Here is a 144179-nt window from a genome sequence, read left to right as displayed (position 1 = left end):
AGTGTGATGAGATACCACTGCACATTCACTTATAATTAATGAGGTAGGCAACAAAGAGATCAAAGGCAAATTAGAAGGAAGAACTGAACTTCAGCTTGAAGAAGGAAACCAGGGTGAGACAAAGTGGTAATTAATAAGAAGTATTGATTAATGACAAAGGATTACACTGTAAATATCTCCTTAAATGAGAGGGTTCAACAAGTGTTATACATAGCCAGTCAAACATATTGCACTTTTGTCAGAAGGATAAATGCAAATTATTTTATTCTGATTTATTCTTAAATCAAAGTATAAAATTTGCAGTTTATAAAGTGTATCAACCAGTGAAGATTGGTGAATGCCTGTCTGTATTGAGCTTATAAAGATAAACACTTAAGCTAATTATATAAATGCTACTGATCTGTTTATTAGACACTTAAATTATGACTTTTTAATGGGATGAAAAGCAGATTGTACAAAATATAAAATATACTAGGCCTGTTCTGTCCCATGCTGAGTTATGGAAATCAGAGGATAATTGGCAAAAATATTCGATTAGACTTTATTTATGCTCCTCTGGGAAAGGGTTTTCCTTTCTTAATTCAAGTAGCACATTTGATGCCCTGCTTCTTGGGGTCAGTTTAAGAAAGTCTTGGCTGAGCCTTGGTCCCTCTCCAACAAGGCAGGATGTGTTAACTTCAAACACATATGTGCCCTGTCTTCTTAGTTTCTTTATTGATTGTCCAGAAGTGAGTTTAATGAAGATAGAATGTCTCCTGTAAACAGATCATTATCCCTGATCAAGGAAGTATAAACAGACCCTGGTCTGGAAAATAGGCTCTTTGTCTCTCCCTACCACAGACATGTGAAATGCTGGGCTCTGGGGATTTGCTGCAGGATGGAGTCAACAACAAACTTCCTGGAGCACCAGGGGAAGAGCCGAGCACCAGAGACCCAAGCTTCAATGGTTCCTCAGCGTCAGATCTTACTCTAAAAATGGGAAAGACGGAAATAGATCAGGAAGATGTAAGCCATGTTACTTAAAAGTTCAGAAGCTTATGTTAATTTTATCCTAACAGCAATTGATGCAACAATATTTTAAATCACAGGACCTACTGAGAACAGAGTAGGATTCAATTCAGTTGCCACACACACAAAAATTTTTCTTTGCCCTGTGACAAATCATTAGAACCTCTTGATTTATCACTTACAAAACATTCTCTATCTAGTTTATAAGATTTGTTTAACTCCTCTTTTATTTTGATGAAGATAAGACTGCTTAGAAGATTATGAAGTGTTAGGTAAATTATCCATTATCTAGCACATAGTGGGTAGCCAAGAGGTGTCTATTCTTGTGACTATTATACTGGTCACAATTGTCCTTGGTATCACCATTTAATGACCTCTGAATAAAATTAAGAGTTTAAGTATGTTCTGTTAGTAATACAATGGTAGGCACTTCTTATTAAGTGTAAGCTCTGTGCCAAGCCGCATGCTAGATCCTTCATGTACCATGGTAAAGAACATGATGACCCTGATTTTACTGGGGCTCGGAGATTGTCTTCTCGAGAAGTCTTGGTCAACACCAAGTCTGTGCTCCCCACACCCTGCTCTTTCTACTATCCAGGCTGTCTGCTCTGGAGAGATTATCAACATATTTTAGAATTGTTTCAGGTTATTTCCCTGCCCTGTCAAATGTATTGCATTCCCAGGCAAGGGTCAAACCACTGGGAATACAAATGAACCTTTTCGCTGAAAGACACTGTAGGTCAAGAGAAGACCACAGTATGTCCTTCCCTGTTTCACCCCTTGTTGTCCAGATCGTTGTCATTCTCACGTACGCTGATTCCAGCCACATGTCCTAACATCGGTGGTCCCTGTGCCGGCTACTTCTGAGCTAATTCTCTTCTTGGAAATTCATGTTACCCAAAGAATCCAAAAGAGTGGGGGAAATGTTGTATTTTTAGATATCAAAACTGCATTGGTGCCTATGTCTTACATATTAATGAATATATGCATAATTAAGAATTTTAGTTGCCTGAACTATCACTCAGCAACATGCGGAGAACCCTAAAAGGAGACTTTCTAGAATAGAACCTCCTCACCTTCACCCCCTGCTAACGTGCCTTGGATCAACAAAATGAGAAACTCTGGGGAAAAACATGGTATCAGTATTTTTCAAGTCACTCAGGTGATTTCCACGCACAGCCAAGGACCTGTTGTTCTAGAGGACTTTCATAGACATCACGATGCCTTATTAAAACATGTCTAACTCGTATTCTCCAGAAAGGGCGGCAGGAGGAAGAATACACTAGCTACTCTCGGTACGGTCCTTGGGACTGGGAGTGACCAGCACTGCCACTCTTGTGGTCAAGGGGCTCAGCTCTGGGACCTTCCCATGTCACCACACGCACGCCTCTCCCAAGTTCCTCATCAGCCCCTCATAGAGAGGAGTCTGTCATTCTGCCGGAAGGCCCATGTAATGTGGAATAGAGGCGGCTCAGTGTGACACACAGACTGGGTCTCTAACTGGCCACACGATTCTGCAGATGTCACTTGCAAACTCTGGACCTGCCTTTCTTTTGCAAGATGAAGAGACTAACTCCGGCTCCAGTAGGGTGCTGCGAGGTGTGAAGCCAGAGTGTGGATAGATAGAGCCACTCTGTGCTCTGTACAGAATAAACTGCCCAGGCCCAGCGGAGCTCAGCTGGAGGAGGAAGGATGCTTCACCTCGCTGCAGTGCAGGAAGCTGAGAGGACTGCCCTGAGGAGCCCGGATGTGCAGAGCGAGCCCAGGGGCTGCTGAGGAGACTAACTCCATAGTCCTCCCCTACCTCTGAGGACCTGGAGCCTGCTCAGATCCTCTCCGAGGTGCTTGACCTAATCAGAGCCTCCTTCTGGAAGTTTCTGTCCCAATTAGCCCAGCCTTCTGTGTCCCTTGCTGTTGCCTGTATGCTTTACAGATATTGGACTCTGTCTTAAATCACATTCATGGGATCAAAATTCCTACTTTTACCCTCTCTGGATAATTCTTCTGCACACATTGAGAGGAAAAAAAAAAAAAAAAAAACCCAAAAATGAATTTGACAAGCTCTTTTAAAAAACTTTCTTCCACATACAGCTTTTTGTTCACACCATCACTAGGGCATATTCATAATTTTTATTCAGCTACCCTCCAAGTTACAGGGGAAGGCCAAAGTGAGATATCTGGGAGCATGTCTCTGAGCACCAGCACCTCGATCCATCCAGAACTGGTGCCTCTTTTTGTTTACTTCCTTGTTCATTCACTGAGAATAAAAACGTTGCTGCCCTACTGCGTGGTTTCAGTAAGGCAGCCACACTCACAGATGGACATTTGTCTAGAGTCAGAGGATTGGAAAGTGGAGGTGAAGCACACCTAGAATCCAGCCATTTCTCACCACTTCCACCAAAACCACCTGAGCCGGGTCAACAGCATCTCTTACCTGGTTGAATGCAGTTGCTATTATTTGACTATCGTTTGTCTCCACAAATTCACACAGGAGTTTAATTCCTAAAGTCTGATGTTAATAGTATCAAAAGGGTAGAAATTCAATCTAGCTATGGTATTTAGAGGTGGGGTCATAGGGTGGGGCCCCCATGATTGAATCCCGGTGGCTTTATAAGAAGAGGAAGGGAAAGTGCAGAAACAGAGATAGACACTAGCTACCTTGTGATATGACACCAGAGAGTGCACGCTGCTGTTTGAACTTGCAGCCTCCAAAAAGCTTAAAGAGAGAGAGAGAGAGAGAGAGAGAGAGAGAGAGAGAGAGAGAAATACAACACTTTAAAAAAATAAAATAGCCTGCCACAGGTATTTCATCACAGTAATGAAAATCTAACCAACACAGTGATAGCCTCCTAAATGTTCTTTCCATTCCCTCTCTTTCCCATGTCCCACTTCACAGGTTAGTTCAATGATGTCAGAGTCTTCTTTTGAAAATATAATTTATACCAAGGCATTTCTCAGTTCCAAACTCTACAGTGATTCACCATTTCACTCCAAGTGAAAGCCCCAGTCTTTACCATTATCAATAAAACAGCATGGGTTCTGACCCTGGACTGGACCCCTCATGGCTGCAGCTCCCTGTGCTCACAGTCACCAGCCCCAGGGCTCCTTGCTCTACTTCCACGCCACAGGCATCCTGCTCACCAGGGGTTTGGGGATGCTGCCTCTCTCACCTCTCCCAACTCCAACCCAGGGCTCTCTGCATCGCGCAGTCCATTGAGGAATGCTGAGTTAGCTGCATCTCTGTGTGGCAAAACAGGGCTGTCTAGACGTTAGACATGTTAAGAAACACTCGTCTGGTCATTAAGGGTTTCCTGGTCTGCTTCTACCTGAAGCCAAACATCTGGATGAAATATGCGAAAGCCAGACCACGTATCTGGGTGTTCCTCACGTGCCAGTGTTTCCAGTCCCACGCAGACCATCTGCCGACTGTTGCCGTTTCACTTTCTCTGCTTGGGTTCAGGTTCAGTGACGCTACATTCCACAAATGTTTGTTTACAGCCACATTGTGCTGGACCCTGTGCGGGTGGTTGGGGATGGAGAGTTTAAGGATCCCACGTCGGAGGAACTCACGACTGGAGGAGTGGGTGGCAAGGTCACAGGTCAGGCTTCCCAAGCCAGAAAATGATTCGAAAGCTCTAGAACAGGTCTAGAGTGATTTGACCACCTAGGCAATGAGCCGTCTAAACCCCCATTGCCTGATCTCTAGAATGGGAGGGAGGGTTCTTGGCTTGCTCATGCTGGAACCGCAGTGAGGTAGAGTGTAAGGTCCTTGGAGGTGGCAGTCCATTCTTGCCAGCTCAGCTCCCCAGCTCTCCCAGAGGGGTCTTCTCTGACCATGGGCACCTGAACCACTTTTCCCTCTCCTGGCTTCTCCCGCCAGCCCACGCTCTGCCATAGTGGCATCCCCTGCCCTGTCTCTGGGCCCCTGAGCTCTCTGTCCCACGCTCCAACATGGAGCCTTCTCTAGACACTCTGTAGGGACAAAGTTCTGAAGGGACAGCTAGGGAATGGACATGAAGACTCTGGATGTCTGGGGAGAGGAGGGGAATTGCCTGGGGGAAATAGGACCAAAACCTTTGGCCCTCATTTAACAAGGGGTCCTGGCAGACAGAGAGGGACATTCTGACATGCATCATTGGAAGCATTCATCGATGTCATGAAGCTGGATTTGGGCACTCAGAAGAGCTCTCTCTTGTGGCTCTTCTTCTGTCAACTGCATTGCTTTCTGTTTTTCTTTCCTCTTGCCTCCCTTTTGTTTACCAGTTACTTTTACCTGCTTCTTCCTTTCTCTTCCTTTCTACCTACCCTTTTTGGTTCCTCTATTTTCAGTAGGTTCTAGACTCCAACAGGGACTATGGAGAAAGAGGGGAGCAGCCCCCTTAAGCTCACTGAGTCTTAGCATGCTGCGAGTGCTTTCCACTGGTTGTCTGATCTAATGATCCCCACCACTCTGACGGACAGATTTTCTGGATCCCACTTTGCAGATGAAAAATATGGGACCAGAGAGATCAAAGGATGTTTCCAAAACCATGCACCTAGTGCAGGTCAGGAATGCCACACTGAAGGGTCCCGTGCGGGCCTTGGGGTAAGATGATGACCACAACCTTGGGATGGGGATATAGCTCAGTTGGCAGAGTGCTTGCCTTGCAATCACAAGGCTGTGAGTTCAATCCCCAGCACCACAAAAAAAAAAAAAAAAAAAAAAAAAAAAAGAATCATGACCACGACCTTTGCCATCTGTTTCCTAACCCAGCATCAGATTTCCCTGTGACTCTGCTGAGAGTCCCCTGTGCTACCTGGCACATCCAGATCACAACTCAGGGAGAAATGTGTCAAGTTTCAGTGTGTAGGGAATTTCAGAGGAAATAATCATTAGAAATACCCTAAACTTCAACACTGAATGATAGGTAGTTGGGTGCTCACTGATTCTTTCTTTACTTAGATCCCTTCCCAGACACTAAGATACCCAGAACCCAGACAGCCATGTCCCTATGAACCCTCTTTCTACTATGTGATCTGCATAGGTTTCTAGGATGAACATGACCCTGAAGAAAGGAGGAGATCACGTTATTAGTGATACGTATCCCATCTGCTTGAGGAGAGACAGGAGAGACACATGAAACACGAGGTCTGTCCAAATGGGACATTTTGAGGCACATGGTCTGTTTCTCTAGCTTTCTGTGTTATAGGCACTTTCATGGTGATTACTTTAGAAGACACTAGAAAAAATTAGGATAATCCCCAACACATGGGCACTATGGGAAACTATCCCCCCTGCTATTGGAGACTGCATTTCTGAAAAGGTAATCGAATGATCAATTTCCTACAATGTTTTGCACAGGAAGAGAGCTTGATGGAAAACTAAAACAGATGATTCTACCTCCCATCTGCTTTGAGCTTCCCTTCCTGGGCCTTTGAAATCGTTGGCCCTGACGGCCGGTTGGTAGTGCGGGTCTATCACCACACTGAGAGACAGCCAAAAGCAAGAGGCGGATCTTCTCCCACCCAAAGGCCATTGTGCGATGGTCTCAGGAAGCTGTCCCCCAGCTCAGCCTTGAAGGGAAATGTGGTGCCAGGAACTCACTGGCTGGTGCTTCTGCTGCCCACATGATCTGGAGGCTGCGCTTGGCCAGACCCAGCTCTCGGGGTGGGTCGATTCTGTCATTCCACAGGGAACGCAAGATTGTGCCCAGTCTACCAGCTCAGTGCTTTTCCACGGGGCTCGTGCCAGGAGCCCAGGGAAACAGGGCATGTTGGTGTGTCCGTGTGGAAACCGGGATGAAGGAAATTGTGTAATTCCAGCTGAGCACGTTCAAAAGTTAGACTCACTTGTGCTGCACACCAACACTATTTCCAGGAGTGCACCCCACTCCTGCAAGAGACCCAAATGCATCTGGGATGGCTTCCCACTGTCTCTCTCACATGCACCCATCTCTCCATCCTCCAGATCCTCTGCCCACTGTGGGAGCTCAGCCCTTCTGGCCCTCGCCGTCTTCTAACCTTCCCTGGGTTTCCCACACCATCTCTTCTCCACTCTGAGGCCACATGATCGCTCACGGTGTTTCTTGTACCAAACTTGCCAATGACCCTCCTTGTCCCTTTAGTCCAGGACTGTCAGTCACCTGAAAGTCAGGTCTCTCCAGGGTCCCATCCCACTGCCCATAACTCCCTCTGCGACTCCAACCAGGTTCTTCATCCAGCGTTCGTATGCCCGACGCTGCCCCTTTCTTTCTGACTTTATTCTCCGAAATGTGTCTTCCTTCATCTGTATGCATTCTGTACTGTACACAAAGCTCAAAGGCTACCTCCTCCTTGAAGCCTCCCTGGATCTACCGGTCTGGAAGTGTCTTCCCCTTCTTTAAATCACTTTAAGACTCCTGCTTGCAGAGACTTATAGCTGGAGGGGAAGCTTTATGTAAAACAGACTGGGGCTTGAAATTTGATTAAACTACTCAATAACCATGTGCTCCTAAGAGGTTAATATTCTCAGCCTCAGTATTTTTATCTGTGAAATGGAGAATGATCCGACTCTTACAGTTATTGTGAAGATCAAAAAAAATATAGACGGAGCACTTCATCACAATACACACAGTAGGTGCTTGGCAGAGAGCAGGGTGGTTGTTATTATTCAGGCTGGCCATTATGTCCTATCTTGGAGTTATTAGATGTCAGCGAGTCACACAGCAGCTGCCACAGGAACTACCCCTGGGGTGATGGGTGACAGCTAAATTTCCTGCACCCCGTGGTAGAGGTCTTTCCTCAGACCGCTGAGGGCACAGAATGGTCACAGAGAACAGCAAACCCAGGATCAGCATCATCAAAGGGCTGAGGCCCCATAAGGACCAGCCTGGTTTTGTTAAAACAAAGGGAAAGGTTTCCTTGAAAATCCTCCTCTTTCCTCCCTCAGATTTCCCTCTCGGCTGCTTCTGTGGCCACACATGTTTCCGATGAATCCACATTCAAATGAATTTCTGCCGACAAATAACTTGATACAGCTCTTTGGTGGGAGAGAATTCCATCAGAATGAGGTCATGGTTTGGCTACAGTAAAATTAAAAATAACCCAGAACCCCCCGCCGCCCAGCTTGGCATCTACCCAGTGAGATACATTTGGGAACCATTATCGGGTTTATCGGGGTAACGTATCGCAGAAAACCTGCTTCTGTTTATAGACCATTTTATTATTCCGTTTTGACATTTCCCTTTTTTCTTCAACCTTCTTCCCCCTTAAGCAAATATCTATTAGACTGAGTTGAAATGTGATCCAACCAAATACACTCTTTTTCAACTCCAGGCTAAAGCAGTCTGACGAGCAACAGAAATGCTTAAGTGAAAAGTTATGATTTACTTTCCTTCTAAAGGGAAACAGTGTCAGGAGGAGAATTTTATGTGACAAGAGCGGTTGCGGCGCAGAGCAGGGCTGGCAGCTTACACAGATCTTTCCTGGGAAGGTGCTGGTTCTTTCAAGGCTGAGCCTGGATCCTGAGCAATCGAAAGCTGGGAAATGCCCCGGTGGGAGCAGATTGCAAAGCGGAGACATCCAGACAGTTGGATCAGGAAGAGGCCTGGGCGTGGAGTCCACCCTCGGCCCCCACTACCTCACTGTGGGTAAAGTGAGGCCCACAGGCTGCAGTGACCTACCCTGAGTGACTGCAGGGGCGTGGCATGAGGGGTGGGGCCTCAGAGAGCATGAGACGCAAATGTGAGGACCAGCTCCGCCACATGAGCTTAAGCCAGAGAATTGAGCTTATGGTGCCTCCACCGTACTGTCTATAAAATGGGATAATAAACTCTGTCCTTCACAAGCATGCGGTTACAGAAGGGTCCAACAAGGAAGCAGCTGGCAGAATGGACTTACTGGCCTTCTGTGTGCTAGCTACTCACCCTCCTTCCTCCTGCCTCTCTCTCTCTCTCTCTCTCTCTCTCTGTGTGTGTGTGTGTGTGTGTGTGTGTGTGTGTGTGTGTGTTGGAAATGAGACTCAGGATCTCATGCCTGCCAGGCAAATGCTCTACCATTGCCTTACACCCCCAACTCATTTTATCTTTTATTTTGAGACAGGCTCTCTCTAAACTGCACAGGCTGACCTCAAACTTTCCATCCTCCTGCCCCAGCCTCTGGAGTCACCGGGACTCCAGGTGTGCACCTCTACACCTGGCTTATGCTACCTCCCATTCCTAGCTTCACATGACTCACCTGGCACGCACAGCAATCCTGCCAGTGACCTACAATAATGACCCCTTTTTGAAGACGAGAGGGCTGAACAAAGCGCAACGAAGTTAAGTAACAAGAAGGAAGCTATACAGTTGGAAGATAATGGAGACTTGACGGGAACCTGGAGTGTCTGACACCGGGGTCCAGTAATTAGCCGTGAAGTTATCCGGTCTCTGTGAAATTAAATCAGAACCCAGATGCAAAGGTGAAAGGTGAGAGGTGGGACTGAGCCAGAACAGAGACCCAGGCCTCCTGGGACCCCGGCTGCTGCTTCAGGTAGTCTTCTAGGACCACGGACGGCAGGCTCTGTGGGAAGAAGCCATCAGGCTGCTTTGCTGCCCTTTCTGTCAGCCCGGGGCCATAGATTAAATTGTGACATGGAAAGATGGTTTGAATTCTCTTTGAGTGCATCAAAGTACAGACCTAAAAGGAGTGTGTGCTGGCGAGGCTGGGGAGCAAGAGGCAGCCGCGCCTGCAGGTGGACACGCATAACAGCATTTCACGGGCCTGGCGGGGGTGGCGAGGCCCATGTGCCCCCTCCCCTTTTCCTTCCCCTTCAACTTGGATTGTTCCCAGGCATGGCTGCCCCCAGGCTGGCCTCTTCACGAGACCCTGGATGGGGGGGCACCTTCCTCTTCAGCTCCTGTCTTGGCTCCAGTGTCGTGTGTGCTGCTGTTGCTGGGTGCTTGGCCTCCTCCTGGAATGCACACAGCTCTGCCTGGGGACATTCCATCCTCCCCTCAGCCCAGCCGACAGCTCAGCCTTCAGCCCAGCCCACAGCTCAGCCTCCTCTGGTGGCCTCCCTGACTCTCAGGCTCAGTCTCTCCCCTGCCACTTGGTTTGTGCCCTTTGTGTACTTGGCCTTCACACATGTATGATTTTTTTATCTATCTCTTTATCTAGACCAGAGCACAACAATTTACTATCGCAATAAACTTTACTATGGCCCACATCCCCCGAGAGTTAAGAGTGGCTTTTACATTTTAAATCTTCACATTTCAGATGGCTACGAAAGCACCTATACTATCCTCAATTTTGTTTCTTGGCCCTGAAAAATATTAAAATTAAAATGTTACTATTTTTCTTTTAAGTTTGCTGAGCCTGCTCTAGACTGTAACTCTGTGAGAGCGTTGGCCTGGTTTCTTCTATTTGCTCTTCTATTTAGCCATCTAGTTGGTTGTCCAGGGCTGCAGCTTCATGTCCATCAAATCAACTAACCACAGATTGAAAATACTTGAAAAAATTGTATCTATACTGAACACATACAGGTTTCTTTTTCATATCATTGTTCCCTAAGCATGTATTATAATAACCATTCACATGACTTTCATTTTTTTTATATGATACTGAAGATTGAAACTGGGACACTCTATCACCAAGCTACATCCCCAACCCTTCTTTGTTTTGAGACAGGGTCTCACTATGTTGCCCAGGCTGGCCTCGAACTTATGATCCTCCTTCCTCAGACCCCAAGTCTCTGGGAATATAGGCATATGCCAACACTATGCCTGGTCATTTAATTTTTATTAGTTTAAGTAGGAATCTAGAGATGATTTAAAATTCGGTGGCTACCTGTAGGTTATATGGAAATACTAGGCCATTTTATACAAAGGATTTGGGTATCTGTGGAATTTTGTTATCTTCAGGAATTCTGAAGTCAATCTCCTGATTATACCAAAAAAATCCAAAAAACTACCTGATCAAGAGGTGAATTTGCTGAAATAATCAATAAATTCCTATTTCTTCTAGTTCTCCTAAGAAAGGGCAATAATTTCAGTAGGGAGAATTCATGTTGCAGTTAAGACTCTCATCTGAACTCCTACTCCTTTAGTAGCTATGGGACTCAGAATAAGTCAGTTTTTTTGAATCTGCATATCTTCATCTTATAAATGAAATTAATAACTACAGGATGAAATACCATAATGAATATGCTGGTGACTTGACAAAGTCAAGACCACATGGTGATTATTACTATAATAATTAATATTGTTGTGCCAAACATCAGTGTGTTGCCCCCCTAACTCTAAATCTGTCTTTCATACTTGCTCTGTGGCAATGAAGCCCCACCTTGTAAAAGTATCCCTTTGGGCAGCTGGTGCAATGTGCAGGCTCTCTCAGTAGAGGGCGCTGAAGGAACATGTCGGGAGGAAGTGCTCCTCTTGATTCTGGTGTTTTGCTTCTTGCTCCTGCTGCGCAGCAGCCAATGGCACATCTTGGACACCCATGGGTACTTACCTCCATAAGGTTTTGGTGGCCCTGTGTGGACAATTTGCTATTGATTTTCAGTGGTAACCCTGTGGTAGATTCACAGTGGGTCTCACAGTCACTCCAGCGGCCACTTTCCAGACCTGTCATAGTGGGTTTCCAGCTTGCCAGTCATGGCGGTGGTTCTCAGCCTACATGCTTTGTCCACAAGCACAGCAGAGCATTTGCTGCCTGCAGGTTCTGGTTCTGGGGCCTGCCTAATTGTCTCCTGGACCTGGAGAGCTATTTCCTTTTTGGCACTTTCAACCACAGTTCCTGCCCACCAGCCTGTGGGCTGTCTGTGGAGCAACTCTGGCCTGGGGAAACCCAGGTAACTCCTCTGACATCCAGCGGAGTGTAAAGCACAACTTCTCCAATGAGGTCAACCTATCCGCGGAGAGGACGGATAGGTTGGCCTCTGAGTCTGACTTTACTTTAGATGCTCTCCATTAACTTTAGGGATTAGAGTATTCTTTACTCCTTTATGGATGAATAATAACTTTTGCAATAGCAAAAAATTCCTTATATTTTCTCTGTTCAAATAATTGTATGGTTTCTGTCTCTTGATTGGACCTTGACTGAGACAGAATGTTAATGAGAGTGGTCTCCGGAGATAGAGACACAAAGAAATTTAGGGTGTGTTTGGTTGCTTTTGACCTTGAGTGTAGTGCTCTGTCATTGTTGCTGTTTGCCAATAGAAAGTAAGATGCTAATACCCTGTGGCATGCAGAGCTATCGTGATTAATAGAGCTCTCACCTGTGGTTGAAATGTGATGACGTGCCACCTGGAGATGTGCCTTGGGACCTCAGGCAGTCACTGCACTTGACCGCTATGGCAGTAAGATGACTGTAGGGACTGTGGTGTAGGACGAATCTGTCTGAGTTCATTTGAGCAATTACAGAAAGAAAATGACAAGTTCTGGTCCTTTAGGTATAGGGTTAAGCCACAGATTACAGATCAGAGAGCTTCCAAGATGACTCTGAAATATGTTCTTACTTCTTATAGCCTTAGAACTAATATTGTTAAAACTCAAAGCAAAATTTATTGTGTGAGTTGCTGAATGACAATGATAATTGGGTTTAGAGTCTTTGTAAGTCTTTCATGTGAAAGTTGGGACATTTAATGGGGAAAGATTCGGCTACCATAACTTGGAATAAGAACATAGGGTTGGTCCCTGATTCAACTGACAATCTTGAACTTCCACATTATTATGAGTTTCTCTTGCCACTGAAATTGGTTTATCAATTCAATCCAAATTGGTAATGGATTATCACTCTCTTCAAAACTACCTAAGTCATCCCCTGCTGCCACTAGACCCGGGTAATTGTCATTAATCTATATGCTCCATATATACACACACTAAGTCCCAGACAGAAACAGCTTAAACCAAAACGAATTGAAGCTGTGCTAATATAGGCAGAAACTTGGAGAACATAAGCGATGGTGGATTTCATGGGTGTTGGATCAACAAGGGTAGAATATAACAACACCCTGTGACAGATTCATTGATGTTACTACTAGACATGTCAGATAATGTGTTGGCCCACACATGTTAATGTGTTAGTATCTACAAGTGGCTCTAATTGATTACTTGTTTGGTTGGTTGGAACTGCATTTCCATAGTGGTCTATATTAGAGGTTTCTAAACTTCAGTTTGTGGGACAACTTCCTGCTCCAGTGAGAGAAAAGTTTGATTGGAACAGAGCAATCCTTCATCACTTAAGCATGGTCTATGGAAGATTTCATGTTATAAGAGCAGTTGTGACAGAGCCCAAATAGTCTGCGAGTCCAAAACCATTACTATGTGACCCTTATGCAAAAGCTTGCTAACCCCAGGGCTGCATTTAAAGAGAACGAGATTCCACAGTTTCCCTGTATGCTTAGGGAGATAAAACTTTGGCCTGAATTTTTTATGCATCATCTGCATACCCATCCCCAACTGCATTTTTGATGAGGTCCAGAATATAATTCCTCTGCTAAGAGACCTAAAAGCCATAGTAAAAGGAGCACTTCCACCCTTGAAAACTTGTTGTTCCTGTCATTTGTAGACCAGTTACGAATGGAGTAAATGTGAACACTGGATGGCTCCCTGAGTTGAATGTGGATAGAGGATTCTTAAGGGAATGGAACCAAAGGGTCACACCTAAGTGTCAGGGGCAGTAGAGAAGTATCAGTGATCAGGATACTTTGGCCTAAAGACATCTGGGTGGAGGCAAAGACCTAGTGAGATCAAGTGTTGTTTGATGTATAAAACAGGAAAGACTCTATAATGCCTGAGAGCCAAAAAAAAAAAAAAAAAAAAAAAAAATCAAAACAAAATCCCTTAAATTTCATTGCCACAGTGAGAAGTCATAGATTCTCCTCAAGTTTCCAGACTTGTCAATTCACAGACCCACTGATTGGAAAGAGACCACATCTCCTTGAGAAGAACCCTGAGCCATCGTGTCAAATACATATCATACATTCTCCAAGCATTTCCAAAAGGAACTGTAGTCTTTCACGAGAGTGATTGTGCATTAGGATACACAGACATTGTGAAAGTTATTAAACACTGATTTTCAATGGATGCTAAATCCTGGTGACACCAATATTCACTGTTTCCTATCAGTTAAAAGGGTGGACAGGTAACAGATGAAGTCTTCGGTCTAATTTTCATGGGGGCTCAACTGGTTCATGATCTGCACTCTGGTTATTCTTCCTTTCTTAAATTTAAAGTTGGATTAAACATACTGGGAAACTGACAGAATCTCCCTCCACCTCATGTGCTCTCTATCCCAAAGAGGGAAGGCAATATGGTAAGAGAAGCTAAATGGGTATCCCTGGAACTTTCTCCATCAGGATAGTACTTGACAAGCAATACTGTATAACTGTGGAGATTAATGATACCATGAAGATTTGAAAGAAGCAGAAGAGATGTCACCTACCGTATAGCCACTTAACCCCGCCAAACTATTAGCATCCAAAATATTAGCTAACACATATCAATTTAACCCAGCAATTTGTCCTCTGAAGAAATCAGGGGATCTTAGAGAATAACTGGATTATGTAAATTTAATCAAATGTTAACTGCAATTTCAGCTGATGTCCCACACGTGACACTGTTATTGCAGCAAATTAACACAGCTCCTAACACTTGACATAAAGCTTTTAACACAGATAATTCCTTTATCTCCATATCAATTTGCAAGCACTACTACAACCATTGATTTTTATTTAGCATGACCAAGAATATGCCGTCCCAGGCTTGCATCTGTCCTCTAGTTCACAGAGTTAATTGACATTTCACAAAACACACAGGTCTACTTATATTGATGACCTTGCATGGATTAGATCTTATGAGAAGAAAGTAGCAAGTATTTCAGATGCCTTAGGAAACATGCATAAACTAGTGGATGGGGGTAAACTCCATAAAAATTCATGGGCCCATCACATTAGACTCAACACAGTTTTAAAAGTATTACAGATCATGCAAATATATCCCTTCGATATGAGAAGTTGATGGGTTTCATACTACCTATGATTTTTAAAAAAGGTGCAAAATTTGGTGTTCCACTCTGGATTTTGGATGCAGTCTATGGCACAGTTGAGTGCTTTATTGACCTATCCTCTGAGTCACCTGTGAAGCAATCACATTCGAGGGTAAAAAAGTGCATTAGAAGACTCATCAGCAAGGTCAGGTTGTAGTAGAAGTGGCTTTACTACTGGTTCCTTCTGACACAACAGATCCAAGAATATTTGAAATTCCCCATGAAAAAATAGGGGAGCTAGTAGGAGCCTCTAGAAAGCACCCCAGAAGAGTCACCACTCAGACTTCTAGAATTTGGGAGCAAATCTTTGCACCATTTTGGATGTAATTATTGTCTTTTTGAAAATATCTTCCAGCTTGCCACTGGAGTTTGAATATTCCCAGCCATGAGGTACGAGAAAAGCATGGCACCTAAGTTTGCCGTCACTAACTGAGCCTTGTCTGATGTCTCCAGCTATAAGGTTGGTCATTCCATAGCAGAAACTTAACAAATGGACCTTGCATATAGCAGAAAAAGCTTCCACAGGTCCAGAAGGTATGCCAGTCGCATGACCAAGTAGATCAGACTCTTTGAAGACTGACTCCTGTTGCCTTGTCTTCTCTTCCTCAGTCCATGGCTGGTGCTTCCTGGGGTGTTTCTTTAATTGTTAACTAAGGGAAAAAAAATTCATGATAGGTTCACAGACATGTCTGTGTGTTAGAGTGGAACCACTCAAAAATGGACAGCTGAGGCATGACAGGCTCACTCAGGGGTGACCCTGATGAACACAGTGGGCAGAACGGGAGCGGTCTGTTTGTCCACTACACTGGAAGTAAGAACAGTGCCGGTTCGTGAACAGCTGCTAATGATTTGCAAGAACCAGAGCTGAAAGATCAGTGAGAATACAGCAAGAAGAAGTGGGCTGTGGAAGGCTCCGAACCCACAGGGCCTGTGACGGGGTCCACTTCCCATGCGAATACCCAGGAGGAGCCTCCGCCGCAGAGGAGGTTCTTAACTGGGTGAAGGCGGGCACTATCCCGCAGGAAAAGCAATGTGGTTTCCAGGTTTTGAAGAGCTGCCTGCCCACCCAAGAAAGTCAGGAGCACCGTGGGGGGCCTGGGGAGGGGCACCACTGTCAGTCATTTTGTCAATTTTTCACACATATGGAAGCAAAAGCTCAGGTTTAACGCTCTGGTCCTTGCATCTGCATTGTTAAGCTCCTAACATATAGAGGGTCTCAGCCTGGGAGCTGTGGGCAGGAGGAGGCAGGGTTGTACCTGGAGGAGACACTGAGAATTCCAGGCCTCATCTCCCCTCCCTCTGCCACAGAGGACTATCATTCTGCCGGGAAGAAAGTCACATAGATGTATGTGAAAATCGAATTCAAAAACAATTCCTTAGGAAGCTGCCTTGTAATAGTAGGAACAGTGGCATCCACAGTCGGCTCTATGGTGCTCAGGGGAAAGAAAATCTCCTGAGTTAAAGCAGTGAGAAAAGGCTCTTGGGTGGGAAGGCATGGCTTTGGTCAGACCTGGAGAGCGGCCTAGGTTAGAGAAGGCGGAGACAATGGTGCTGAGTTAGTGATGAGGAGAAGCAGCCTGTCTCTCTCCCTCCCTCCCCTCCCTCCCCTCCCTCCCTCTCCCTCCCTCTCTCTCTCTCTCTCTCTCTCTCTCTCTCTCTCTTTCTTCCTTTCTTCTTTCTCTTTTTTTCTTTCTGATGTACGTTAAGGAAGAGATGGGTCTTTCCTAACCTACACTCCTCCTGACCCGTCAGGAAGGGGTGCTGAGCATCCACCCTGCACTTTGTTCCCAGGAGCCTGCACATCTAGACATTAACTGTCTACACTCCAGTCCTTTTATTTTAAGACAGAGACTTGCTAAACTACCCAGGCTGGCCTCAAATTTGCGATCTTCCTGCCGTAGCCTCCTGAGTAGCTGGGATTATAGACATGTGCCACCATGCCTGGCTGAGAGCCAGCGTTTGGTCCAGGATGAAAGCAAGGCCAGGAGCTGGGGATCATGAGTCCATGTAGCTTGACACATGCCCCCCAGAGACCCAGGGCAGTTCCAGGGCCTGACAGGACCCTGGCGCCCAATGTGCAAGTGTGGCCTTGTCATCTCAGGACCAGGCTGTCTCCCGATGGGTCAGGAGCCGTCTGAAGCATCCATCGCACTTTGCTCTCAGGAGTCCCCACTTCTGGACATGAACTTACATCAGTGTTTAGATTCATAAAAATGAAGCTTCAGAAGATGAGGAGTTACCACCAAGATAAGCTCCTCCTACTCCACCCTAGTATCTTAGTGAGGAGCGGACTTCTTGTCTGAGGTGACTGAATGGATATCTGCCCACACATGGGGTGGGGCCAACACACACAGCAATGGCTGAGATTCACTGAGGAAGTCTTTTGACAAGGTACAATTGACCAGGGATTCCCGTCAACATGGCTTGACCTTGGCAATAAATTCCCCATGGGGACGTTGCCTTCCTGCCCTCAGGATGAGGGACTTACCCTTGTAGCTCTGACAGTTTAGGATTCTAGTTCCCATACAAATACCCACTTGAAGTGTTTGGGAAACTGTGGGCTCAGGACAGGTCTGCCAAGCTCTCTCAGAAGAGGTGACCCGTGTGCAAATCAGGGGCTCTACTCATCCTTCATTTGCACTCTGGCATTGGTAACATGCACTCACTTTAGGTTTCTGAGCATTTGTAGCAGCAACTTAGTAAAATATTCTACCAATAGCCTGACATGGTGGTGCACACCTGTAATCTCAACAACATGGGAGGCTAAGGAAGGAGGATCACAAGTTTGAGGTCAGCCTCAGCAACTTAGGGAGGCCCTAAGGAACTTAATGAGATTTTTTGTCAAAATGAAAGATTAAAAGGGCTGGGATGTGCCTCAGTGGCAAAGCATTCCTGGGTTCAATCCCAAATACAAAAAAAAAAGGAACATGAGTAGAACTGCAGCCCTCCCAGGGGCAACGTGCTTGGGTGGAAGAGGACGTGCATTGTCTGTGTCTGGACGGGGGGTTTGAACACTGGGTGCAGTCTGGCTCCAGGTTCGTCTGTGGAAACCAAGCTGCTCTCCAGCAGAACTTGTCACAGGAGCTCTAACGGAGAGTAGCTCAGCGGGATAGATGGGGGCTGAAGAGGCCAGCGGACCTTCCCCGCAGGAGACCCTCCTTTCATTCTTGCCTTGAAGGGTCTGGTTTATATTTTTAGTAATAAAGAAGTCCCTTGATGAGTAATGTCATTGTGCAGACACAGGACCTGGCCTTCTGCAGGTAGGTCTCCGTCTCACACTGAAGCGGGAAGTCCAGGGTGTGATCGAGCTGGACCACATGCCACGTGAGGGAGAGCTGGAGACACAAAGGGAAGAAAAGAAACATGGGAAGGTCTTAGTCTCTGCTCTCAGATCCCTGGGAACAGGGGATAATCTTGCTTTGTTTGCCTGGGATGTTAACAGAGAGTAAATGAAGGTTTACTTGGATAAACGAATGACTGAGTGGCATCCAAATGGCAGATCTAGAATCAAATGAATGTAAAGCAAAAACAAGATATATATCTGGCTGAATACAAACTTATCAAAAATAAGTATCAGTTAATTAGCTAGTATCTCTTTAGAGAAATAGACTCCCCACTTCTAGGATGAGCAGATATTAGCAGAATGTTCTTCTGCTAAGAATGTCATCAAAGTACCATCACTTCCGGGCTTGGAACACATGGCAAACTGTCACTATCTGGATTTAGGCTGTGATATGTATAGGTGGTGGTCATTTGGGATAGTCACCCCAAATATCAAGGCAAAGAAAGAAGTACTTTCTTTTATTGACCTACCTCTGAATTTCATAGCTATTACAACTCTGTTTTATCAGAATCTCAAGTTTTTTCTTAAGTATAGATAGTTGCAAAGAAATAAGAGAAGACACAGAAAGCCTGGGTAACTGCCTCCAGGCTAAATTGGATATGTCACCGAAGATAAAATAAAAGATGAAATATTCCTTACTATTTGCAAGTTTTCTAAATCTATTAGAAATATTTAATTATAGCTATAAAAATTGTCATCAAAATGGTCTACCCTAATATGAACATAAAAAGATGAAGACCCATGAAGTTTTCATTAGTTAATTAAAATTTCTTAATTTAATGAAGTGTCATTCTGATAGATTAAGTAAATATGGTATGCCCTGTGGTTTATAAATGAACCATCCCAAATAAAAATGATTTAAAAGAATGACTCTCTTTCTTTCTTTCATTCATTTATTCATTCATTCAGGGCCATTACTATAGTTTAATGTAACACACACGCTACCAAACGTCAGAGCCAGAGGGATCCAGGACAGGAGATGGACCTCAGTGAACAACACCACGTGTGTTGATGATCACCTACCTCAGTGCCCAACCACAGCACACCCAGAGGAAGAATCACTCTGTGCCAAAGCACCTGCATTTCACTAAGGATAAAAGACGTCATCTACAAAGACATTGCTATAGTGGGCATTACAGATCTCATTTGCATGTCTGGATGAGTTGGTCCCTCAGATTAAGCTAACAGTGACTCTGTTCGAATGAACCTAAGGCGTAAGGATTTTGATTCTTGGGGTCTGTCTACCCCACTCTTGAGTGGTAATCATTTCTCAGAGATTGCAAAGAAAGTTTAGAAATACTGCTTCATTGACTGATAAAATTCCAGCCCAGGGTTTGCTGCAAGTGAATACAATAGCATTGGCTCTTGTAGGGACATAGGTCAACCTCATGAACCCAGTAAGGGGTACCATTGTGACCATGCGTAGTGAGCCATGCTAACCGGGCAGTATGTCCAGATGCACCTGGCGAAGGCTTCTCTTTTCTCCTCCGTAGTATCAAAGCTGCACAGTCATTAACTGTATGACAATGTTCAATCATGGACTGCACATACGATGGCGAGCCACAGAACCTAGGTGTGTAGAGACAATGCCACCTGAGTGGACGTGAGTACATTCTGTGATGTTTCCACGGTAACCGAATCGCGTAATGGTGCATTTCTTAGACTTTACTCCTGTCGTTGAGTCATGCCTGACTGACTGCTTTGACTGAAGTGATAGTCGTATATACCACCTGAGCTGAAATTGCTCCTAGATCCAGTTTTCTAAAGCTGGAGATTGACTGAAGTCACCCTTTCCCGACCCTCCATTCATGTCTCCTCACCGCCCGTTTCCCTTTACTCTGATTTGTCAGACCCCAGGTGCAAGTCTGAGGATACTTGGGACCATAACAGCTGCCACAGATAACTTGTTCAGAAGAAGACCAGGAGATGTGTGAGAGGAACCACGTACAACTGGAGGCCTAGCAGGGAGAGCGTGACTTCATCCCTCACTTGTCAGTCCCAGGGTCATTGTCACTGGGTCTGGAGTACTGAAGGACACGAAAACATTTAAGCTTTTGTACATATTAGCTGCTCAGACCCCTCTGTGAAAGTATGACACGTTTCCAGGCCTATCTGTGGATCCTGGGCTTTCAGAAAATGGCTTTGACAATTCCGACTGCACATTACCAGTCCTCATGTTCTCTGAGGGAGTTAAGACCTCATATTGGCCATGAAGCTCCCATCAGTGGTGGCCCAGTAGCTTTCACACTGTGACGTCCACTACCTTTGCTCTTCAGTGTTCTGTGGAGATGAGGTGGCTCGTCAGGCTTTTGGGCCTACCATTCCACCGCTTCGACCAGCTCCACTTTCCTTCCTCACATCTGTTGTGATTCTGGGGGGTTTAGAGCAGACAGTTGAACAACAAAAGCCCAAAGCAGAATTTTGAAAATAATAATAATAATAATAATAAGGATGAATATTCTTTGGTTTCCTGCAAAGAAATTCTGATCTGTAAACCTAAAAATAGAACCCAGAAACCTGCTCTGTAGAAAGCCATTCATGGACCATAACAAAGAATTTTATGACCTGGGGGCATGCATGCCTCTATAATACAACTTTCTTCTGTGGTGGAAATGCTGTCTGCATTGGCCACTGGGCAGCCATTCCATGCAAGTACTGGGTGCTTGAAATGTGGCTGTCATGACTAACATTTTGAATTAAAAACTTCACTTGATTTTACCTAACATAAATTTAAGTAGCCACAGTACTTAGTGGCTGCCATCTTGGATGGTGCAGACCAGCATTTTCTCTGAAAGTTTGGCTAGCAGCACCCTCAATATGTAGACACACTTCCTCTTCTTGTTCTAGTACCTCTCTGTGCTGGACCATTCTTGAGTTTAGGGGCATTGGTTAATATGCTTGTTATATATTTATTACATACCTGGGAATATACAGATCAAGAATTCATTGTCCCTTTCCTCATAAAGCTTAAAATCTAGTGAGGAAGATCCTTCTGAAGAAGATTCTGTCCCATCAGAGACAGAAAAGAGATTCTGATCATAGCAGACTTATTTTCATTCATTCTGGATCCTTCTGGATCCTTCTATCCATGATAGATCTTTGTCAGGGAAGTTTCTGCTTCAGTATTTGGGACCAATGTGAAGGTACATTAGTGGCTTCCTGATGCTGTAGGTATGACAGAATGACCCAAAGCATGAGCTCTGGAATGGGGGATAGGGGTCCAAATCCTTCTTCTGGCCTTTATTAGACACACACCTTTGGGAAGTATGTTCAATCTCTTTGTGCTTCAGTTTCCTCTCTGTAAAATGGGTATAACACTATTACTTACTGCTGGCCATCATTGTGAAGAGTAATTGGAAAACATGCTGCATGCGTAACAGTGTTTACACACAGCAACTGCCTGTGTCAGTTCAAATGATTGAAAGTAAAAGCTCTGGAGTTTTAAAATCTCAGAATTGCCACCTACAGCTCTGAGAACTTGGAGGATTTGCTTAATATCTCTGTGCAGTTAATGAAAATTTAAACTCAGTGATGCTTGTTAAAGATGGTAAGCGGACTTCATCAACGGAGATGGTATTATTGCAGGAGGTAGAGGGACCACTCAATGGGACTTTGCAATAGGGGAGTGAGATGGGGCAGATGGAAATTTATAGTCAAGGAGTAGGATGGGGGTTGATAGATGGCAAATGACTAAGAATAAACACAGAAGTCAAATTCTGGCTCAACTGACCTAACTGGACACCAAAGGCAGACCAGGGTAATCATACATTACCTGCGTATTGGGGGCAGGCCAGGAGCCCAATCAGAAGTACACCATGATCAGACATTGATGGTGGGGGTCCTGGTTAGAGAGATGTTGCAGGATTCTCATTAAACTTGGACAACGTACAGACAAACGCAGTCTCCTCAAATCGGGATTAGCTGCACTGAGAACTCAGGAGACTAAGTGGAGTTTGATCAAAGAGGGAATCTGTCGGTTCCTCAGTTTTCTCCTCTGTAAAAATGGAATTTGTTAGATAGCAGGGATCACATAGAGAGGTGTGGACCTGGGCCTAACTCCTGGTAAGTGCTTCCTAAGCATGACCTATTCTTTTATTACCAATTGATAGATTTCTCTTTCAATGAATGTTTCCAATCATCCACTAAACTCAGAGCCAGATAATCATGGAAGGCATAAGTTGAATTATGTCCCCTTTTGGTTTAAAATCTTTCTGTATCCTATCACCCTCATATCCTTTTTTTTTTTTTTTTTGTAATACTTTTTTAAAAATTCTTTTTAGTCATAACACCAGGATACACCCTGACATAGTCACTAAAGTGTGGAACACCACCCACTTCAAACCACTTCCTCCCCTCTGTCCTCCCCCTCTGCTCTACTGATCCTGCTTCAATCCAGTTACAGTTTACTTGTTTTTGTTTCTGTTCTTTAATTAGTGTCCTGTGATACACTGGATGCCAGGAAACACCCTCCACATCCCTGCATCCACACACAGAAGTTTGGTCAGATTCATTTCACTGTGCCTTACTTCTCACTGGGTCCTCATCAATTATCCTCTGCCATGTCCCTGAACATGTAACAGAACTGTGAGTTCCAGTCATAAAAAGGCCTTGCAGGGTCATGCCCTCATGTGCAGGGTCTTTGCGTATGCTTCTGTCACTATCTGGGACAATGAGTGCTCATCCTCTACACTTTAATCCCCCCACCCCAGACTTCAAAGATTAGCTCAGCTAGTATAAACAGAGCAAATTCCTTCATTTTCCCTTAACCAGTCCCAGTTGAGTTAGGTTTCACATTCTTCTTAGAACATGACTTCATATTTATCTCTATCACAATAATTATCAAAGTGAATCAAATTGTATGCTCTCCCTACCCCATGTGGATTCTCCTTCATAACCATATTCTTTGCAATTAGCATATGGCCTCACGCAGAAGAGAAGTAACTCAGTAAATGCACAATCAATGTGTAAGTGACAGTTTGTAAGTCTTCACTTTCAACCACAGGAATTCAGAGATGCTCATGTGACCACCCTTGTGGGGAGGTGCACAGAAAACTACTATCCCACAGGTAGAGTCCCACTAACCTGAGCTGTGGGATGGGTTCCTAATAGGTAGTTAAGTCAGCAGGTCACGCAAGGCTACTACTCAAACCCTCTGTCTGAGGCTAGAATGGGACATTTATTAAAAACACTGGCAAAGTCTGTCAAAGTGAGACCTTTCATATCCATAATTCCTACCATCTGTAACATCTTATGTAACATAAGATCCCCAATTACCAGTAGCAGTGTTAATCCATCATCTGTCTTAAATATTTTTAGATGTTCTTTATATACTCTACTTAGTTCCCCTTTCTGCTTTTGTAAGTCTATGTTCTCTACTTGCCACAATTAATTTTCTTCTGGCTTTATCATATTACGGGACTATCCAAAATCTGTTGGGAATGGTTTTCAGAAGTATAATGGTATGTAATAATTTATATTGAAACCACAAAAAATTACAAGTCTGTTAATTAAGGAGAGACAATCAAATTTTCATCTCTCAATATGTTACAAATATAATTCTTTCCACCAGAATAAGAAGTTGCTCTATTAGATCAGTTTTATTATTGATAATAATAGGAAAGAAGACAATAAATTTTCAGGAAATTACTAATGCTCATGATTTCAGAGTGCATCTATTCTATCTATTCTTAATTAATTTTTAATTATCTTGTTTTAATACTAAGGAGTCATTTACTCTTCGAGTTCTGGTTTACACAAAGAAACTCTTAGATCAATAAATATGAACAATTATTTACCATTCATTAAATAAAAAGAAGGTATAGAATTATATTTTTATTTATAATGAAATGGTAATACTATTATTTTTGGCCTAAACAGAATTTTGTACCTTGTGACTTACAGAGCTGCCCCTCAGTACAAGATTAGAAGCAAAGTCTAGATAGAAATCAAGCCCCAAAGACCTTTAAAAATAAAACACACTTGGAGCTGGAGGTGATTTTACATATAACATAGAGTACAGATTCCCTCTTCTTTTGGGCTATTGATGGTGTCAGCTGTAGTTGTGGTGGACAGTTCTCATATGCATGGCCAGTGGCCTCCTGCTGCAGAATGAATGTCCCCTCAAAATCCACAGGTTGAATTCCTAACCCCAGAGGGGAACTTGCTCTCAGAATGGAAATAGTGCCCTTATAAAAGAGACAAGCCAGAAAGTGGGCCCCCTCTTTACCCTACTACCTTGATATTGGACTTCTTAGTCTCTAGAACTGTGAGAAATAAAATTCTATTGTTTGCACACCACCTAGATTGTGGCATTATGTTATAGCAGCCTACATGGACCAAGATACCTACCCACGTGCTCATTCTATTTTTCTGATTCCCAGCTTTCTCTGAAATCAGGGAAGCCTGCTCTGCCCACACACAGGTGTCACTCAGGAGGACTGGGTGGGTATGCACACCAGGAACAAAGACTGGAGCCAGTGGTAAATGCCTACCCTACAGCCTTTCAAAGAGACAACACTAAGGAGCTCTCTGCAAGGTTCCTCGAGGGTTTGGAGAAGCCTGAGCTCCAAGTGCCTACAAAGGTAGTCTGCTCCATGGCACAGTTGATGTCAAGAGTTCCTCCTTGCCTGTCTTCCTCTCTCTCCTCCTGCCTCTGCTTCCTGGGTTCACCACTGAAGTTCGGATACTAGGTTCTGCTTTGGGGGGAATTTGAACTAAGATATTAGGCTGCAAAGAAAAATGTGTTGAATTCCAAAATAGTAACAATACTGGGAGACATTCATCCTGAGCATGATATCATAACACTGACATTAATGACAAAAATCAGAATGCAAAACTCAAAAACACTTAATATTTAAAATCAGTCTTAAATAATGCTCAAAGGGATGGAACATTATGAACAACCTAGTAAAATGAAAAGAACCTAGTAAAAATGGTAATGACATTTAACACAGAAAAATGCATGTCTGGAAGAGATTTTCTATGAACAGAGAAAAAATACTCAACAGTTCACTTAAGAAAGTATAAAAACTAAGAAATAGGAATGTTAATAAAGAGAAATTTTAAGAAGGTAGGAAATAATAAAGATAAGAATTACTTCAGTAGACACTAATTATAACTAACAAGTATTGATTGGTTACTAGATGATTAAATTGAGGTGCAAATAAAATTTCTCAAGGTAACACATGTAATAAATTATGACACCTGGATGAAATTCCAGGGTGTCTGGATCTAGAAGCCCCCCCACAAAGTCATTTGTTGCTATTCAGTAGTTATTTCTTACAACACACACACGCACACACACACACACACACACACACACAGAGGCATGCACAAATATATAAATCCTGTGTTTGTTAAATCAAGGTAAAAGTGGAATATACACAGATTCAAAAAATTAGTTTCAAGGAAGTGGATATATAACCACAGATTAAATATTTTGCAAAAGTATTCCTAAATATTTTCAATGAGGACAAAATGTATAATTTTTGTATAAAAATACAAACCGCTAAAAGTCAAAAGAAATGTGTAAACTACATGAACAAGGCTCAAAAATATGAGAACAATTGAGAATACTAACTGAGAATACCTCAGTTTATAAAAGGGTTGAAACGGATTCTTGTTTCAGATCTTCAAACAGCATAGATTCTGTTTAAAAAGAGTTTTGTATTTAAGAAAAGAAAAAAAAAACCCTCTGTTTCTTTCAAACAGTGATCATAAACTATGTCAGAGCTAAAAACCTGCATACATGCACACATAAGCACACAAGAGATTAATATCACTGTTAATTTTGATAAAAATTCTAGAGAAGCCAGCAGTATTCACTATCACTCTGTAAAAGTTTATACAGAATGGCTATGTAAAATTCATCTTGGGACATATAAATAGTACGATATTCAGGAATTTGTCCAATATTTATTGATAACATTTTATCTTGCAGAAAAAAAATATAATCTCATTAGATACTTAAAAGGGATTTGGGTAAATAAACCATTAATCTAACAAAGAAATATTCCAGGCCTACCATGGGCCAGGTTTATTAGCAATGGTGAGGGAGTAGTGAGCAAAACAGAGAAGGACTCTGACTTTATGAAGTTTATAGTCTGGCACAGAAAACTAATAACTACAACAAAGCAATTATAAATGTGTGCTAATGATTGGATGATATAGTGGGTTATTACAACATGTACTTGGAAAGAAGTAAAAATGTAAGGATTAGAGGTGAGGCTTCCCAGGAAAATGATATTTAATTTGACACAAGAAGATTGAGAAAGCATTAAATAGGTCAGTGAGTTTGATGGAAGGTGAATTCTACTCAAAATCTTCCAGAAAATAGAAGAGGTGGGAAACTTCCTAACTCAATCTGTGGGGCCAGTATTTCTCTGATATCAAAATCAGAGAAAGTCAGTATAAGAAAGCAACTGCAGACCAATGTATCTCATAAACAGATATAAAAGTTATTGACATATTTCTAGAAAATCAAGTATAAAAATGTATGAGGGTAATAAATCATAACTAAGTGGAGTTTACCTTTGTAATGAAAGGTTGAACATTAAAAATCAATTAATGCAATCCATTATACTAACAAACCAAGAAAGAAAAATATAAACATTTGAATGGATTAATAAAAAGCATTTGACAAAACCCAACATGAATTCCTGATAAAAAAAAAAAATTCAGCCAAATAAAAAAGAGATTTCTCAACCTGCCAGATGGCATCTGTATTAGTCAGCTTTTAGTCTCTGTGACCAAAATACCCAAGAAGAAAACTTGGAGGACAAAAAGTTTATTTTGTATCATGGTTTCAGAGGTTTAGTCAATGGTAGGTTGACTCCATTGCTCTGGGAAGAACATGATGGCAGAAGGTCATGTTGGAGGAAGCTGCTCTGCTTATTATGCCTATAAAACAGGGGAGAATGGTGAGTACAGGGAAGATGTACCCTTCCAGGGCACACCCCCAGTGACCCTCCTCCAGTCACATCCACCTGCCTGCAGTTACCACCCAGTTGATCCATTTAAACTAAGATGGACTGACCAGGTTACATCTCTCACTATCCAATCATTTCACCTCCAAACATTCCTACATTAATGCAGGAGCTTTTGGGAGATAACTCACATCCAAACCATAATAGCATCTCTACAAAACCTACAACTAACATCATTCTTACTGAAAAAAGACTGAAGGCTTCCCCTTAAGATCAGGGACTAGATAGGAATGTGTGTTCTCACCACTTCTTCTCAACATCACACTCGAAGTGTTTAGTTAGTCCTGCAGGTCAAGAAAGACAAAAAGGGACTTGGATTGAAAACACATGCCATGATTCACAGATTATGTACAACATCATATAAAGTTAAAGAAGATCTAAACAAATGGAGAGGTTTACTACATTCATGAATCAAAAAACTCAATATTGCAAACATGTTGATTCTCTCTAAATTTACAAATTTAAGAAACCTCAATAAAAATCTTGATAAGACTTCATTTTTGGTAGAAATTGAAGTTGACTAGATGATTCTAAGATTCTTATGGGAATGGGAAATCTAAAACATCCAAAACTAATATGAGAAAAAACAAACCTGGAGACTTAATATTATCTGAGTTCAAGATTTATTATGAAGCTACATCAATCAAGACTGTGCAGTATTAATGGTAAGTTAGACAAATAAGCCAATGGCCTTGGATAGAATCTAGAATTATGTGCTCATATATGTGGTCAATTTACATTTGACAGAAGCACAAAGGCACTTCAGGAGAGACAGGATGGTCTTTTGAACTATTACACAGGAAATATTGGGATACATATAAAAATACAGAAGTTCAAACTATACTAACACCATATACAAACAGTGTTTTGAACCAAATATAAATCTAAATGTAAAACCTAAAGTCTTCTAAAATGTTAAAATTTTTAGAAGAAAACCTCAGAGGATATTTGTGAATTTGGATTAGACAATATTTCTTTCTCACAACATGAGAAGTACAATCTATAGCAGAAAAAGAATTGATAAATTGGACTTCATCAAAATCAAGTTATGCTTTTCTAATGCTACTGTAAGGAGAAAGGAATGACAACCATACGCTTGTAGAAAATATTTGAAAACTGTATAACTGATGAGTACTCATATCCATAACACATAAATCACTCTCAGAACTCAGTAATAGGAAACTAATCGAGACAATAAGAAAGAATACTATATGAAATCACATTTAACCAAACAAGACATACGGATGGAAACTAAAACACAGGAAAATATTCTTTCTGTCATTAGTCTTCAGGGAAATGCAAAATAAGACCACAGTCAGCTATTACTCCAATTTATTAGAATGCCTAAATTTTAAAAGGCTTCTTGTACCATTTGTTGGCAAGGATTTGCAGGCATCCGAAACATCCTACATTGCTGGTGCAAATTTAAGAAGGTACAATAAACTTAGAAAACAATTTGAGAGCTTCTTAGAAAGTTAAAATACATAATCCAGACATTCTTCTTGTAGGTAAATGAAGCATAGCTTCATAAAAATGCTTGTGAATTGATGCTTTATTTGTGATAGCCCAGAAAATAAGATGTTTTTAAAATGTAGTAACAAACTGCATTCAATGTATATGGTAGAAATCTATTCAATAATAAGAAGGAACAGCCTATTGAGCAAACAGATGAATTTCAAGGTATTTATGATGAGTGAACAAAGTCAGGAAGAAACAAATGCATACTGTCTGATTCTATTTATAAAGGTCCGGTCAATAGAGATGGCTCTATAGTAACAGCAGACCAGTGGTTGTTGGAGAATGGCAGGGGTGGTGTTGGGGAAGGGCCATGAAGGGGCATGAGGAGTCTTAGGAGCACTGACTGTGTCTATTATATTGATCATGGTGATGGTTTTTATGGGATGTGTACACATATATGTACATACACATATATGTATATGCATGTGTACTAACAAATATGTAGTTTAAATAAGTCTACTATATATCAACAAACCTGAATAAAGTTATTTAAGAAGCAAACTAAGTCTCTAAGTTAGATTCATAATTTGGAAAAAAATTTTTATGTATTTGTATATGCGTACACACTCACTTCCATTCCCCCTACGTTCATATATATACACATATTGGCCTGGAATGGTGGTCATTATATATTTTAAATGGAAAATCAGTTATTATTAAATATCTATTATTTATAGTATGATCTTATTTTCCTAAACATAAAATCCTTCCTATTCTATGTAAATAACAAAATAATGAATATCAAGTTGCCAAAATATCAAAAGTAGGTTTTTAAAAATGGTGCATTTGAGACACAGCTATTTTTTAAAAGATATTTTCCATATGTCACTGAAGCTAAGTATTCTAAGCTGGTGGAGTGGGATCAGTTTTTGAAAGTGCCTTTAGTCACAGCTCCCTCTGGCCCATTCGTTAACCCCCTGTTCCTTTATTTAGTGTACCAGTCTTGAAGGCATTTAGGTTTCACGAGCTAACAGAGAGAACCATCCCCTAGGTAAGCACACCTCCTTGTGACCAGCATGTTTATATTTCTCTCCCACGTCGATGACAATCTATACCCTTTTAGCCACCATCTAAATTCTATGCTGCCTGCTGATTGTGTCTCTGTGTCATGTAATAATGATGGCATTGAACTGGCGCACCTTGGTATATCAGCTCTGTGGGGAGGTGTATCATTCCTGCCTCTCTGAAAGTCTTGCTATGGCCCAGGTAGCTTTCAGCACTTAATGTGATTCATGCTTGACTCCTCCTCACCATCCTTGGATTTGGGTAGTACCAAGCAGTTTGGTAATAAACATTTGTGATTAAATCTCCCAATTCTCCTTTGCCCAAGTGTGTCATTGAATAATAACTCATATCTGAGGCTTGCTTTAGCTTGACCATTTGGGGGAAATGTTCCTACAGGAATGTTCTATTGACATCTTATTGATAGGTCCTGGGGTGATTTATCTGAGAGTTGCAGAGCTAATGAGAACCAAATGTGCTGGCAGGAGTAACAGGGATCTGGTGGTAGTGGATGGCCCGGATCATGGCTATCATGGTTCATACTTGCTGTTGCGAGAACACAAAAAGATTCTTTTTCTCCCAGGTTGACAGCCATGCCATGATCATGGTTTGAACCAAAATCCTGGGCAAAGTGGAGCTCCAATCCAGTGGTCGCCCAGCAGGCAGGACTGCAGGTGTGCATAAGCACCTTAAGTTGCTCTGCTTTGGGTGATGGCATGATCTAGGTTCAGCTCTGCGTTGAGGAGGGCATGCATTTAAATATGCCCATTAAACATGCCCCAGTAACATATTGAGGCATGTCATGAACTCTATTAGGTGATGCAAATAGGGAGATTTGAGAGATAAATTACATATAGGCACTGCCTTTAAGGAATCATTGTCCAGTGGGGAAAAGATAAATGAATGCACAAAAGTAAAACATCATGATGAATATTCATATAAATATATATGTCTCGTATTTTGATATATTATATATGCATATAATATAATCTCTCTCTGTGTATGTGTGTGTATGTATGTAGAAAGAGAGCAAGAGAAAGGGAGGAAGAAATGGGGTCACACTGGAAAATAACAAACTTTGCTTAGGGCTTGGGTAGCTCACAAAAAGGTTCATAGGAGATGAGACATTTGACTAATACCTTCAGGTTGAATAGGATTTCATAACGCAGACAATGAGGGGAAATGGAATTTCAGACAGGAGGAGCAGCATTATTAACCACATATAAATATGAAAAGAAAGATGGCATGTCAGAAAACAGCACAGTTTTGTAGCTTGGGAAAATGGAACGGCATGTCTGATAGACAGAGAGTGTGATGGGAGAATTAGATGGTCTGTCTCAGGGAGAGTCTTGAGGCTCAGGTTAGTGGGGCCCATGCCATAGTGTTGCTAGAGAATGCTTACATCCATGAGAAGTTACAGATGTTCTGCGGAATGTGAAAGACTTCTCAGACAAATACATTTGAGAATTCCCATATATTACATAGTCAACTCTCCATTGAGATTCACAATGTATAAACAAATCTGGTAGTGAAAAGAATAAGTAAATAAATAATCTCTTTGATGTCCACAAATGCTTGAAAATTGAAACCTCTCCCCTGGAACACCAATTAACATCTCTGAGAATGTACTTAAAGAATCTTGCAAAGACACAATTTATGGTAAGATTCATGAGAAACCTGAGTACTTGCTGTGTGGATACTGAATCACAGGAGGGACAGTAAAGGCTGATAATCTGGGGAAGAGATTAAGAAGTGGAGGTTAACAAAGCAAACCAGACTAGGAGTCATTGGTATATTTTGAGAACTCTCCAGAAAGTATGTATTAGAACTTAATGATCAACTGGAGGTGCATGGTTTAAGTATGAAGAGCCATTCCTACAAATTAAGCTTGAATCTAAAAAGACCATAACATGATACCCCGCAAACATGATTCCTGCACCTTTCTAAAACTACTTTATGCCCTTCTTATGTGATATCTCAAAGCCTCAGGAAGAAGACGATTTTCCAGGTACTTAGCAACTTTATTTTAAAGGAACATATTAGCTTTGGTAACCAGAACTCTAGAGACAAAGTTGAACCAACGAATAAGGCTGCAGATTTTAGGACAAATGGCAGTACTCTATTAGGCTTGCCTAGGCTGCTATCCAAGGTGCTGAATCAATTTATCTAGTCACTGAAACATTGTTTCTGTTGCCCTTCTGCCTCTGAGGGTGTCAAACTCAGCTTTCTGACAGAGCAGTAGCCTTGTCCTGGACTGAGCAAGACATTGTCTGATTAGCATGTTGGCTGCCTGCCCTTGCCAGGACTAGCTGACTCTGACTTTTGATCAAGAACAGCCTGATTTCTCATCTGGACTTCTGGCATATCAGTAACAAACCGCAAGCTCTCTCTGTCCACAGAGGTTAAAAATATGCTGAGAGGTAAGTAAATATTTCTTCCAGGAATAAAATTGACCATACTAGGGAGCAGATAATTTGTTATTGTGGATAGTTGCTGAGCTGGAGAAATTAATTGTGAAAATTCATTTCAGCATACCCAAGTTTCAGGACCCTGGAGTTTCACCTTTGCAGGAAGTCTCTATTGGCCACTGGCCTATATTGAGCTCAGTCCTCTAAAAGGCACATCCTCTGTGCCCAGGAACTCAAAATCTAGTGGAGAAAAAAATACATATTTCCAAGTACTGTCAAGTGACCTATATTTTGGAGAAAATGAACTAAATGTAGTAGAGACCTAAAAGAGAGGGGTAGGTAGAAAAAGCCCCCTGGAGAAAATGGGAGAATGATGCTGATATTGATGAGCAGGTAGATGTCAGGTAGAGAGGAATATGGTGTACATTCATGATAGGCCCCTGGAGGTGGAAATGCCTGTGGTGTATTTGGGAGGTAGCAAATGCCTGATTCCACCGAGTATTTGGTCCTTTCTGTGCATGATCCATCCCATTCTGGCATCCCCATAGAACACACTTCCTTTGTACCCTTTCCATGGATATTGTATTATTTAATACAAAAGGAATAAATATCTTTTTTTCAAATACATTGAAATTTGAAAGAAAATACTTAGAAAGACTCCCTCAACTGCTTTTGACATTTTCTAGGGTTATACTTCTTCAAGGTTTAAGGGAGCTCTTAAGACTTCTGGCCTCCAAATCCCAGCACCAAAACCTTTAGCTCACAGGTAGCTTAGGAATGGTTAATAAAATGTAGCTCCCTACTTAGAATAAAGCCTGCCATGGTGCAAACAAGGAAAATGTGAAAATGAACAGAAAGTGCAGGCAGAGAGAAGGAGACATCTAGAAGTGTGAGGCTCAAGGGGGAAGACTGAAAAATTTCACAGAGAAAAGACTTCAAAGTGTTTACAAGAACTGTTCACCTGAGACCTATTTAAAACTATATTCTGAAATTTATATAAAATCCTGCCACAATTTCAAAGTGCCTTTTTTTTTTTTTGAGACATTCTGCATGCAGAATGTATTTTCAGGGCACATATTTTCAACAATTAGAGGATCCCAGATTTTTGTAAAAGAGAAACAGGCAAGGAAAGAAGTAGAGGAAGAAGCAGGGACTTGCAGGGACTTGACATGGCTAGGGTAAACGCTCTCATCACCCATGTGTGACATGTGAGCTGCAGCGGAAGTGGTTAGGACCCTCCTTTATTGACAGCATAAGAGAGGGTCACATCAGTGAAGTTCTAGACTCACTTCCACCAGGATTTTGATGTTGACGGGATTAATGTAGTTAATGAATATGAGTAGTTTAAATAAGTTCATCCAAATTATTTAGTAGTATTTAACAGTCACTGAGGTTGTGATGGCCACGTAGAACACAAACCCTTCAAATAGCAAACACCAACCATTCTCTCGGCACACTGGTAAGTCCAAATTTTGTGTGAATACAGATGGCAAATTTCTTTCACAGCTGAGCCCCTCGTCTCTGTCCTGTAGAGTGAACCCTGAGTTCCAACCAACATTCAAGCTGTTGTGAAAGATCCTCTGAATCCCACACCCTCAACTCTTCACTGTATTGGTCTTTAGTCTCACATATACCTTACTACTTTTCATATTTCTTGGCACTCAACACTCATTTAATTAGGGGGTCTCTCTCTCTCTCTCTCTCTCTCTCTCTCTCTCTCTCTCTCTCTCTCTCTCTGTGTGTGTGTGTCTCCGCCCTTTATCTCTTACTTTAAAGGTCCCGATCCTTCTTGCTCCTTTCAGTTTTTGTCCATTTACAATTTGGCCATTTGTTAATTTACAGAAAGTTTCCTATTTTCATTCATTTCCCTTTGTACCCCAAATCATGCTAAGTGCCTTTGAATTTTGCACAGGGCACCATGGCAGGTCTCTCTTGGAGGTCTCTGACCTACTGAACACCAACATAATAAGGTATCAGGTGATCAGCTTCAGAAGTGCAGGGATTAAAAGTGACGCCCTTGGAGTGCTTCCATGCTAAAAAGCTATAAGAATTGTTTTAGTGCATTATCTGAAAAGTGTACTTGGGTGGAGGACATTTCTTTGCTGATGTTGCCAAATCCATCAAGGGCTACTGCATTCAAAAGAAAGAGAGAAAGGAGTATTTATTAGAGTTTCTTGGACAAGGAGGTTTCATGCATCTCTAGATATCAGTCTTGTCTTTTTTAAAATGAAGTGTCCTTACTGCATTTAATGATACAGATGAAACCATGAGTAGCATGATTTGGGAATTGCATTTTGTATTTGAAGAAACTGAGGTGCAGAGGGGTGAAGGACAGCTGGTATGATTTCCTCAGAGCAGGGTCAGCAAAGATCTACGCAGGTCAGTCACCATGAGCATATCACACACTTAACCTTGAACATCACATAACATAAAGGTGTATTTTTAAATATATGAATGTACCAAACTTTAATTTTCACTTCACACTCAAAACTTCTGTACAAAAAGAGGCAAAGCAGGCAAAAAAAAAAAAAAAAAAAAAAGAAAGAAAGAAAAAAAAGAAATTACAATGACTTCAGCAAACAACATCCGACAACCTTGAAACAGTTTTGGGTATGCAATGACCTTTACAGAGGTGGTGAGAAAATTGGTGGTCCAAAGCTTTATGCTCCTGAAATAACATTCCAACGTCAACTATACACATCTAGGAAAACCTGCAGCTATCTAGCATACAAGAATGAATGAGAAGTCTCTGAACTCTAGTGCACAATTGGATGCCAAGATTTGTGGTCCTTATTTTTCTTTCGAGAAAGAACGAGATTATTTTTCCTTAAATGTGATGATGTATCAAAAACCTAGGTTTATCATTAATGTCTTGATAGAATGGTGATGACTAAGAGCAGATATTGATGATATTAACTAATAATTAAGAGATAATATCCCTGGGTTTCTTGGATCAGTACAATTCAAAACATCTATTTCCACCTTTTTTTTTTTAATTTAACATTCATTCCTTGTGGCACATGGAAGATTTCTGAGAATAGAGTTAAAATGCCAGAAGAAGAATGTATATGAGAAACATGATTTTTACCTTGTTGTTTGCCTCAAAATAAATATCTGAGTCATGGAAAACACTGTTTATTTGAAAACTATGAGACATCAAATATGAAAGATAGTTAACATTGACATTGACACCGTCACTAGCATTTCCCCCACCCCACCCATGAGTCTTGGACACATGCATGCGGCACAAACAAACTGATTGTTCAAGGGCTCCTGATGCCTGGAGGACAGTCTCTTAAGACAATTTGTCTCCCACGGCAGCTCTGGAGTGGACCCAAGACCCATCCCCAGTAGTGATCACAGACATTTATCCTGTCCTCCTGATGATCAGAGGCAACGATTCAGACCCTGGACTTCCCAGAATCCATGTGCTAAGTCTCAACTGTGAGACAAGGTGGCCCCGCTAAACTGAAGCAGGCCAGCAGCCCATACATATGTTTGGTCCCATTGGATAGAAAGTCTAATTAAAAATTATAAATGTGCTCAACTATTTATATATATATATATACTATTTGACAGATAATCCCTAACATTTTTTTTTTTTTTTTTTCATTTAGCTGGCTGAGAGGCAGCTGTGGTGTGGACACATGGCTTGGGTTCGAGTCCCTGGGTCAGTGCCTCAAGAACCCAGTGGCAATTGGCAAGTCCTTTCTTCTCTTCAAACTTTAATCTGCTCATCTGAGAAAAGAATGAAATGCCCAGTGAAGATAAGCACTGTGCACTCTGTATTCTTAGGCTTGACAGGGGCTAAGCAAAGCCAAAGCAAAGCCCTGGCTGCCACGCAGGACATCGCTGAGGCTGAATATTTAAGGACTTTGCTCATTCTGCATCACCACATTCTCTGGCTTCCTCCAGGGTTTTAGAATTCCTAGGTTTGAAACGCTCTTGAAGTCCATCTAGTATTTTTCTGTGTTGATGAGAGAAGCTCCATCCAAGCAGCCAGGCTTATTCAGCTTGAAAAACTAAGGAAAAGGGCCTTGTCTTCATTGGTTGACTGACATTGACATATAAACCAGGGACTCTTTCCTGCCATTTGACTGCATTTCTTTGTTAAGACACAACAGAACAGGCATATACCCCCTTTTCTTGGACAACATAAATGTATGTATGTACCAAATATACAAGGGAATGTCAGCTGGGCACTAAAGGCCAGAAAGCAAAGGTATCTCATTCCTTGGAATGTTGCAAATGATGCCAAACCTTGATGTACCAGGACCCAATACCCAGGATCATCATTCACTTACTATCTAGGCAACTCTGCTTCTAGCAGAAATAGGCAAGAAGTAATATAGGCCAGACTGAGTATTTCTCTACAATGGTCCAGTCCCATCCCATAGTATAAACTCAGGCCACATGGTGAAAAAGGAAGACTATGGGGACTCAGGAGGGAAGCATCTTGGATCCAGCTCCACCTGGGAGCCATCCTGGATGACCACAGATGCTGGGCCTTATGTTCCCACTGGAGGTCAGGATAGGTTTCCAAGATTTCATTCTAACTAAGCTCTGCTCTGCAGACAGAATGACTACAGGCCTCGTAATGTTGATAGTCATTAAGACAGTGGGGCAATGCTTACTGGCATGGACCCAGAACAAGAATGGCAGAGCCAGTCATTTTATCAGCTCCTAATCTTACAGGATTCTTGGAGATTGTCTGCTTTAATTGCCATGTTATAGATGAGGAAGCTGAGATGTAGAAAGCTAAGAAAATTTCCTAAGATCATGCTGTGTTTCATTAGTAGGCCAAGGACTAAATCCAGGTACTTAGACCAGAGCTTTCCCACTGCAACAACCTAGCAACAAGAGCAGGAAGGAGTTGTCTCTTAAATACCAGGTAACCTGAAATGTACATTTTCTTCCCTAAATTCCCCCAGGTTTCTGGTAACTAAAAACATGTCCTAGACTTCTGTTCCCACATGAATGGTCCACATGGGTAGAAGACAGGGCTCCCCTGACAGGAGGAACTGTGTCCCCAGACCTAAATCAGCAAATTTACCTTTGACCTCAAAGTCGAACCTTCACTTTCCTGTCCCAGGAGGCAGAGGGTCGATGTGGACTGATGTCACCTCTCACGAATATTCTAAAGACAACCACCTTCCTCAATCCAGCTGCAAGAACCCATTGTTGTACCCCCATGCTCCCTCACTATCCAGCGAAAATCCAGGTGATTTTTCCTCTCACAAAAGTAAAAGGGAATGTTAGAGGGACCCAAATCCAGACAGAAAGGGAATATGCTGATTAATAAAACATGTGCGAACAGCAGAGTTGCACGTGTGCTTTGCAGGCTGAGAGGGGGCGTGCTGAATTCAGAACACTTGGGTTTGATTCTCCACATGCATTTCTTTTCGTGAATTTCTCTCTCCCTCCGTCAGGATAACGGTTGTATTTCTTGTAGCTGAGCCGACACAGGAAATCAAATGCTTTGTGTTTCTATAAGCTATACTTCCCAGAGAGATAACACATCTAGAGTTATAACACTACCACAAACTATTAGGAATTTCTGATTGTTACAGGTGTCATTAAAGGACTCCGGTAGCAAAGATCAAAATCTCCAAATTCGGCCTTTGGAGAAGGGGGTTTCGTTTCAGACATCAAAGGTAAGGCTCTCAAGTCAATTTATGCTCTGCTGGGTTGAGTCAGTCAGGATACAAATTAAGGTCCATATATTTCAGTGACAGGAAGGAAACGGTTATGTAAATACACAAGTATTAACATCAATCTGTATTAAATTATGTAAACATATACATCTTCTGAGGTCAGCACACAGATCCTCTTCTTTGAGCAGAGCTCTACTGAAGCATTGCTCGAATCTGTTTGGAAGTGGACTCATCATTCAAGTGCTTTGTAGTGAACCTGAGTGGAGACAGAAAGGTGGAGGTCAGCAGGCAAGCAGTGGTCCAAGAAAGCTTCCCCAATGACACCCCATCCTTCCCTTGAGAAGCACCCAGAGATCAATCAAACACGTGGGCTCACATCTTCAGACAGGGAGCACACTTCTGTGCTCTTTGTATTCTCAGGCAGGTTTGGTATCTGATTCTTCCTTCCAAAGGGGTTTTGTAGGATGGTTATTAAACTATGTAGATCTTCTGCCTAATCAAGTAATTACACAAGGAAATGCAGTCCACCTCATTTTTTGAGGGCGTAGATTTTACCTGACTGAATGCAGCATCTTGACTACTGAGTTATCCCTATTTTCTTTTTTCAATAAATTTTATTGGTGTATTATAATTATAAAAAATAGTGGAATTCATTGTGACATACTTTTACACATCCCTATTGTCACAAATTTCAAAATATGGATTTCCCAAAACTGAAAACGTTGATGGTTGGTCCTCATTCCCGCCACCAGGGGGCACTGAAGCAGATGAACGAACCAAAAAAAAAAAAAAAAAAAAAAAAAAAGAATAAATAAATGTAATCTGCAGTCTCCTGGTAACCCCATGTAGAAATTGTCTGTGCAAAGGAAGGTAACAAATTAACAAAGCAAAACCTCAACCGTGACCTAGGTACCCCATAGAAGTTTCTATTTAGTCACAATAACTTTTTAGGTGAGGTATGAGGTAATGGCCTTAATTTTATAGATGAGAAAACTGAGATCTCAAAGCTGACGATTTTGATTTGTGAACAGTTTCTACTTTTGACTTGAACTTGGGTCTGGCTGCCCCAGCAGCCTGTGAGCCTTTCACCTCATCCTGTGTCTACAGGAGACAGTTCCAACACTCAGATGGGACTCCCAGCCCAGCACGGCACCCTGCTCTTGAGAAAGTCTGCTTGATTGAATGGAACTGGGAAGTTCAGGAAATCCAAAAGTTAAAGTCTTCTTATTGTATGTAGAAAGCCGGCCTGGTGTGAAGTGGGAGAAGCCCTGGAGAACTCATGGAATTGGGAGGGCTCTCATAGTAATACGTGTGTTTTGAAGGATGATGTGCTCTGACTCAGCAAGTCAGAAAAACAGCACCAACATCAGTATCATTTCAAGTGCGTCTCAGTTTGTTCATTTATTAAATGAGGATAATAGGTCAGTCTTGTGTCTCTGAGTTGGGATGATTAAATGGGACAATGTGATGGCACTGGACACAGATGGAAGAGTCCTGGTTCCTTCCACTCAGGCTTCTGAACACTTGCTGTATGTACAGGGGAATTAAAGAATAAGGCAGCAGGGTGCATGAGCCTTCCTGACTGCAACCCGGGACTGGGATGATCTGCACCGTGGCAGAAGTCAATGAACTCCTGTAGAGGTGTCACTGCTAAAAAACGAGACTCCCTCCCTGAAGCGTATTAAACAGATGCGTCCTTGGGATGAGAGGAGGAGCTGGGGCATTACTTGTTAACAGGGAGCAGCTGGAATGAGCTTCAGCTGGACAAATACTTAGCGGTGTTCTCTGTTCTGCAGCTGCACATGTCAACCACCCGGGGAGCTTTAGAACAAGCAAGCAAACAAACACAAACAAACAAAAGGGATGCCTGAGCCTCTGGCCCAGAGGTCTGAGTCACGCGGTCTGGCTCAGAGGGGGAGCGTGTGTTTTCAGACACAACCCACAGCGGACTCATGCGCAGCCAGGTGGGGCAACCACCAGGGAGGAGGGAAGGAAGACCCAGAGCCTCTCCTTCTGAGCCCCACTAACCACAAAGTGACCAGCCAAGAGTTGGGCCCCTGACCTGTGGGGTCACCTAGACCTGGGCTTAGAGACCAGCTTGTCCACATGCTGTGTGACACTGGGTAAGTTATTTGACTCCTTTAAATCTCCATTTTTCCCCATCTGAAAAAAGGGCATGATAAAAGGTGCTGCCAAAAAGGTCACTGGGAAGATTAAATGTGTTAAAAATATGCAAGGAGATAAGCTCAGTGCTCTGGCCCTGTGTCCCCAACAGCGGCCACATCTGCAACAGATCTGGAGGGGTGGTTGCCCGTGTCAGTCCTCCCTGGGGCTGGCTCACCTGAGGGCGTTCAGCAGCCCCTCCACACTGTCTGGGGCCTGTTCCTTCAACACCTTTATGCAGCCCTTCATCTAGGAGAAAGCACAGTGTATCGTTAAAGTCCCAGTAACTCCGTCCATCCAGCACCTATGCCCCATGATACCTGCCAATCATCATCTCATAGAAATCAAACACAGAAATGATTAACAGGCTTCCCAACCCCTAGTGCTGGTGGGTTGCTCCTGGGCTTCTAGAGAGTTCTGTAGGATTGCAGTCATTATCAACTTTTACACTCTACTGCAGTTGTAAATTTTACTTAGTTTTGGAGACAAATACTCAAGACTTGGATTTTTTTTTTTTTTTGTCTTATATTCCTTAGCTAAGTGCAGGGATATAAGAGCTTCTACTCAGTTCTCAGTTGAGATTTATTAATTGATTTTACACACCTGACTTTATGTCTCCTTCTGCCAGGATGCTTTCCCCCAGTTGTTTGGCAAAATCTTAACATTTTTTGGGGGGTGGGTCTTCAGTTGAAGTTCACCAACCCCGGGAAGTTTCTTCTGACCTCACTATCCTCACCAGGTAGCAAGAAGCACCACCATGCATTCCCAATCACTGAACCTTGGGGAATTTAGTGACCAATTTAAATTGTCTCCTTCTCTAGACAAGGAGTTCCTGGAGCTGCTAGTCTATGTCTTAATCACATTTGAGAAGACAGTAAAGGCCAATTGTTAGGATTATCGACCTATGAAGGTGGACACTTGGATTTCCACCGTTCTTGCTTGTTTAATATTTGCATGAACTTGGGCAAGTTTCTTCATTTTTTTGTGCCCTTGAAATAAGTTCTTTATAATTTGAGCAGTTCATGAAAACTAAATTTATATAGGTCATATTAAATTATGCACATCCTGTAGCTTTTTCTTTATTTGGCATAGCAAAAACAATCATTCATTTTAAACTCATAGGTTTATGCCCTAGATGTACTGGATTGGGTTATACTCAAGGTCTTTTTTTATGAAAGGTTACTTGTAAGCATTTTCTATAGACATACTTCTGGCACGCCAAAAGTGTTATTATAAAGGACTGAGAGACCCTATAAATGGCTGGAGGCAGTCAGGGCACAGCATTGAGAATCATTTGGGGGTTACATAGAGGCTCATCAAGAAAGAATGTCATGGTTAATTAGAGATGTGTGCTGGCGGTACAGGACTGGCTATAAGTATCCTGGGTACGTGCCACTCTGGGTCTGGTGATGAAGACACTTGGTCCCTCTGTTAAAACTCATGGTCTATGGGAAGACAGAGAGGTAGTTCATTATCACGGTGTGATGAGTGTTCCTGCAACACCTCCCAAGGGGCAGTAACCAAATGGATGTAGAACAGGTGGAAGTGATGGAAACTCTTGAGGAATTTCTAGGTCTATTTCAGTATGATGAGAGTCATGGAGTGAAGAAGATGCTGTTGGAGCCGCAGCTGGAGACAGATGCAGGTGGGTTAGCGCAGTACGATGGGAACCTGGGGACTTTTACTTGCAGAAAATATCATTGGCAGGGGTTAAACATACTAGGAATTTGGTTAACATGGATAAGGACCAGAAAGCAGGAACAAGAGCCTCTGAGACCGGGAAGGTGGGAACAGCAGCAGGCTCGGAGAACAGAGGGAGATGGATAGCAGGATCAGCCGACTGAGCAGATCTGAGGGTGCAGAAGTGGAAGAAGACCATTCCAGGGATGGCGTAGGTTAATGGCTGCACTGGGGTGGGGTGGGGTGTGGGCAGAGAATGAGGAAGCCCGTGGCAGGAACTCAGAAGGGGGAGCAGCCTGTTAGGAAATGAGAATCTTTGGTTTTGGACCGGCCATGTTTCAGATGTCCATGGGAAGTAGGGTCTGGAATTATGGGTGAAACCTGGCCAAGGGATAGGTATTAGGGAGTGATTTCTTATGGGTTAATATCATAAGATCCTAAGGAAATCATTTGAAAACACCCTTTCACCCCCGATCACCTTCCCTGGAACCTGATTAGCGTCTACTCTCTAAACAGTTCATCCCCTTGGGGAAAATCCTACACCTTCTTCAAAGACCACCTCAAATGTCACCCTCTTCTTTGCCCCTACACAGAACGGGTTTCTCCTCCCTGGGCTTCTGAAACTCTCTGCACTTTTATTTTGCAAGCCGGGGCATGCCCTTCACGTGTGCACACAGTACCTCTCCCAGGGCCTCACACTTGTTTCTTTGGCTGATGCTGATGCACTAGTACTTATAAACCCAGTGCCTGTAACTGCTGACTTAGAAGCAGATTGTTATGTAGAATAAGGATCTTTTATGTCATCAAAGAAAATGACCCATCTCAAATATGTGCTATGCTTACTAAACCTGAAACTTTCTTAGAGGCACAAGCAAAGTTCAATATGAACAAGGCTTTCTTAGCCTGCATGAACAGGTAGACTTTACCAAGACTAATTGTAAAGATTAACATTACACACAGTTACAACCTCAACAGAAGGACTCAGTCAAAGTCATGTAAAGCCAAGCCTTTCAAAGGCTAAGGATACAAGGCATAATTGTACCCAGCATATTTGTAACTGTTGACTCTCTGACAAGTTAACAAATGGCTATGGTAAATGAGAATGTCTTATAAGTACCAGGTAATAAACTCAGTCCACAGTCAAATGATATTTATAGAGTTATTCACAGAGTTATTTATACTCAATATGTAATATGAAAATGTTAAAGCCTTACAAAGAACATATTTATTGGTATGAAAAATGCCCATAATATACTGTTATGCAGATGGAATATGGTTTTAAATTGCATGCCTATCAAAGTCCTAATTTGCTAAGTATACCCACAAATAGAAAATAAAAAAAAAAGAAAGAAAAAAAGAAGGGGACATGTGTATGCTGACATCTTAACAGTGGTCTTCTGTCTATGGTGTGATTATTACAGAAACGTTAAATTTTCTATATTTTGGTTGCCTATATTTTAAATTTCTTGTAATCAATATTTATTTTCTTAGCAAATAGATATGCTTATAATAAGAGTCATGAAAGTTCTATGAAGAACCACGCCTAGGAACCCAGAACCACAAGTGAGTAATACAAGTTACATATTTCATTGATGACTTTCCTTGTGTTCTTCAGACTCCTGGCTCTCTGGGCTGCAGGTTTTCTCTTGACAGTGCCAGTGCATTGAAGAGGCCATTTTGTGCAGATGGGTGGACACTGTGCACCACCCACGTCAGAGTAAGTTATGACCAACAGGACGTGCTCTGCGCTTAAAGCACCTGCACACCCCTTTAAATCAAGTGTTTTCCGATGATCATTCATTCAGGCAGTAAAAAGCCCGTGGAGCATCTATTTGAGAGCCACGTGCTATGTGCCAGATACAGCGCAAGACAATGAAGCAGGTATTAGACATATAGCTCATGAGTCCTGTCCTTGCCCCAAGACTTGGAGTCTGTGGGAGGCTCAGGAAATACAAATTGGTGGGCGCTCTGAGGACCCCTGCAGAAGGCAGATTCTACCCATGCAGGGCACAGGAAATGTGTCCCTGGATGAGGTGATAGTGAAGAGTAGCTGAAAGAAATCCATCCAGCAGAGAGGAAAAGAAGGGTCCTCTTGGCAAGGAAAATGGATGATGCATATTCAAATAACTGGAAAAGGTAGGAAATTTGGGAGGGGCAGCAGGTAGGGAGGAAACTGGGTCATTTGGCTTTTGACCATGGGATCTTGCAATCCAGTATCTCCCAATTCTTTCATATTAGTGCGCATGCAACCGAAAGAAAACGTGGTGGGCACGTTGGGTCAGTGAAGGGGCAGAACGCAGCCAAGATCATCTGTGTCCTGGGTGTGCTTTTAGCCAAGGGACTGATCAGCATCTCAGCATTCTTGCTCCACTTTTGAGAAGGTCCTAAGCATATGATCAAGAGTGGCCTCTTGCTCTGAGGAGAGCCACCAAGAGGGCCTGAAACTTGGAGAGGCCACTCTCAGTGGGGGATGGAGGCCAGAAGAAGAGAAGCTGAGTCTGTCTAGAACAACACCTGTGGACCCTTATTGGAAAAGGACAGTGCACAGCGATTCTTACATCGATCTTGGATGTCTTGCAGAAGGCTCCCACCGGGTGGACGTGGTCGTAGAGGATGATGACCCCCACCATCACCCTCATGCAGAACATCAGTGTTTCTTCGCTCGTGAACCTACTCCTGTACTCCCTGCAAGAGAGAAGATACAGCAGTGTGTCACTTCCTCGACAGAGCGTGAGCAGACTGGGCCACACAATCGGCCACTCTTCTAATCCTCTCTGGAGAACAATCCCAGGCCTGCCCCGAGTGGGTTAGTACACTCCAGAAGAGACCCCGATGATGACTCTTTGAATCTATCCAACCGGCAATTCAGTACAAAAATAAGGTAAATTAGAGGGCAGTAAATTCTCTTCTCTTCTGCCCTCCAGCAGCCAGCTCATCAGGTTCGTCACTCCCTCATCCATCCATCTTGAATATTTTATAGCAGGTCCCTCTGGCTGTCCAAGATTATAGAGAATAATGGCTTCATTACAGGGCAAGAGAATCAGGCTCATTTCTACAGAGCAGCTCTTGTGTCCCCAGCCAGAGTAACTTCCTTTGTTAAGACACAGGCTGCAGATTGAATAGGATTGGCAAAGATACCGTAAAGAAGTTATGTATCATTTATTGAGTTGAGAGACTTTGTGGAGTTTGAATTTTGTTCACTTATTTGAACAGGGTCCCTGGTGAGTGAAATAATTCAGGCCAATTCTAGAGACTTCCTTAGCATCTGTTTCATTATGAGTTGGTCCCACTATGAGAATTATTACGACTTCTGTCTTGGAATAAATCTCAACTTTGATATAAGTGAAATATATGAAATTAATGTCCTCTTACATTTGAACAGACATCAAATTTGATAAAGCACCCTTGACACATTTGGTCTTCCCAAACACTCTGCACAGTACAAGGTATCATGGTCTTTGTTAGATGAGGAACCCAAGGAAGGCCAAGGGAGGTCAGGTCACGCAATCATAGGCACAACATGGAGTACAGACATAAGTGTACCCCAGAATTTTGAGTACAGATTTTCCCAAGACTCTGTTGCTTCATCCTCAATAACCTCAACCATTTTTAAAGCCTATTAACTAGTTAAGATACAAATAAAGTGGGTGGAGAGAGGAGAGAGATAGATGCAGAAAGAGAGAGAGAGAGAGAGACAGAGAGAGAGGGAGAGAGAGAATGAGTTCTGTTACCACTGTTATGACAACCTTACTTCTACTTGCTTCTCACATTTTCTCTGCAATGTTTATGACTACCATCCATCTAAGCCACACCTCCATTTGGTCCTTACATATCTCCTATAGCATCTTTGAGTGCTGGTTCTGCCTTCTAGCAAGCTATGCAATTTTGGGGAAGTCAATCAAGCAATTTGGGCCTCAGTTTCTTCATCTACAAAAGGTACATGATTACTATACCACTGAGTTCTCTATGATAATCGAAGCAGATAATACACACATAAATTGTAACATCTGACTCATTAGCATCATCTTGACAGGCTCCAGCCTTGCAAACTCTCAACCATGAAATGACCTCTGATTTCACTTACGGAGTTTCCAGCATGACTTTGCAAACACTTGTCATAGTGCTGAGGCAGTCTGTGGTGTTCTCTATTGGCAGGGTTTTGTTCTAAAGGAAGACACAAATGTATGTTAGCTCTGTTCATTGTTTTGCACAATTAAGTAAAATATCCACATTGTTGCTGAACTTCACTTACTTCAGAGACAAAGTGCATTGTGGCATTGCTAAGGGTTTTCAGCATGGGTGTGGCTTCTGCATAGAAGAGGGACATTCGATTGGCCATCTCATTATTAACTTCATTCTCAATGTCTAGCTGAAGAAAATAAGAAGACAAATTATAAAGCTAAAGTCAAAATTCTCCAACACTCTCTTCTGGAAACTGAAATAGAGGCAAGGACTCCTTTTTTCTCTGTGTCCTCCCTGATCCAGAAAGCCAAAGACCCTGGGAGCAGGTGGCAAAGGCCAGGGAAGTCCAAGGACTCACATGCATGTTGTTGATGCGGTTGCGACTTATTGTCCTCCTGTAGTAGCTAAAGTCGTTCTGAATGGCTGGGTTTCTCATCTGAAATTCAGAAGAGAGGAAAGATGGTCATCACTCAGCATCAGGAAGGGATGAGTATCAGGAGTCCAGACACTAGATTTTATAAATATCCCAGGAATTCTCTTTTGTAATTTAAGAGTCAGAACTTCTGGTTAAAATAAGGACCAGGAACTTCGTTATTCTAAAATATGCCCTGTTTGTACTGTGGGCTAGATTTCAGGGAAAGTATATTTGTTCTCAATAAGGAACAGACACTTGAAAAGGTTTTCTCTTATTTCATTTGGCAGATTTTGAATTTCTATATATAAAGCATCATCTTAAATTACTTTTACCACATGGAATGGAAATACTCACCACAGCACATGTCTCTGGGGAAGGAGCTAAGTCTCACCCCCACCCCGCCCCCACCAGCAGAAGAGCTGTGCGTGGCAGGTACTCAGTATGAGCCTGTGTCCCTTTCACACACACTTGTCCTAACCTTCAGCTCATCAAATCGAAGGGTAAAATGTAAAATTTCTGCAAACTCCTTTGCCAGGGCCTGTTCCCGTTCCAGGTGCTGGGTTGGCGTGTAGGGCGGACAAGTCAGCGATTCCAATAAACTCTGAAGAGCTTTTTCTGAAAGTCAAAGGGATAAATATAAATATTTTTGGTGGACCAAAGATATACCTCAAAAAAGCACAATTGTCAGCCACAGCTGACGGTCTCGGAGACAGCCTGCAAGGGTGCTCCCTCTCCATGTGTGCCCCGCGTCAGTGTGAGACGGGATGCCTGCGGAGGAGAGAGAGGAGTCTCTCAGGGCTCAGGCTACCTGCACTCAGAGACCCCACGGTCACACAGGTTTGTAAGTGTCTCTCTAAGTTCAGCTCACGTAGTTCATACTCCCATTTCCTGATACTGTTAGAAGAGCACAGATAGGCAGTTTGGGGTCATGCTCATGAGAACCATTCGTGACACCGGATGAGATGTGACAGCAGCTTTGAACACATGGGTTAGATTTATGTGCTCCGCAGAGAAAGAATTCTAGTCCTATTCTAACTTTCCTCTGCATCTATATTCTAGCCTATTCCCAAGAATGTTTTTCTACAACCTTATCACCATTTTGACCTCTATTGTTTTTACAGCAACCCCATTCCTCTCACTTGCCTGTTTCTAAATATTCTCCATAGTTTTTACGTGCACACACACACACACACACACACCGTTATTTAACCAACCCTTTGTAGCAGGGATTGAAAAACTATGGTTCACAGGCTAAATCTAGTCCAATGCCATTTTTGTAAAAAAGCTTTTATTATAAGATAGATATAGTCATACTTTCCTGAGTTGACTAAGACTATGTTAGTGCTATAAATGCAGAGTTTAACCTGGGCATGGTGGTGCACACCTGTAATCCCAGTGACGGAGGCCAAGGCAGGAGGATCACAAGATCAAAGTCAGCCTTAGCAATTTAGCAAGGCCCTAAGCAACTTAGCAAGACACTGTCTCCAAAATGAAAAATACAAAAGGGCTGGAATGTGGCTCAGTGGTTATGTGCTCCTGGGTTCAATTGCGGTACCAAAAAAAAAAAAAAAAAAGTCAGAGTTTAAGTTGTTGCAAAAAACACAAGACTCAAATGCTTACTACCTGGCATTTTACAGAACAGTTTGACAACATTGTCTCTACATAGTCCTTACATGTCTTTTACAGCATCTTACAAGGGATGCCTCTATCCTTTCTTAAATATTCCCAACTGTGGGAATACACTGTTGGGGGCAGCAGCCAGGAATGCCATAGTGTGGCCTAACTGATGGACTTTTTCCTTTTGCTGAGCAGAAACTGGGCTCTTTGGGATTTCAGTTCATCAATTCTGAATATATGCTTTAAGTAAACAAAGAGAACCTGATCGCTCTTTTAACTGAGAGTCTATGGAAATCTTCTTTCCTTGGCCTCAACTTCTAGGCCTCTCCACATCATGACCATTATTTCCCCATATTTCAATCTCTTAATTTCTGCTTGAAATGTGGCATTTGTTTTATGGCAAAAGTAAAGTAGAACAAACTTATTGCCTTTTTCATTGTAGATATACTATATTAACTAATGAAACCTCATATAGCTTTTTTTTCTCATGTTTTGACTTCTCATTCATTTATGTCTTCTTTGATGTCATCTCACACATTTCGCATGTTCTAACATGGGCTTTATTGATCTTTTATAGACTAAATTAATCTAGTTAATTTTGTCTTATACATTTTGTGGATATTTTAATAAATGGTATCTTTTCAAAATTTAAGGTGCATTTTAAATTCTTTGTCTTTGTATAAAAATACAACCGATTTCTATGTATTCTTATATCTGGCAACCATGAGGCCTTCCATTTCCAGAGAGCTCTCATTTTTTAGAAAATTTTTTACAGACTGCATTTTGATTCATTGTACACAAATGGGTACATCATTTTCTTTCTATGGTTGTGCATGATGTAGATTCATACCAGTCGTGTAATCATACATGTACATAGGGTAATGATGTCTGTCTCATTCCACCATTTTTCATACCTGACCCCCTTTCATTTCCCTCTGTGTAATCTAAAGTTCCTCCATTCTTCTCTCACCCTCCACCCCCACCCCCATTATATATTGTCATATAGCTTTACTGTTGGGGACCATGATGATTCACACTGTTGGTCACCCTGAGCCTTCTATCAAACAGACTTGGCCTTACTCTTGCTTCTGTAGAGCCAGGTACCTATGCAGGTGTGTGTGTGTGTGTGTGTGTGTGTGTTGTTTGTTTGCTTGTTTTTAATGCTAAAGGAAAGGACTACATGTGTGTTTCCTTGTATTTTACTATATTACATTTTTCACATGAGTGTAGGCAACCAAATTCTTTTGGGGTTAGCAGAGAACCTGTATCTTCCAACTTCACTGCTATTCAGAAATGAGATTATCCAACAGGAAACTATGAAAAGTTGGACCCAGATGATCACGAACAATGGAAAGCCCACCCTTAATGTGCCCGTAGAGACACAGACATTCTCCAGGTGCCAATGCACAGGGGAAGAAACTCTGGGGTACATTAAAACATATGACCAGAGTTGTTGTTCATGAATGACCTCATAAAACCCAGGAGATGGTTGTAAGACATTTTACAACATGACAAGCTGTCCCTGTTACCTTTTCAAGTGGCAAAACAGAACTTCACATGTGGGGAATGAAAATGATAAACACACACTCACCTAGGCGTATAGAAAACTCATAAAATCTCTTTAGTCTCACAACCAGAGGACACACTGCATTCCAGGCTTTTTCTTGAAGCTGAATGTCATTGGGGTTTTGAATTGCCTACATACAAAAAGACACGGTAGAAAAGTTTGTTTTAAAAAAAAAGTAATAAGCACCACATCAAAATGCCATAAGATGGAAAAATATTTTAATTAAAAAATGGAATCCTTGTTGTACTTTGTGAATGTGTGCCCTTAAGTTGACAATGATTCATTGGACTGTCCCCCAAGATGCTCATTTTGAGTGAAGATTTTAGTACTTGAACATAAAGCAAATGTTCCACAGGTAGATCTTGCTTCATTCTTTTTTGCTGTTGTTATTTTGAAAAAATTTTTTAAAAAAGTACATCTGAATTAGAAGAAACTCAGCCCTCTCCATTATTGTTGATTCTTCTACAGTAGAGATAGCATGTACTATGAAGTGCACATTCTTAGATATTTCCCTTCTCTAAAATATGTATTGACTTCCTGCCAGTCTGTAACATTACCTGTATCACCTAAACTAAAGGTGACCCCTTAATAGAAAAACTCCATCTTAACAGACCATTGCTTTCAGAGCAATGCTGTCTTGTCTGACTTCCAGCTTGAGGATTATGAAGACTGCATGTTCTTTGCAGAGGAATGGTGGCAGTGGCAACAGTATGTGTGTATATGTACGTGTGTGTGTGTGCATACACGTGTTTGCAAGCATGTGTTGACATTTCCACAAAGCTAATGTGGTGGCACACACCTGTTGTCCCAGCTTCTCTGGAGGCTGAGGTTGGAGGATCACTTGAACCCAGGAGTCTGTGGTCAACCTGGGCAACATAGCGAGACCCCACCTCAAACAAAACAAAGGCCAAAGTCCTAAGGTTTTCAAGTAAAAGGAGTGCCTAGTTCTTTGTGTTAGAAGCATTATGAAGTCTGAACACTTGCACCACCTTTTTCTTTTTTACTTCTATTGTTGGTTTTCTTCTCATTAAAAATAATAACAGTAACTCCTAAGATGACAGACCTGTAGTCCACTTGAGCACAGTGTTTTGTGGCTGTTGTGTGTGACACTGACGAACTGCCAAAATCATCACAAAATGTTGAAAAGCACTTGTTATCGCAGACCTCACAACTCACAACGCAACTGCTCTTCCTAACTTTCTATGTAAGTTTCCCTTGATGAAGTTGTGTACCAGCATGATTGCTGAAGTGTGAGTTCTGCAACACCAACTGGAGGGTCAGGAAGAGAACGGCTAAGACTGCACGCAACCTGCAGCACTGTGTGCAGCTATGAATGTCCTGGAATCAAAGGGGCCATTCATACATCAGGACACATAGCACTCCTTGTTCCTCTGGTATTCTAGGAAATGTTAGGGCGATTGCTTCATCTGTGTGTGTGCATATGCGTGTGTGCATACGAGTGTGTACATGCGTGGGCGTGCATGGGTGTGTGTGTATGCATGTGTGCTGCACAGGGTTCTCCCTCCCCTCCCAGGGGGTCGTCAGTTCTACACCATCATTGGCATACGTCTCGGATCTCCGGCCCAGCGCCTTTGTAAGCTTGGAGGTCTGCAAGGATGCTCTCGGAATCCTGGAGGACAGCGCTGATCTGGTTCCATATTTCCCTCTCTCCTTCTGTGGGCTGGGCATCTAAGCAGCAAGAGACACAGAAGGCTAGTGGTTACAAACGGCTATGAAAGAGGGTTGGAGATCAGCTACCTGCTGGACACTTCTGTCTCACTTCTGTGGGTGTGATGGTTATTCTTACCACAGTAATAAGCTGCTAGAAGAGACAACTAACATCATCTTGGCCCAGACCAAGTTCAAAACATCCAACCGTCCTTCTGCACATGTTAAACCTAGCATGCTGAATTGCTATGGGGACTCATTTGTCTATTTATATGTGTAGAATACATTTTTTGCTACATGTATTGGGCAGTAGAAGCGGAAACACTGTCTTTTAGGGTTAATGTTTCCTATCGTCTTTTTAATATTTTTGGAATTAAAAACTGTTTTTAATTGTGGTAGGATGACGTAAGATTTACCCCTCGACCATAACTAAGTGTAGAGCTCAGTGGTATCTGTGACATTCTGCAGCGATCACCACCTTCCAATGCCATGACTGTCATCTCATCAAACTGAAACGCTACCTTGGGTCTGCTTTTGATGGGAGCAGCTACTGGATATTTATTTTGTGATTAAAAATCTATGAATCTGAGTAGAGAAGGAAAAAACAGTTTCCTTCTTATTTTCATAGAAACATAAGCTTAATAAATTGGATGATTAACCCTTTGGAGTCATGTCAGCAGCATAACATTCCAGAACAGGCTGACGTGGAGGAAGCACAGAGACTTCCCATGGAACATGAGTAAGAATTTTGGCAAAGACGCACAGGGCGTTCATTTTAAACACACCTGATCCCTTTATCTTCGTCTTGACTGTGACTGTTACCCACAAGAACGTGACACCTTCGAGCTTATCTACAGGAATGAAGGCCACGTTCCAACAGCCACCAAGCACTCTCCAGCTCCTCACTGATTTCCTACTTGATTGTGTCCCCAGAGCCCATAGGTTCTTCTCCTAGGAGCACTCTGATCTGGCTGGTGGGTGGGGGCTGAGAGGTGGGCCACATGGGTTTTATTTCTCTCACAGATGCTATAAAGCAGGTTAGCTGTCAGGACTGGTGAGGAAGTTAGCATTTCCATGAAAAGCAGAGAGCACTAAGGTAGAGAGGAGAGACCCTAAACTCCCTAAGATGCTGATGTCACTAGTGGAAGGTTGAGGCTAGAGCTATACCTGCTGACCAGACCCGACCCCTGTTTTCACTAATCCTTCTGGGAGTACAAAGGGCTGATCCCACAAAGGGGTACGTTACCAGTTGCTAGTGTTGCTCTGGGGGTGTAAAGGGTGGAACCCACTAGGCCCATGAGCACTGGGCTCAGAGGCCTGAGCATCAGCAGGGCTGAGCGAGGGTGGAGTGCCTGTCACCATCTGCCACACCCACAGGCTCCTCAGGGAGTGACTCCGGAGAGTTTTAGACTATCTTACTCACCAGATCCTGCCTAAGACCTAAGAAATTGATAAACCCTCCTGGGAAATGAAGGGCGACAATCATCAGTGTATGGAAATTCTCTTAAAACTAAACAGAACACATCACAGACTTTCACAGTGTATCCAGACACTTTGCAAACCATGTGTTCTAGGAATGGGAGGATTTCAACTGGAGAATAATGAGGTACTAAAGTTCATGTCAGCATTCAGAGAAGGAAGAGACGCGAGTGGCTGGGGAGAATGGAAAGACCAATGTGGGGGACAGGCCGAGGCAGAGGCTACAGGTAGACCTACACCATGTGGCAGGTGCTGTGTGGAAAGAGGATGTGGCTGGATTAACACAGGTGGGCCAGGAAGAGGAAGGAGACCGGCCAGGATAGAAGACAGAGGCTGCTCAGGGCACAGAGGGGAAAGCATGTATCACCTCTTTATCTCTGTATCCTTCCTTCATTTTCCACAAACACAGGGTAACTTTTTTCCTAGAATGATGTTACCCATAATACGAATCACTTTATGTTTTATCTTTTTCCGATTTCTCAAAGCTATATGGATGTCTATAGAACAGAAAACAAAAAATCCATAAGCTAAGAAGACTATAGCAAGAGAATTCCAGGATTCCAGGGAAATGCCAGCAGCTTCCAAGTGGGAAAAGTGTCGAAAGAAAACAGAAGGAAAAAAGAGCAGAGTCTAGAGGACAAACAAAACCAAACACCCACTGATTCAATTCTTCTTCCCTGTGATGAATGTATCAAAAAATCGTAAGCAACAACAAATTAGAACAAATTAAAAAAATTTTTTTTAAATCATAAGCTAAGTGAATTTCCTAAGGAGATATCTATTTGGAGAAGAGGAAAAAACAAGGATCTGTAACCAAGATCCCAAGAGTGAGTCTACTGAGTATAAGCAGAAAACAGTCTCTGAAAGAAGATGCTACTTGGTGGATAAGAAAGAAGCCTTCTCTGGCCCCATCCTAGCAAGTCCTAGGGAAACAGAGGTAAAGCTAAGTGGGCTCAAAGAGCTGAGCTGGCAAAACCAAACAGCATCCCGTTGGTGGTTACTTAAAAAGAGAAAGATTTCACATCAATTTTTTTTAAAATAGAGAACTTTCTTAAGTGCTTAAAAATAAATTTTCCAGGGCTGGGGAGATAGCTCAGCTGGTAGAGTGCTTGCCTCGCAAGCACAAGGCCCTGAGTTCAATCCCCAGTACCGCAAAAATAAATAAATAAATAAATAAAATTTAAAAATAAATAAATAAATTTTCCAATAGGGTGGCCTCAAGTGGTGCTGGGCGGGAGACAGGTCAGCTCCTCCCTCCACACTAGTGAAGTGACATTGTTTGATACAAATAGACGGGACTTTGATGTGACCACAGAGAGTTGGGGGGCCGTGGTGAGCACCTTCGATCTGACAGCAACACTGCCCTGGTCCTGTGAAACAGGACGCTCAGCCCCCACCTCCCTCTCTGGGAAACTGTTTCTCTTGGCAGGGTTCCTAGCCTCCCATGAGAAATGTTTCTCGTGTGGTCCTGTTTAGCGGGGGTGGAATGGGGTGGGAGAAACCCAATCCGTCATGCTGCCTTTCATCTGAGTTTAAAAATGTGTTGGCTCATTTTCTTCCATAATTTGTTATTCTTATTGGATACCTGATTTCTTCCTCCTTCCCTGTCACAGAACTGAAGCCACTTCCACTTCCAGACAATAATTAGACGCTTAGTGCTGGTAGCAGAGTTCTGCCTTCTCCGCCAGAATGCGGGAGATTCTTAGGGGATTCAAAAACCAGACGGCATCAGCTTCCCAAGCGGAGAGAGACAGCTGGGAGAAGCTCATGTGTCTGCCTGTCTTGCTTTTCAAATGGGAAAAGGAGTGCTTGACCCTAGGTGACATTTGACATTGGCCCAAATCCCTATGGAAATCCATGATTCATCCCACTTTCAATCCCAACTAAAGAATCAGATAATCAAAACTAACTAGTGAGAATTTTGTTGACTAGATATAAGAGTTGGTCCTATTTATTGTATTTTGACATCGTATGTCTAGGGTCTAGCACAGTGCCTGGTATGTCAGATGTGCTCAAGAGAAATCTGCTGGAAGAATGATTTCAATGTACTTCTCACATTGTGTTTTGGGATGGTTGTCCTGCTTGGCTTTGAACTCTGAGATCTTTGGAGACAAGATCTGTATTCTTGTCCTCCACAGTCACACAATGTCTCACTTGCTGGAGACACAATCCACATACGATGAAGCAATGACTCCGTGAGGACACTGGCCAGGTGGCAGAGAAGGGTGGTGCTTCGAGGCAGGGAAGTAAAGAAGTCAAGGAAGGTCCTGTTGCTTCCAGCCCCTCTCCTCTGTCTCTTCTCCTCAAACGGCTTTTATACTCTCACATCTCTTGCTGTTACCATTAAGACACATGCCTTTCCCAACAGTTAAACTGGCTATTCGCACTTCGTTAAACACAAATGTTAACTGTCCATCTGCGGCCTCCCTGTCTCCCTGATGTGGTCTGCGCACTACGGGGGTGTTACTTCTGTCTGGCAGAATGAGAAACTGCACTCAGGTTCACTCTTCCAATCCTAAAACGGTTATCGTTTTGCTTTCTGGAGAATTCCTGTGAGAGGCTTTGGAGTCTAAACTTCTGGCATTTCCCATATTCAGATTTAATTGGTGATCACATTTTAAAAATTCATTGTATTTTCAGCTGTCAAGAAGTGACATCTTAAAAAGGACCCTGAAGAATTAGTGGTTGAAAAGGTTACCTATATTTAGTCCACCCACAACCCCTTAAAGCTGAGTGAACAGAACTCTGAACCAGGGGCTCTTCTTTTCTATTTTTAACACTAAGAGTGACCTTTCATCAATGAAGGTACACACACGTGCGCACGCACACACACACATACGGACACACACTGATACTCAGGATGGAAAGGGTCCTCCTTTTCAACTGCAGTCAGTGAAATCTTGGATGGTGTGTCCTCTAAGAACCACATTCTACAAACCAGATCATTTGCAATTATTTCATCAAAATTGAGGAGAATAGTTAAACAAAGCTGGCTTACTCCCGCCTCACGACGAAGCTGTTAAAATCCCTGTGATTTACACAGGCAATTTCAGAAACCGATACTTCTGGAGTCCTGAAACGAGTGTCTCCGGGCTGGCCATTACCCAGGCAATGATTTAAGGCCGTTCTGGACTCGCGGTTGTGCGAAGCATGGGAAAGAGCCTGGGCACAGTGACCTTGCCTACACACCTACTATCAGGAACACTCCAAATTCCCTGGGCCTGGGTTTCTCATGGAGGAGAAATGCTCTCGCTGATTAAGATAAGGGGTATTAATTTTGCTGGCAGGGGGTGTGTCCAGCCTCCTGTGGCTGAATTTGCTGGTGATAGGGAATAGCAACCTCGTGGCGTTGGTGTCACCAGGTGAGATGGAAGGTCTGTGGAGGACGCTGCTGCTTATTCAAGCCCAGTGCTTGGCATTCCACTGTGCTAATGGAGAGGAAGGGGGCCAGTGCTTTGTCTGTCAGGAAGGTCTTTGGCAAACCTCCCGGGGGAGCAACGGCAGGCCTCAAACTGGAGAAGGGCTGTCAAACCAAAGTGTTCTTATCTTTGTGCATCCGCCAAGGACTCATCCTGTCTTCAGAAGCACCAGGAGCACGCATAGCTTCTCCTAACAGTCCTACTTAGGACCGGAAGGAGACTTTGACAGTGGATCAAATTAACCTAAAATAATACGAGGAGAAGACACAATTTATGAGGAAATGCCTCTCGTTCTGATGGAAGCCCTGGCGTTTCATCAACGGGATATATAGCTCTCCCTGTGCCCGGATGACTGCTGGGTAAACAATGAAGAGAGTACAGCAAGCAGCATTTGCCAAAGCCATAAATTAAATCCGCAGCCTTCTCCCCCACCCACTTCCTCACTCCCCAGCCCTACCCCCTTCAGGAGGAACTAAGAATGCAAATAATCTATTATTAACATTTGAGGATGTAAAACGCTAATGATTTACAGCAGAATACCAACTGCTTATGGAAACAGCATGAAATTGCAAAGGTCTTTTGGAAAATCAAAGTGGGATGTGGTTGGCATATTTATTTGCACAGGACATTTGTCATCCCACACCGCAGCCCAAAGCCCTTCCCATGGAACCCGCACCCCAGGGACTGAGAAGAGATGGAGGTTCTGGAAGGGTTGGCTGTTTCCTTCATAGGACTGGGATCCCTGGGTCGGGCAACACTCCAAGGATGGAGTTTTGACACGTGTCCTCCTGCCAGCTTGCCACTCACTGAATCCTGGCCCTCCCAGCAGAGCAGTTCACTCCCTGTGCCCAGATCTGATCTCGGTCAAGGAGAGAGAGGATCACAACAGCCCCATCTCCTCCCTACCCACAGGGTCATAGTGAGAAAGCTTCTGTATGTATTAAAAGTATTAAAAAGCAACAGTGCTAGAACCTGCCATAAACAATCTGCTTCCCAGTTGACTTTCGGTTTTTCTTTTGGCAAGTTAGGATACTGGACCAAAAGGCCCCTGATCATCTGGTATTTCCCCTCTCCCCTTCCGAGGTTCTCTGATCAACTTCAGCAGATGCAAGGGTATCTGAGGACAGGTGAAGGAAGAGGTCAGTGGTGGCAGGAAGTGGGCCTGAGTGAACAATATCAGGCCAACCTGCCGCGACACCTCCTTCTATAGAATAGGAGGCCACAGGCTTTTTCAGAACACAAAGATGTGGAGGTGGCAGAATTTCCTTCTTGATAACCAAGACTGCTGCCGAGGTCCTCAGTGGTCCTGTGATGTTAATAAATGCGGGTGCATCTCATGAGAAAACCATTTTGTGGCCACGAGCTCCTGAAGAATATTTCTTCAGCCCAATTACACAGCTGCCACTCTTGCGCACAGCACCTCCTAGCCGTTCCAGCCAGCGGACGTCTTCGCTACCACCTGTACCACTGCCTGTCTTATTTCCTCATTAGAGTGGAAAATGTGAAGAAGAGGTCCTGTTCTCCTAAAGCTCCTCTATTCCTCTGCCGTGTCTTATCCCTCCAGGCCTCCCTGTCCCCTGAGAATCCACCTTCGCTGCTGCTGCTTCTGCCTGAAGAACACAGAGTTCTTTGTGTATAGTCGATCATCATCTATCGAAGCCAGCAGTCCTAAGATTGTCTTTCACGTCCAGCCTTATGCTGGATGCTGGATGAGACACATAAAAATGGAAGCACGTGATACCATCCAAATCCTCACCTCCAGGAGACGTACGCTGGTCAAGAGAGAAACACGCTTGCAGAAGAAAATTAACAACGCTTGATAGCTGGACCTCAGACAGTGACTGATGTCCCCGCTAGAGTGATTACCATCATTGCTGGCTTTGTCTTCCTCCCCAGGTAGACTCCAAGCCCTGCAGCTATTCACACCCAAACAGCAGAGTGGCTGGTACACAGCATAACCTTCAGGATAACATGAAAAACTGGATCGTAATGACAGCAGTCAGGTGATCCATTTCCATTTAAAATGCACAAAGAAAATTATATCACAATAAAACATCTATACTTTGTTTTTTTTGTACTTTTGTACAGATGTGCAGCTTGTGTGCATACACACACACACACACACACACATACACACACACACACACAATGCTAGTCAGATTTTTGTTGTTGTGACCAAATTACCTGACAAGAACAATTTAGAGAAGAAAAGTTTATTCTGGGTCATGTTTCAGAGGTTCAGACACCCTTCCAGGGCGTGCCCCCAGTGACCCACCTCCTCTAGCCATGACTACCTGCCTACAGTTACCACCCAGGCAGTCCATTCAAACCAGGAGGGACTGTGTAGGTTACAACTTTCACAATCAACCATTTCCCCTCCGAAAATTCTTGCATTAATACAGGAGCTTTGGGGGGCATTTTATATCCAAATCATGACCCACACAGTGGAATATTATTCAGTCTTCAAAACAAAGAAAATCTAGCCAAACAATAATAGGAATGGTGTTAAGTGAAATAACCCAGTCACAGAAAGACACACACACTGCGTGATCTCACTTACAACATGTATCCAAAGAGTCAGTCATAAATGCAGAGTGTTCAATGGTGGTTGCCAGAGACCCGGGAGAGGAGAAAATGGGGAGCTGCTAACGAACAGGTCTCAAGTTTCCTTTGTGTAAAATGAATGAGCTCTAGAAATCCTGCATCCAACAATTTGCCTGTAGTTAACAAAACTACTATACATTCAAAAATCTGGTAAGAGGATAGATCTCATGGTACGTGTTCTTGACACAATTAAAAATAAAAGAAAAAGTAAGCAAGTCATATGAATTTGTTTCAATCCTATGAATTTGTTTGAGTCTTCCAACTCGTTTTGAAAAAAATCAGGGAAATATCAAAATGTGTTGTATATTAGATATATGAAAGAATGAATGTTAATTTTGTCAAGTATAAACCTGAAGCTATGTAATAAAATTTCATATTATTAAGATGTCAAATAATCACGAAGAATATTGCCCCCATATTAACAGAGAACAAGTTAGATAATCTCTAAAATCTTTAAGTCATTTTTAGCCTATAAGACAGCTGAGGTTGCAAAGCACCAGATGAAATATAATCCCAACGGTGGGCACACTGTCCCCTGTCCTAGAGGCCACAGTTACTTTCAGGCTGGGCAGAGAAGGGGCAGAAGTGGGAAGCTGCTGTAAACGTAGGCAAGAAGAAGAAAATAGCCCGGATGTTGTTCTGAAGGATGTGTGTGAGCTGGCCTGAAAGCGGAGGGGCCTGGGAGTCCTGGCCAAGAGGGAAGCCGCGTCTGTTTGCCAGTGGTTTTCCACGAACCTTCACCCAGTGCTAACAAGAACAAGGGAGGGCAGGAAGGAAGAGAGCACACAGACACGGCGGGTCCAGGGCCCTGGCTCTGCCTGGAGGGGACTCAGATCTGTGTTCCCATCCAGGTGCTGTCTGAACATGAAGCAGTGGCCACCTGCTCTGAGGGACAGGAGGGGCGCCGAGGGAGACACCCTCTAAGGTTCAGGTGACCAGAGCTGCCGTAGTAGCCCAAGCGGGAAAGCAAAGTTGTTCCTGTTGAGTTGAGGGGACAACTGTCTGCGAGGTTCAGGGCAACTAATCTACCGTTTGTCTCTACTGATCGGCCTATTCTAGATTTTTCAGTGGAATCCACATGTGGGCTTTGTGACTGGCTTCTTTCACTTAGCATAAGCTGTAGCACTTCATTTCTTTTATTGCTCAATAATATTCCCTTAAATGGATGTATCACATTTTATTTGCCCATTCATCAGTTGATGGGTATTTTTGTTAACTTTTTTTTTTTTTTTAATTTTCAGTTAATATAGATAATGCTGTTAGGGATATTTATATACAAGTTTTTGCATGGAGAAATATTTTTATTTTTCTTGGGTTTATGCATGGGAGTGGACTAGCTAGGGCATACTGTAGCTTTATGTTTAACCTTTAGAGGGACTTCCAGACTGCTTTCCAAAGCAGAAGCACCATCTTCCTTCCTCACTAGCCAGGGTATAAGAATTCCGATTTCTTCCCATCCTCACCAACATATTGTATCCTCTCCCTTTTGATGAGAACAATCCCAGTGGGTGTGAAGTGGTATCTCATCGTGGTTTTCATTTGCATTTTCTCGTGGCTAATGATAGCGAACATGTTTTCATGTGCATATCGGACATTTGTTTATCTTTGGAGAAATGTCTACTCAGATCTCAAAGGGATCTTTGATAGAGCAAATTGCTTACTGATGGAAAAAAAAAAGGCTCCTTTGAAGTGAGGTGCTTGTGCATAGATTTTAATGTACTTGAACTTCTACTGTCTTGGAGAAACTCCACTCCAGGCTATAGCTCTGGGAACTCGAAAGGTTGCTTGGTGTGGCTCCCCTGTCCTAAACACTAGTGGGTAGGTGGGTCACTGCATGCACCAGGTAAAGGCAGGTCCCAAACTGGCTGATCCCCAGAAGCACCTGGAAAGGTGGGGAAAAGCAGATTCTTGGGGCTGGAACACTGAATCAGAACTTGGAGGTGAGGCTCAGATAACTCTGTAAGAAGAGATTCATCAGATGTTTCTAATAATCATTTTGGCCTGGGAACCCTTGGTACCACTGGACTGGAGGGCCAGTGCCTTCACGTGGCGCACTGCGTGCCAGTACGGAGGGTCTGACTAGCTCTTCAGCAGCGTGGGGCATGTTTCTTCCTGCCTCTTCCACTGACCCTCCAGCCACCATTCACCAGAGAGGCAGGGAGCCGCATCAGTCTTTTGTCCCTTGCCTATCTCTGAGCCTTCAAAAGGAAGTAGAAAATGACCAGGATGTAGAGAAAGAAAAAGAAAAAAAAAAAAAAAAGTAGAGGGATAAAACAAATAATGAAAAGAGATGTGAAGTGTGGTGGAGAAACACAAGCACAAGGTGCAGGAGTAACTGCCAAGGTCAGCAGGAATTTAAATCAACCCAAGGACAGATGTGTCTAATTTTGCATTACGTTTTGACCCAGCCTAATTATATCTATTTGACCCAGTTCAATTATACTCCATTGCCGACTTCAAAAAGAATATTCAAAGCTCAAAGCAGAAGTGCCAAACTCGTTTAAGCTGTCGCCCCACGCAGTTCGGCCTTCATCCGCCTCCGTCCCTCACTCCCTGACTCTCTACCACGCACCCTCCGTACACAAAGCAGCACATCCTCCATCCGCTTTCCCGGGGGCCACCAGTGTCAGCTCACTGCCCAGTGATCGTCCCCTTCAAGCGACGTCTTTCCTGACTGCTCTGCAGCATCTGAGGTGTCTGTACTCCTCCTGGCACCTGCGTTCTCCTGCCTGCCTGGCTTTAGCTGGCTCTGCGCTTCCTTCAGAAGGCCAGCCTCTGCTGCCATGCTCAGGTGTGCTCACATCCCCTGTTCAACTCAGGTTAAGGGGTGGGCCACAAAACAGCAGGGCTGAGGCTCTGTCCTCGGAATCTCAATCAGGAAGCTGTCCCCTAATCTCTACAGCGTGGCCTCTTCCAGGATCCTCTACCTACTCAAGCCCCTTTCAGCACGAGCATCCCTCAAGTTCCCATCGGCTCAGGTCTCCTCTGCTTCCTGGCCTTCTCCAGGAGTTTGGCTCTTCTCTCTGAAGAGGAGCCCCAGTTATGGCCCAGCTCCTTGGCTTGGTGACTACTCCTCACCGTCTCACCCAACCTAGGCTTCCAGTTCTTTGTGAAAGGCATTTGGTGTGCTGTCTAAATTGGACTTCTTGCTGTTCTTCAGACACACCCTTCCTATTCCAGTCTCCATGTTTCCATCTGTTGGAAGACTCCTTGCCCCATCTGTGCCCACAGAAAATCGACTCATTTTTTAAAGCCCATTCCAAATGCCACCTCCTGCAAAAGAAGAGATATCCTGGTCCTTCCGCAGCCTTCCATTAGATATATGTTCTTTTTCCTTTACTCCCCAGGCATACTGGGCCTCTCTTAAGTCCCTGAGTTTGTCCTCACCTCTGCGCCTACATTGTCCTCCGCTCTAGCCTGAGGCTTCCTTAGGAGATGACTGCGGTCCCCAGGTCACATGGCTTATATGAACGATCACAACCACATTCGACGTTCCTTTACTAGACTGGCCTGAAACCTACAGACTCAAGGCAAGACCACGCATGCCTGCAGCCCACCTTTCCTAGCCCTCCAACCTATGTATTTTAGAATCAAAAATACCCAAATTAATTTTTTCCCATGGGATATCTTAGTGTGTGGATCCTCTCTAATCAGGGAGAAAATGATGGCTGTGGGCATCCAGGAAGCTGCTCATGATTCAAAGGAGGAGCATTCAAAGGAGGAGGAGAGCTAAAGAGGCCCGTGTTCCCATTTCAGGTCCCTAATCAGTCTCCATGTGACTGCAGCCCAGTTAGTTATCTTCCCGGACTCTTAGCACAATGAAGTTAAATTTCTCCTTGGGACTGAAGAGAAAATAGGCTTTCTTACATTTTTCTAAATTTACAGTTTTATATTTTCCTTCAATCTTGTAACTCTAGTCCTAGTAATGAGCCACTAGACATGGGATTCTAGTCTACTCTTACTTCTCTTGAAGATACACAAATCTCCACAAATAGATCTTTTTACCAGGAACGTCATCAAGACTCTATGTCTAAATGCTGTATTTTGCCACCATGACCTTTCCTTAGATGAGGTGTTCAGAAAATGTCCAGAGTACAAGAGTGAGCAGACCACAGAGCTTGGCTAGCAGGGAGCAGGAACAGAGTAGAGTCTCTCCCAGCGCCTCCTGACTGCTCTCCAGGCGGGGAGGGGATTCCCCAGGTAAAGTCTCAGAACTCCACCGACCACCAGTTGAAAACCTCTGCTTTCTCCTTACAGTCTTTACTTGATTCACTTTAAAGGTTTTTATGTTTAGGCTTGAAAAGAACTCAACACTGGTCTTTGTGGGAGTGTGGAAAGCCAAGGGTCCAAGTACAACCAAACAGGCAAGTGGGGTCACTGAACTGTGGCAGGGGCCTGTGAGCCTGTGCAGGTGCATGTGGAATTTAGGGCTTCCAGAAAAGCTACTCTGGGTGCTGACATGCCCCAGAGTTGCCAACAACAGGCTATTTCCTTGTTATTTTTGGCCTTAGTGTGCTGAATGCAACAATGTAAATGGCATGTGATAAGAAATGGAAGGGTGAAATTAAAAATGTAAATAATAAAGAGGGCGGTAAGACTGTCAGAGATCTATTTTGTAAAAATTCTTTAAAGTTATTAATAAATCAGAAACAACTCATCCATTCAATCACCCATACATCCATCCCAAGCCAAAGAGCAACAACAACAACAACAAAAGACTGAGTGAAACCAGAAGAAACTTCTCAGTGAACATAATCCAGATGATTTTTTTCAGAACATGTGGGCTTTGGGGACACTTTTCCTTTTCAAATAACATTTTAAACACACCAAACATTGGGAAAAGATACATGTAAGGAGCATTCACTTTGGAGAGGTTTTTGAGCATTTAACAAATCTGTTAGGAGATTTAATTTATATATAAGGAAGTTCCAACTCTTTTCTTTAGTATTGAGAAAACGCTTGAAAAATCAAAATTTAAGGCAGATTGAAGCACAACAGTGTGAATACTGAAAAGGAGACATTCGACTGTGTTTGCTGTTGTGGAACTGTACTTTTAAAAGTGAGGGAACACAAAGGCAAAGGCAGAAACTCAAGCTAAGTTTGAATAAACAGGAATGTGTCATTCATTTTCACATGTATACCATCAATAAAGTAAACTAAGAATCTGTCATTATTCTGTCATGATTCCTGACAATTTTCACCTGAGGAAAAATAATGGTTTTGATAAAAAGACATCAACTTTTGCAAAAAAAGTTCATGTCCCAAAATCTTAAAATGGTTTTATACAATCAAATAATCCATGAAGAACAGATAAATATGATCAAAAGAAATAATCTGTAAGCCTTATTTACAGTATTGATCACTTTTTTCTTTCCTTTTCCTTTCACTTCTAGTGATATTTGTTTTAAATTAATCTGTATACATTCATATGCTTACTTTTTTGGAATGTGGCATAGTAATTCATACAAAGTTTTAGGAAAGATGCATGATGGTTTATGCTAGACCTGCAAAAGCTTATCACTTCTAAAATCAAAGAAAACCAAGGACATATTAAACATATTTTCTACTAGGCTTCCAAAAAACAGGAAGAAAGAGAAAGAAACTGATTTTAGAAATGATTTCAGAAAGAAATGGAGAATACCATTTGGATTTGGTTTAAGTATCATACAAAATCTTCATGTTAACTTCTTTACCAACAAGCTATAAAAAGTGAAACGTTTCCATTATTATGCTGTAATTTTTGGAACTTACTTTCAAAATCCAGGAAAAAATGAGGATAGTTTTCAATTTCCCTGGTAAGGACTTTGAGCAGGTTTCCCATCCCAGCAAACCTAGGAAAGGCAACACAAAAACAAATATGATTAGAAATATAAAAAAATATAGACTTGCATGAATACCACTGACACTCCTTTAGCTACCTCTGAAGACCAAAAAGACACATCCATTCCCAGAGATGCTCAACTCATTCCTGAATTGGTTGCAGATAAATATCTCTGAGGTGCTATATCTTTAAAACTCAGGGACATCTGGCCTAAACCACGACAGTGTCATAATGTCTCTTGGAAGAATACACTTGCACCTTTTTCTCTTTCACTACATATAAAAAAAATTAACCATGAACGTCCTATTGAAAGAATTAGGTATTTCAGTTCTAGGAAGTTGAATTTTGCATATTCTGCATAGTGCTTCCTATTCCCTTCACTGATCCTCTGAATCCTTACAGCTGATGCTCCAGCTTTGCCTCATTTCCTATTCATTGATATTGAACATACCATGTCAATGGATAAGCGCAACAGAAGGTATTACTAAAATATCCGTCCAGAAATGCAAGTTTCTTAAAATTCAGGGAAACAGTTCAGAAAACACAGGCTTAGGGTCCCAGGAACTTATCAGTGGGTATAGGAGACAAGACTTCTCAAAGTGTAATTCTAGACAAATCAAAAGTCTCATAATGGGGTATTTCAAAGGTAAAGAGACTCGGCACTTAATGAAGAGTAAAAATGAGAGGCTAATATCCAAAAGTTGCCAATGAAGCAGCAGTCTAAGACATTTAAAAAGTGGGTCCAATCAACAGAACAATAAAAATTTGTTACATATCTTTTGGTAAGTGGGTATTGAGCCCAGAGGTGCTTTACCACTGAGCTACAACCCCAACCTTTGTGGTTATTTTTAAACAGAAAAAATTCCACTACTCTTAGATATAGACATTAAACTGTCTTCTACACCTCTCCTGCCTAAACTCACCCATCCATCCACTCATTCATTCAATACATATTTTCAGAGCAGCACACAGGTGCTGGGTCTGAGCTACTTAGAAAGCAATCCTCTAGCTCTGCTATAAGTAAACTCATGTAAATTCCATACCCAATCCTGTAAAGGATCAATATGTAAAAATCACAACCAGTGCAAGCGAACTGACAGGTTGCAATTTTCTGTGCATATGGTTTCTGAGAGTAATAATGTTGAAATGGAAAATTTTAAAAATTTTAAAAATACACCACTACAAGAAAGATGTGCTGAGAGAAAAATACACTTCAAAGATGACTTATAGGTGAGAAAATGCAGCAAATGTAAGCTGGCCTCCATGATCTTCCACTGAGAAACCACTCATGAGTTTGCAGACCTCCCTCATGGGAGAACTCACTTTCACAAAACCAGAAGAGAGACCATTAGAGAGTCTATTCCTCACCATGAGGCTTCATCCTTATCCTGGCTCTGCTTCCTGCTACGTCTACCACGGAGGGCAAGCCACTTCATTCCTGTAATCCTCAACTTGCTTATCTGGGAAATGAATTCTTGAAAAGTATCTATTTCATCAAATTGTGAGGATTAATGAAATGAAAATGCTCAGTGTGGCACTTAAAGTGTTAAAAAGAGTCACATGCTCTTGCTACAGGATGACAATAACAGTTGCCATCATCATCATCACCATCCACATTACTCTAACAGCCCACATACTTATTTAGGATTTTCCTATGGAAGATGTATTTGATAGATTGTAGGTAGCTCCAGGGAAGATAAGATCAATGGGGACATAATGAGAAAGATCTTCATTCAGTGTCATGAACAAATGTCTAGCCATTAGAATTTCCCGAACACTGAATGATTTGCCTTATGAAACTTATGAGCTTTCTCTCATTGCTGATGTCTAAGTAGCATCCTTTAATGATGCTGGAAAAGTGACTTATCTGTTGGGGAGAAGGTTGGACTAGATACTTCCTAGGCCTCTCCTTCCTTGAGGTGCATGACTATTTGGGCACATATGTGGGTGTACATGTGTGCAAGGGAAAGCAAACACCACATTTCCCTCTTCCAAAAGGTCTTCCTATCTCTTCTGGCATTTTTCCTTTCTCTCCTGCCCTTATGCACATTTCCTCCAAAGATATTTTTGAGGAAAGCCCTGCATGAGATGGGTTCTGCCAAACTGAAAGGCTGGAGCTGACCCAGTCCATTCCTCCATTGGGCAGCATTCACGAGTCCCCCGCCTCTCTATGGAAGGATGTCTCTAGTTTAATGAGCAATTCGAAATCAAACCTTCAGACCCTTCTTGTGGGAAGATAATTCCACCATTTAGCAGAAGCCCTGGCTTCCATATGTAATGACTTAACGGAAGTGAAATGTTCTTAATTTCCTTATTTCTGTGCTATGAATGTGTCACAAGATACTTTGCTGAATTTAGCTTTCTCATCAAATTCTGTCTTGTGTATGATTTTCATGTCCAAGTAGCTGGATGGGAAACAGGCCAAGCCTTTGAATTTTGTAACTGAAACAAACATACATAGAAATGCATCCAAATATTAGCTATAGAATTTCTCTCTCCAAAAGGTTATGAATTGATTAGCTGATACGGACAAATAATCTGAAGTTTGACTCTAGCATTAACCATGGTCAGACACCTGGAACTCCCAGGATCCTAGAGGTGTCACCTATCAGAACATCTGAAACAATGACTGTGGGTAATTGTGTACTGTTAGGGGTCAAGGCTAGTCCTATGAAACCTAGAAAACATGCCCTTCAAACCCAAGGAAAGATCAGTACAGAAGTATATCATTCCATCTCCTTCATGGCAAAGAGATTTGATGCTTTGCTCCTCTGCAAGGGCGAGAGAATTCATGGGTGCTTCTTCTGGTGGAGGAAGGGCTTCAGAGTGAGTTGGGAAAGGAGAATAATAACAGAATAGTAAGATGAAGAGCAAGAGGCAAGCAATACGTGACCTACAGATTATCCAGCCATTTGCTGGGGATGGCTTATCAATTTGGATCTGAGCTTCCAGGTGGTTGAACCAAAGGAGAAAATATCTGGTATCTTTCAAGATTTATTGTTAAGAAAATAAACATCAGCAGGTCATCCCGGGGAAGTACAGTGTCATGTTTAAGAGTCAAGACAAAGACACATCTCTAGCTAGGAGTAGAGGAAGTCGTACCTGAGCAGGAGCTGAAACACAGGGCTCCTGTGGGCACAGGTGGCTTCCCAGCTGAATGGGTGGCAGAGCACCTTCCTGGCAGTCCAGGGCGGTCTCCGAAATGCTGGGGATTCTGGCTTCAATGTTCTCTCAGTAGCTTCCTGGCTACCCTCTTACTGTGATCTGTGCTGATCTGTCTCAGGGATGTCAGTCACTTGCTACCCTTCTCTATACTGTGGGGACTTATGTTGGAGGGCACACAGCAATCCAGCCAGAACTCTGAGCACCGATGAAGACCTTAACCCAGGTCTCTTAAGACAGTGATGATTCTTGCTAGCTTTATAGGTGAAGAAGCTGCCTAAGTAAGTTCAAAGGATGGGAAATTCTCCCCAGTAACAAAAGAGGGGCAGGAAGACCATTTGAGGGAGAGAAGTATGATAAAAAGCAGATGCAAAAACACTAAAATATGATAGAATCCATAAAGGAGGGGGAGGAGATGTGTTGCAGACACATTTATTGGTTAAAACTAGTATGTTGCTCAAATTTCACCACACACGCACACATGTGCAACACACACACACACACACACACACACACACACACACTCATGCACACACACACTGACTCCCTTGACATCATCCAAAATCATTTCTAAGGTTAAGTTCTCCCTGGGACATGATGCAGTCACCCTGTTGCCCTGATGTTGCAAGATCTAAATTTCCTCCTGTGGGGAGGGTGTGACACAGACAAGGATAGAGTACAAGGCCTTGGTCACCAGGTGAAGAGACAGGAACAGATCTACCAGTTGGGTAGGTTATGCATGAGGAAATGGGACTCTGACCATAGGCTCTTGAACCCCTTAGCTTGGGCTGCTTCCTGTTTGGAGAATGGTATTGGGTGGTGGTCCTCTTGTCAATGGCCACCTGGGATGGCCTTTTGCTCTCAGAGGTCCCAGTTTTTCCCCATGACCAGACCTCTGGACAATGGCCCTTCTCCACCAAAGTGAAGGTGCCTGGACATTGGGTCCTTGGGCTCTGGCATGATGGCTTCAGCAATTAGCTGGGTCTCTTTGTCCATGGCACTGCAGCCTACACTTACCCAGAAAGACTAACACACAGTCTTGAGAATCCAAACACAGAGCAGGTCAAAATAACAACACAACCCACCAACGAGCCAGCAGATATGCACTGTCAATAGCAGATGGGCAAGATCCTACGGAAGAGACTCTGAGAGGCCACAGTCGAGGTGCAATCTAACAGCTCCCTGTTCCCCAGCAAGTCATTTTAGGTGTGAATCTTGAGTTTTCTTACCCATATAACAGGACTACAATATTATTATTATCTTCTGCATCAAAATCTTGCAAAGACTGAACAAAATGCAGTAAAAGCTCCACATACACTGTAAACTGCTGTCAAATACCAGCTGTAATTACTCAAAATCACAACTCACCTGACAGTTTAAGATATTCAGGGAATCAAAGAAATACATGTGACATCCCCAAAATCATAGCTTTTCAATCTCTCATGTTGGCTCTCCCAAGATCCATGATCCTTTATGTGTGTCTCTCTCACCAAGCTATACTCAGGTAAGTTCTCACAGGTGTAGTACCTGAAAGGGGTTTTTCTACATGCCAGAGGGTGTATTTTAGTATATTTCTTATTTCATCCTCAAAATATGCCTAGGAGAAAGATATATTTTAAGTGATTATAGAATTTAGACTTTTTAAAATTAAGGATAGAAGCTGACTGAAAAACACAAATCCATTTGAAAGGAAACTAGATTTTCAGAAAAACAATTTTTGCACATGTGTGTAATAATTAGAAGTCAGGTTATTCAGATAATAAGAGAGCCCAGGTGTAAACAAGTGCTTCTGAAAATATGAATACTGAGCTGATTCTATTAGTAATGTTCAAATAATCACAAAAAATACATTTTTTAACCAAACAACTGTGTCAATATGTACCCATTTCATAAATACAGCATTACATCTAAGGAAAACACAATCACCTAGTGAAGAAAACCAAATCCAAGTGGCTCGTGAAATATGTCTATTGAAAAGAAACGAAAGCCAGGAGAAGTGGTGCATGCCTGTAATCCCAGTGGCTTCGGAGGCTGAGGCAGGAGAATTGCAAGTTCAAGACCAGCCTCAGCAATTTAGCAAGTTCCTAAGCAACTCAGTAAGATCTGTATCTAAATAAAATATAAAAAAGGGTTGGGGTTTTGTGGCTCAGTGGTAGAGTGCTTGCCTAGCATGTGTGAGGCACTGAGTTCGTTTCTCCACACTGCATATAAATTAATGAATAAAATAAGGGTCCATCAACAATTAATATATAGTGTCTATATTTATTATATACGTCTACATACACATACACACACACATATATACACACACACATATACATATATATAAAGTGCCCCTGAATTCAATCCTTGGTAACACCAAAAAAAAAAAAAAAAAAAAAAAGACAGAAAGAAAATACCAAAGGACAAAGGGCTGACAGACAGACGTGCCAGCCTTCTAAAGGGTCTGGGGTCGCGTGAGGGGAGCCACAGCCTCGGTGCTCAGCTGAGATACACTCGACTTTAGAAGCCACTACAGCATTGTTTTAAGAACGGAATCTATCTGAAAGCAGAGAACATGTCCTAAAACACAGGAAGTGCTCAAAGGTGTCTGCTGCATGTCAACTTGTGAGAATGAGAGTGTACCTCGTACCCAAGAAGTACCAGAGCGGAGACAGTGGTCACTGTTGTGTGTGGGAGACAGGCACATCAGCGCTGTATGGAGGGCCCACTGTGTGCATCCGGCTTCCCCACACTTCACTTTGTTCAGATCTTACAGCCACCTTCCAGGAGCTATAATTACCTTCACGCTGGAACAACAGGCGATTCAAAACGGTCAAACAACTTTCCAAAGATAACAAGAAAATGGAGGAGAGTCACAGGAAATGACTGGGAATTTACGGTCTATACGCTTTTCTGCACAGGAGGGGACCTGGCGCTACAGACCCCCTGTTTGGGCACTTCAGAGAGCCTGTGGTCTTCCAGAGTGTCCGCAGGACATTGTGTTATTGGATGTATCCGCCCATGTTTCTGGGGAGAGGCCTACAGCTTCCGTTAGGTTCCTGAAGGTCTGCTCTCCATGAGCATGCTCCATGGCACATACGAGAAGTTCATGATGATGAATTCAGAAAAGAGGAGACCGCAGGGGAGAGTCTCCTGGGGAAGTCTGCTCATAGTGGAAGCTGCCACCAGAAGTGAAGGATGCTGGGAGCTTGGGTCAGCTGAGGGAGAGCCTCCAGCTGGGGACAATCAGGAGTGTGAAGGAAAGGAAAGACGGTTGGGTTCCCCCAAGGCAGGCTTACTTCTCCAGGCTCGGGGACAGGAAGATTATTTTGAAAGAGGCCTTTAACTCTGTTTTTCTTTTCCGTAGTCTAGACCAAGGATGTTTCTCTAGTCACTTCAGGCACTTTGGTCCCTGTAAAGGCTGCCAGCTGTCTGTGCCAAGGGAGGCACCCATCTTCACGGGGTGACACTTTTGGATGTACTTGAGGTATTTTCTATGACCACTGCTTTGGCTCTTGGCTGAAAGGCACATGTCCGGAGCTGGCTGTTCCACTACAGGGTGAAAAACTGACTAAAAAAATCATTCTCTGCTAACATTTCCAATTTCCAAAAAGAGAAGAAAATTAATATTCACTCCCTCCATTATACTATTTGGAACTCCTTATTTTTTGGGGGGGAAGAAAAAAATTAAATGATACTATCAACTGCATTCCCAGAGCATGAAACCAAATGAAATCAACCAGGACTCTTTTTAAAAAATGTGAGAGTAGTTTGCGGGGAAAGTTTTGTTTTCTGTGAACAAGATACAATGGAGGACACAGACTCAGGGTGGAGAGCAATGTGAATAATGACCTTCGCCTATGTACACCAAGACTTCAATGCTCAGTTTTCATGATTATAGATCTTATGGAAACACCCAGAAGATTTATTTTTTAGCTATGACTAAGTGAAAGAAGAATTCCTAAGTCAACATCACTTCCTGTACCACAAAGAGCAGAAGGTAAGAAAACAAATAAAATAGCAATCTTACCAGGGTTTGTTTTCTGATATTTTTCTTAAGGTCTAAGATGACAATCTCAATCCCTCTATCAGAAGGGGTGGGTTTTGTTAGCATTTTGCATCAGCGAGTGCCTTCCAGATTCTAGGATAGTCAGTGTTCCTGGTGCAAGAACTTTCAGAAAGCAGACTTGGATTATTTATAACTCAATATTTGGGGGATTAAGAAATCCTAATTCACTCAACATTGTTTTTGACAACACAGTACATAAACCATAATAACATACATGTGTAACATCACATCTTTGTTAACGATGTGTCATACACATTTATCCTCAACATAAGCATGTATTACGGGCAGGAGAGGTTTTCCTAGGCCCATTTTACAGACAGGAGCTCCATGACATCCAGTTGGCTCCTTGACTTCCTGATTTGCAATCCGAGAGCATCCCCAAGGTTCACCAGAATGCACTCCACAGCAGCGGAACTGGTAGAATCTTTTTAAAGCTTTTTAATTTATAAAAACAAAACAAAACAAAACCATGAATACTTGTTCACAGACCTACAGCACACTGCAGCCAAGGAGTGAGAAATGGACATGAGCTGGCTCTCAGGGCCACACTGTCCCCTAACACAGTACTGAGATATCAAATCCATCTTTAAGACATAAAGTCACTGTCTCAGCAGGGCTCAATGGCACATGCCTGTAATCCCAGCTCTGGAGGCTGAGGCAGGAGGACCACAGCCTCAGACAACTTAGTGAGTCCCTCAGCAACTCAACAAGATCCTTTCTCTAAATAAAATGTGAAACAGATGAAACAGGGCTCAGTGGTTCAGTGTCTCTGGGTTCAATCCCCAGCACCAAAAAAAAAAAAAAAAAAAAAAAGACCCGCTGTCTCTGGAGGTCTCTGCTCCCTGGCCCCCTGGCAGGAGGCTCTGGCTGGAGCTTGCCAACACAGGGTGCCGGGCTCCAGCAAGGGCAGCCTTGCTGCTGGATCCCAGCGGTTGTGCAGCTTCTCTCCCTACCTGCTTGGCTCATGCCAATCCAGACCCAGCAGAGCCTGGCTGTGTCCTGCAAACAGCTTGCAGACGGACCTTCCTGACCCTTCTTGTCTCCCTCCCACTCATTCCACACTGCTGGCGACACCATCTTTCTAAACATAAAAAGCTCCCCGGTGCCTGCAGGATCACATGCATCCGAATGCACGCCCTGGGCACAAAAAGCTTGGCCTCTGCTCACCTCCTGTCCCTCTCTCCCTCCACCTACCCTGCCTCATTCACTCGAGACACGCCTTGTGCTTTCCTCACTGCTCCTGTATTGCACAGGGCCTTTGCATATGTGGCTCCGTCTGCTTAACCTTCTCCATGACCTGCAGGCCACAGTGACAATAGCATTCCAAGTGTTACCGTATTTTAATGTTCACAACAACCATATGAAATAGGAACTGTCAGTGTCTTAATTTCAGAGACAGAGTTAATCTTAGGGATCTAGAAACTTGCTGAAGCTGGTACAGGATAGAGCGGAATCTGACCTCTAAGCACCAGCAACTGCCCTCGCCACTTTCCCCTCCACATATGGCTGTGGAAATCCAGACTTAGAAAGCACCTCCTGAGCCTCCCGACTGTTCTACTCCATTCCAATCAAAACAAAGCCCGCTCCCTGAGTGAGCTGTTTCCGCCTGCTCACTTAACACGCGGTGTGCACTCTGGGTAGTGCCCAGCGGAGAATCCCGTAATCACAGGTTGGCCCCTATGGCTCTCTGGACGTGAGGTCCTCTTGGGTAGGGCTGCTGTTTTACACCTCACCGTATTTCTAGCACTGAGAGCAGGGCCTCATCTGTAGGAAGCACTGGGAGAGAGATCCTCAAGACTGGTGGTTCCCAACTATTGATCTAAAGCCAAGGAGAAGAACAACAGCTTCATCATGAATCTCAGAAAGATAAAGGTGGCCAACCACTCCTGTCACAGTGGGGTCCTTTATCTTGAGCGATGCTCATGGTTATATCCAAAGTCCCCAGAGTTTACTTGGAAATTTGACTGACTTACGGAAGCCAGACGTCAAGGAGATACTCGTATGGTCAGTGACCTGCCCAGGGTTGGAGGCAGAGCTAGGGGTGGGATATGGTCTCTTCTCTCCCGAACCAGTGCACCTGCCAGCTGCTCCCCTCGCTCTGCCGGAAGTCGAATCTGCTAACTACAAGGGAACCACGGATGTGCTGAGAATCAGGAAACCGTACCCCAGGGAATGACATTTGACATGTTCGGTGCAGTGTACTGCTGGAGAACCAACCACTCTCTGACCTTCTCCACGACCTGTCTCTCACGCCTTTTTCCCTCCTGAAGTGCAGGAAGGGGCTTTCTCTGAAGATCCCCCTCTACCCAAGGCCAGGTCTGCTCGAGGATGAACTTCCAGGATGGAAGACTAGAGTGGACCTCCAGCCCAGGGAAATGCTATCCCCAGCTATTCTGTCCTTAGGCCCATTCATCTCCCATGAAAATTATTTACTCTTTCTCCAAAATGGTGTACAGCCACCGCTTCCTGCTCCTCTGTGAAGAGGACAGTTAAGTCCAACTACCTGGTCCTTCTCTGAGTTCCACGCGTTGTGTGACTCAGGTGCACTTGAACATTAGTGAGTCTGCACACCTTTCCTCCTGTCAATCTGCATTGATGGTTTGCTGCAACAGGCTCAATTATTCTCCTTCAGAGTTGGAGAAACCCCTCCTACCTCCCCAGCAGACTGGAGGAGACCAGTCCAGGTTCAGCTTCAGGCGTGTTTCTGGGGATCACATGTGATTTTAGGAGAGTGATGACCACAATGTATTTAGGCTGAGAGACAAGATTCAGCGTTGGAGTGATCTGAGGGGCAGTCACTATGGTGGCTGCTGTTGGTGACACTTGCCACACTGTCCTGGAAGGCCAGGGACGCCTCTGGCTCCTCCCATCAACCATTAGCTTGCATCCAGTATGTTGTCCCTGCAGAAAGGGACCCGGCTGACAACTAATATCCCACATGGCTCCGAGATACTTCCTCCTGGTACCTGCAGAATTCCCTTAGACAACATTTACACTACTCACTTTGAATTGAAGCAAAACAAATTACCAGCTTCGTAATAGTTACCATCAGCCTAGGTTGTACAGGGGGCAAACTAAGTGGTTTTAGAAACACTTCTCAACTAAGAGAAAGTCGCATTTTAAAATGATGTCACTAGCTGCTTTTCAGTGGGGCGTGGGGGGACACACCAAAGCAATGAGGCACTCAGTTTGTCAATTCCAGGAGACTGACTCTGCTGAACCAGATCAGCAACAGTAACTAGCTGGGCGGGCTGCAAGGCGCTTCTCCAGCTGCCACTTCTGTGATAGAGTCATGAGGTTTTCTGTTCCGTTGTCCAATGTGTTGCCAAGAATCCAGAGACGATCTCATTCCAAGATGAAGGAGGGAAACGGCAGTGGAGTGAGTCTATTAAGCACTTTCATCTGACAATAAAAATGAGTTAATGGCTAGAATGTGTTTTCGAAACGTTTTAACACCACAAGTAATGGCACTCAAATGGGAAAAGGCTTTGAATATTCTCATCGATCATTAATACCACGGTGTCCCTCAGAAGGGCTTGGCATTCTCTGTGGAATACAAGTTGCTGGAGTCCAGTTGTAAGGTAATCCATGGGAATTCTCAAAAAAACACCGAGAGACCATTATGGAATTGAACAATTAAGTGCAGGTTTAAAATAGCCCTTTCAATATCTGAGTTCAATTTCTCTAAAATAGACTATTACCTCATCACAGCTAATTTTCCCATAAACACCAACATTACAGCAGCAAAAAGTCTCCAAGAAATGAGGGCAAATTAGGTTCTTTTTTAGGGAAGGGAAGTCAACGTGTCCCTCAGTTTCAAATGCCAGTGAGTATGGAAGCAATCAGGCTGGGCTCGCTCCGGACCAGCCCACCACTGGGAAACTCTGAGTGAATGTGTTCGCCTTCACTTGTGAAATCAGGAGGAAACCGTTTGGAAGGCCTGTTGCTCACCTAGGAAGCTGACAGCTCCAGCACCCCTGGCCGGAAAGAGATGCCACAGAGCAAGGGGCCCGGAGACTCAGGCCCTGGTTTTGGAAATGCCCTTCGCCCCTGTGTTGTGCTGGGCACGAAGCTCAAGCTCTCTTGGATGGCTGCGGCTTCAGTCTAGACAATGGCAGGGGACAGCAGACACCACCTGGGGCTCGGGGCTGCTCTGAAGCCAGTCAACAGGATTACATAGCCTGTCTGCTCTTGTGAGGACAAACCGTTCCTCTTTCTCAGTGATGCACATAAACCTCTTTTGGGGAGAGCGGAGTTGCCAAAGGGGCCTCACCAAACCCTCCCTGGATGAGAGGCCTGCTCACCTGTCTCTTGGCTCCTCCCCGAGCTCCTCCCTCAGTTTCCACTTGCTCCACCAGGCTGCGCAAGGCCATGGCGCTTCACTCCTTTCTCACCCTCCCTGGAGAGACCCTCCTGTCTCCAATTTCTACCCATCTGCTGAGGACTTCGCTTGAGGAGTCCATCTCTGTCCCCAGCTGCAGGTCCACACATGGGGTGAATTCTCCACAGGCACAGTAACTTTGGGGGGACCCTAACATGCTCACTTTGCACCCTCCCAATGTCCTCCTTCTCCCCAGTGTGACGAAAGCCATTCACATTCATCTGGTTGTATCACCCAGGAGCCTGGGCAGCATCTGTGATCCCTCCATCGGCCTCACCTCCTGCATCAGCCCTCAGGGAGCCCTCTCAGGTTAAGGCCCCACGCCTCCATGCCTCTCGGGGGTCCGCTCCTCTCCCCTCGGAGCCATTCCCTATTGTCAATACCCTCATTCCTCTCTCGCTGCCCACCTGGGACAATTTAGGCTCCTCAGATTATTTATCACCATCAGGACACAGAGGAATTTCATGTATGAAGTAAGTGCTGCTGAATGAAGTCTCTTCCGTTTCATTATCTTATGATATGATTTTTTAAAATGTTTTCTCCTTCTCTCTGCCTGGCTTCCACCCCACCGGCAGCTGCAGCACACATCTGTTCCTCAAGTTTCTCTGCCTCCATCCATAGTTCTCTGTCAGGCGGTGAAATATGACCTGTCAGGTCAAGGCACAGGGAGCCCAGGTACTACTGAGACATCCTGAGAAGAAAAAGCCCCCCCTGAAGAGTCCAGCAGCCCCCAGGTCACAGCCTGACCTGGCCATGGTTTTCAGATGTCTGGTTTTCTTAAACTGAGGCCCACCTGGGTACCACAGGCAGCTTTGGAGTCGATGTGTGATAACATTGGGGGATTAGTTCCTAGTTCAGATGTATTTGGGAAAATGTGGAAATGTGAGATGTTAAAATTATGTAAGCATCAAAAATAAAAAACAATCACCAAAAGCCATTTCACATACTAAAACCCTGAAGAATTTGAGGCCAAGGGAAGTTGGCATGCTCCATTAAATCTCAAGCTTCAAGCATGTCCAAAGTGCCCAAACTCACTTGAAATCCCAGAGACAGGTGTGGCTCTGCCTTTGTTCCCTGTTTCTGAAGAAGCAGTCGTTTTGGTTTCAAACTACCCTTCACTGCATATAAACCTTATGTTTTAAAGCAAAAGCCCTGGTTGGAGCCCCAGGCCAGCTATGAAGACCCTGGACCTCAGCCTGGGACAAGAAGGTGGTCACGGGGAGAGTATGCTGCAGGAGGCCCAGAGCTGCCTGGGTGTGGGGCTGCTTCCCGAGTCAGCCCCCGGGCGGGGGACACAGGGAGTCGGCAGAACAGAAGGAAGGTCGGTGGTATTCAAGGCTGTAAATCCAGTCTGATGCTCCCTTTCAAGTTTGCAGAGTGCTGGTGAAGCTCCTCTGTACTTCAGTCAAGAGAGAACTCAGACCTGCTGCGGCTCCGCCTCCTTCTTGCTTCTTCTTTCTTGCTTCTGTCTCCTTGGCCTGGAACACCCTTTCCCTCTCCGCCTGCTGTGGATGTCCTGTCTGTCTTTCAACCAAATCAAACAGCTTTCCTCCCAGAAACCTCCTTCCTGACCCCCAGGAATAATTAACAGCCTCTCCTGCTGTCGATTCCTTCCAGGGCTAAGTCTTACTCATTTGCAGCATGACTTCAACCACTCCCGGCCGCCACCCCACCCCGGCTCCAAGCACAGGGCAGGATCTCTTCATTAACATTCTCTGAAATGGAGTCTGGGGTTGGATAAACAGCTACCACAGGGCGATAACCACAAAGATGCCAACTACAAACTGAGAAAACAGTCGTGGTAAGGAACAGGTGAAGACAATAAGCCTGTCCTATCATTTTTGAGAGCTGACCCTTTTGTTTTAGGATCCTACACAACTTTTATCAGTCTTTTGATAAAAACACATCATACATGGGACTGGAGTTGTGGCTCAGTGGTAGAGCGCTTGCCTAGCATGTGTGAGGCACTGGGCTCGATTCTCAGCACCCCATATAAGTAAATTAGTAAAAATAAGGGTCTATCAACATCTAAAGAAATATTTTTAAAAAATGCATACGTATGCAGACTGATATGTTTTCTGGAGGTGCAATAAATTCACAGAAGTCTAGGAATGGAAACCCCTCACGTAACTTAAAATCATGAATTTCAGTTCACAGGCATCCACACCAAAGGAGGAACATGTTTCTAAGTGTGTGGATCATGGAGTCAATGGCTCCAAAAAAAGAAAAAAAAAAAAAAAAAAGGAATCGTTTAGTGGAAACAGCATGAGCATTGGGGGCCTTGGGAGAGTCATTCTACTCTTCAGAATCTGAGTTTTTCTTGTTGTTAAAACACAAATTATAATACTCCCATTTCCGCTGTTAAGTAATTCAGAGGACTTAAGTACCTAGGTGGGTGTCTGCTGTGCAGCAGGATCCTCACTCCCTTTACTAGGTAACACTAGTTACCTGCGCCCTCTGCCGGTCATTTAAAAAACTGCAAACAGTCATCTTCCTTTCAGCAGTTGATTCTGCACTATTGCTTTGGAGTGGGGGAAGAAAGCCGGAGCAAACCACCACCTCAGTGAAGAGGGAAGCTGGGTGCTGAACAGCTGCTGTGGGCTCATTCACATGGCTATTAATCATACAAGAGCTCATTTATGACAAACACAGGTCACTCCCTTTGCATGACAAGGAGCAGGGGTCCACAGAGCCCCATTATCCCAAAAAAAACACAGCATTGTGGGCGACATGGGAGAAGCCGCGTCACACACACAAGCAGACATTGTAAGGCTGTTTGCACAACCCCGTCGTGCTCCTCGCGGATTTCCTGCCAAGGAGACATTGAGATCTCATGGAGTCGGGTGCAGACATTTGCTCATTCAACATGGCTTCAGGCAGTGGGCTGCAGAAACCCGGTGCATGATGCCCTCTCCTGGCCATCTCTGGAGCTGCATGCCCAGGACACGGATGCTAAACCACGCAAGATTCCAGGCTCACACTTCAAATAGTGCAATGTAGTCCGAGGGAGTTCTGCGGTCTAGAAACCCTATTAGCTTAGGGACCTTGGGTGAGTCATCTCAGATTTTCATTTCTAGATGAGAGTCTACAGAACTCATTTGACTGATCGAATACAGAGTGTGCCTGCCCCTTGGCCAGGTGGGCATCATCAGAATTCCTCTGGAACCAGGAAAGGCAGCCAACAAGCGCCTACTGGTGCTGTGTTCAGGGCAGCCAGTGTGGAGAGCAGACCTGAGACCTTATCTTCCTGGTGCCCTCTCCCTGACGTTGTCATCCTCACTTAGACATGCGTGTCACTGCTGTGTGTTGGCACAGACGGCGTTGTGTGTTCCTGCGGGCACTGCTTCACTTGGCATCTGAAAGACTCCACCTCACCACAGGCTCAACTCCAGGCTGCCGGTGAGCTGGCAGAAATGCCCAGACAAGCCGTACTTTTTGAAATGGGAAAAAGGCCACTCCATTGAACTTCAACTGAGCTGTGATTTGGAGGCTGGTGTTCAGCAGAGTCACCTCACCCTCAATCTATATTTTTCTTTTTGATATCTATCGCCATTGATTTATATAACCACTCGACTTCTAGAACAGGGTCTGACACGTAGTAGGAACTGCATATACACACGTACACACACACACACGTGCAAAATGGAATAATTGAAAACATTTACCCAGTAAGACACTGTGGCCCCCTGTAATGTCCCCTCTTTTAAAAAAAGGCTTCCTCCTCCATCTCCCAGGAGAGAGGAGATTCTGAGGTCCTCCTGACACACTGGGAGCTCTCTCTCACTGCTCCAAGGACACCTCCACCACCCTGTGGGATCCAGAGCCGACTCCGGCCCTGAGTGTGGTCTGAGCAGCAGGCCCCTGTCGTCCTCCATCTGGACACTGCATTGCCACCGATGCTGCCCAAGATGGTACTGAGAGCTTTTGGCAGACAGAGCACACTACTCATATGTATTGAGCTACAGCCAAAAAACCATGGAATTGAGTACTGATCCCTTACTTAGCTGGATAATACTAACAGCTTCCGTAGAGTGCGCATGTGTTCTGTGGCGGACACTGTGCTGAACACTTCACAGACACTGTCAAGTTCAACCCACAAATCAACCCTCGGTGCATGCACCATTCCTGGGTCTCATTTACAGATAAGAGGACTAAGCCAAGCTGAGTAAGTTGCCCAGGGTGGCTCTGCTATCAACCAGCAGGGTGGGGACATCTACCAAAACACCCACAATCTAAGCTACCAGGCTTATTCCCTTATCTGATATTCCAAAGCCATTAGTAGAGGCTGTGAGAAATAGAAAATCGCAATCATGGCTGTGATCTCGGGTCAGGGGCAGAGGGTGGTGCTGCAGAAGTCACTCTAGGGGAACCACTAAGCAGCTGGGGCCTTGAGCCGTGTGGCATCGAGTCAGGTTTCTAAGAGTCAATCGGTGCAGGCAACACTGGCGAAAGTTTCCCGAATGAGTGACAGCAGGATCTGAGGTTCAAAAAAGTAACAGGAAGCTCATCTGGACAAGAATGAAGAGAAGTGGCCAATTCAAGGGAAGGGAAATGTGCAGCCAGCAAGTGGGGTCCTCGCCAGGGGCATCCTATAGCCATAATCAGTAGGTGTCTCTGGGGGCAGCAAGGAAGAAAGGTCAGGAACATTGGCGAAGAATTGATTATCTAGGAACTTTCAGCCCAATAAGCACGAGTGGGGAGCCTACTGCCTGTAAATGCGGCTTGGCCCTCGGGCAGGTCAGAGAAGGTCATTGTGTAACCCTGGCCTGAGGGACACAGAAGACACCAGTGCTTATAACACTAGCAAGTGCCAGAGTCACAACCTCTGTGTGGAAGTCTCATTTGAGCCCCTTGCTTGCTGTGGGACGCTGGGGAAGGTCAGTTCCCAGCCCTGAGTCTCATCCTTATCATCTGTAACCCCCCAGCACCAGGCTGATCAAGGAAATGCCTCCTAACATTCTAGGGTTTTATCCAGTGAGAACGTCAACAATTCCCAAGTTTGAATTCAGGCTGCCGTGATGTTAGACCATGAGCTAAGTTAATTAGGAATGGGACACTTGGATTTAAGACACAGAACCGCACATCAACAGCACTTCCACGGGGCATCCGTGGACTTGTTTCCTGAAGCTCCCTGGATTTCTAGTTCTTTAGGAAAGATGGCATGAGGGAGTCACGGCACCTTCGTGGGTACTATGTTATGTCAAAATGAGCCATACTATGATCATGGAGTGCCAGAGTTGATCTCTGTGAAAAAGAAGTAATTCAGAAATCACATGGAAGGTATAAACTGCTAAAGAGAAGTTGCTCTTGAGTCCTTTTGTACATTGAGATCATCAAATGTCACGGAAGGTGTCGCTGTGCTCACTACAAATCATTTTCGAGTATTCAACAAGGCAGGCCCAATACCTGGATGGTCTGGCCTAATTCAGTACCCTAAGGTCTCCTGTGAGCCTCTGTAACTCATATTCTTTCCCTTTGGAATTCTGGAAGTGAATGAGGACCTGTCACATTTCTGGGCCCAGGAGTTCAAATCAGACCTCACTGCAAGGGTAATAACAGTCAACCCGTGACATTAGGCACTAGGTAGAGGATTGTTTCCAAATACTGAAGCCATGTGCAATGGCTTCCACAAAGATTCCATGAAATGACTGAACAGTGCTACTAATAAAGATCCCAAGGCTTTGGAAGCCCACTTAACATTCCCTAGGAAATGGCAGAATGTTGTTGGAATGACTCATAAACTTTATCAAAATTTCTACAAACTATAAGTATAATAAAAAATTCTGTGCCGGCTCTGCTGTTCTGGCTCTTCTCATTTCTCACCTCACGTTCAACACCTCCGCCTGATCCTTACCTCCACCCAAACCCAACACCCGCTCCTTGCCCTTGGCATTCGTACCCAGGGTAGGGCTGATCTTTTTTTTACTTCTTCAGACCCCAACATACGTACCTGTAATCCTGCATATATTTCTATCAAAAAATATAATATCGGGGGTGCAGTGAGGGCAGGTCTCCCTCAGAGCGCCATCCTCCATTCCTAGCCCGATTCTTGGCACAGTCTAGAAAGCTGTGGGACAGCACTGTACACCTGCTCTTTACAGAGACAAGAGCTAAAGGAACCTTGGTCCCTGAGGTCTGGGAGAGCAATCTGGTAAGGACAAGAAGCCACGCTCAAAGGCCATCGTGACCGGGCAGCTCTTGTGAAGAGGCTGGGAAGGGTGCAGAAGAGGAGGCGCCAATCAGGCTGGAATGGTCTGGAGAGGTTTCATGCAGAAAGGGGCCTGGGTCAGGTGGAGGAGAGGGAGAGACTCCCACGGACACCGGCCATCCACAAGGCCAAGAGCTTTGGAGGAGGAGCCGCAGGCCCTTCCCTGGCTCTACTGGGATCTCGCGCTGGGTGGGGCGGATGGCGATGAGGGGTCCTTGGAACAACGGCTGTGGCGCCTGGGCAGCGAGAGCTGTTGGCAGATCCCAGTCTTCTGGTGAGGATGAAGTGGCCAGACCAGTTTTCCCATGTGGCTCTTAGACCTCTTCTGAGGAGACCACTGCCAGGCCATGGTGGCTGTCCCAGCCCTGTCCTCCGTACTCAGGGGTCAATCCCGCAGTCCTCTCCCATCACACATTCCCACGTTCCCTGTCGCTCCTGCTCTCCTGCCTGCTTCTCCTTCTAGAAGGGTGGGGATTGGGATGGGACAGGAACTGGGCTCAACGACATCTGTACCCACAGCAGGCTGTCCAGGGAATGTGTATTTTTTGGACAAATTAAAGAATGAGTGGATGAGGGACGGTGTGACGCCACAGCTGGATCCAAATGACTCCTGTTTGAGGTCCTTGCCATCAATCACTTGGAGAGAGAGAAAGAGGGAAGGAGGGGAGGGAGGATGTGCAATACAGGGAAAGAGGAGAGGACAGGAGAAAAGAAAGAAGGAAGGAGAGGAGAAAAGGTAACAGGGAGGAAGGAAGGAAGGGAGGGAGGGAGGAGGAGGGGAGGGAAGGAGAGAGAAGGGGGAAGAAAACGTGTTCTATCGCATTCACACCTGGCTTAATAGCTGCACGACTAGCGTCAGGCCTGGGAAGAAGCCGTCTGGGGGCCACGCTATGCTTGAAAGTCAAAAGGAAGAAAATCTGAGTCATTAGAAAAGCAAACAATGTCCTCAATGATTCACAAATGAACTTCTAGAAATGGAGCAGGGTTTGAAACGAGCCCGCCTCCCACCACTCGCATGAGATGGCCAGCGACCCCCTGTGAGATGCCCACACGGGGAGAATGTGTGAGGCTGGGAGACCCCGTGCATCTTCAGAAACGGTGCCTGCTGCTTCCTCCCCAGGGCAGGGGGAGCAGGGAGGGTCCTGTTACAGGTGAAGACATGCACTCTCAACCCCCTGTCCTAGTACCTACACAGCGGAGCTGACACAGAGGGCCCTGATACTGAAGTCCCAGAGACTCAAAAGGTAACTTCACCTTTTCCATCCAAGCCTCCACCTCCGTCAAAAGCTCAGGATCCAATAACCAGCAGCCGAGGGTGGAGCCTGCACTCAGAGTCACTGCAGAGGTATCTGGTTTCATCCTCACCAGGGTCCTCCAACACAGGTGTGGGAAGGGTCTTCAGATTTCCTATGTTGTGTTTTTCTGCTGAAATGGAGCTTCAGCGCAAGAGCTTGCAGTTAGGTGCTTTATCCACTAAGGGGCACTGTCCTCTTGTGTGAAAAATGCCAGACCTTGTCAGGAAGGTACTTGGCACAAAAGCAGAAGTTAGCTAAAAGACAGAGGAGCAGAGAGATCCATCCGCAAGTCCTGAATCTGTACTAAAGAGCACTCCTCTCAGGAAAAAGTGTTTGAACTCACAATGGTGAGTAATGTTCGTTTCACGTAGACACTCACTCCCTGCTTCTAGGTCATTTCAAAAATATTAGTCTTTTAACCCAGTTTGCCAGAAATGGAGCCAAAGTGTTTGAGAAGGAAAAATTAATAGATTCAGCCATTGGGCTTAGTAATTATCTTCTCCAGCCCCTTTGACTAATTATTCTAGATACATGTTTTCTACCAAAGGAAATAGCTGTCTTGTTCCTGGACCAACCTGACTCTGGTTGCAAAGTATAAAGAGGTTGAAACCCACTCGCACTCATATCAACACGCATCTGTGTAGTTTGCCATAGTGAAGCCTCCATTTAAAATGTTATTTCAGATCTCGAAAATGTGCTGGAAATGCCAAGCAGGAGAGGTGCCAATCCTCAACTGGTGACCCGCACCCTCAGGCCTGCACTCCTAGATAGACAGGCAGACAGAAATCTGAGCCGCTTCCACAGAGGAGGTCCTGCAGGAAACTTGCAGTACACAAGCAGACGTAGCAAAGTCCCAGTGGAACTTCCCTGTTTAGATTAATAAACCCAGACCACAATCAAACCAAGCAAACAAACTCCCAAAGTTTATCTCTGACTTTCTGGGGGAGGGGGAGTCCCGCTGCTGACTTGACCATGCTCCATCCTGATGCGCTTCCCCTGCAGTCGCGGATCCCAGGCTCCTGTTGCAGCGCGCAGGATGGAACTCGAAAGCTTTGCCCTTCATCCTCTGCAGGCTTGCAGGCTGCACAGATGGAGTGCCACTGGGCTCTTCCTTAAATCCGCTCGAAGATAGCAAGTTGCTGTTCAGACACGAGGTCCTGGGCTGCTCCTGAGCATCCCCTCTGAAAGTCCAGCGCAGAATGGAAAACCCACTGAGGAGCAAGTGGGGTGACCTCCCTCTTCAGCAGCCTCTTCTAGCGGGGCTGAGCTTGCTGCTGCCTTTTCCTAACCCCCAAATCCCCCGCAAAGTAGTTTCTCAGATAAGGAAACTGAGACACAGTGGATTCCGGAACTCCCTCCAGATCGCATCCCCTGGGTGTCTCCCGTAGACGCAGGCATGAGCCGCTCTTATCCACAGTCCAGCATCAGCAATGAACTTTCCCAAATGTATTTATTTCCAACCATGAAATACAAACTGGCTTTCTTTTCTTTGAGCTTTCTAGGCTCCTGCCGCCCTCGGCCTGGTCAGGGGTCCACGGCATCAGCATCTGCTGGGTGTCTGCAAGCCCTACCTCAGACCTACTGAGCCGGTCAGCATTTCAACAATCCCCAGGGGCTTCAAGTTTGGGAACCACCACACTGGACTATGAATTTGAGTTTGAAATTCTAGCATCAAATCCCCTTTCCGTCCTCTATCTCCCAAGTACACGGCTATTTTAAAATTGGCCACTAAATGGGGAGCTTCCCTCATGCTGGCTTAATAATCACTTTGTTTACGAAATGGGTTATTTATTGATCCAAATTGGCACTTAAAAAAATGTAACCAGGGATAGGATTTGCCAAGTCCTCATGTGGGCCAGACCTGGGGCTAGGTCTTCACATACAGCGTCTCCACCCAGTGTCTGCACCAGGAGGCTATAAAGCCTTCACCCTTTCTATTACCAGAATGGCCTCCACTCTCCCTGCCTCAATTTACTCACTGGGAAAGAAGTCATGAGAGAGAAGGTAGACTAGAGCATCTCCCATTTCCCTCTGCACAAACCTGGATGCAATTTCCAAGGCAAAACTCTCCCTGTAGATCTTTGTTATAGCAGAAAATCCAGGTCGTTAAGTGCAATAAATGCTTATAAAAATCAAAACAAAACAAAAAACAGAAAAGAATCAACCCCTTGTATGCAGCAATTAATGAATCTGACCCTAATATTTTGTCCCTCACTGACCAGGCAGGGCAGCCAGCAACTCTCCAAACTGTTCCAGCGGCTCAGCACCCGGGCCTGGCCCAGTGTGAACTGGTGCAGAAGTGCCCACGGCAGGCGCCATGTTCCACCCTCCACACAGCCAGCGCGTTGGCATGGTGACGCCGGAGGCAGTCTTCGCTTGATTCATCTCTTCCCTTGCGCTCTATTATCACTGTGTGAGATCTTGCCCCAGAAGGACAGAGAAATCCTGAGGGTGAGGTCTGATGTCAGGGGAGAACAAGCGGGTCTTTGTCGGGCCCTTCAAGGGGACTGGGCCAGCCCTGTGCAGGCCGTGCACAGAGGAGGCCTGTGCTTGCTCAGACTGGAAGCAGCCACGAGACGGGCTCTGTCCCCTGCAGTGGGGACCCTCCGCTTGCACCTCCTAACTTCTCTTCTTCCTCTGACACTAGACTGTAGCCAAGAGGAAGGACCCGCCCCTGGGACTTGCAAGCATTTACTCTGGGAAGGCGCTGAGCAGGACACCTGCCCACACCCCAGCACCAACAATCCTTATCAGACATTTCCTCCTCCTAGCTGGTCTCCTTCTCCTATTTATAATGGTGTCTGTGCCCAAGACCCTTAGTCAATTCCACCACCTCCCCTGCCTCCTGATTCCACACTGACTCTTGACCTCCTCACCTCCTCTGCAAACAAACCTCCCTGATCAGAAAACACCCTGCTCTGGTCTTCCAGTAGCCTTCCTGGATTGTTCCAGTAGCATGAGTGGCATCCCAAGCCAGTGAGCTCCGTGCCCTTCACCGTTGCTAACTTTAGCTTGGAAGCCCATCTAGGACTCACTCTGCACCCAGGAGCTGATGAATAAAACAGGCCTTCCGTGGCTGGACCACTCCTTACCCCAGAACCTCATCTGCAGGGAAAACTCTCAGAGGTTGTAGGTCAAACTAAAACCAGCAGATGCAAATGGAGTCCTTACCCCGAGCCAGCCCCACTCTGACGCTCACACATACTCACTCGTTAATCATCACAGCAACCCGCAAGGCTGTCAGCTTTCTCATTCAACAGATGAGGAAACTGTTGGCTGGAGAGGTTTGAAAATATGCCCAACATACCAGCCAGCAGGATTTGAACCCAGGCAGGCTGCTCCAGAGTCCGTGCTCCTAACAACATGGCATGGAACTGTATAATGGCCCCACTTTGAACCAATTTTGCCTGATGGCCAATATTTGTTGTGTGGGATTTCTAATAACTAGGTTCATAGGCCGCTGCCTCTGAAAATGTCATCCGATTTCCAGGCTCCTCATATCCACGCTATGGCCGCTGCAGGCAGCTAATAAGCTGTCATCTCTCTTCTTCCTTGACTAGCAGCAGGGTCAAAGCTCCAGGACAGGAGAGGAGAAAGCTAACATGCTGGGAGGGGTCCTGTGAGGGGCACTCTGTCCTCAGAGGAGGCACGCGCCACGCTGCTTTCAGCTGGGACAGTTCTGCCAGCGTGCACCCAGCCCCAGCCCTGGGTCTCTTCCTGTTTGCCAGGGCTGGGGAAGTCTCCATCCTGGGACCAGTGGGCGGGCAGCTTAGGTGTCCCAACAAAGAAAGGCAAGCTCACCCTCAGGGCTGGACCAAACACCCCGAGCTTGTTCTCCTAGTTTCCAGCTCAGAGGAAGGACAAAGAGCCCCCAGGAAGCCACAGGCCTGAAAGAAAGGAGTGGCCCAGGGTTTGCATGCACCCAGGCTCCCAGCAGAGCCTTATTTTCTATCTGTCTTTCTCCTTCTTTTCTGCTCCCTTCCTGCCTCCCTTCCTGAGGGCGCAAGGGTTGGCGGGAGGGCAGATCAGGAGGGAGAGCGTGCCAGAGGGGAAACCACAGAAGATGGTGCTGCCCCGAGGACAGCGCTGCCCTTTCTCTCGGCCACTCCCTCTCCCCTGGGTCTTTTCTTCCTCCTTATACAAACCTTTTTGAACTTTGCTTTATATGAAAGGAAATGCTTACCCGCCCTGGGTACAGAGGGCATCAGAGAAAATGCCAGTCGAGGTCTTTCCTTAGAAGGAGAAGAGAAGAAACCCATGCCTATGTCTTTCCACCAGCCCAGTCCAGCAGAGGAACTTGGAGATCCCCAAGAGCAAGAGATCAGATGGCCCTGGCTACGGTGAGGGTGCCAGGTCCCCCAGGAGGAGAAGGAAGGGGAAGGAATGTCACGGACTTAGAGATGGCTCAGTACGGTGGGAAAGCGGCACCGGGTCTGCAGCCAGTCAGCTTCCTCATAAGGGTGGGGGTCCCCTGACCCTGCTGCATTCACAGGGCTTCCAGAAGGAGCCTCAGGACTCCAGCAGGATGCCTCTGCTCTGCACCATGTGCATCTGAAGTGCTGTGTGAGGGGCCTGGTCAGTCACACCAGGCTCCATGATGGGTTCTAGGGTATATCTTCTGTGATATGCACACACAGACACACTCACATAGATACAGGAGCGTGCACGTATGTAAGTATAAACACAAGCCTAGACAAGTCTCGGTAGGTGTGCACTGCACACCCTCCCAAGAGGAACGCAAAGGACATTTCACCGGGGAGAGGCAGACTCGGCTCTCCGTGGAGGTGCCTTTGCCACCAGGAAACCACAGTGCAATCCATGCTGTCAATCAGAGTTTCTGGAAGATAGAGATGGATTCTTCCCCTTCTTTCTACTTGTTTCTTGGTCCCCCTTATCTTATTCTGTTCCCTAACACCTCCATGGGGTCAGAGAAGAGATCAATTCAAATTAGTCAATTGCTTCTTTTTAGTCACTGTTGGGAACAGGGTGGGAGGATGAGGAGGTGGCGACTAATGGGTTTTAAACAGCAGGGTTGAAGCATGCTCTGGCCCACGGAGCTCTCTGGCTACTTCCTCCTCACCACCATCAGAGGACGGAGTGTTGGCCCCTATTTATAGAGTGCCGGTCTATACCTGGAGTGTCTCTCTTCCAGTTTCCAACTCCTACTCACCCTTCCAGCTCTTGGGTCCCCTCTTGAAGCGTCCCTGACATCCCAGGGCAGAGAACATGCTCCCCGCTCTGGGTCCACACCACCTAGTTCACCCACTGTGTGATGCTGACAGTTGGCTCTGTCTCTGAAGACGACAGATCTGCAGACTGGACCGTGTCTCATCTGTCTTGCTCACGGGTTCAGCAGTGTCTGGCATGGGAAATACTTAGGGGTTGTCTGTTTCATGAACAAGTGTTTTTTAGAGATAAAACTCCTATTTTAGTATTGAGTGGAGAGAAGATTAAAAGGTAGAAATTACCCACTTGTTTTATGACAGGAAGAAAATGTAAAGGACCTAAATTCCCTCATTTCTACTGGAAGAGCAGGGCTTGTGCCAGCCATTCCCTCCTTCTAGAAGCAAGGCTCATGTTCGAGCAGTTTCCGCAGTCTGTGCATGTGAAACCCTGGCCAGCTCAGCACTGGCTGGCGCACTCCATGGTCCTCAGCACTATCGAGAGTCACCTTGCTCACCTTCAGAGGGGACTAGGATCTCCACACAGGGAAGAGGAGCAAAATGAGCACTTAAAGGAACTGCAGGCAAGCAGTGAAATCAAACTCTTTGTTTTCTAAAATGCCAATCTTCCCAGGCTGTCTACTTTTGCTTGAAAACAGTGTAACAGATCTATGCTGTCCTCAGCATAGAACTAAACCTGTTGGCCGCGTGCTGGCACCTTCAGCTTCCTCTCTGGGTGTCCCTTGGTCTCAGAACTACCTCACCTCCCAATCCACAACCGCAAGGTGACAACATGTCCCCCGGGAACTTTCCTGCTCCAGGTCAGGAGCTCCTCTGGGTTCCCTACCAGCCAATCTTAACACTGAGAAATGTGTGCCATTTGATCACCAGCACATCACCCAGTGAGATCACAGACAACTCAAGGGCAGGGGTGAAATCTAGTCATTCATCTCCAAGGCTTGGCACCAGCACTGATGTGTAGGAGGCACCCCAAAATATTCGCTGAATGAATTGATCCTCCCTCTACCTTCAAGCAAGCCTTAGTTCTGTTATGTAAGTGAATTCCAAAAGAATTGGTAGAAATGACCTGTGGGAGGTTCCAGTGGAAAATTTCTACTCTAGCAAATTGGTTCTACGGTGACCAAATGAGGACAACTGTTTACTTTGACCTAATTTATTGATGAACTTCTCCAAGGAGCTTAGAACAAGCACCAGGCCAGCCCCTAAGGACTGAGCCAAGATTCATTCATCTCCAGAATCTCAGCAGCCAGGAAGCAATAAAGGTTGCTGAATGAATGACTCACACACTACTGGGTAAGAGCAAAGAACATGTTCCATGTTCTTTGGATGCTTTAGAGACAGGGCCTTTGCAACGCACTGGGGAGGAGAGAGGAAGGGTAGAATCTCTGGAAAAGCCATCCAGAGCAAATGTCTGAGTCCCCTGTGGCCTCCAAGGCCCTGCACGATCTGCCCTCTCCTCCTTCCACCATCTCCTTGTTCCTTCTACTCTGCTCCCCTTGGCTTCTTTCCATTTCACAAAGGCCAAGAACCTTGGTCCCAGGAATTCCTTCTAGACTTGTTCCCTCACTTTCTTCAGATCTGCTCAAAGGGTACCCTGGCCAACACAACCATGCCCCTTTACCCAAGCTCTCTGGCTTGGCTTTATTCATTTACTTTGTCTGCTTTATCTCTTTCCACAGCAGTGAACACTGCCTGCTGTAATATATCTGTATGTTTGTTACTCGGTGATAATCCCTGACCCTACATGGCTGCAGCTCTCTGAGAAGAGAAACTTTGTTTTGTTCTGTTCTATATCCCCGTCACCAAGCGGCACTGGTCAGGTGCCACATAACACATGCTCCATAAATATGTGTTGAATGAATGAACCAGAAGAACAAATGCCCTGGAGAACAAGAAAACAAGGAGGACTGTCCTGATGAGAAGGTGCTTGAACTGACCTATCTACTGAGTCCCAGACCAGGACACCTATCCCAGGTCAACTGACCTCCTCCTGGAGGCCTTAGAACTATGCTGGTTCAAAGTCAATCTGTTGAGAGCGAGTTAGTTCTCAGCCAACACCCCAGTGGAACAAGTATGGAGTCAGGGCAAGCAGAGTGTGGGCCCCAAAGCTGACGATGACAGAGGACAGCTGATCTGGTGAGGGTACTCCTGTCAAGGCCCTGGAGCAGGAAGCTCTACAGAGGGGAAGCTCTGAAATCAAAGCCTGGTGACAGCTTCTCTCTCCTTTAACAGGCTGGGACTTAATGGTATGGTAGACAAGTCCTGCCCCTAGATTCTAGGCACAAGTTCTGAATGGAATCTACTATGGGATCAAATGTGTGTTTAAGTCACTCTATAAAAGCTGGGCAGGGAAAGGAGCTAACATTTTCTGTGGTCTATTGGAATGAACAAACCATGCTAATTCATTATCTCCTTTAACCCACCCCACCAGCCAGTAGCACAAAAGGTACTGTCCACCATCTTCCAGTTGTGGATACAGATGCTCAGGAAGTAAAAACAATCTCAGCAAAACCACTGAGCCAATAGATAGCAGAGTTGAGTGTGAAATCAGATCTAGCTGCAAAAATTCTTCCTCCTTTGAATGATGCCAGGGCTAGCAGACCACTCTAGAGAAAGAACCACAAGAAGGAGAAAGGAAGGCAACAGGAGCTCGCCCTGTTCACCCAAGAATGGTATAAGGAGCCAGTCCAGAGCTACAGGGCCTGGGAGGTCAGGAGTGGAAAGTGCCTTAGAAGTCACCTTGGCTTACCTTCTGTCCTATGCTCAGCCTCATGAAATGTTTCAGGTTTTAGCTTTCAAGGAAATTCAGGATCATGGTTGAAAAGGAGCTTCAGGTCAGAGGACTAGAGCAGGAAGAATCAGCAACCAGGGAACATAGAGGTGTGTGGCCTCCGTGCCTTGGTATTTTTTACCCACACCCTGACCTGTTCATGGTGAGTCCCAGGGCCTGCCTAAGGGAGATAGGCTAATATGCCAGAGTCCAAGGAGTGGAACCCACCATAATCCTTGAGTCAACTGAGAGGAATGTCAGTCCAATCAGGTGCAAATTGCATGAAGACGTTCAAGAAGATGTGGCCATGTCCTCGCACATAACAAGAAAAATGGCCATAACTGATTGAGAGGAGCTGAGAGAGGAGAGACAGCCAATGTGCTGGTTCTCAGGAGAAGGGGGAAGGGGGCCGAGAGGTGCAGAGATTCTTGGGTAATAACTTCATGCACTGAATTTGTCTCTAAGACTGTCATAGCAAGCTGGTGCAAGTCAGGTCTCTCACATGAGACCCCAGCCCTGTCTTGGGTGACCTCCTGCTTGTCTAAATCTGGTTGACCCAGAGGGGCAGAAAAGAACCTCAGTGGTGCTTAAGCACAGTCTTATATGGATAGTACAGGACAAAGTCCCCACAACTATGGCTCCAACCAGCTCTTGCCCTACATCGCCCACTGTATTTCATGCCTGACTGAAAAGACTGAAATAGAACAAATCCCACTGAGAATACAGCTAAAGAACCCAAGGCCCTCTGACCACTCCGAATTACAGCTTCCTCAAAATGCATGTCAATCACTATTCACATCCTCTTTGTTCTTTAGATGTATGTGGTGTTGGGAAGCACAGCTTCCAATTGCAGATGACGACAAATCTGGTGAAATGACTGTCCTTAGTACTTCCAGGGGTTCCGTGAACATGCAAGTTACACCCAGCTTACACGATCACCTTGGCTATCACAGTGCTGTCTGCTAAAATCAAAGCCAGCGGCGAATTACCTGGAAATCTCCCCTGTGATTCTGTTTCACCAAGCCAGGCTGATGGGACGAATCAGCAGAGCAACTGTCAGGCCACGGCAGGTGGGGCTTCCCAAATCAGGAGGTGGCTCCTCAGAGTCCCGCAGCTTCTCTGTCCTGAAGGCAGTGACCCCTGCCACAGGGAATACAAGAGGTTACTGTGAGAGGCAATTCCCTGTCCTCCTCTGGTCATGCCAATTTTTTTTTAAGGAGAGCAGAGAGAGTGCAAGGATCAGAAGTTACCAGGGCTGAGGGACATCTATGAGATAATCTTAACTTATTCTTCCATTTTATACTTGGGCAAGTTGAGGCCCTCAGAGAAGAAAACAGCCTCATTCAAGGATCAGCAATGTGGGGGTAGAATCCAGACTACTGACCTTTGGAATTTTCTAGAAAGCAGTCACATGGGCAGGCTGACTTCTCAAACAAGTGGTCATTGACCCTGAATGGGAAGCCTTATTTTTTAAACAGTTTTTCGGAAGGAGAGGTGGCACTTTCTCCAGAGTACTGTTTTTGTAGTTTACCACAGGGAGCTAAATTAGTAAAACAGTCCACCTCAGGCATGTGCTGGGGTGGTTCTTCTTGTTTCTCATTAGGAAAAGATTGTTATGGAATACCGTGACCCAGGGACACAGCGGTGGGTGGGCTCTGCTTTTCCACGACGGCCAGTAGGCCTGTCTCTCTCCATGTCTCAGAAAAACACAGTAACAGATATGGACTGTCCTCCCACGGGTCCCATTTCTTCTGGGATTTTTCTTGCTGTCTCTTATTTGAACAGTCACTCTTCTGGGTAGAAAACCAAATCATGGAAAAAAGCAGGGAGTTTTCACTTATTAAGTAAATCAGATCTGCCAGGCACAGCATGTGAATTTTATAGATTTGCCCTCAAAAAACTCTTGAGAGGTACCATTAACTCTATTCTCCCAAAGAACTAGGACACGGAGCTTTCCAGAGCTGGAATGTTCAGGGGAGTCATAAAGGGAATACAGGGCAGAACCAGAAAGGAGCCTACATCTAACTACTAAATCTGCTTTCTGTCCATTGGAAGTGGACTATATTTATTGGGCCCAAACACCAGGGATTGTCTGTTTCTTCTAATGTTTTAGAACAAATGCATGAAAAAGTTCTTTGGAGGCTGTGATTGTCCCAAGGACATAAAAGATTATTCGTATTTGATTGGGTTTCAGATGGGAGACTCTGAAGGCCATAGCTTCCTGCTGGGTTCCCCCAGGGGGCTCTGGTGCCCCAGGGAGGCTGGGCTGGACCCAGCTCTGAGCAGCCACAGCCTGAGGGCACTGCAGGAAATCATGATTATCAACGAGCTGGGCTTTGTTCCTGTTCTCAGACAGCAGGGACATGCCAGGAGAGATGGGGTGGGGGTGGAGAAAGAGGAAGAGAAAACAGGAAGTGAAGGGGGGAGGAGGGAAGGAAATGATAGAGAAAACACAGCAACTTTGAAATGTCCTTGGCCTGATGAGAAAGTGACTGCTGAGCAGATGTGGGGGTGGGCCCAGTGTCTGGGGAAACCTGGCTGTGACGGGAAAGGAGGGGTCCCCTCCGAGTCCATTTCCCATCAAAGAGCACGGCCTGACGCAGGGCTGCCTCCCACAGTCGTGCGGTCCTTGAGGACGGGGGTAAGGCTGTGGACGTCGCCTCTGGGCTGAGACCGAGTGCCCAGGTGTGTCACAAAGGCTCTGGGAACGAGAAGCCCCTGCGGTGGTCAGGTGTCAGGGAGAGCTAGCCCGTGCCCACCACTTCCTTTCTCAAATGTCCTTGAAACTGTAACCTGTTCCCAGCAAGACTGGTCTGTATGCCTGGGAGCCAGAGTCCTGCCGTCTTCTTCCCAAAACCACAAGGACCAGCGGGCCCCGCTGAGCATCCTCCACGTCATGACTTGAAGGTGCCACCAAATGTTTTCCTTTCCATTTCGTCCACCCTGCTAACTTACAGAGGCTTATAGAAGTCCCCCACTCCAAACGCACCTCCTGAGGAAGAGAGTCACCGAAAGCTGAACAACCACACCAAGACGTAACTCCAGTGATAACGACCCAGTAGTACTTAATACCAGTACTACTCCGCAGCTCCTGAGAGATCGCAGGGCCCGAGCAGGCAAGCCCTCCAGCACCTCCACTGGGGTGGTTCCCCCAAACTGGCTGTGCATTGGGGAAGTTCATAGAAGGACCCAGCCCAGAGAAGGAGGCTGGGACATCAGATCCCTAAAAATCGTCTGTAGTCACTGTCCTGGCCTGGCCCGGCCCACGGGCGGGCCCTGGGATAACAGGCACATCAATTCAGTTCTCACCGTGGCCCCAACCCCTCCTCTCCTCGAGAGGAGATCACAAGGCCCAACAGGCAGTCTCAAGGTCCCGTAGCTTCCAGGGATCTGCCCGGGCTCTGTAAATTATTCCCCCACTATCCAAACAAACAGAGCAACAAGAAGGAAGTGTGTCTCTGAGAGGAGTCCAAGCCGTTTGAAGTGATTGCCCAGGGTTCGCTGTGGGCGCCACCCCGGGCCCCAAGTCCAGAAGGGAGAACAGAAGTGAGCAGGGAGGAAACCGTCTCATCCACCGCGTCTCCGTAGGCAGTGCCTCGCAGTCCTCCAGCACTACTTTGCTCCCGCCACTGTGACTGTGGAGGCCAGCTAGGCCTCCCCGTCCCTCTCCTCCATGCCTGGCAGGGATGGGCACACCAGAGACAAGCAGTAGGTCAGGCTGCTGTAGCTTCTAGTGAGAGCGAAGTTCTTTCCAAAGGCATCACCTTTGCTCCTCTTAGGAGAGGTATAAGCCGAGGGGGGATTTCCACATTCTTAAGACAGGGAAGCTGGAAGTCTAGAGACCTGAAGTGACTTCTTCAGGGCCACAGAACCAAGCCTAGAATAGCATCTCCTGATGACTTCCGGTGCAGGGGTCTTCTCGCTATCTCAGGCCCCCACCACCGAACACCATTCGGTCGAAGGACTGAGGTATAGCTGGGGAGAGCTGTGTGTCTTCAAATCTGAAGGGTTCTGGAAGTGGGAGGCAAGGCAGGTGGATCCGAAATACCCCATTCCCACTGTCCAGGCTGGGCAGATAAAGGACCCAAGGTCCAGTGTGAGAGCTGATTCAAAGACCCAGCTTCCCAGGGCAGCTCACAGTCTGAGTCAGAAGCTCTTTATGGGGACTCTCTCCCACAACACCAAAAGATAGCCTCTTCAACAAATGGTGCTGGGAAAACTGGAAATCCATATGCAACAGAATGAAACAAAACCCATATCTCTCACCATGCACAAAAATCAACTCACAATGGATCAAGGACCTCGGAATCAGACCAGAGACCCTGCATCTTATAGAAGAAAAAGTAAGTTCAAATCTTCAACATGTTGGCTTAGGATCAGACTTCCTTAACAGGACTCCCATAGCACATGAAATAAAAGCAAGAATCAATAACTGGGATAGATTCAAACTAAATAGCTTTCTCTCAGCAAAGGAAACTATCAGCAATGTGAAGAGAGAGCCTACAGAGTGGGAGAAAATCTTTGCCACTCATACTTCAGATAGAGCACTAATCTCCAGAATATATGAAGAACTCAAAAAACTCTACACCAAGAATACAAATAACCCAATCAACAAATGGGCTAAGGAAATGAACAGACACTTCACAGAAGAAGATCTATAAGCAATCAACAAACATATGAAAAAATGTTCACCATCTTTAGTAATAAGAGAAATGCAAATCAAAACTACCCTAAGATTCCATCTCACCCCAATTAGAATGGCGATTACCAAGAATACTAGCAACAATAGGTGTTGGAGAGGATGTGGGGAAAAAGGTACACTCATACATTGCTGGTGGGGCTGCAAATTAGTGCAGCCACTCTGGAAAGCAGTGTGGAGATTCCTTAGAAAACTTGGAATGGAACCACCATTTGACCCAGCTATCCCATTCCTCAGCCTATACCCAAAGGACTTAAAATCAGCATACTACAGAGATACAGCCACATCAATGTTCATAGCTGCTCAATTCATAAGAGCCAGACTGTGGAACCAACCTAGATGCCCTTCGATTGATGAATGGATAAAGAAACTGTGGAATATATATACAATGGAATATTACTCTGCCATAAAGAATGATAAAATTATGGCATTTGCAGGAAAATGGATGAAATTGTAGAATATCATGCTAAGTGAGATAAGCCAATATAAAAAAACTAAAGGACGAATGATCTTGCTGATAAGCGGATGATGACACAAAATGGAGGATGGGAGGGGGGCAAGAATGGAGGAAGGAGGGACTGTATAGAGGGATAAGAGGGGTGGGAGGGGTGGGGGGAAGAAGAAAAAATAACAGAATGAATCAAAAACTATTACCCTAGGTAAATGTATGATTACAAAAACGGCATGTACCAACAGAGAAACAAGATGTATCCCATTTGTTTACAATAAAAATGAATTTAAAAAAATAAAGAAAAAGATATGGCTAGTACATTTTTCCTCCTAATGAGAGAGAGGACATTAAGGGAACTTTGTAACACTTAGTATCATCTCAAAGTACTGAGACAGCAATAAAAAGAGAAAGTTCATCTTTCCTAAATAAATAAATAAATAAATAAAGAGCACACACCCACATGGAGAAGGAAGAAGGGCGGGCTTCCAGGCAATAGCTAGCTGACGGGCATCAGGAGCTGACTGTGAGTAGGGACAGCCATGCCAGGCTGGCCCCACCTCTGCCCCTTCCACAGATGCGGGAACTGGAATAAAGAATGGTGGGGTCACTTGCGCAGGAACTCACGGTTCGAGTGGCTCCAGTCTCAGCCACTGTGCAAGACCCCCAGGGACGCTACCGGAAAAGGCAAAAGAGTGGAAAGAAGAGGATGAAGTAAATGCACTAAGAACAGATGGCACTTTGTTCAGAAAGCGAGAAGGAGGGGAGGTCTCCACGCAGGCTGCATGGTGAGGTGCTCTCTGGGCAGGACCAGGAGTTGGTCCTGGGCCTCTCTCAGATATCAGTCCACTAAGATCAGCCAGTACCAGCGACTGATACCCTTGTTCTGGGTATCACTGACTCCCACACTCATGAAGCAGAAAGTTGCTGGGCCTGGGAGGGAATGGAGAAGACCTGAGATGGTTCATGGGTGGGCAGAAGGGATAGTGCCTTGGGAGCCCAGCTTCCATGTCCCAGGACAGAGCAGCTGGGCTGGCAGGGAAACGACCCTCTACTCACAGTATGGACTCTGAGCATGCCCACCACGCAGCTCCTGGCTCCTGGGGAGTGGACCAGTTTCAGTGTCGCAAAGCTGGGAGGTAGGGCAGAACAGGGTCACTATTTCACAGATGGTGATTAAAGCCCAAACAACAACAGGTTGGGCATAATTAATGGTAATAACAATAATGCAACTACCATTTGTCTGCGTCTAGTACGGGTCAGGCAGTAGGCGCGACGCCTGACAGAAGATTAATGAGCATGCAAACTCTGGGAGATCTGTCAGACAACTCCTAAGTTAGAGTAGAGATAAGCTAAATCATTTCATGAAGGTCAAAGCTAGCCAGCTATGAGAAAGGATCTGAACCACAGTTCATATGACATTTTGGCCCATGATCTCACCTTGCAGCTGCCCTACTGTGAAATGGGGAGGTGACCTACCCATGGCTGTGAGGTGCTAACCCACAGCCAGCTTCTGAGCTGCAAAAGCACCCAGGCACGAGGCTTTACTTAAATATGTCATCCGCACCGCCGTTAACCCCTTCTACAAACGCAGTCACATATAATTAGGGTGAACCTAAAACTTACCATCCAAACCTGGATACTAAGAGTACAAGGTCGTATGATGAATTGAGGACAGGAGGAAAACCCTGGGCCTGGACCCAGTGATAGACGGTCACCTAGTGTGATCCTCCGTCCCTCCTCATTCTAATGTGCAGTTGTGCTAGAACTTTCCTGGACCCTTCCCCACTTTCTAATCCACACAATACCCTTGAGCAATAGTTCACCCTCCCCGTGTGCACGGCTATCTCCCAGGTTCCTTGAGCTCACAGGCCTCTCACAGGAGACTGGCTGCGCACCTTGATTACGAGGTGTTCATGCCGTGATTGATGTGGGGTGGGGCTAGTTTAGCAAGACATCTGATAGGGACTGATAGGCTCCTTTTGTCCTGGAAGCCCAGAAACTGAACCCCTCGCTGTTCTGACAATCAGCTCCATGGCCCTCTTATCTCGGGTAGCTTAAGGTCACTGGATGGGCCAGCAGCTCAGGGAGTAGCAGTTGCTACCAAGGCCCAGACCCTCTGGAGAGTGCAGGCTACTGCAGGGTGCAAGCCCAGTTTCCTCAGGGACCAGGGCACTGCTCCACATGGCCCATCCTGCTCCACTGCCTCCTGTCCCAGAGTGGGCAGCTTCAGCCTCTTTGGCCCCACTGGGCCTGCAGAGGAAAAAGACAGCATTTAAAGCCTGATTTTGTTTTACTTCTGCCCTAAGAATCTGTATTAGGAATCTCGGGCCAAGAGGAAGAAAGAATCTGCTGTTCTTTTGAAACCAGGAAATCAGTCTTGAATTCAACTCGCACGTGAATACAGGTAAAGTAAGATACCAACAAGAACGCAACAGGCCTGTGTCCATCCTCTGAAGAGGTGTTCCTGACATTTATGCAGTCATGGGCTATCACCGGACTTGTGGGCTGAGGACTTTTTGAGGCACAAGAAAAGACTTGCAGCTCTGAACAGCCCTAAAGCCCAGGTGGGACTTAGGCCTCACCTGAGGTCATGCAAACAGCAAGCCTTTTTTGTTTATTTGCAGAGGGAATTCTGCAAGTGATGAGTTCTGGTAAATAGTCCTCCAAAGCAGGGCACGTGTAGACATGCAGGTGTAGACATGGACTTCTCAGGGGGTGTCATTTGATGCACGACAGCTATTACTATTATGGCTATTAATATTTGTATTTTATGTTATTCAGGAGGCACCTGAAGAGTGAAAGAAGGGAAAGGATGTGTCCAGTGCAGGCCAGCGAGCAGGAAGAAGAGTTGGGGCAAGCACAAGCCTCTGAATCCCTGTCAAGTTTCTCAGACTCTCAAGCTGGGAAATTCGTGGTGGTATCGCAGCGTGGGATCACCCTAGGGACCAGAGAGTAAATGACAGAGGTGGTCCTGGCTCAGGTAATTCAGGTGGGTCAGAGGTCAACCAGCCGGTGACGGTCGTGACGGTCATGATGGTGATGGGGCAGAACTCGGACTTACTCACTGAGCCCTGTGTGCTAAGGCCTATGCTGAGCACCACGCAGATGTTACCTGCACTCCTGGTGATGTTCTTACCCAGATCTCACAGATGAGGAAGCAGAGAGCACCTCAGAGAGGACCTCAGAGAGGCTGAGACGGCCTCCCAGTGCCAACCCTGAGCAGTGAGGCATGCGTGAGGAGCCACTTCTACTGGACCCTTGCCCAGGCTCTGACCCCTGTGCTACACTCCAAGGAGGAGAAGGCAGCCATCCTCAGGGATGTCATTCTGAGTCACCGGATGGACAGGGCAGTTGCAAATGGCCAGGGGTAGCAGAACAAGAACAAGCGGGTCTCCACTCTCAAGACTCATATCTGTTCCGTCTTCCAGGTTTAACATCCGTCTGAGATCTCTGTCAACCCTGAGCAGCCACTGAGGCGAGTTTCCCTTTTCAAATGGACTGCAGCCATCAGGAAGCTACCAGCTCTTCAGTAAGTGCACACCTCGCTCCTGGAATCCAGCCCAGGGGTGGGTCCTTCTCCTGGACACTGCATCTAGAGTGCTCCTTACTCTAGTGGGCAGCGGGGGATCCATTTGAAACCCGATGAGATCAGCCTCCCCATCTCTGCCACTCTGACAGTCCTGGGCCAAAGGACATTTAAATGCCAGACACTAGATATTTTCACCATCACATATGTGGGGTGATAAGGGACACAATGTAAGTGGGTTTGAGACACCAGCAACTAACACCATGCCTTGTCCCCATCAGCCAGGCAGCAATAAGACAGGAACAAGCAGTTCAGACTGGAGTCTGCCCACTCCTAGGTCATGCCAGCCAGGAGGATGCCCACAGCACAACATGTTGCAGGAGGCAAGGAGACTGGTCTATCCCGAACTTGGTCTTGGCTGGACTCTGTGACCCTTAGTCACCATTCTCTGATCTTCAAATAAAACTATGGTTAAATACAGATTATATGGAGATATGTACCCACAAGCCTTTTGGGGTTACTTTGAAGTTGAAATGAGCTTTGTCTTCCAAAGTACCATAGCTATTTGTGTTCATGTTGTATATCCATCTGGATGAAAAATTCCTAGGAGGACAGGCCATGTCATCTTACAGGCTATTGGACGTAGCCCAGAGTCCTGCACAAATGAGAAGGACTGATGGTTTAGTTGGTAAAATTCAGTTCCTTTGAGAGCAGTGAGCAGCTTAGTGTGGCCAGAGAGGGAGGAAAGAGGTGATGGAGATACGGTAACAGGAAAACGAGGCTGGTGTCAGGCGGCAGAGGACTTTAGAGTAGTGGAGCAGTGAGCTGGTGTATCAAATACATTCATAAGCAGCAGCAGGGCCCCAGGGCTGGTGAAAGAGCCCTGGGACCTCACTCCCAACGGTTTTGGACTTCAGTGTCAGCACCTATTTGAACTCCAGCAAATGGAACACCCCTAAATTAATGGGGCAAAGGTGCCCTGGACTGTCAGATACAAATAAATGTCACAGCGGTTCAAGGCCAGGGCTGCCTTGGGATAAGGAAGTGAGAAACGGTGCACGGCCACATGCACTGGGCACCAGCTGGGAGCGAATCTGCCAGGAGACACTGGTTGTTCAATTTCCAACGACTCTGATGTGTTCCTGCGTATCCGGCCCAGGCCTACAGCACATGTGCCCAAAAGTCACATGACGAACACCAAATGAGTCCCACGAGCCACGTCAGAATTCCTTGTGGTCCTGGGCCTCAGCACCACCTCCAGTGGGCACCGTCGGGGGGCTTACGTCAGGTGTGCCACGTAAACAACTGGTCCCCCAGGGCCAGGCGGAAGGCAAGGCATGCCAGGCTGAGAAGCAGGGAGCCTGGGTCCCAGTTCTTCCTTGGCCCCAGATCTCTTCCAGACACCGGCAAGCCACTCACTGCCATCTGGATAATAGCGGGTTTAGGTTGTACCGTCTTTGGAGCTTGGGACTCTCCATGACTCCATTGCCCTTTGGTGGCGTGCTTCTGAGAACCTGATCTAGGATACACCCTGCCAGGGGACAATGGCATCTTCCTATGAAGCACCATGAAAATGGAGTCCTCCACAGAACGCCCCAGTGCAAAGCCAACACGGGGATGCTGAAGTCCAGGGCGCCTCACCTGGCCAGTTCCTGTCTGTACTGTCTCAGGGGAGTCGCCTTACACTTCTGAGCCTCAGTTTCCCCACGGGAGCCTCGAAGGCAAGGATACCTAGCTCATCCCATCTTCCAGCAAACTCTGTTCCATAACACTTCACGGAGAGCCCGAAACTCACTTCACTTGGACGCTCGGAGCTGTCCTTCACTTTCATGAACAGAGACAGTCCCACTTCCACAAAGCAGGCAGGGGAAAGAGGATCTTCCCTCCTGTCACTCCTGGTGAGTGGGGGAGAGTCAGGCGGCAATGTACCTGCGACAGCTGGGAGCCGGCTTATCTGTGGTGCTGACAAGGGTCACCCTGGCCTCGCAGACAAACACTGCCATCATGTTCCAGACAATAGCACAGCTGCTCTGGTTCCTGAGCTCCCTGCTGCGAGGCAAATCGGGAGTCATATGACCAGCTCCAGTGCTTCCCTCCTCCTCGGGCCCTGAGCCTGCCTCCCCCTGCAGCACGGGGCTGCAGGACGTGGGCATGTGCCCTGCACATCAGGCACTCCACACCTCGCCAAGGGAGAAAGGAAGTGGCGTGGTGGACAGAAGGGGTAAGAGCCCCAGAGAAACTGAGGGCAGGAAAATGCACTTCACAGTGAGATCCCCACCTTCTAGAAAAATCCACATTCCTAAACCAGGCATTCAAGTCCCTGCATAGGTAAGTCTATACCCGTGGGGACCCAGGCTCAGTATGAACTCTCAGTGTAAGCCAAAAGGGGACTTACCACGGCTTTGTGTTCTCACACCCTGTTCTCAGTCGAGGCTTTTACCACCACGCTTGGAACCATGCTTCCAGGCCGCAGCAGACCCTTCCTAGAGAAGTCTGCTCTGATACCCGCTTGGTTCTGTGGACCGCACAAGCTCTCCCGCTTCCGAGCTCTCCCAGCACCCGCTGGCTGTGCCACTCAGCATTTGGCGCCCATGAGCTCCCTCACCACTCTCTGTCTGGACTCTCACTCCAACCTCTTCATTAGCTACATTCCGCCTGGGCCGTGGTCCTGTCCTCTGTAGAGATAACTTTCCAGAGCGCACAGCTGATGATGGTTCTTGTCTGCTTGGATCCCCTCAAGGCCTGTCACCACCTTCAGGACGAAATCCAAACGCACACCACGTTCCCACCCCTCCCCTGGGCTACCCACATCCCAGCATTCCAGCCGTTCCACGCTATTCCCCAAGGTGAAGTGTGAGGTGTCACCAAAGACAGGAGAAGAACTCAGACCTCCTGATGACCAGCTGCAGGTTCCTCCCCCATCCTGAGCTCTCCCCAGGATGAGTGCGTAAGAAGATGACCAGGTACGCAGAGCACCTGACCCCGAAAAAGCCAAGATCAACCAAGTCCCAGTGAGCTCACATTATTATGACAACCGGCCTGTCCCCCAAGCAGCAAGTGGCCAAGCAGGCATCTGAGACCCAGGCCTGTGTTGGTTCACCTGTTCTTCACATCCGCTTGTGAAGGGGATTACAGTTTCTCCTCTCACAGACACGGAAATGAAGCCTCACCCAGTCCCAGCTCAGAGGGACTGAAACTCCAGACAAGGCCCTTCTTTGCTGGAGAGTGGTCCACCCAAAAGGCCCACTGGCCTTTGCCATGTGGACTCCTCCCGTGCCTCTCCTACTCAACCCATCTGCCCTCAGTTCCTGCCAGGAGTTCACTGTGTCCAGATCCTACACCACAGCGGACATGAGAAGCTTTCTGCTCTAGGACCAGCACTAACCCACTGCTCCTTCAACTCCCTCAATGGCAAGTCTGTGAAGAGAAGTTTTCACTTAACAGACAGGAGGGAAAATTCTACTCTAACTGCTCTGTACTTACCCAAAGAGGGGATCTAAGACCCTGGCCGGGCGAATGCTTTCCCCACGGCACACTGAAGTAGTAAGCGGGTAGGTGGGGGTGGAAGAACAAGGTCCAGAAGAAAACCTGAGTGAGCAGCAGCACACGAGCTGGTTACACCAGCTCACCAGAGCCCACAGAATCCTTCTCTTCCCAGGTTCACTTTCATTGAAGTCATGCAGATACCCTGACACCAACCTCAGTGGGAGTATTTACACCAGGGAAAGGGGCATATTCCACTTTCAGTGGAATCAGTTTTCCTTTCTTTCTGGCTATCCCACAGACTCAAGTATTGAACTTTTACCAGCACACCACTGAATGGACCTGTGAGGAGGTGGTAGATTTGAATCATAGCTACTGCTCTGTCCCCAACTCACTGTATTGAATTGAGCACATCTGCCTGGTCCTAAGTGTGCTTTTCTACAGAGGATAGAAAGGAATTTTGGTAAATGTAAACAATGATGAGACATTTGGCAATGACTGCAGACATTTTTGGTCATCATGGCTGAACTGTGTGGAGATTCTGCCAAATATCCGGCTACAGAGAGGAGAGACCCCTACAACACAGACCTGTTTCGCCCATAGGTTTTGAAGCACAGTGGCTTATTTGGGGTCCTTGAACACATTGACATGAGAAGGAAGACTAAAGGAACTGGGGTCTTTGGGCAGCAACCCAGGAAGGTCATCAGGGATGGGACACAGTAATATTTGCCCCAGAGTAACGGGGGTGTAAGACAGAGCCCTGGCCCTAACACGGTACCTGACACACCACTGGCGCTGGGCAGTGGGTTACAGGAAAAGCAAATGGGTCTACTTAAAATCATGCTGCTGTCTCTCATCCACACCCCCAGGGTGACACCAGGTACTGGAAGGTAGCATGTGAAGACCCAGCCCCCGGGGCCTAGGGTTAGATAACCACTAGCCTGCCAACTCCAGGGACCGCTTTATTTGAGTCACTTTCTAACATGAATTGAAATGTCCTGAAAGTTGCAGTGTCCCCCCACCTCCCGCCTCGGGGCCGTGGGGGAGACCACTGTTGAAGACACACAACAGGTGGCCTTGCTTTCCACACATTCAAACCACCTTTTCAGACAACCTTTTTGTTCCCTGTGCCACTGGGGACTGGAAATGCACTTAGCAGAAACCACCCCAAGAGGAAGCAGCGCTGGGTAGGAAACACTACCCCCCGCAGCAAGTGCAATAGAATCCGACAGGGCCGGCACAGCCCAGACCCTCAGGAGGACAAGAGTGATGACATGTGACATACCTGAAGTGCCTGAGTCTCCAGCGTCTGAGTGGGTGGTGCTGGGGGGAAGCTTAGCCAGGGGCCTTCCCAGGAAGTCCCAGCAGGACTCCTGAGTTGGGAGAGGCAGCCTGTTTTGGAAGGAGCAGATGACAGAATGGGGACCTCCCTGTGTGTCTCCCCGAAGATCTGAAGCTGACCATAAACCATCTGACTCACAAAGCCTTTTAATTAAAAGCCCAGGGGCTCAGAGCTAATTCTAGATGTGGCAGGATCCAGTGGCTTCTCGGGCACCGGAACTGCAAGCAGAATAATAAGGGTCATTTTGCCCCTCCTGGTCCATGAGTGACAGTCACTCGACTAGAAATGAGCCTCCCTGAATGCCAGAGCTGGAAGCCACCTGAGCAAGTGCCTGCCACCCTCCTCTCTGTGGACAGGCCTGTGGCCTGGTGGAGGCGGGGCAGACGGCCCCAGGCCTCGAGGGACTTTCTCACTCTGCTAAAGGCAGGTTTGGGGGTGCCCAGCACTGAGTCTCACACCTTATCAGAGAGCACTTTTTTCTTTTTGTAAAATTCTCTATACTTTCTCTCCAAGCTGTTTACAATGCAGGTGGAGCCCAGAGTCACAAGAGGGAAGTAGGACAGCTTTAGGGAAAGAAATTCCAATAACCACTATGGACCAAAAGCCAGCTCCATCCTTGGCCAGACTTGAGCTCTTTCCTCCATCCCTCATCTCTTATTCATGCCTCACATCCACAGCCAGCAAGGTGTGTCTAATATGCCCAGGTTTAAAGAAATACAAACACATGCCTGGCCAAACGGCAAGTGGGTTTCCTTGATTCGAATGCTCCTGCCTTAAACAAACTCTTCTTTTTTATTTAAGTTGCAATATCTACAGCAACAATATGATTCCTGCTAGGGATTGAATGCTTGTATTCCAAGTCCTATGCTAAAGTCTAAATCCCTGGTGTGATGGTGTGTGGAGGTAAGGCTTTGGGAGAAATTAGGTCACGAGACTGGAGCGTCATGAATGAAATTAGTAGCCCTATAAGAAGAGACTAAGAGAAATGATATCTCTCTCCCTCCCTCCCTCTCTCTGTCCACTATGTGAGCATAGCATGAGAAGACAGCCATGGGCACTGGAAAGCAGCCCCTTACCTGATATCAGAGTTGCTGGCACACTGATTTTGATTCCCAGAACTTTAAGAAAGGTACTTCTATTGTTTAAGCACACTAAAGTAAAGGGGAAAATTATTTGTCTCTATTATTAATAATCCAAATTTTCTGAATTGGAGCCTTGAATTTTTTCATACTAATGACAGCCAATGGTTCGGTACACCTTTTGTGTGCCAAGTACTTTACAGAATATCTCTCCTTATCAAAATATCTTTGTGTAAACTCCCTCATTTTGCTGAGAGATATACAAAGGTTCAGAGTGTTTCGGTGAATTTTCTGAGATCACACGGCCAATCGGTGGCAGAGGGTGTCTGCATCTGAACACTGTGTTCATTCTCCCGGAAAGATCTGCTCCCTCACCAAGGGCTGTATCGACACAGGGCTGGATCCGATGCCACAGACTCTGGAGACCAGCTCCTCTTCAGTATGTCAGCTGAGCACGGTGCTGACAGCCAGGCCTCTGGGGACGATGAACAGGTGTGGTTGTGACCTCATCCTGGGGTCTGGACGTAGCCACACACCTGAATGGCACACAGGGCAGTGACAGAGCCCCATTTGGTGGGCTGAGTCCTTGTACGGGGGCATTCACTTGGAAGAACAATGATAGGGAGGAAAGGTCTCTCTGAAGCCCACCCTGTGGACTTCCACTAGCTTCCTATATTTCTTCCACCTCTGGGTGTGAAGATTCTTAGACCAAAGAGTGGTACTTCACCCTGTTGCTAACAGCTCATCAGCTACCTGCAAATAATACACAAAACAATTAAATACACGGTGGCAGTTGCTACAGTGGGAAGCGGAGGGTAATGTGGGAGCCCCAGCGATAAGCACCAAACCCAGCAGCATGGTGGGAATCTGGCCAGGAAAGGCTTCCGGGAAGGGCCAGTGCCTGAGTCGCGACTGGAATCCACATGGCACCGAGCCAGGAGAACGGGGGACATGAGGACGTGAGTGGGAGGGACGTGTCCAGGCAGAACACACCAGGCAACCCAAACCGACAGCAGCAATGAAAACCCCCATGTGAGGAACTACACGTCGCCAGATGTGGTGGCAGTGTCACCAGAGGGAGACGGGCTTGGTGGTGACCGGAGGCAGGGGCTGAGAAGACCACGGAGGGCCTGGCCAACCCTCCCAAAGGATCTGCACCCTGAATGCAGGCCTTTGCCCTTCATCACGTGGCAGGGACAGGGCGGTCTTGTCAGATGCGTATTTATCCTGTGCCCACCTCCATCTCTGTCACCAGGATCTGCGCCCAGATCCCTGCTGTGGCGGAAGAGAGCTCAGGCAAGTTTAGCTCTCTATCCTGATGGCCAGTCATCTCATCTCTAGAGTGGAAACCATGCTTCTCCACACCCCGAAAGAGCCATAAGAGCAAAGTGAGACAATTGATGAAAGATGACTAAAGATTAAAAACAAAGCAGCAGCAGCCTATATAAAGAATGACACCAGGCTTCCCTCCAGGGTGCAAACAGGAGAACTCAGAACCCTACAACATTGCCCGAGAAGGGGAACTGGGACGGGGAATCTGAGGTACGGGCAGGGAAGGTGGCATCCAGCAGCGCACGGCTGTCATTGCCTGGAAGGCTCCGCCCCGATCTTCCCTGGGAACCACTTCTCTGCAGCACCGTCTCTGGGCTAGCTTTCTAACACATGCACAGCAGTAAGGAGGAAAAACACCAGAGCTCCCAAACGCAGCCTTCACACTTACCCAACAAAGGTGCCCAATTTCAGGTCGAAGGATGGTCATAGGCCTATTTAAAATCCTAGTCAATAAATAGGTGGGCAAAGAATATTTGATATTCAGGTGAAATAGCCAGGTCTTTGCCCTACAGGATGGGCACAGACTACCCTGCCTCTTCCAGCTTTCTTCTCAATCAGCCCTCACTCTGAATTTCTTTGACTGCTGCTGAATTAGGGCAGGTCAAGTGGAGGGTGGAGTTCCCAGCCTTGGCCTGAGTACCTGGAGTGCGGGCCCTGGTGGGGACAAAGCCTGCTTTCAGTAAAGGACGTTTCCAGCCATTGCACGACCCTCTTTATTAGCATAATATCTCATTGTGCATTTTGTTAAACACTCCTAGTCCAATGCCAGGGACAGAAACTGCTGTTGCTGAGGGCGGGGGTTTATAAAATGTAAACCACGGGGCATGGTTCAAGACTCCTGGGCAAGGATAGTCCTTGATATATAATTCATGATAGCCTTAAAGCTTGGCCTACTTCTGACAAGAGATCATATATTTTGGAGAAGCCAGAGTGGGGAGGGAGAAAAATCACTTTGCCATCGTTCTGCTGCATTTGGCCTTTTGAGTAAAGCCAGGCAATGTTTTGGACCCCTCTTTTCTACCATAAGGGCCTCCCTTGAAGAGCTTTTTCATTTTATTTTTTTCTCTCTTAAATTGAAGAGGCAGCATGTCATCCAGTTTCAGTTTTATCTTCTGTAACACCGGATAAAAGATGAGGCTGAATCCATCTGTTAGCACATGCAGGCTGCAAACCGTGTGGAACCAGGCGCTCACGCACACGCACACCCGCCTTGCAAAAAGAGGAAAAAAAATCCACGCTTTTAAAAAATTTATTATCAGCCATTCTACCCAATGCCGACCAGATAGCAGCACTTTTATCCTTTTATGGGCAGATTCAGGAGGAAGCCAGCCTGGCCTGCCACAAAGACTCTCCCCTGCGCTGCCACAGGGATGGGGATGCTGGGGCTGGCCGCGGGCCAGGCCCTTCCCCCACAGCGCCAGGATGCCGACCTCCAGAAATCCCTGATGATGCCCTGGGGGGCCATCACCTGCCTGTCCCAGCAGGCCTCCCCAAGGCTGCAAGAATCGCAGGGCACTGAGGGGTCTCCATCCTCTGGCACAAGGGCCATTCTCCTGGGTCTGCATTTTTAAGCAAACCAGCAGGCAGGCAGTCTGGGCTGAGCTGTACGCAGATGGAACAGAGCCCCACCGGGTCACTTGGTCTTTTCTATGCCACTACTGGTTGGGTGGCGCCGTGCATGGCAGACTCCATGCCTCAAGAGCTGCTTTTGCTCAACAATTCCTGACAATGCTGCAAGCACTCCATCAGAGCAGAAGCAGAAGGTCAGAGTAGAGGCCGGAGGTGGCTGGACGATGGGCCACAATGGCCTTGCTAAAGTGGGCTTGGGGCAGGGGGGATCTGAAATGCACAGGGCTCTGTTGTTTCTCTAGTGCAGGAACTGTGCTGATCACAGTCCCCCACATGAGGCTTCATGTCATCAACCAGGTGAAGCTTGAGCACACAGAGCTCTGGGGGTGAGGATGACAGTGGGTGTGACTGGAGAGGCCAAGGTCACTGCACTCAGAGGACTTCAGTGAATTTCAGCGAGTGCCGAGCCCTTGAGCGCTGTGTCCTGTGGACTCCATGTCTGCGGGGTCTCCCATTGCCCGCCCTTTACTCCCGCTGTTGCTGACCTAGTTGAGACCCTTATTCTCTCTCTGCCGGATGGTTCTGCACACAGTCAGGACTCTTCTGCGGCAGCACGGCCATCGCTGCATCACTCTGTGGCTCAAACCTCTGAGGAGTCCCCGCTGACCAAGAAAGAAAGGCCAGCCTCCCATTCCCGATTCTCTCTTCATCAGGCCTCTGGCCAAAGCTCTAGCGTCATCCCCCGACTTCTTTCTCTGCCCCAGACCTTTCTCCCAGCCCAGCACCCTCTTTCCGCCTGCAAGCCCTTTCTCATACATACCTTCCAACTAAAATATTCTCTCCACTCTGCCTCCTTACTTCCAAATCCAGTTTATCTTTCAGAACCAATCTCAAAGGTCACATCAGTCAGGGGCTCAATTTGATCCCCAAGAAAATGTCCTTGTCCTTTGCACTGTCATAAGCTGACTATCCCTCAGTCAACTGTGTGCTGCTCTGACATATTCTGTTCACCTTGGTTTTTTTTCTGTTTGTTTTGTTTTCTTAGACTACAAACTATCCCAGGTGGAAGAGTACCCAGTTTATCTTGTGGACTCATCTACCGAGCATAGCTCCTAGTCCACAGGGGTTGCTCACCGTGGTACCTAGAACCCTGAGCAAGCCTGTCTGCGGGGTTACAGGAGGCACAGTCACACAAGCAGACCCTGTCAGCTGAGCAGGTGGAACAGGCAGGCTGGGCAGGTGGGGTCACAGCAGAGGACCAGAGGACAAGATGACCAGCTCTAAAGCCAATGGTCAACTCTGGTCTTCCTCTTCATTAAACCAATAGTAATACTTGACACCAGGTAGTCATTGCTGCTTCTCCTTCATCTCTACATCACAGTCTCTGACTTTCCTCCCAGCGAACGGCTGCTCCTCCTCAGTCTCCTTGGCTGGTTCCTTCTCTTCTTCTGAATTCTGAACACTTATTCACAGGGACTCAGCCCTTTGGTCTCTCTGTTCTATCAGGACTCACTTCTTTAGTTTCATGGCTTCTTATAGAACTACATTTTAATTGGTCCCAAATTTACGTGTCCAGTTTTGCCCTCCCCTTTGCTTACAATAACTCAGAGTCAACCAGAATTGTGCACTGGGACATCTAAGTCCAGCTTGGCGTGGGCCATGGCGTCACCTTCCCTCCTGGTTCTGCTTTACCCACAAACCTTCTCATCTTAGCTATGACAATTCCATCCCTCCAGTTTCTCAGGTCAAAATACTGAGTTCATCTTAATCTCTTTTTACTTCATGCCCACTTCCAATCATTCAGGTGGTTCTTCTGACTTTACTTTTAAAATACATCCGGTGTCCCTTCATACCTTTGATTCCTTAGTCTAGCGGTGACATCCTCCCCTCCCCAGACCTCTGATTTTGTCCTTGACCAATGTGTCTACTTCTACAGCAGTTAGAGGGACACCACTGACACCCAGGAAACCTCCTCTCGTCCAAACTCCCCAGTAGCTCCTTTTTGGCTCCCACTAAGGGTCCAAGTCCTGGCCTCCCATGACCACCCTTTCATCACCTGCTACTACTCTGTTTGTTCTTGGGTCCCACCACACTGGTCTCCTTGCTGGGCCTCAAGTTCATCAGTCACACTGGCCTTTCTCTGCTTGGAACACTTTCCCCCAGGCACAGATATGCCACACTCACCTTTACCAATTTGTGCTCAAACGTCACCTTTTGGATGAGAATGGTCCTGACCACCCTTTTAAACTGCAACCTCTCCACCCACCTGATTGTTTCATTTCTTTCCCACTGGTCTTCTCACCACAAAGTAACAAATATTACTTTATTACCATTGCCTTAAAGTTATTACTATTTATATTATATCACTATTTCATATAATACATAGTTATAAATAACATGAATTTATGTTACATTCTTGCATTTTATCTTAGATATTATTGTTATAATATTGTTAATATTACTTTAATATCATTAATATGATTACTCATTTTCTCCTTTTTTCACTGAAGTATCATACCCACAATGCCTAGACGTATGCCTGACAGAAAGTAGGCACCCAATAAACATTTGTCAAACACATGAGTTAATGACTCTAGTTCAAGATCTTTCACTGTGGCTTGAACAATGCATAACCAGAGTGACAGGTGGCTGAAAAACACCTGGAGACAGATGCACTTAAGAAACAAGTGCCTGGGGACATAGTCTTCTTCAACATCCTCAGATCTGACAGTCTTGCAAAAGGTTGTCTGAATTATCCGGTATCACTGAAGAAGCCCCACTGAGCAATTTCAGACTTGCTCAGATCAGGCAAGGAAAGTTTCCAGGGACTTCAATGAACAGCTATGCTTTTTATATAAATGAAATATATCAAAGTTGATAAATAACTGTGTATAAACATTCCCTCTACAATTCTGTTTATATTACACATTTCTTCACACATTTCTTTTCCCTAAAATCTTACTAAGACAATATCCTTAGCTCCATCTCTGCTCTCCCACATTAGACATCCTGCAAGCATGCTTCCAGGGCCAGTCCCTTGTCAGTCTTGCTTACTGTCACAAGCTCAGTACCCATCTGAACACAATGTTTTTAAAAGTATCTGGTGGATGAACCAACGAATGAATACCCTCAGCCGACTATGTTCTGAGAAACAGCCCCCCACCAGACTGGTCTGTGGAGCAGAAAGCACACAAACCATGACAAGCCCCCGTGCTGGAACAGTTGCGGGCTATAAGAGGCATCTGACCAGCGTTTGATGACAAGAGGTCAAGTTCAGCTACCTGCAGGCCTGGACGTGGTCAAGGGCACTTCCAGATTCTCAGAGCTGGCCTCTTGGGGCTCTCTACTCTGATGCTGTGGTAGGACCCTACTTGGGGCTCTCTATTCTGATGCTGTGATAGGACCCTACTTAGAGAGCTGACGTGGGGCAGGGCAAACACCCCATTTGCTGCAATGTCCGCCTGTCACGCAAAGGGGTTACACAGGAATCAGAAATACCCCACCCTGAGGTCCACTCCTTTAGTGCAGGGGCTGAGCCACGAGGACTGTTTGTTGGTGCAGGGTAGCCAACACAGCAGCAAGCCACCCGGCGGTGGGCGGATTTATAAGACCCTTAAAGAACAACTTCACCACGGTCTGGCCTCAGATGACCATTTCTACTGGGGACATTCCCTGCCACATCCTCCTGTGAGCTGGACAGAGCTCATCATGCTGTTCCAGGCATCTGTCAAAGGGCTGCTGGGCTTAACTACCGCTCTCTATCAAAAGCTTCCTCTAACCATGTTTTCTTTCCAGATGTTTGTGAAAGACTTGCCATTACCAAGTTCAGAAGCATGATTAGGGGCTCTGGGGCTCTGATTAAAGTCAGGAATTAACTGGGTCTCAGAAGTAACTGCCTTGGAGGCTACACATAGATAATCACATGGAAGATGATTCCAGGGGTCAGTGCACGCTTTCTTCTACCTTTGGGGGTCTTTAATATGGAAGGGGTCAATTATCGCTATGGGAAATAAGAACAAAGTAGAGCAGAAAAACAAAGCAGGATGTATGTAGCCCTGCAACACACACACACACACACACACACACACACACACACACGCCTGCACAGAGCCACAACTGAGTTTCCTAGAGATCAGCAGCTGGTTGGATATACCTCATAAATACAAAACTTCTCAAGGAAACTGATTAACATCAAAATGAAAAAGTATAAGTTCCTGTTTTCACTGTGGTGGAAATCAGGAGAGAAATACTTAGATGGTGACAGCATTCTTTCATCTGAAAGTCGTATTTCAACTGAATTTGCAGACATTCCAGGGGAAAACTGGAAGGAGAGCAGAGTCGATCCATGAGCACCAACATTCTTTTTATTTTATTTTTTCCAATTATTTTGTAACCACAAACAAAAATTGCAAGTGACTTAGGTTTGGCATTTGTTGGACAATGAATTAACTCACCTATTCTTGGCTTGTACATTTATTCTACAAACATTTGCTAAGGTAAATGAGTATCCTGGGCTTGTGCAAGGTGTGGCACTTGGAACCAGAGGTCCTGGCTTTAGCGAAGTGTTGTCCTGCAAGTGGAGAGGGCTCCAACAGGCCAAGGCAAGAATCTCAGGAATCAACAGAAGCTGGTCAGCACAGGAGCAATGGCCATGGGCAAGCAATACAGGCCACCCTGTGCTTAGGGCATGTCAGAGCCTGCTGTTGTGACTTCCCATTGTCTTTCGTTCTATCACATTTATTAAAATGCTCTCTGTGATGGTCTGTTTTGTGCATCAACTTGAGTGTGCCCTGTGGGTCCTGTGGTGTCCAGCTATGGGGTACACATTGTTCTGTGTGGGGAGGGTGTCTGTGGGTGCCATCAACACTTGAATTGGGGAATGGAGGAAAGCAGAAGGCAGTCCTCAAAGCGGGTGGGTCTCATTCATTGACTGAAGGTCCAAATAGAATGAAATGCTGAGCAAGGAAGAATTCGCTCTCTGCACCTGCCCATCTTTCAGCTAGAACCCAGGCCTTCTGCATTTGGACTTGCACTTGGACTGGGACTTGTGCTTCTCAGCCCTTCAGACTCAGGCTAACTGCATACATATCAGTCTTCCTGGGTCTCCAGCTTGCCAACTGCAGATCTTGTAACTTCTGAGCTTCTATAACCATGCAAATTAATTCCTTAAATTAATCTCTTTATATATATCTATGTCTACATATATCTCCTATTGGTTTTATTTCCCTGAAGATCCCAAAGTAATACATAGCCGGTAATAGGAGACATGTTAATGTTCAAACAACAAACCACATCTTGTACAGTCCTCCTTCCAAAAGGAGGTTTTACAGTCATCAGTTGTGCTAATGCAAATTAGGAAGTAGAAATTTCACTTCCCTGTTATCACATCTACACAATATACACAATTGAGAAATGAACAAATGTATTCAGATATTAAGTAATCAACCAATGTCTAAGTTTGATGCAGGTATTGAGTATTCTCTGAAATGCAAAAGGTTGTCTAAGTCATGGTTTTGCCATTTATGAGCTATCTGGTTGCAGACGGGCACACAAGCTCTGCTTTCTCACCTGTACCAACTGTACCAAATATCTTTGTCAACTTATTAGAAAGATTAGATCCAGCACCAAGCTCAGCACACACTGTCCTTAAGAAATATCATTTATTTTCTCTCTTTTCAAAACCTGTCCTACAAAGCCTATCAGGTCCCATCCACCCTCCACCCCAAACACACCGCCCTCTTCTGTGACCTCTGAATTAGCAAAGCACACTCTCCCTGGCGCCCTGTCACTGTCTTCCCTTCCGCCTTAGACAAGCAACACTTGTCCTTAAGATATTAGCACCCCAACTTCTTTAGGGTGCCTGGTCATCAGACTGCCTTCCCCGAGCCACCTGTATCAAAGCCAAGTGGTCACTCCTACCCATCACCCAGCATTATGTCCTCTCAATATACTCTGAGCTCCAGACACAACTAACACTGCCCAACACAACACATGCATGGTGTGTGTATATGCGTAAGTAGGTCGATGGCTGGACACAGAGACACATATACACATACACAAAGGCAAGGGCTTTGTTTTGTTCAGTGCCAGGAGAACAGTAGGTACACAATAAATATTTGTCAATTGAGAAAATGATCAAACAAACAAACCAGGTCCAGATAACACAGTCCCTGCAAATGCTCAGAAGTATCAAGGGGTGGACATTCGGTCTCAGGTAGAAGCTGGTGACAGCGTAGGTGGGATGACTCGCCCACTGGGGAGGCCAGGTGGGAGGAGCCCTGAGTTGTCCCTGCTCTCCACATGCCACTGCACTGTTGGGAAGCGGGCAGAGGACCCCTGAACAGGGAGCCTCTCCTGACCACCAGGACCCTTCTGACACAATCTCCTTGAGTTACATTATAAAGGTTTTCATAAACACCAACCTTTCTCCACTCTGGCAGAGGCAGCTGGGGCAATGAAAGTGCCCTTGAATGATTGCTCAGGCCATCATGTCACTGACCACTATGCAAGCTCAAGGTCATCATGCCACTGACCACTACCCCGCGCAAGGCCGAAGCACACACCCTGGCTTGGACATACTCAGCACTCAGGGTTCACCTGAGCCCTCATTTGCTAGCAGTGGGACCTGAGCCAAATGCCTTTTCCCCTGAGCCACAGTTCTCTCTTCCACAGAATGGGCTAAACAGTAAGATACGATCCCCAAGATAGGACGCTCACGGGAGACAGTGTGGCTGGGGAACGAACTTGAAAACCAGTCCTCAGGTCCTCGGAGCTGAATACAGAGTGCTTACCCACTAATGCTAACAGAAGGGGAAATGGTTAAAACATAAATAAAGTCTATATTTGTCGACTGATTACTAAAACACAGTTTTATTTATTTTGAAACTCAGCATTTTGAGTGAGCTTTTTTGTCTTGCTCAAACTTGTTAATCCTGGTAAGAAAAGGATTAGAAGTTGAAATGGATTTTGAAATGTCTGGATGCTCAGGATGAACTTATTTCAATGTAATAGGCTATCATCTCAATTACAGCATAAAAAGCAGAAAAAGATTTTACTATTTTCAAGTTCACACTGGTCTCTTAGGACACTATCAATCAAGGTCTTAGAGAGAAACAGAGAGTGATAGATTGCCCGGTGGCCTTATCTGTCTGGGAGAAACTCGGCAGGGAGGATAGCCTCTGCCACACCACGGCATGAGCTTGGCTCCTGCCCTCACATCTCTGTGCCTTCATTCCCTTTCTCTAGACTAAAGAGTCACGATGGCTTCCCCGAAAGGCAGGGTAAGGATCAACCACAATTAAACAAAATATGGTGAGGTGTAAGCAGTCTGGACAACCCCCAAAGAAAGACGCGACAATAGTCAAAAGCACTGTGTGAGGACTGTCCCTGTCAAGGACACTGCCCATCAACAAAGCCGGGGACCTTGAGTTAAATTCCCACCACTAGAACTCTTGATACAGGACACGAGTTCCAGCAGAAGGGGGAAAGGGCTTCGAAGATGCGATCACATATAAATTTAAGAAATAAATTGATAAACCTATGCATCTCTCTAGTGCACAGTTGAAATCATGCTTTGCCAAATTTTCTAATCTTAAATAGACTGCAGAGACTTTAATTATACAGTCATGCCTCAATATCCACTGGGGATTGGTTCCAGAACTCCCCTCCCCCACAGACACCACAGATGCTCAAATCCCTTCTACAAAATGGCTCAGAATGTGCGAAAGCCTATGCACACCTCCCTATTACTTTAAATCATCTCTAGATTACTTAAAATATGTGAAGGCCTTGTGCCTAGTTGCTACACTGTATTGTTTAGGGAACACTGACAAAGAAAATGTCCATACATGTTCGGTGCATCTACACCCACCATAGACCTAACACCAGTAAAGTGCTGGCAGCAGCAATATAACATTTTTTCCAACATATACTTTTTTGTACCAGGGATTGAACCCAGGGACACTTAACCCCTAAGCTACATCCCCAGCCCTTTTCATGTTTTATTTTGAGACAGGGTCTCACTAAGTTGCTTAGGCTTTGCTAAGTTACTGAGGCTGACTTTGAAACCGTGGTCCTCCTGCCTCAGGCTCCTGAACCACTGGGATTACGGGTGTGTGCAACTGCATCCAACTTTTTCCAACATCTTCCATCTGCAGTTGGTTGGATCTATGGATAAGGGCTGACTGTACCTGATTTTCTTGGGTTCCCAGAGTATTGGAGCAGCTAGGACCTCACATATCTTTTCAAAATAACTAGTATGTATTAAATACCTATTGTTTGCCAGACAGAGTGTTAGGTTTTACCCCAAAGATCTAGGAGTAAATGACACAAAATTTCAGCCATCATGGGGCTGCTACATTCTAATGTGACAGCTCCCTCCAAAATATCACACGTGCAATAAGCTCAGTTCCCAGTATGCCATCTAATGTTATCTTACAAAGAACACAATGTTCGCATCTTCTCCAATAAGTCCCAGCCTGTGGGTTAGACTGCATTCTTTTCCCAACTGCAAAAGATTCTATGACTTTGAGGGTTGCTGTGTGACCTGAAGGAACACCTCTTCCATGGAGGGGCAAGCCATTGATAGAAGACGACCCGGACATTTCACCTGTTTAAAAAACAGAACGTCAGGCAGAATAAAGAATGCCACTTCCCAGAAGACACTCTGAAAGGCACCTCATCTCAAGCTTCTGCCATGTTGCTCACTCTTCTCACTGTCATGAGCAGGGAGCAGCAGCTCTTTCAGCTCAGGTCCCAGAATAAGAAGACATGTGGGACAAGGTCCCAGAAGTCCACCTACAACACCTGACATGCGCTGGAAGCAAAATGCTTGTCTCAACCACTGAGATTGGAGGAGTTATTTGTTATTGCAGCAAAACTGACTAATACACCATATTTTCCCAAATGAGGTAGTGTTATATGCTTAGGTATTATGTGTGATGAGAGACTATGTCCATGTTGCAGATGAGGTTCCTAAGACAGCACAGTGGTAAGCACCAGCCCAGAATCCAACAGCCAAGATGAAAGCAGTAGGAAGACAACCATGCATTTCATTACAGCTTACTGCAAAGAAAAGCAAGCCTGGCTCACCTTTCATGGGAAAAATCTCTTCTGCAAACTGCAGATCAGTTAAATCACTAGCAACCATAAAGGTTTCATTGGTCTCTGGACTAGTTCCTAGTATCAGGGACAATGGAGCAAAAGACCTAGAGGTAACGAAAGCTGCACAGAACCAGAGGACAGAGCTTCTGTCCCCACTAAACTCACAGGCTGGCAGCCTCAGCACCACCCCAGGGCTGAGTTGCTGCACATGGTCATGCTGAGATGTATCAGAAAGGGTAGCTGCTTCTCCCTGGCCAGGCAAAGGTTCTCTGAGCTCAAGAGAAGAGCAATCCAGCACTCCACGAATGCACCTGAATGCCCCATCACATGACCGAAGGCAGCACCAGGAAAGGCAACCATCAGAAGGTGTGAGATTTCACCAGGAAACAAACGTAGAGTCCCTGACCTCAGGCTAGCGAAAGGGGCAGGCATCTCACAGAATCCGGCTGGGTGACTAAAGCAATTGTCTTATTCCTGTTGCTTTCTATTCAAGTCTGGTGTTCTTTCCTTTATTTTCCTTTCCCTTTTACTTTCACTTTGATGGGACAAGTCACCTGGATCATTAATTCAGACACACTTTGGGCTGCCTCCGCCCTGCCCCACTCTGCTAGCAGATGTGGAAGGGTTCAGCAGCAGCTGAATTACTTGCCAGGAAGTTCAGTTCTGACAGCTACCTCTCGGGGGTCTGGGAGAGTTGGCACCCTGCATGTGGCTTCCCATGATAATTCACACCTCGGCTGACCCAGCTAGGCTGACTCCTGACACCTCCCTCCCGCATCTGCTCACAGATGTCCTTTCCATACAGCACTAGAACCCCTCTGGGCTTACCTCACTACTGTAATAGTCACTCAATAAAACACTTGCCCCTAGTAAGCAGGTAAACATGCATGCGCGTGCCATTAAAGAATGGCACTGAAGTACAGAGACTAAATACGACTATAAATCAGGAAAAGTAATTCTGGAAGCCGGAAGAAGGCCCAAACAGGCAGCTATGGACATACCAGGAGGAGCAAAGCTGGTAAAAACCGAGTTGTGAAGAAATGTCAGACTTCATCTGCAACCTCTCACCAGGTATCAGCCTGTGAACAGAGGCCCCTCACGGGCATGCTACTCACACCCTGCAATTTGTACAGAGATTTTTGCTCATTTCCAAGCTTGTTATTTCAAAATATCACAGGGAGGGAGGGAAGATCAGCTCCACTGGGAATGAGAAGAGGAAGAAAGGCTCCAGGTCCTGACCTAGAATTAACGCTCCATCCCTCTATCATCAGGTGCCCCAGGGTGGTGGTGGCGGTGTCGATATCACCATTTTAAAAACTTGCAGATGCATTTAAATCTGGGAAATTCAAGTGGGCTTATCACAAGTGCTGTGGGTCCACCATAATGGAAGGCCCAAGAGGTCAAAGTGGCGCTGACCCGAGCACCCAGTGGTGCCTGTGCACAGATTGTTCAGTTCTCAAAACAGCTGTTGCGTGGGGTGGGGGGAGACAAACCACCAGCTGAGAACGAATGACTTCGCTCCCAGCTGCTCAATTCTGTGACTGGCATGCACTTCTGGACACGCACCCTCTGGTTCAAAGTCCACTTAGTTCCTCACTCCCTGGTGAAGACGCCCCATGGCTCCCTACAGACTTCAGATGCCCTCTAGCTCCAAGTTTCACTAATCACTACCCCTTGAGCTGCTCTAAGTTGCTGCCCGTTGCTAGAAGCCTCTTTGCCCAAGGACACACGATTCAGACAGGAAGGGAAATGGAGTGGAGCAGGTCGCCTGGAGAGGCTCCTGAGCCCGAGGTCCCTCGGCTTCTTAACCCCTCTGCATTCCTGGTACTTCCTGCCTGAGAAGCTGCTCAAGCCTCTCAGAGCCCTGTGCTCTGCTCTGCAAGGGGAAGGACCGTGCCAGGGGACCAGGCGTTTTTCTTTCTGGAAAGGTCTCCAGAGACAGGCCTTCCAGGTCTTGTGGGCTCCCCCTGCTCCCTTCTGAGTCAGCAGAGTGGTGAGTGGAAAGTCCTGGCTGAAATCCCGACACGCTTTAGGGTTTCTCCAGAGCCTCCTGGTTCCAGCTTGCGGTCACTCTTTATAAACACCAGTCCCCAGCAGCTGTGCATCCCTGGGGCTTCTGGAGATGCCCTGTTCCTCTGCCTCCCTCTCCACTTAACCCTCCCCTTTCCACAACCTTCACTCCACCTTCCTCCTGGTACCCTACCCTGTCCTTAACTATCCTCCCCGTCTGATCCCTGTCCTCCAGGGAACCAGCTGAGTGGGGCTTAGAGCCTGCATTCTTTCAAAATTCCCAGGTTTCAAATTTAATTAGGACTCCCAGCCTTTAAAAGGGAAAGAAAGAAAAGCAGTAGAGGTACTGACGAGAGCTGAGATCTCGCTCTATCCCAGGCCTTGGGCGATGTGCTGGGGTGGTGACCGTCAAGGAAAAGCCCAGGCCTGCCCTCTGGGTGCACAAGGCAGTGTGCGACACTGAACCAGAGGCAGGAAACACCACTGGGATCACAGTCCTCGTCACTTGCCACTGGGCACTCGGCCACTCAGCTATGGCCCCCGGGCCTTCTCGCTGTCCTTTCAACAGACCAGGCAACCTCCACCCCTGGCTTGGCACTTGCTGAGGCTCTGCTCAACACAGCCTCCCCTGACTGTCCACGAGGTTCATTCTCTCCCTCCCTCCCTGCAGGTCTCCACTCGATCCCACCTGGCCCTGAGGCCTCCCAGGCCACCTTGCTTAAAAAGCATCCCTTCCCCACCCGCCCCTCCCTCCTCACCTCAACACCCAGCCCTGCTTTGTTTTTCTTCATGAAACTTATCATCAAACATCATCTTCATGCGACGTGTTTATATATTTAGGGTCCATCTTTTCCTAATAAATATAAGCTCCATGGGGCCGGGAAAGCACCTGACTCAGGTGGGCAACTCAATAAGTAAATGTTGAATGAGTTAGTAGTTGGACAGATGTATGGATGGATGGATGAATTTGGTAAGCAGAAGGGGAAGGGTACACGAGTGAATCTGAGAAATCTGTCCCGGTAAAGAAAGAGCATTTTAGAAAGAGGATGCAGCTCACGTGTGGTTTTGGATAAATAACATTACCATTTTCTCTTCTGTAATATGAAGTTAATGTATATTTGAAAATCTATGATAAGCCATGAAACTAAACAAAAGAGAGTTTCAGTTAGTAAAAATGAGCCACCGCTGGCACAGGCTGATGCAATATGGGAAAAGACAGGGGAAGTCTCCCATACTCCACACCCTTGGGCTTGACTCACGAGCAGCAGGTTGAAACTGGGAAGGTCACCACAGTCAGGGGGACGCCGGTGGGCCAATGGGCCTGGGTCGCATGGTTCAACAAGGGCGTCTCAGTTCCAGACCAAGGCAAAACCCAAGCACCCTATGGAGCTGTGCTCTGTGCATTGTTCATTCACAAAGCAAGCCTGGTGTCCAGCATGCAATCTGCCTTCGAGTGAAGGATTCCATCGTTCTGAGTCTTAGATCTGCTCTCCACGTCATGAAGGCCACGTCTCTCATTAAACATCTTCTCCCATTCAATGATACACGGGAAAGTTTCCAGAACAGTGTCTGGCACTTCTGAAGCACAACCCAAGAGTTCATTAAACGGAAACACAAGACATCATTCGCACAAAGCTTATGTCTATTAGAGTCCAGCAACTCAATGCTGCAAAAAGGCAAAGGAACCAATCAGACTATTTTCTGAGGCTTAAGGGACTCCAATCATGGCAGAAAAAATGATTTTATTTCCTAAAAAAAAAAAAAAAAAAAGTGTGTCCTGGAAACAGTGTGAGCTGTGTGGTTCAGGAGCGTGGAGGTGCCCCATCTTCACTGCTACGTCTTAAGGCAAAATTTTAAAAATGTTCTTAGCATCAGTATCTTTATCTTCAGAAAAGGAACAAAAATATCTGCCTTGCACGGTGGTCCGTGGGGGGGAAATGTCTACAAAAGGACTGGAAAAATAGTGTCAATGGGTGTTAATGGCATTCTGAATTCCATGATTCCTTTTTATTAATGTAATTGAAAATTTGAAAATTTGGGAATACTTTGAAAAATTAGGGGCCACATCGGGTCTGGGGAACCTGTAAATCACTGGTTAGAAAAAAATAACTACAGGCATATGCCACAAAATAGCAAGCACACTGTAGCTATTTTAGTTTATACAAGCCACTCAAAACTATTTCCTGAATCTGAGGTTTAACAGATAAACTTACACAACCCTCTACCTTACTAGTGGGTATACAGTGGAGAGGGAGCCAGGGGTGGGGATAGGGGGGTGGGGTCTTGGCATACCATTGGTTTAAAGGGGGATACAAAGGGAATATGTGGAAACCCCACTCTACCCACTGGCAAGAGAGCTCTTGGCTACAGTAACTGCAGCCAGAGACAAGTACCACAGCACCACACCACAGGACAGCCTCTGGCCTGGCTTTAGAGGGCACTTCATTCCACCCTCTCATACAGACAGAGGAACTGAGGCTCTGAGAGGGACAAAGGTGGGTCAGCAGCCCCAGTCTCAGTGCCTCTTCTGAACACAGGTTTTCCTAATCTTCAACCAGCTCAGTGAGCAAAACAGTGTCCCTGTGGTAATCCGACTGCTCCTTTCACCCCACATCCAGTCCCCTGACTCTGCTAAGCCCCACATCTGAGGAAACTGGCAGGGGCGGAGGCACAGGAGATCAGGGCATGTCCTGGCACGGGGACTGAGGCCACTCAACACTTTCTCCTTCTGAGTTTCCCTTTCTCCTTCTATTTCTTTATCCCTTTTGGTTTTTTAATCTTTTCCTACCTTCCTGCAATTGACTATCTTAAATAAAACTGAATGTATTCTTTGTCCTTTATTTTTTGAAAACTTCTATGAGATTTTTCTTTCATCTACTTTTATTTTTAAAGCAGCAAATGATCTGAATTATTTTTAATATATCTAGAAAAGATTTTACAGAGTTCTATGTTTCTGAAGCAGAAGGATCTGAAATTTCTTCTTAACAAACATAATCGATTTCTCCATGGTCACTGGTCCCTGAAAGACAAAAGGTCCCTCACACTCATCCTGCAGGAGCACTTGAGGAGTCAGCTGTGATCATGAGCCACACAGGCCAGGGGTCGGCCTGAGCCAGAGCCTGGTCCAGACAGCACCTGGCAGGGCCCTGCTTGAGAAGCCACCCCTGGATCTGAAAGGACCTCCAACCCACACATCTACACCCACAGCACATTCATACACATGCTCACACTCATGGACATGCACACACCACCCACACTCACACCATGCACACTCACATACACCCACAGCACAATACACTCTCACACACACAGTCCACACATACGCTCGCCCCACACAGCACATCCAAACACTCTCTCACACACCCCACACCTGCCACATATTCACACTCACACCCACTCAACACACATGCACACACCCCATACTACAGCACCTGCCGTACAAGCACACACATACTCACACACTAGGCTCCTTGAATTGATCAAGGTCACCCCAAAGGAATCTTCATCTCCCTATGCCCCGATGAGACATATCTATAATGCCTCAGTGGCTCCAGCCATCTGTACCAACCAAAGGCCTTACAGATGCTACTCTCCACTGCCATTTCCAACATGGAAACCGTCCGCCACCGTCAGGCCCCTGGTTCCTGTCACAGTTGCTGATGGACGAGAATCCCTGCAGATGAGCAGGGTGGATCCTCAGAGAAAAGCAGAGCCACCACCGACCTGTCAAACCTCATCAAATTCTGGAGGAAAGTTAAGCTTTTGATGGAGCAAAAGTCAGAATTATGTGTTAAGCATGAACTCAAAAGGCAAAGGAGTTAAAGGAGAATGAGAGAGGGTGGGGGTTGGCCCACCATTTGTTCCCCAATCCCTTACCCAAATTCTCCATAGCTGAATGCCGCACAGTCCAGACCTGAAGAGCAAAGGCCCCATTTCCTTAGGCAGATCTTGTACTGGTCCTGTGCTCTCCAATAAGGAACTTCTACACTCCTCTGACCCACTCAGCACGGCTTGATCACAGTCCTCATTATAGCCTCAAACACAGAGCAACCTCAGGGTTGCCTCAGGGTTCTGGGCACCCTCCTGCTTGGTCCAGTGGCCAACAGGCCCTTGCTGGCCTAAGAGATATGAATGGCAGTGGAGGTGCCATTGGACACACACCAGTGGAAGGCGTGAGAGATCAATCTCAAGAAAGAAATAAAGAAGGGGCTGCGGGAGACCAAGGCCCAGCCCTGGAGCTGCTCCTCACCCCTCACAGGAGTCTTCCTGCGGCTGGAGGGAGCAGGCAGCTCCCTGCCCACTCCCTGTGCCCCTTCTCCTCTGGGGCCCTGGCCTCCACTCCGGACTCTCAGAGAGGGAAGGAAAGAGGTCATCTGCTCAGAAACTCAGTTCCTAGGGGACAGAGAAGTGACAAGCCCACGATCACTCAACAGAAGCAGACCCAAGCTAAGAGCCAAGACCTTCTCACGCCCACTGGGACTGGGGGCTCGTCACTTCCCCATGCCTGCTCTTCAAGCCCTGGTTCCTCCTCACAAGGCTGAAATGATGAGTCAGAATGAAAACGTCGCTTCCACCTTCCCCCAAGGCCAATGGTGACACTTGCTTATAAGCCACACAATAAAAAATTCCCAGCTTATTTTTTTTACTTCTAAGGAAGCTTAAAAATATGCCTATATATATGTATATATGTGTGTATGTCTCTCTTTCTCACTCTCTCTCTCTTACTGTGGCATTATAAATATGTGTATATATATATATATACATATATAGGTGTATATATGTATATATATATATATACATATATATATATACACATTTATTATTGTTTAAGTTGACAAAATATGAAACCAGCCATGGATGGTTCTGATCAAAACGATATGAACCAAAGTCACCACTCTAAATCTCTAAAGGTGAGACTCTCACCTATGTCTCCCCAAACCTAGGGGCACTGGGACCACCTTAGGCACTCTACAATGGATACAAAAATTCTTCTTTGAAACGCTTTGTCCCCAAATGCTTCAGAATTCAGAATCCTTTACACTTTGGAGAGGAAGCAGAGTGTGTCAACCATATATTATATTCACCCCCAGGAGGGTCCAAGGGGGCTCTGTCTTTCTGTTGAATTCATCCTGAGTGGGCTAAATAAGAGCTATAAATAGTCTTGTGTAAGACTGAGCCAGCTTTTGCTTCCAAATGACTGATGAAAAGAATTTCCATTTTCAGAGCTTTTTAGATTTTGTATTTAACAATAAGAGATGTGTATGTATCAGAAAATGGCTTACAACCCTGTGATTCAAGGGCTCAGATATGAAACCTCAACACTTCAGAAAAAAACAAGTTTCAGAAATTAAAAAACGGAGCAGCAGATCACTAACACAGTACATGCAGAGCTTGATTCTTAGTTATCCTTGTTACAATCCAGAAACAGTGGAGCTGGGATTATTTCAGGTGTTGAATGAAGGACTCCCGAGTTAGAGAGAGGAGTCCACAGGAATGGACTTTTGGGGACTTTGTCTGTGATTTCAGAAAAGCATGTCAGAAGAAGGAGAAGGAGAAGTTCCATGTCATTTCCCACCCAGAACAATAAAGAGGAACCTAAAGGACATGGTCAAAACTTTTTAAACAAATTTTATTCAAAGGTCAGGCAAAAGGGGAGGCTGATAAATATTGAGTTCATTCATCCTTCACAATATTCCTGAGACATACACTTTAGAAACTTGAGTCCACAAACTGGAAAACTTAGCAAATGTAAGGAATTTGCCCAAGGAATGAGCCAAGACTGCATCCCAGGTTCACTTGCTGCCCAAGGCACAGCTCAACAATTTCAAGGTACACACGCCATTTGTCTGGATTTCAGAGCTGTAGCAACTAAGTTCTTGCCCCGGCCTGGGGAAACCCACTGATCTCAGTCTCTTTCTCATTCTCTCCCCACCCCTTTTGTCCATCTACCTATCTCTTTCTTCCCCTTTCCCTTTCTTCTTTCTCCCTTCCTCCCTCTCTCCATCTGTCTTTCCAACCATCCATCCATCCATCCATCCATCCAATGGCCCTCAATTTCTACAGAACTGAGGGGTTACATCCAGGTGTTCACCCACATATGACTCTGTCATTCTATAAGCAGAGAACATAGCTGTTTTTGATCACAAGCTGTCCCAGGAAGCGTCTGAAAAACAAGTTACGTAGCACCTGCCTAACAGGGAGGATTCCCAGCTCAGCCAGGCACAGCTCAGTACAGCTGGATGACAGCTCAGTACAGCTGGATGGCGCCTTCTGACAAACTGGTGTGGGCAAAGGACACCCTGAAGGATGCCATTCAGACACAGAGAAGCACTTAAAACCCAAGCTGTATTTTATTCGGCTTCCGTTTAAAGGCATGGAGGCACTCTGGCTAGCACGAACTTTCACCTCTTGGAGATGAGCATTTTACCAAGTCACAGTTTGGAACCCCATGCTCCTCATGCACACATGGCTTTTGTTGTAGTGTGACTGGTGGAGACAGCAGGCTGTCAAGGTGCACACCATCAGCCTTGGGTGGGCCTTTGTAGCAAGACAATGTCATGCACATTCCTCAGAATGGGGATAACATCTGTTCCGAACACTCTTCAGAAGATGGCTAGAAGTGGTACTAAATGCTTATCATTATCTGCTGGCAAGACCCTATATAGCTCTGTAGGTGCTGCTGCCCACATTTTACCAAAGGGGACATGATACTCAGCAAGATGAGACACCTGCCTAAGGTGAGGCTGCTTGTGAATGGGCAGGGTGGGCATGAGATCCTGGGCCTTCTCAGCTTCTCTGTGCCCCCATCCCAGTAGGCTGCCTCTCTCCACTGGGAGAATGGAACTGGGGCTCCTCACTGCTGGCCAGCATCTGGCTGCCAGTGGGAATGAACTTGCAGGGTCCTCCAGCAGGTGTGTTGGTCATTGCTCCTCATGATCAGAAACCAGGCTGTGTATTTTATTTTAAAACCTGAGAATCATCAAAACAATTTTATAAAGGACACTAATTTAAAACAGAAGAGCTCATTGCAGTCAGAGAGGCATCTGTGAGGTTGACTCCCTTTCCCATTCATGTGAGTGAAGATTCTGGAACATGGAAGTAGTTTGGTGCCTTTGCTCTGCTCTTGCATTTTTTTGGACCCTTCCGGTTGACCTCAGGTTTGATGCAATCATTTATTGGGATGTTCAATCAGAAAGTGGTTCCCTTTCTGGGAAGGAAAGCGAGGTTTCTCTCCTCTTTGAGAGGATTCCGCGAGAACACACGTGGCTCTGCCCATCCCAGCTCTCTCAACAACCTTGCTCATGAAGGCGGCCACGTTTTCCTTCTTCACCTGCCACTCAGGAAAATGAGCCCAAGAATTTATTAAAAGACTCAGGTTAGATGCAGAAATGTCCTTTTAATTCATTGAATCCAACCTTCCCATTTTACCAAAGTGAAACAGGAGCACAGAAGCCTTTTCCTCCCTTACCTGGGAAGTGAGGCACAGAACTAAGAGCCGAGCCCAGGTGATCAGTCCTCCAGGACACATGCTTTTCTGTTTCATGCTCTTTGTGCAAAAGAAGCAGAGAAACATTGCTCTCCCTCCCAGAAAGGAAACCACTTCCTGATTGAGCATCCTGATAATTGAAAGTCTAGGCCGATGTCAACAGGACAAGTCCAGAAAGGATGGCCACGATCCACGTGGGCACATCCTTCCTCCTCTGATTCCCCCATGGAGTGAGGGCCACCTGAGGGCAGGCAGGGCAATGCCACACTGACCACGGTACACTCACCTTCTAGTACAGCATGGGCCAAGGAGCCACTCCATAGACATTTGCTATATGAATGACTGATTTCATTTTTATGCTTGATCCATCATGAAACTGCAATTAAACTCTTTGGGGCACTCTATTTCCCTAGTTTCATTTTAAAAATCTAATTATCTATGCCATACAGAATTTTTATTAGAAAGTGAAGTCATTAAATAAGCAGACATCAGACTCAGGCCCTGAGATAATTGCAAATAGAAACGCATCTGTCTGCAGTGCTAAGCTGAACCTGGTAAACACACTGCTGGGAAACATGTGTCTCCTTTCAGCACTTGGGTTGGTGGGGGCAACGGGATTCTTAAGCCAAGGAAATCAGACTCCAAATTACCCAGGAAAGGTAGGGAGAAAATCTGTAATTGCTGTTCAATACTTCCATCTTCCTAGACGTGAACCCACATCATCCTTGAACTTGAAGAGTCAACCACCCCCAAGTTCTAACCTCGATGAGTCTCCTCCAGTCTCTGTATCTCAGGGAAGAACCTGTCATGCTTTCCATTCATAAGTTCAATTAAAAAATCTTGGCCTGTCCAAAGGCTCAGGTCATTTCAATGACAAACTAGCAATCCATTCTTGTGCTAAAGAAGTTACTTCTCGAAACCTCAAATGTTTTCTCTTAACTCAGACATGTCAAACTCCTCTCCTGTTCACTTACAGGAATAAATCCTCAGCAAACTGCAGAAAGCCTCATTAATGCTGTGCTGAGAGCAAAACCCTAATAAAGTCTCTAAATATTTACTATGAGTCTGAGTTACAGCACTGACCAGTTCCACCCCTATTAAAAACTGCTTGCATTCTCCAAACACAATTATTTTAGGTCACTGACATGCCAGCCAAGGAAATGACAAGACTGTGTACTATGGCACAAAGAGCAAGCAGGACCTAGTTTTAAATTCTGGCCCTGCCACTTATAGTGGCCAGACACGATGCAAGAGACTTTTACCTTTTTCCCAGTTTCTTTAACTTTAAAATGGGGACAATAATACTAATGTCACAGAATTTCAGTGTTAATTTATGGAAAATGCATACACATATATGCTAACTTAAAAGAGGGGTGAAGCTAAATATGTTCACAATGAAAAAAACATGAAGCATTCCTTTTAAAGTATTCTCACAGACAAAGCAGGTTTCTGAAACTCAGTGGGCCATTTCAAATTTCAAATTTCTTCCTCTCCAAGAAAACAAGTGTTGGAGATTTTGCATCTTCGTGAGAATGAACACTGCTTATCTGGTAAGAGAGGACTCTACTGACCAACACTGGTAATTCCTGAGCATGAGCACTTTGTAGCCTTCCCAGGTAATGAGTGGAGCCCCAAAGACCAGAATTCATCCAAAGAGCTTTCTATCAGGTTCTATAAGGATCCAGAGGCCCAGTAAGTGAGAACTCTTTTCTAATCAATAGAACTAAATAACAGCAAGTCTACTGTGAGGTGGGCACCAATCCAGACCCTACACACACTTGTGATCATTTAATTCCGAGAAGGCAAGTATAATTATTGCCATTTTACAGATACAAGCATTGAGTGCCCAAAAGGTTAGATGTACCTATTTAGGATCTCACAGCTAGAACAGAGCAGGAGGGGAGTTTCCACTCATATCTGACTCCAAAATCCTCCTTCTTTCCAATCACCCTGCTGCCTTGTCAGGGAATTCATTCAGCTCCACTGAAGTAGAACCAGAGGCTACTAGGAGTGGATGAGTCAAAACCCAGAATCGGCCAGGACTGGCTCCCTGCCACCTGCTCACCAGAGCTGAATGAGGGCTCTCCAGCAATCACCCCACTGCCACGAGGGCTGGACCAGGCTGCCCACATGGGCAGTAGACCACCTAACCCAACCCTAAGGAGGCCCCTTCTCTGGGCCTGGCTTCACCTGTCCACTTACCATGCCAGCTGTCCGACTGTATCCTAGGATTTCTTTTCAGTTCTACCTTTACACCCAACTATATTCTTTGAAAACAGACATCGTTTTCATGTTTTAATCCCCAGTTCCCCAGCTGCATTTGGTACGGACAGAGCAGGAGGTACCCACATGTGAGGGGCATGAAGGCACGGAGTGACCACCAGGCTGGAGAGATGACTTCGGAGAACACCTCTAACTCTGAGATTTGATGGCTTAATTACTTTAAATCAGTTATGGATTTCTGGACAATTAGGGGTCTCTTCAACACTGAGCTCTCCCAACAAAACCAAGACAGGAGGGATCCTTCAGCGTTTCAACCATCCAAAACCCTCCCTGCAGGCTGTTCCATCCCGTCCTCAAGCAACACAGCCAACAGGACAGATGCCATCGACTCTGTTTTAAAGACGGAGAAATCAAGGTCCAGAAGTGAACTGCCTTCCTCATGGTAATCGTTCGGCAACGAGGCTGCTGATCCCCTCGCCTCTTCCAGCTGCCATGATACATTTTCAGCCTCTGAGGACCAAGCCCAGAGCACAGCAGTATGAAGAGGGAGAAGGGGCAGGGGTGGAAAAGAAGAGAGTGCAATGGAGAGAAAAATGACCAGGAAGGGAGGAGGCAGTTTCACTGGAGTGTCACTGACAGGGGACAGTGGGTGACCCTCTGGCCCTGGTGAGCTCAGAGCTCCTCACCCAGGGCTGGCTCTATGTCCCTGACTCATCCGGTTGCATCTAGGCCCTGGGAGTAGAAGCAAACTGAATTCTTCTCAGTGCTGAGTAAAAAACAGGAAGTCACAAGTGGCTTCCCTCTGCTCTCTGCTTTCTACATGGGTTTCCAAAAGTTGGGGTCAAGCGTGCACAAAGGACATGACAGGCAGCTCCTTGGTGGCATGCCTCCACAGGGGTTCAGCAACTCACCCGCAGGGTTGGGGGACTTGGGGGCACCTTCCAATGAGCCTCCTGAAGCGTGGGTTTAGGGAGCTGAGGTCCTGGGAGCAGGACCTGGCCACGGAGCAGGGTGGGAACCAGGGACATCCACATACCAGTTTCACTTTCCCTTCATTCAATAAAAGCTGAGGGCTGACTCTGCTAACATCAGTGTGACCGCAGGGAAAAGTTCCCCTGCTCGGAGCTCAGTTTCCCCATCTGCAAAGTGGGGATAGCCCCTCCCCCACAGCACTATTGTGAAGAGGAATGGAAAGCACATCGGTGAGCTGCCAGCCACTGTGCACCATTTGGGATCTATTATTAGTACCCACCATGTACCCAGCCCGGATGCTTCTGGACCCTGCCCCGAGTAGGGAGCAGGAGGGAGTGCAAGCAGATCTGACCCCACCTTGTTCCCCTACCCTCTCCTCACAGGATAACAGGAGCCTGGGTCTCAGGAGGTGAAATTCTGCCAGCCCCCAGACAGGGCCCAGTGCCCATGTTTATGACTGTTTATTTCAGAGCAAGTAGAAAGGAGAAATTAGAGCCATAAAAGACAGGACAACAGACCAATAAAAACCAGCTCCCAGAAGAGTCAGAGGGAGGAAGAGAGGCAAAACTGTCACCATAGCAACACAAGACAGTCAGAAACACGCAGGAAAAACAGCCCCTGCTCTGCCTCCTCTCTTCCCTGCACAGAAGCCATCAAATCCCAGTTGGAGCCATGTGAGGGATAGCAACTATCCACCCTAAGACCTCTGGCCTCTAAGCCCAGACCTGGCCAGTGGCCACACTCCTCTTGTGCCCAGCACAGGTCTCAGCCCTGCACGGTCCCAATCCAGCTTTCTGTGTCCTGGGAACTCAAGGCTGTGCAGATGCCCATCCAGAGTAGATGGTGACCAGTGACAGTGGGGAAAGTTTCTAGCAGGGAAAGGAGGGAGGGCGGCAGAGCTGTGGGGGAAACTAAGACCTTGAACTCCAGTTCCATGACCCTACCCTGGGATCCCTAGGGAGCAGAAAGGAAAAAAGGACAAGGGAGAGGAGACCACGTAGACCCAGACCCCAGAAGGTGGCTCTGTCATTACTGGACCTTGCATCCCCAACAACGTCTGGGGGAATTCTGGGGATCAGAATTCTGGGTGGGTTGGCAAATGGCTTTGGAGATCATAAGTAACAAAGCTCCTGGCCCTGGTATCTGGGGACACTGACCAGTAACTGTGAGTGGCTTGGAGAAGGACCTCGCCTGGCTCATTTTGATAGAGGTTTCTTCAACTGGCAGACAAGACAGGTGTCTCCACCGCAAAGCGTGGCTGGCCGGGGAGCAGCCTCTTGGGAAGTGGGTCAAATTGTTCCCAGAGCTTAAGATCAGAAAATCTCTTTTGCCAGCCTAGGGTTTCTGCGTTCTGAAGGGAAGGGGGAGAGCACAGATGGCAAGCAGTTTGGGTCCTAGGCACAGCAGCTTGCAGGCTGGCTGAGAACCTCTGCGGCAGGTGGCAGCAGAAGGGTCCAGGTGTACAGAGGCTGGGAAGGGGGTCTTCCCCTCCTCCGGGGCTGTAGAGAGTGATGAGGAGCAGAGCTCAGTCCTGCTGATGGGAACGGGGAGGCAGAAGATTGGGGTCTCCCGGAAGAATGGCTTTGGAGCTGAAGGTACCTGGGGGGTGGGGTGGGAGTGGCTGACCGGCGAAGGGGGTGATCTGGAAGGAACACATCAGGGGCAGCCCTTGGACAGAGGGAGCACAGGGTGCACAGAAAGACCTCCGGCGGGCGACCGCGGGAGAGGGGCTCCAGGACCGGGTCCTCCGCGCTCCCTCCCCCAGGGCTGCAGGGGCGTCGGGAACCCGGCAAGGTTAGCGAGGTTCGCCTGCACCCGCCCGGCCTGCGGGCCGCCCGGCGCCTCTCGCGCGCTCTGCCCCGGACCCCGCCCGCGTTCCCCGCCGCGCCCCGGGCCGCGTCCGCGCCGCGCTCACCGAGTCGCCGCCGCCCTGCTCGGCCGCCCGCTCCGCCGCGCTGTGGACGCCTCTCCGCTGCCGCCGCAGCCTGCGAGATGGCCTGGGAGCCCCGCCCCGCCCCGCCCCGCCCCCAGCCCTGCCCGCCGCGGCCGCCCCGCCCCGGCCCGGAGCCCAGCCCCGCTGTCACCCGCCGCGACCCGCACTCGCCCGCGCGACTCCTTCTCCCGGGCTTGCCCGGCGCGCCCCAGGACTGGTGCTGACCCTTCTCACTCACTCTGTCAGCCTTGGACACTTGGTCTTGCCCTTCAGGAGGAAGCCTGCACCAGCTCTGTGCCCACGCCCCGAATTCCTTCATACTCATTATTCCCCTGCAAAAAAGACAAATCCCCACAAACCACAGACGCACACCCATCCTCAAATGCATCCAACCTCTAGCCCCGCGCTCAAATTACTTCGGATTTTGAAGACAGCTTTGCTCCCAGACCTGCGCTGCATATCCTACCAACAGATTTCCAGTCTCTCTCCAGGGTCGCATTTATCTGATGGAATCACGGAAAAAGTCTTCCCGAATGCTTAATCTAAATAAACGAATAAATAAAATGTAATTTACCTAAAGAGTAAGTCTGCAAAAACACTTTTTAAAATCCTATGATGCTTGGAGAAAGTAATGGATCACAGCATCACAGTCATGATCATTGTTTTTAAACATCTGCTGTAGAGGGTTTTCGCATTACAGAGAGGGAGATTCAGGAAACCAGAGAGGACTAAGCTGTGCCAAACAGGTTGTGAGTCAGAGCTCCTGTTTGGGGGTGGGTGCAGACCCCAGGTTTGCTGCTTCCTTCCCCAATCAATCACCTAGAGTGCCGTCCAGCTTTCACGGTGTGCCAAGCAGTGTGCTGAACCAGTAGCTGCATTCATTTGGGGGTGTGTGGTTTGGGACATAAAGAAGGCAAAGCCCAGGTGGGGAGCATGGGGAAGAACTTGATCAGTCTTTTGACTTCCTAAGTTTCAGTGTGTGACCCATGGAAGACTTGTTCTGCCCAAGCCTCCACCCGGTTCTGACACTTCATGTGTCCAAAGACTCCATGAACTGCCTGAGGAAGCTCCTGCTCAGATTTTGGTAAGATTTGACAGACAGGAAGAGTGAGGTCACCGAAATTCTTGTTAGAATGAAACAGCCTCCCATTTGGAAGGGGTCCTTGGGATCCAAATGAACACTTTCCCCTTCCTCCTTTGAGTCTCTCAAGGCCCTCTTGCCCTGGTCCAGCTTCTGCTGAAATTCCTGCAAAGACAATTTATAAACACACACATGCACATTCCAGAATTAATTCAGTTCACCTTGAACTTGCTGCACTTTGGAAAGGGCAAACTCAAACCAGTCCACGGATGCCACTCATCCCTGTAAAACACTCTCATGTCAGAGTGTGGCAGGACTTTACACTTTACACGGTCTGTCTCTAATAATATAGCTTATGTTGGAGAGCAGAGACTATTTGATGTATGAGATTTCACTTCTACACACTTAGAGATGGCTTCTCTTTTCTATAATTGAGGGATACCTGCCTGGTGTGACCTAACCCATTGTGAAATAATAGGGTTTTCTAATTATTGGTGTGGAATTTAATAATTAAGTGTTTCCTAAGACACAATAATCAGATGAAATAGTCTTTCAACTTCATCAGTAATGCTAATAACAAGTTTGGAAGTTATCATAATAAAGATTACAGTGAAATTAAACTGTCATTTAGGGGGCAGGTAAGTTCAGATTGAATTCTGAAGGTTTTCATTCACAATATAAGTTGGCTTAAATGAATCTCACTATCTCAATTAAATTATGTTTAAATAGGACTGTACTGGTTGTAAGGACGTTTTCCTTAGAAATTTATTTTTCTTTTTTCTTATTTTCTTTCTTCTTTCTAGGCAAGTTTTCCACCACTGAACTACATCCTCAGTCCTGTGAATCCAGTTTTAAAGAGAGATAGATTGAGCATTAACCAAGGGCCAGACACCGGGTTAAATGATTGAATAAGGACACATGTTCCTGGCCTCGAGGACACAGACAAGTTGCCAGTTTGGCTATGACAAGGCAGAATAAGAAACAGGCTAACAGAGAGATATTTGCTGTTTGGGTCCTGGAACAGAAGGATCTCATTGTGACTGGGGAAACTAGGGGCAGGTGCTGAAGAAGACAGCCTTTAATCTCAACCCTGAGAGCTGAGCCCGACTTCAACAGGGGGAAATGAAACAAGGACACTGCAGGTAGATGGACAAGGGAGGCCACAGACCAGGGGAATGCATGCAGTGTGGAGCCTGGGTAGCTCTGCATCATAGAAAATGGGCATCTTCTTTAGAGATACAGCATGAAGGCTAATCCTATCTGCAACTCTTCTGTAGCCACTGAGACCCATCCTAAGACAAGGAGAAGATGTCCTCTAAATCTCTTAACAAATTAGATCTGCCTCTCTCGACATAGCACCTTTGTTCCTTGGAGGATCATTTCTGTCCTGGACTTTACGTGGGTACCCACCAGGGATGGCTTCCTCCCCCATCTCTAGCTATCAAGGATCATTTGTTCCAAGGCTAATGATGCCTTGGGGACAGTGTGGCACTAAGGACTCAGACTTCTGTCCTCTGAGTATTCCTCTAAAACTGATAGTTTGGGACACTAACTCCTCTGATACATCACGTGCTGCCACATGTACTGGCTTTGGGATTTTTCACATATGCAAGTTTCTGAGGTCAGTGACCTTTTCCAAGGCAAGATAAAACCCCCTCCAGATTTGGAAGCAAAGTTGAACACACATCCTGATTCTGCACAGTCACTAGCTGTGTGAACTTAAAAAGGTTACTTAATCACTTGGAGTATTTGTGTTTCTCTTCCATAAAATGGGAGTAATAAAACCTACTTCAGAAGGTAGTTATGAGGTCTGATACAACTGCTCTGTATTGTGAAAAAGAAAGAAAGAAAGAAAGAAAGAAAGAAAGAAAGAAAGAAAGAAAGAAAGAAAGAAAGCTGTGTAAAATCTTCCACACCCTAGTGTGTGTGCCACCCTGGGATGCCTTGAACTGTGTAGGGCATACAGTAAGTGCTCATTTCAGACTTTCACAGATGAGGACATGGTGCAGACACCAAGGGGTACTGTGTCCCACGGCCCTGCAGAGTTTCTCCTTGCTGTGCTATGAGAAAAGAATCTATTTTTGCCCTACCACCTTGTTGACTTCAGCGAAAATTACATAGTATTTTCCCCCTGGCTTTACTAGAGTGGCCTCCCAAGGTGGTGGGTTTTCTTGCCAATCTCCATTCGGGGTCCCTTTCTTTACATAACTGGGAGTTTCTACGGGAACATGGGCCTGGCTTCAGAGGGAACATAATGGATTTGATTACGAATATTGAGCCAATTTTCACAGCAGACATTCTGCACACTTCCTTGTGGCAAAAACCACAGCCTGAACTATGTAGGGAAACTTTGTAATGGTTGAAAATCCTTGCCTGCGACTGAGTTGATGCAAGGGTCTGAATTGCTCTAACTATCGCTCCTTCTAATTGCTCAGCATGTCAGGATCTTACAGATCTCCCTTCCTTTGCATCCCCTCTGCCTTGGATGTCCTTCCATCCCCATTCATTCTTTGAGTTTCTAATTAATTTTAAAAATCTCTCTCAAAAGCACTCCTTCCATAGTGATGCCTTTAATTCTCCAATGCCATGTCAGTTGCTTTCTCCCACATGCTTCTGTAGAATTGCATTCATACCTTTGCAGTAGGTCTCACCAAGCTGTGCCAGTTGCATCAGTCCATACCCAGTTGATTCTTTTTTTTAACAGTGGCTGTGTGTTAGAAAATCACCATGAACACAGAATTAGCAAATTCCAAACCATAGCTTCTCTGGGAAATATAGGGTTACTTTCTTGTGAGTCCCTAGTCACATTTTGCATCAGATGATCAACTCAGAGACTTGCTTTATGTGTGTTTCTGTTTCAAGACACCTTACTTATTGTTGATTCATTTGCATGGAACTCACAGTCAACAGCACGGTCACTCTTGCCTGAAGGAAGCTCTTCCAAAACATGTATTTCCTCTGTGAGGAGCATCATGGCCTCCTTGTCTTTAGGAACCCTGAAAACCCTTCAGCACTATGCTTCAAGACCACTTTGAGCAGTAAAATCATGAATAAAAAGCACAAAAATGAGGGGAAAATGTGGCACTAAAAAGATCACACTATGTGAGGACTGAAAGAAGGAAGACCATTGGCTTGTTCACTCTCACTAGGAACATGTGCATCGGGGTGACTAAAGTGTTTCATGCACTCAGTGACAGCACCCAAAGGTGCTGAGATCATTGATTGAGATTATTGGTTACTTATAACTTTTAGCAAGTAGACAAATTCACAATATGGATTCCTCCAATAATGAACATCAACTATACATGCCTTCCCATGAGACCATGAACTCTGTGAGACCAAGATCTCTGCTTTATTGGTCTTTGTACTTTCCCAGCACCTCAGAGAGGACCTGACACATAAAAAGTTAACCTTCAATAAAGATTGGCTGAATGTAAATCAACCCGGCCTTGCTTTTCTTGACATATTAACTTATTTACAATTTATAAGCCAACATTAATAAAGAAGGAACAGTGCTGTTAGTTCTCCCCCAGGAATGTCAAAGACCTGATTTTCTGCTATCCCTCCATCCATTATTTGACAAGAGCCCTGAACTCTGAATGTCAAGAGCACGGAGTAGATCCCTTATGTGTGATGTTCCAAGTCAGGTAAGTAGCTTAAACACCATCCACCCATGTACCCTGAAGGGAAGAGTGGGTCTGGAAAAATGGAGTCGAATGACAGTAAATAATGGAGAAAAATCACATAGCTTAGGAACAGAAAGGGACACTATTGACAGAGAAGGAGAGTGGACTCCTGGAGACAGAGAAACCAGGGGGACTGTGTAGGTAGTTTGCTGTGAGGTCAGATGCAAATATGAGCTCTTCTGCACTCATAGCAGCAGGGCTTGGGGCGGGCTTCTCCGCTTCCCTGGGCTTGATTTCTCACATGTACAAATGGGGATCATAGTACTAGCCACAAATGGTTGTCTATGCAGCTGATGCTTGTTGAGTGCCTACTGTATGCTTGATAGAAACATGAATAAGATAATAAATGGGCAGATAATGAATAAGTACTTAGCTACCAAATCTGTAAAGTGATTATAGTTATTTTCACTCAAAAATGTATTTTTGCTCTGGTTCTTTCTTCTAACTAGCAAGGTTCTGACATATGTCTTCTCTCTTCTAAGTACAGATCCTCTTATAATGTTTCCTAAGTCAGTTGATTTCAATCTCTGGCTGGTCAGGTAAATCCAGAGACGATGACTGCATCAACGTAGGGTGCCTTTGACAGATGAGTCATCTCTCTGGGAGACTCAGCCTCACCACCTGCAAAGCTCACCGTCTCCCAAATCACTACCAACAAAGTAATGACACATCTCGGGAAGCCTTTGAGCAAAGGTTCAGAGCATTTTACAGGCATATCCTAGGCATCAACACTGTCATGAACAGGTAAGTAGGGGTCTCATATGACTATACCCATTTTATAGTCACAGAAATTAAGGCTTGAAGTAACTTGAGTTTATATCATCAAGTGAATCAGAGCCATAGCCAAGAAAATAAAACAAAGCAGTCATGATGCACAATTCAGTTGAGGACCGTGTCCCCTGGACAACCACATCTTCTTCCTTTTCTTTGCAAATGGTTTCTTTGCTTTTCAGGAAACACTGGTGAGCAGGTCGGCAGGTTTGAATCAGACACAGGCCAGCATGTTCTTTCTTGATATCAGAGATATTGTCAAGTTTAAGCAACTGAAAAACCGTAGCTGTGAAGACGACACTAAAATCTTCATTGCAGTGAATGGTCAGCACCACAGAACTTCTCTGCAAACCGTGTTACTAATATATTTCATGCTTACTTGTACCCAGCCATAGGTGACAACTCCATAAATGGCTATTAAACTGGTTTACAACCTCTTGTGTTTGCCTTCTAACCCTTTAACCCTTGGGAAATGCCTTAGGATGGCGATGCTCATAGGGAATCTTGTAGGTTACAAGTCTTATTTATCTTCTTCATCTTCTGTTCAGCAAGTACCCAGATCAACCTCTTATCAGCCGTTGCCTGAATTATTTCAAAGTTTTCAGATTGGTCTCCCTGCCTACCTATTTAGACCATCCATGCTGCATCTCCAGTGATGGTTCTAATAGACCTATGTGATTGCAGAAGCCCCTTATTCACTCTTCAGAGGCTCCACATTGTACTAGGACAGTCTTCCATCCTCTGTAGAACTCATATGGGCATTTATAATCTGCATTTGTAGTTTCCTTCTGCTACATTGCTCTCCAATCTTAAAATCAAAATATTGCCTCACTCCCATCTGCCTTTGTACCTTCTCATTCCTCTTCTTAGAACGACCCCCCTTCTATTATCAAATGGATAAACTCCATCTTATCCTTCAGGCAACTGAAATATCACCTTGTAATGAAGTCTTTGCTGAACAGTGTTTATCTCTGCCCATCACTGCCTGAGCTCCAGGAATTTAGAAATCTCACATACAGACATAGACACACACACCACACACACACAATGTCTCCAGTACTTGACGTCTAATATGCATTTAATAAACACCCACTGATGAATCCTCAAGATCCAGATATTAGGAAGTTTTCCCTTGCAAATTATTTCTGGAAAAGGAAAGGCTCAGCAAGCCTGGAAGAGCAATACCAAAATTCCTAGCAGAAGAGAGATGTTAAGTTGGTGTGTTTCTTTCCCCTTCTCCTGGTGAATAAAGCAATACTCCCACACCATTGTATGATCCTAAAATAAAATCCACATTAGTGATAATTAATCGAATCCAACAAAGAGTTCTCAGCTTCTGATGTCAACATGCTTCCTTTTCTCATATGCCAACACCTCTACGTTTTCTTTGTTTTAATTATACTAAGCGTCCTTTTGTTCTCCCAGGGACATTTGCCTAGGAGACTGGGGCAGGCTATAAATAATAATCATCGTCATCAGAAGAAATATTATTTACCTGGCCTATTTTTAGAGCTGACGACTAACCCATAAATATGCCCACTGTGACCCTGCAGAGCTGCAGTGGTTTCTCGAGGCAAGTCTTGGGCTTTTGAATATTTCACCTGTCTCATTAGTGTCACTCATGTGGTGTGACTGCTACGAAGACAGCTGCTTCATCTGATCAACTCCATCAGACTGCAGCCCATCTGTTAATGGGAGAAGAAGAGGAAGATGATAGAAAAATCTGGCAGTTTTTATACCTAAGTGCCATTTTCTGATTTACATTCCATCTATATCCAGGCTTCAGTGAATCTATTAAATGAGTATGTGTGTGTGTGTGTGTGTGTGTGTGTGTGTGTTTTCTAGAAGGAAAAAGGGACATTACCTTTTATTGTACCTATTTAAGCATTTTGAGGTCTTTAAAGAATCTCAGAGAGCAGAAAGGGCTTGAAGATAATCTAACTCAACTCATTCATTTGACAAATGGAGAAGCTGAGGTCCAGAGAGGGAAAGTGAGGTCTCAAGATCAGGCAAATAAATGGCAGAGCTGAGCTACAAAATTTGCTGGGCTGGGTCAGGGCTGCTGATTTTTGCACCCCACCCCCTCTGATTCTGAGCAAAGATTCACTCCATCTCTGATTTGAAGGAATACAGCTTGTTGTGTATCTAGCATGCTTCTCTTCTGGTTGTAAATCATCAAGTTTCCTCACAATTCTTAAATATCCCAAAACTACTCCAACAGGCCTGTGTTGGGATTTGTCTCCAAAAAGGATGAGCATACAGAGTGAAAGGATTAGGCTAATACTGGGGACTAGAATCCGATCCGAGACTGCCGTCCTCAATGGCAGAGCAATCTGGTGGGAAAAGCTTATCATTCCAAAACCTGGATTTCTGGAGCAGCTCTGTTTGGAATTTGTTGTATAATTTGAGCAGATCAGCAAAATTCTCTTGTCTCAGTGTCTTCATTTGTTCACCATGGGTAATAGATACCTACCTTCCTCCCTTACAGGAATGTCGAGAGAATCAAATGAAGTGACAGATGTGAAAAGACTGAAAAAAGCTATTTGCAAAGCCATTTTTCCTGTAGCAGCAAAAAATACAGAATATTTTGCCTTCATCTATTGTTAAAGTGGCATGCATACAAACTTGATGGTAATTTTCTGCAGGTGGTCAGTTTTTCTCTTTGGCCATTATTATTATTGCCCATATATCACTGACATTGGGAGCAATTTTTATTTTTCACATATGTAGGTTGAGTATGAGTCATCCGGGGGAAGGCAGAGGCAGTTAGGCGTAATGACAAATGTATCAGGATGCTGGTTTACTCAGGACAGTAAGAATAATTTCTTTTGACTGAAGTGATGAGAAATGAGACAGTTGATTTGGATAGTGGTCATTATAGAGAATTTGTTTGGTATATTCTAAGGATCTTATCCCTGTTATTCAAAGTGATGGGGAATTTTCTAGTAACCAAAGTTTGAATTCAGCATGCATCCACTTCTTTTTCATTTTGTGTCCTGATCTAATAAGACTGATAATCTAATTCATACTAAAGAGTAATGATGTAGAGAAGAGTTTGCCCTCTTACAGGGAATAGGTAGACAAAGATGAATAGAGCAAGCGCCCATGCTCCTACCACACAAATATCAATCTTTTGTTACTTGGGTTTCAATATATTTCTGTTAAATAGTAGAATATTAATGATCAACTGAAAATCCTAATGCACTCACCCCCATCCCATACTAGTGACTTCTAATGCTAGATTTCTTCTCTTTCTTCTCTCCTCTGGGTGCCTCCTTTGTAAGATCATGTGACCGGTCCTGACGTGTGGCAGGGGGCAGTCATAAGTCACTCCTGGACTGGGGCACATGCAACCCCCCCACTGCATTTTGGAGTTGTTGTCATAGCACAGTCTTCCCTCACCCAACTGGCTCGTCTTCTAACCCCATTCCCATTCTTCCCCACTAGAACAACCACTCTCAAGAAGTTTCTGACAATCTTTCCATTTGCATTTTCTAACCATTCCCTGAATAAGAATGCACACTTAATATATAGTATTACGTTGCATAGATTTAAAGTTCACATAAATCCTATCTTTTTCTTATCATAGATCCTATTCTTTTTCTTATGCTTTTCCACGCTCAGGTATGGATTTTTACAAATACCCATTATGATAACTATATAATTCTGTGGACTATGTACATGTTTGATTTTACCAGCTATTGACAAATTTCCTCTTCAAAATGGTTCTATGGTTTTAGTACTCATATCCCAATATATCAGTGTGCTGACTCACTCATTTTCCAATAAGTTTTTCTTTTGTCAAACTTTCTGGTCCTTTTTAATTTGTGAAAAATCATTTTATTGTTTTCATTGACATTTTCTTGATTAGTAATAAGACTGTCTTGGCCTGTTTTCAGCTGCTATAACAGAATACCCAAGACTGAGTAATTTAAAAAGAAAATAAATAAATTTGGCCCATGGTACCAGAGGTGGCAAGTCCAAGGGCACAACTCTGGCATCTGAAAAATGCTTTGTGTCACATCATCCGTGGTGGAAGGTGAAAGGACAAGAGAAGACTAAATTTGCTCTTACAACAACCCACTTTCACAATAACCTGCCCAAACCTGAAAGAGTAACATTAACCAATTCATGAGGGCAGAACTCTTCTGACCTAATCATCTCTTATTAGGTTCTATGTCCCCTGTGTTGCATTGGGGATTACATTTCCCACACATGATCTTTGGAGGACACATTCAAGTCATGGCAGAGATTAAGCATCTTCTCAAGTTTATTTATTTTTCAAGTTTTCTCTTCTGTAAAACCACCACCTATCTTTTGCAATTGTGTCTATTGTGTGATATATGATTTATAATTAAATTGTTTATTATTTCCTTTGCAAGAGTTAGAAAATGGCATTCTGAATATTTACTCATTGCCTAGTATACATGTTGCTAATTTCTTCATCTGAGCTCTGGCTTCTTATTGAACAGTGTGGTATCTTTTATCATATAGAAGAAACTAATTTGAATGAAATCGGCTTTTTTTTTTTATAATTATTTCTTTTTCAAGAAAGCATTTCATGACCTTTTTTTTGAACACATATTTTCCAATATTTTCATCTAATAGTGCTAAAGTTTATTTTTCACTCTGGTACATGTGAGATAAACACTTGGGAGAATGGTGGAAGAAATAGACCTAATTATTTTCCTGTAGGAAAGCCATTTATTCCAGCACCTTCTTTCTACTATTTTTCCTAACACCTCTCCTAAAATAGTTGGAGTTCATTCCTCCACCTGTGGCATCTACTTCTGGTGAGCTGAATCACCTGCATCTACCTGTCTCTGATTTTCGACCCTGTGACCTCATTTTCTGATGACCCATCATCCATTTTGTTCAACTTTTCCTTGTCATGTGGATGCTTATGAAGACTTCCAAGATTTTGCCCGTTGAACTAGAAACTGAAATTCTCCCACTTCAAAACTTTCTTGCAAATATTTAAAATTTAATTTACTTGCATCTTAGTCAAAGAAGACATTCTTATTTGTGCCTTAGTCCATGATTTTGGAGATGATTTCTTGTGTACTTGAAAAGAATGTGTAACCTCCTTTTTTCTTTTACTTTCTGACTTAGAATTTCAAAATTTATTTTCCTTTCCTCCCATTAGCTTTTTCTTACATGATTTCTACACACTCTTGTATTTCTGCAAACATTCTAAAATATTTATTTTATGGTCTTAAAGATCTGTACAGTTTTCTTCAGGATTATTTATTGTTCCTCTTGATTGTACTTTGTGGTCATTCCCTTTTTTATATGTCTTATAATCTTGGCTGTGAGCTCCTTGACAGGGCATTTTCCATTGGAAAACCATGTGATTTGCTTTGGCTGACAGTTTCTTATTTGTATCTGCTGGGACTTTATGAGCTTAATTGTACTGGACAAATATTGATGTTTATTTATTTATTTCAGGTCCTGAATTATGGTTTCAATGTGGCCTCTCCCTGTGTTCCTATTTCTTGCAGGTGTGTCTGTTTTCATCCGCTGTCCTGGATGGTTAGGAAGCTCTGTGTGACTTTCTTGGGTTAAGTAGGTGTGATTTTCTTACAAAGGGCAGTGCCAGTGCCTGCAGAATCAATTCAGGCCACTCAGTTCCAGCTGTCCACCCACTTGGGACTGCTGACTGGATTTTGCTCTCTGTGTGGCACTAATCCCTAATCCCAGCTCTGAAGGCCTATAACAGATTCCAATTCCACTCTAACACTCTGTAGTTTTAACTCTCATTTCCTATTTTTTTTTTTGAGAGTCCCTCATTTTTTTTTTTTAAACATGGAATTTTCCTTTCTTGTTCTCTTGAATTTGCAGTTGCTCTTCTGTTTTCACTCAGCATTTC

General features: G+C 45.4%; 1 protein-coding gene across 1 annotated transcript; it reads right to left on the bottom strand.

Annotated features, from left to right (window-relative positions):
- Nucleotides 1–35806: 35806 nt before the first annotated feature.
- Cyria (CYFIP related Rac1 interactor A) lies at nucleotides 35807–132843 on the bottom strand. The gene is made up of 12 exons (XM_047523336.1): nucleotides 132755–132843; nucleotides 92555–92705; nucleotides 64446–64525; nucleotides 51092–51213; nucleotides 49549–49654; nucleotides 46819–46955; nucleotides 46284–46361; nucleotides 45996–46112; nucleotides 45828–45907; nucleotides 44302–44428; nucleotides 40242–40312; nucleotides 35807–38156 (listed from the first exon to the last, which is right to left on the bottom strand). Exons 3-12 carry the CDS (start codon nucleotides 64513–64515, stop codon nucleotides 38093–38095), a joined length of 972 nt encoding a protein of 323 aa, XP_047379292.1. The 5' UTR covers nucleotides 64516–64525; nucleotides 92555–92705; nucleotides 132755–132843; the 3' UTR covers nucleotides 35807–38092.
- Between the last annotated feature and the right edge of the window lie 11336 nt (nucleotides 132844–144179).

This window comes from Sciurus carolinensis, chromosome 13 (genome assembly GCF_902686445.1).
Source record: "Sciurus carolinensis chromosome 13, mSciCar1.2, whole genome shotgun sequence".
NCBI lineage: Eukaryota > Metazoa > Chordata > Mammalia > Rodentia > Sciuridae > Sciurus > Sciurus carolinensis.
Note: the sequence above shows the minus strand (reverse complement) of the source record. Positions and strands in the feature narration are given on the sequence as shown.

Bases quoted from the DNA above. Each gene is read 5' to 3' on its own strand.
- Cyria (XM_047523336.1), bottom strand. From the start codon at position 64,515: ATGGGAAACCTGCTCAAAGTCCTTACCAGGGAAATTGAAAACTATCCT. The intron at 46,362-46,818 runs GTTAGGACAAGT...TCTGAATTTCAG, and splicing joins TTCGATTTGATGAGCTGAAG to ATGAGAAACCCAGCCATTCA. The intron at 44,429-45,827 runs GTAAGTGAAATC...TCTCTCTTGCAG, and splicing joins AAAGTCATGCTGGAAACTCC to GGAGTACAGGAGTAGGTTCA.